This window comes from Pholcus phalangioides, unplaced genomic scaffold (genome assembly GCF_987345545.1).
Source record: "Pholcus phalangioides strain wild (caught in Gottingen) unplaced genomic scaffold, Ppha-v1.0 ptg000015l_1, whole genome shotgun sequence".
Taxonomy (NCBI): domain Eukaryota; kingdom Metazoa; phylum Arthropoda; class Arachnida; order Araneae; family Pholcidae; genus Pholcus; species Pholcus phalangioides.
Genome location: NW_028301608.1, coordinates 3511460 through 3629331, shown reverse-complemented (window position 1 = coordinate 3629331; position 117872 = coordinate 3511460). Strand labels below are relative to the sequence as shown.

Below are 117872 nucleotides of genomic sequence, written 5' to 3'. Positions count from 1 at the left end.
GTCTGTTAAGTCATGTATGAAAAGTGTTAATTGGGTAGATACTGATAACGATGATCGAAATCCATGTTGGTTAGGGAAGAAAAAGTTAATCGAATCGAGGTGGGTACGGATATTCTTGGCAATTATGTGTTCTAAGAGCTTGCAGCAAGAGGAGGTGATAGCAATAGGTCTAACTAAAGTTGAGAGGGTGGGAGAGTGAGCCAGATTTATGGATGGGAATTATCTTATTAATTTTCCAGTCATTGGGTAGGTTAGAAGTATTCAGTGAGACGTTGAATATAATGAGGAGTTAGTTGCAAATTTCATTGGCGCAGAATTTTAGGATATGATTGGGGATCCCATCTGGGCCAGTAGAGTGGGGTTTTTAATGTATAATGTAGTTTTCATTTTCAGAGACTTGAGTCCCCATATGGACGGATGCCTCCAGGTGACATATTCCCCACGTAGGCGACACGCTATACACTCCCTGTCCTTCTAATTAGGAAATGGTGCTTGTATTCAGAAAACCTGCATTGAAGCAGCCGAAACTGAACCCGATTGAAATGCTCTTTGTCAGCTGCAGAAGGTGCGGCCCCCTTTATCATGAAAAAAAAACAACTCAAATACATGGAATAAAAACATTTTCAAATGTTTGGAAGAATTTCGGAAACTGATTTTTTTTCTTTTCCTCTTCCCGTCTTCTTTCTCCCAAAAATTTAGGCCCTGGAGGCCACGGCCGTAGCGGGCCTTCTCGGGGCCCCGGTGCAGAGTTTTTCGTGGGGGGGGCACCTTTGAAATGGTTATACTAAAAAAAGGAGGGGTTCTTCCCCCCCCCTCTTTCTCTTCTCATTTTGCAGAATAAGAAACTGTCAAAGATTTTAAGAAATTTGCAAAATAAGTGTAATTTTTTTTTTGTTGGGGCCACCCATTTGGCTCAGGTTCCTGGAGCATTATCCCGATTGCTGCAGCCTAGTTACGAGCCTAAGACAATTACCATTACTTTTAGTTTTTCATGCCATTTATACATTACCTGTAAAAGTTTGGCTTCAGGGCCCGCCAAAGATCCCAGGCTAGAATCCCTTCTCCAGTATGTGGGAGTCCATGGCCCTTCCCCCCTCCGGTAAACACGCCACTAGATGCCACGGACTGGCTGTAACTAGGTGTGAAGATCATTTTATTGTCGGGGGTGGGGGGAGGAAAGCATCAAAATGGCTCCTCGAGATCGACTGAGATGCCACAAGATATTTAAAATTTCTAAGAGTGCTGCGAACGTAAACAGGGCATGTAAAAACCCCCCTCTTTGCGGTCATCGGCGGGACACAAAGAAATTCGTCCGTAAAAAAGAAGTGACCGTGAGAGGAGGAACCTTATTAAAACCTTGAGAATAATTCTTCATTTTGAAATAAACACAATTTTGAATAACATAAGTAAGAAGTACTACATACTTTTTAGAAATTCTCAATTTAATTTACAATGGAACATAGAAAAAATTACAGTAATTTCCGATAAATAAGTCGCATCCTGAAAAATGGCCGGGGAAAAAAGTTTTTGCGGAAAAATCACCACTTCTTTTTTTTACACGTCACAGCTTCGTATAAAGGCCGAAATACTCTGTACTGACGTGACGTGATTATTCTGAGTCTAGGTGTGGATAACGTATTCATGCGACATTTTTTTTTTGGGGGGGGGGGGGTTGAGCCAGCTCTCCAAAGTTAATAGTGGGGGGGGGGGGTCTCGATCCCATTGGCCTAATACAAGTTTACGCCTATGACAGGTTCCAAGCACTTCCCTGTGCAAAATCGGGATCCTCGCAAAAGATCTCAGTCCAAAAGCCCGGTCCAACGGAGACTGGATCATTTTTGTCGTGGGGGAAAGAATATGTAATTTTTTTACCCTCTCCACTAAAAAAATCGATCGAAACGGTATTTTTCGTCCCCCTCCCCAGAATTAGCAGCCCCCTCAAGATTACCGCCTGCGAAAACTGCCTTCTTTCCTAGTTCCGGCCCTGGCTACCGAAGTGTTGGGGTACTGGAAACAGGGGTGCAACTAGTGGGGTCAAATTTCCAGGGTGCCGGACCGGGGAAGAGGGTCACAAATTTCACCCTTTAACCTCCCTTCAACAATACTTGAAATATTTTTTAAGAAATTTTATAAATTTCTATATAAAATATATATATATGAACGATGCTAACGTAAATAGTTTGGGAATCCCTGATTTGTAAGGAGAAAATTTCATATTCCTAGAATTAGAATGCAATGGTACCCGGCTCAGGGCTTTGAAATTTTCCATTCATTTCTTCTTTTCTTTTTTTTTAGGTTAATTTTATTTTACTATTATTTATTTGATTCCTCATCAAAGGCACCGGAATCTAGGAGCGGAGGTTATTTGAGCCCTCCCAACTCCAATAAGGGGGCTGAGCCCAAGGCCGCAACTAGGGGTGCAGGCGGATCTGGTGCCCCGGGCGCTGTACTAGAGGGGGCGCAAATTTCACTATTTAATCTCTCCTTCAACGTTATGAGGGGGCGCCAAAATGCATGCTTGCCCCGGCTGACCAAGCATCTAGTTGCGACCCTGGCTGAGCCAACACCTACTAGAGAATTTTCAGTGGGTGTTGTGTTCTAGTGCAGTGGTTCTCAACCTTTTTTTGTCCATGGCCCATTTCAACCATTTCTCATTCCTGTGGCCCCCCTTGCGAATATGAATAATTTTCTACTCCCCTTCCTTTCTCCCCCCCCCCGTTTTTCCATTAGAAGATAATTATTAAAAAATTGTCTGAAGTGTAAATATTTTTGAATTTAGTTTGATTAATTTTTAATTTATGAAAATAACGAAAAAGCAAAATAAACATAATAGAATACAGTAAAAATAGAATAAATCCCTTGGGGTCACAAAGTGTCTGTATCATCGTAATGTTACTTTTTGTGAAGTTTATTGTTTTGTGTTTTTCACAGTTTGATTTGTATGTTTTATGAGTTGTGTCAGTCCAATTGAAAAAAAAAAAAAATTTTAATCAATGTATAAACTCTGCGCTTGAAGACGGCACAATGTCATCAAGTTACAGTACTGGATGAAATTTTTATTATTTCCAAATTAGTTTTTTCGTGTAAAAGATTATGGTTTCATTGAGAAATGTCAGTTGTAGCTTCCAAAATATGCGTTCTTATAATGATAAAAATCGCAAAAAGTGGTAGCAAGCAGTTTTGTTAATTTTATTCTCTTCGTGCGGATAAAAGTAGTAATGAGGGAGTAGATACACAAATGAATCATAATTGAAAAGTTCAACCTTTCACGTCATTAACAATAACACATGTATCAAGGATACAGGTTCATGTTGTAGCCCTACTATGAATTTAAAATAATTAACTAAAATACGTGTGAAAATTTTTTAAATATTTGTTTGAACCATTCATTCCAGAGAAATCATATACGCAGTGACAAAACTGTTCGTGTGAACATAATAATGAATCATTATCAGTATTTCAAGCCCATCGGACAATATAAATAATCAGATTTTCAAATAAGAAAATTATCAGTTTGTTGACTTGAATTTTGATACGTGAAAATCTGATATTTCATTGGATGTGTGACAAGCTACCTTCAAGTGGCTTTTTGGTTCATAATGTGACCGCTCTCTCGCAGGCGAACGAAGCAACGTGCTAGTTGGCTTAAACACAGCACAATATTTCACATTACAGTCCGTACTATATTTAATATACAGGGCGCATAGGTAAAGGGGCATATGGCATTTTACTGGCGAACCATTGGTCCTAGAGGCATACTTCCAGTTGGAAAAAGTACCCGAATAATGTGTAGTACTCAGATATTTGATTCATGATGCCAGGGGTACATAGTTATTAAAATAAAAATGTTAACTTTTTGTGCAGACACCCTGTGCCCCAAAACCCAATTGGAAAGTTGTTTCCCGGTCTCCCACAAAAAAATTCGACGTGTTTAAGTTCAAATTTTCACTGAGATATTCGAAGAAAGTTGAAAAAAAAACAGCATTAAATGAGGGGAAACCATTTTACCCGCATTTAATGCTGTTTTTTCCCAAATTTCCTCAATTTTTCGAATTCGCATATCTCGATGAATATAGAAACGTGAAATTATTTTAGTTGGCATCGGGAAAGACAGAGCAACAACTTCTTAATCGGGTTCTTTGGCACACTGGGACGGTATAAAAAGTTGTTTTTTTACTTTATAGCTATACAACCCCTTACAACATGAATGACATATCTGAGTTGGACACGAGATTTGGATACTTTTTCTAGTTGGGTATGTCTCTAAGACTAACGGCCCGCCAGTAAAGTGTCATGCGCCCTGTTACACATGCATCCTCCAAATACACGTAAAAAAAATAGCTTGAGACGAAACACAGGCAACAGTAATTTTAACAAATACCATTATAATGGTAAAAATATCGTTTCAACGAAAACTTTTCTAATCCCTCGGATAGGTTTACATAGGAACAATATAAAAATCTGGAATTCCTTTGTAACGAAATTTCGTTATTACAAAGTGATTTCTCGGGTCTGTTGGAGTTCCGGTCTAATGGGGTTTGACCAAAGCGTATTAATAAAGGGTCTTTAATACGCTTTGGGTTTGACTGTATTTCCCCCCAAAACCATCTGACATTTTTTGCAGTAAAGTAATTGAACTTCGGCAATTTGATCTGAAAACAGTCCTTTTTATAATGATTATGTCCTTTTTACTTTTATAAATTTAGGAAGGAAACAAAAGGAAGAAAGGGTGGGGAGAAAAAGAAAAATGGCCAAGACGGGCTCGGTTGTGCGTAAATGCCTCGAACTTCCACTTGTGCGCAAGGGGATTCATGCCTCACTCTCAGTTTTATGACAAAATTTCACATTTATGAGACGTATGACAACGGGCACGATTAATCTCAATATATAGCTCTTTCAATATTAAAATATTTCATTTATACGAAGCACAATTTCAATTACTTGACATTTTTATTTTGATTCGAACTCCAAATCTTTGGCATTTAGACATTATTTCCAACTATCAAATCCATGTAGTTTTTGCAGATTGTGAAAACGTGTCGCTGAATTGGTTTGGCACGCGTGTTATCAACACTAAAAACTATAAATTTTAGGTTGACAGACACAAAGAGACGCATTGAGTGGGTTATGGACATTTCAAAGTGAAGACTTGCGTGAGAATTTATTGCACTTTTTTTAGAAATCAGCAGATCCAGTGAGTCTCTAATAAACGGGTTTAAATTGCTTTAAATGGGGTGATACGCCTTTAGAATTTTTTTTTTCTAATGTCCACAACATTTTTCTTGCAGGATAGGAAAATTGCATTGGAATTATTTGGGATGTTGCAGGCCAGTAGTAGGGCAGTTAAAAGGAAGCATTACAGTATCGATTAAAAAAACTTTAAACATGTGGTGTTAATCTTGGAGGAAGTCCCAATACAGGGGCGGCTCGAGCTCACATGCCGCCCGGGTGCGAAGCCTCATGTGCCGCCCCTACTGGCGACCCTGCCAGGAGGCTGATAGGGCTTCGGTGAAGGGCACCTGGATATAAACCTGATTTTTTTTCAGAAGAAAATCGCACATCATTGTTTACAGTGCAAAATGTGCGTGACCATACGTCCCGCTTTTGAAGTAGAAAATTTTTTTGTTCTAGAATTATTTTACCATTCTTAATAAATGCCAGATAACTTAATCCTTGAAAGAGATATTGATATCTTGATATCTTATTGAGATATTGATATATATATCCTTAAAGAGATATTTCCTTGATCCCATCAAGATGATATTTAACGGGGTAATTTTTATTAAGAACATTTTTTCAAAGGTGTTTCTGGTATTCCAGGGGCCGGACAAGTGAAAAACCAAAATTTTCCCTGGCCTTCATTTGACTATTGTGGATCAAATTCTAAGTGAGGGTATGGTCTTCTAGGCTGGGATCTCTCTCATAGTCAGATTTCTCACGGCCTCTTCTATAGTTAATTTATAGCCTGAAAAAGCCAAAAAATTATGAGAATTATCCCGGGCTCTTATGGGGGCCATGGGGGAGGGAACCAAAATGCACACATGGTCCTTGTAATAGAGTACAGGGGCGGCGCTTGGCCATGCGACCCATTGCGGCCACATGGGGCACCGCTTAAGAGGATGCTAAATCCGGGGTGAATGGGTAAAAAAAAATTCCATTGGCCAAAAAAAACCAAACTGTCGGCTCTGGAGGGGCGCAAAATCCGAAATGAAGGGCCGAAAAAAATGTTTTGTTAGGAATTGTTTGGATAAATTGTGTGGGTGGGGCATGACCTTCTAAGGGTAGGGCTGACAGGGCTCCAGCCCGGGACAAAATCCTTATAACTTTTTTTTTTTCACTCTATAAATTAACTGTAGAAGGGGCTTCGTGGAAAATCGGGCAAGGGCCCCCACGAAAGATTCCCTGACGCAGGAGGTAGGGGCTATGGAGGGAGTACAGATTTTGTCTCGAGCTGCCCAGATAGCTTACATTCTTGTTTCTGGTATTACGATCAGATGCCTTGCCTATTTTCTCAACGTTTCCGTTGTCGAGGTAGAGTATGACTCAAAAGTGTGATGTCGTGAATTTTTACTGTGTTAAATTTTGTTGTCTTAAGTAAAGTCTACGCTGCCGCCCCTTACAACCTGCTGCCCGGGTGCGCCGCACCACTCGCACAAACTGCCCCTGTCCCAATACATTATCACAGCAATGTAGTTTTAAAAAATTTAATTTCGCGGGTATTTTTCCTCATGTATGATTTGGTCTCTTGGAGTTCGTTATAACTGAATTCGACTTTATTTCTTTTCAGCAGAGGTACAGAGATTGGCACCCGATTTCAAAATTCATAAAAAATACCCCAGAGAAATCATTCGTATTCCCCATCAGACCACTCAGTGCTGGCTGAAGATAACTTTGTTCTAAACTAGATGGCTATCTGTCTGTAATTGCATGAAAACGATGGGGGTTTTTTTTTACAATTTTGCTTTCATTTTTCACCCATCTACTTCTTGGATTACATTTACTACCATCACTCAAAAGAATGTCAAGGAATGATCAATAAATCTTTGTCTGCTTTCTTTGTGGCAACCCTCTTTGAATGGAAAGTCTGAACACACAATTTTCTGTCTTTACAGTTACTCCATTTTGCTTAAACCTCTTCTATAATTCGTGTCAGGGCCTACTATCACCCCCCAAGTCGTAAAACCACCGAGATTCCATGAACCACTTTTTTTATTTCCTTCCTCATGTTAATGTCACTTGGATGGGGAAAAGTTACGAAAAATATATTCTATGCATTTTGTTTGAAATTAAATTTTTTTAGTCAGAGTGACTAAAAAAAATTTAGTGTCACAAATTTCTTCGTGGCCCCCGTATCAGTAGCCATGGCTCCCCTTTTGCAAGATTTTCATCCGTGGGCCCCCCTGGAATATCCTAGAGGCCCCGGTTGAGAACCACTGTTCTAGTGGGTGTTAGCTGAGCCTCTTCCCAATAGTTTTTAGAAAAACAATGCAGTGCGTCTTGTTTCCTGCGTATGTGCTTCAGCCCCGTATATACGGGACGGCCAGCAACTTTCAGCGATCTCTCCCCACCCAATGTTAATTTCTCCATGTCGGCACCTCTGTTGTGAAGGCTCGAAAAATGTTACTGGCCTTCGATCTTGTTAATACGCTTAATCGTTGTTCACTTTACCTCCTCCCACTTTATTTTTTTCCGTTGTCTCATGTCCCCATCTCCAAGGTCACACTCAACAAAAGAAATGCTGTTCCGACAGTACAAGCAAGAGAAAGGATTCCCCCCCCCAAGTTATCTCCAGAGGTACAGCACTCTGGGAGGATGCAATTTAGGATGGATGAATGCTGGGGTGATTGCGAGATAATGCTATTGTCACAACAAGTGCATTGAGATTCTAAAGAAAAATAAAATTTCGAGCAGATGATTTCTACTATTTAGAGAAATTTTTTTCTGAGCCAAGTGTGCGAACATATCCACTCGAATTTTTTTTTTTTTGCGGGGGGGGGGGGGGCTCGGGCCCATGGGCCAGATACAAGTTTACGCCTATGACTACACCTGCTACTAAATAACAGGCTGTTTTCACTGATAGATGAATAAATCTTTCAGGTCTAGATAGTATTTATTTTGATCAAATTTATACAACAAATAGCATTTACCAAATATTTTCTTATTTGGAGAAAAAAATAGAAACCTCGAATCTCGGTTTTTGTTACTTCTGATGAATTTTAAATATAATAATGTGCAAAGAATTCACAAATTAATACCATACAATCAGATTGATTTTAATGTTTATGGATATAATAAATAACGGTTCTCCCAATAGCGTATATCGTCCTGGTGCGCGCCAAGTTTAGGGTAGTGGCTATTAGTGTAGTTGTCTCTGATAAAACTACATTTCGTTTCATCCGTATTTTTTTTAGCATTATTAAAAATTGGGGAATTGCAAAATGAAACAAAATTATAATATAAAAAGGTGCAATGTTCGACGGAAAATTCTTATTTTTTTTCTTCTAAATTGATGAAATTGCCGTCACAAACGATTGCTTTGCGATACATCGTTTGGAATAATTATGGTATAAATATTCGTTCAATCATGGATATAAAGTCACCAAAATGAAGAGTAATGAAAAAAAAAAGTTTGTTTTTCACCTTCATAAAATAAAAATTATTTTTTAACAGCACTGAAAATAAAAAAATCCAAACACTCGCGTAGCATATGGAGCATTTATCGTTCGGAACTTGTTTAGTGCTTTTTCCCTCTGCAATAAACCTTCAAATTCAGTTTCTCAATGTTGAGAGCGTCCCCAACACATTTTTACTCGTATCTCTCTCATTTTCATACTTACAACGATGAAATTTAATTTTTAGGGTAAATGCAATGCGATAAATCAGATCAGATGGAAAAAATAAGGGTTTACATTTCGAAGTTTGAACAATAATAAATATGTAGATGACCCCTCATCAAGACAAATTGCACATATTCGGGTGGAAAATAACAAATAATTTTTGGTGAAAACTGCTTCATTCTACAACTTTTAGAACCCAAGATGACTCCATCGTTCGGTTAAAAGTTGTGGGTACTGTACATATGTACAATCAAGGCCGCTTATAATGAAAACAGATACATGCACTGTGAAATATGTCAGAACAATTTTTTTCTGTCCCAAAGGCAGCAATACCATAAGAATGTTAAAAATATTGTCTACGGTCAAACTTAGGGTTTGCGAACTTAATTTGTTCCTGAAATCTGCTGTTCTTAAACTGAAATAATTTTTCCAATAGGAATCAGTGCAAATTAGTTCTTGGAACCTAGGTTTTTATTGTCAATTTTTACAACACTGCTTTGCACTCAAGTGCATAGCATAAAACTAATTGAAAGCATCATACTGTCATTGAAAACACTTTTCCATTGAGAGAAACAATCACGAACTTACATGGTAACAGGCTTATATACTATGCCAGGGTAGACCCATGTCTAGTCTCCTTAGTATCAAGGCCCTTGAAATTTGTGCTTGCAAAACAATCTGGCATAATTCCTCTAATACCAAATTCATACTCCTGTGATTCACTTGTCATGCTTTATCAATAAGCACTATGAGCTATGTAGGACAATGAATGAACACCAAGACTCTGCTACTGTACTTATTCTGCTGCAGAGATCTTTCAGCCCAGCTTCATAACACTCAGCAAAAAGTGTGTGTACCTAACATCTGAGTGCGTACTCAATGTTGTGTCTGATTTTTCAGTGCTGTCATCTATATCTCACATTGTGAATGAAGAGTAATGATCAAATATTTGTAGTGTTGTAGACAGATGTGATTAATTCGCTAAACTACACATTAATCATTTTTCTTGCAGAGTGAGACTCAAAGATTTAATTTTTAGAAGTAAAAATTTATAACAAAATTTCTGGCTCATTTTTAATTTGGTTAGCAAATAACGTGTGCTTATCATTTACAATGCCTAAAGCAGGCATTTTCTCAAAATTTTCTCACTTTTGCGGCTCCCTTTCCCAATTCATGATTCATCTGCAGCTCCCCAGAATATATAGGTAGTAGGTATTTTACCTAAAAAAACCACTTCAAAGCATAAATACGCACACTAATCAATATTTTTAGCTAACTCCCAATACCCCTAACAAATGTTGGCAACACCCCTAGGAGCCGGGACCTAGACTTTGAAAAGCACTGACCTACAGCAATATCAATATACTGAGTTGAAAACAGAATGAAATTGACTATTTCAAGAAAGAAAAAAAAAACAAACTTTAATCAGCTTCCAGATGAACATTGATAATGATGATGTCGTAACTGAACAAGATTCACTGATTATTAATTTACAAATAATGATTACAAATACGATAAATTAACATCAACTCTCTTCGTGTACAAAAATATTTCTGCATGCAACAACACTGTACAGACAAGCAAATGTACTTTATAATATACACAACAAAAATGGCTTGCTTTAACGATTCTTGGTGCAAATATACAAGGAAAATATAAATTTACACTTCGATATTGCATAGATAAAGTTATGAGGCAAAAAAACAAAAATTTGCACGCATTGTTTTACTCATGTCCAAGAAATTGCTTGAAGGAAAACTACCATTTGTATGTTTTCAGATAAAGTGAACCCCATGAAACGCCACCTATATAAGGTCACAAAAGAACTACCATCAATCTGAGTCGATGGTGATACATATAGGTATAGAGCTAGTTTTCACAAATGATCTTTTGCTCCACAGATTATGGGAAACCATTTTACGACGGGGCCTTAGATGTTTCCCTTCAACACTTGTTTCATCTAATGAATGAGTTTGTTTTTCTACATCATTATGACAGGCTTTCATGTCCTTTTCCACGATTAAAGTTTTACAGTTTTTGGCTTTATGTTCAGATAAAGCAGATTTTTTAGAAGCGACACAGTCCCGGACGTTTTCATCAACCAACATAGCACCAGTTCGCTTTTTGCTGCTACGGCTGGATTTTTTACACATTTTGCTTACAGGAATTTTTTTCCCAAGAACCTTCGAGTATGAAGATGTTGGAACCCCATTGACAGCAGAAATGTCCACTTTCTTTAACTTGACTGTACAGTCACGTGTAACGAAAACCTTTGAACCACACACTATTTTTTGTTCTGAAGGTGTGGCAACATTGAAATGCATTTTTTCTTTGATTTTGCAGACAGGTTCCTTTTCTTCAGCTTTAATATTTACAAATGAAGAAACTTCTGTAGTCTCAAGCATGCCATTTCTCACACTCACCAAATTTCTTTTCCGTTTCCTGGTCAACTTCACCGGATGCTTCCTTGTGATTTCAGGAACATCAATGTTGAGCTCAACATCATTGTCCAAGGGCTCCTTCTTGATGGTTTCAAGCGAATAATTTTCATTTTCATTCACATTAATCAATTGTCCATCCACCCGTTCCGAGTTGATTGGTCGCTTTGTAATGCGGATGCCTTCCTCAATACAAATTTTCTTCTGTGCCCTTTTCTTGTCTGTATCGCACCCTGAAGCCAAATTAACTCCGAGGCTGGAAGCAGTTACTTCTTTGCCTTTATGTTTCTTTTCAAGATCTTTAGCACTGTTGGTTGAAGAAAGTGTTTTCTCTTCTTGCCAACTTGATGATTGTCTATCCCCACAAGTGCTATTTCTTGTCATTCTCTGATTCCTTTTGCTGGGCAGATCAGAAACTGTAAAATCTGTTTTATCAGACCCCTCAACATTCCCACTCACCCGTGATGAACTTTCAAAAGTGTTAATATTTTTTGAGTTACCAGATAAATTTAAAGACCTGTTATTTACATGTTTCCTTGCAGGTGTTTTGGATATTTCTACTGCTTGTTTTCTCTTAACAGAAGATTCACATTTTTCATTTTCAATAGATGACTCTTTATCAGTTGAACTGTTAGTGAGATATTCACGTTCACAATGATCGACCAATTTATTTTCTATTTCATCTAGGGCAGGGCTCTTCTTATTTGACTGAAATACTTTAGTTTCATTAGGCACCTTTGTTGTTTCAAGATTTTTTTCTACATTTGATAAAAATAGCTGTCCATTTATAGTGGATTTGGAAATAAGTTTCTTTTTCTTTTTTTTCTCTCGGCTAAGCCCACTTTTACCCTTCAAATCTTTTGGACCGACAGCATCCTCCTTGGTTACTTGACTGGCGGCATTACCTTTATTCTTGTGTATTTTAGCTTCAGAAAAAGAAGAGGCCTCATCTTCTGACACAGTTTTAGAGGAAGGAACATAATATTGTACCTCATTTTTTTGGTTTAATTTCACTTTTCTGATAACAAGTTTTGTGCAGTTTTCATTTTGTGAATTTTTAGATGGCTTTTCAATCAATGCGTGTGAAAAATCAATGTTTTCTTTTTTAGATATAGACGTTTTTGCATCGCTAACTTCTGTGCCAGTTGATGTATCAGCAGTCACTCTTGAAATACCTGAAGCCTTTTGGCCGGGGTTCACATCAAAATTTTTAACTTTGTCCTTTCCAGCTTTATCAGATGACAGAACATTTTTTGTAGAACAAGTTTTTAAGCTCTTATACATGTCTTCTTTACAAGGTACAATTGTCCTTTTAATACTCGACAAAATTTTTGAAACATTCACCAAATCACTATGATGGAGGTTGGTTTTTCTGCCATTTGCATCCAACAATGAAACGCCAACTGTTTGTTTGGATTCTAATCTCGATAGCACAACAGCAGTATTTTGCGTCTCCATGACTTTTCGATCCAGACAAACTAGTTTTACTTCTTTGCCTTTAATCACTTTTCGTTGAACTATGGGTGAAGATAATGGGGAATGATGTGTATCATTAAGTGAAGTATTAATAGATTCTACAGTAACACCAGTATCATTACTTGTCTGCGAACATTGGCTTTTCATTCCAGAAAGTTTGGGCTTTGTGAATGATTTCTTTTGTTTAGCAATACATTTGCGAGAAAAATTTGATGACTGCTCAGAACTTTGTGCTGGTCTTGATATGCATGACGAAATGTCAATATTTTCTGAATCAATTAGCAAAGTTTTTGGTTCTGCTATGTGAAGCTCTGTTGATTTTTTCCCATCAGCCTGAATTAACGTAGATGCTTTAATGAAACTAGCAGATTTCAAAGGTTTCACATATTTCAAGTTATTGCTTTCAGATAGTCCCGAAGTTGAAACATCATCAACACTTGATAAACATGTGCCAACGGTTTCATTAAACTTCAAATTTGAAGTTTTCATAATGGATCCTCTTGATGTAGGTGAAGTGATTCTGTTGCTGCCATAGAAAGTTGATAGAGATATTGTATCATCATAGCTATGGTTCTTGGGAAAATTAAAAGATTGGGTTGATATGCAACTTGTGGACGAATGAACCATGTTTGAGTTGGTAGTTACTACTGGTAATGGACTTTTAAGCATGGATGAAGACTTTTTACCATAACACTGTGGCAATTTGAAGTTACTAATCACAGATGAAGATCCACTGCTACACGACACTGGTGCAGATGCTAGTGAAATAACCATACCAGATCCACGAGTTCTATCAGGATTAGAAGTTGGTGATAACTTTGGTGTATCTACAACATTAGCATGACATTCTTGAGGCTGAACAGATACCACAGTGGAACTGGTATTAGAAAAAGGTTGATTTCTATTAATATAGTCTTGCTTCACTGCTGTTAAAGATTTTTTATCACACTGTGTCATGCTGTGGGGCGATATCATATTACCATTTTCAAACAACTTATTCCTCACATAATCAGCAGCTGATACCACAGCTACTGATTCATAATCATTCCTGTTGGAGCTAGCAGATGCATTGATGTACTTTGGTTGATCACAAGCAGATGCAACATATGGTAGTGCGGAACTTGTTATGGGCTTTGCATTGGTAGAATTATGATGTGCTGCAATTTCGTTTGACCTATCAGTCACTGTAGCTATCTTATTATTCAATGTCCGATCAATATGGGCACGATTGGATTGGACATTCATTTGGTTGTCACTTGTTGAAGAACCATATGATGGAATTTTTTGATGATTACCAATCTCATAGTTGGAAATAGCATCAGACAGAGTGTTTGAGATATCACACATGTTGTTGGTGAATGCATTCATCTGTGATTTATTGTAAGTATCTGCTAATGAGAAACTGAAGTCACCATATTGTTTGGTGAGAGAGTTTTTCAGTTCCATGCTGCCTGGTGTTGAAGATTTCTCTGCATTTTCAGGATGAGAGCCAAAATTTTCCTGCTTGGATGACATTGATAATGATAAATTATCATTCTGACTAGGCTTGCAAACAGATGATTTGAGATGCACACTTTTACATAATACTGAACATGCATTTGTATTGCCAAATGTTGTCGATTGAAAACCAACATTACTTTGTTGGTGGTTGACACATGATTGTTTTGAAGCAGGTACATTGGTGGCTAGTCTATGACTATTATACTCTGCAAATAAAGGAGAATCAACTGGTTTATGGATAATCACAGCATTCACATTTGACTTCAAAGCTGGACTGAGATCAGGTAAAGATGCTATAATACTTTCATCAATTCCAGAAGTATCTCTATATGGCTGCATTACTTTAGTTTCACCAGCTTCTTTATTACTTGTGATGTTCAAAGCAGGTGAAAATTTAGTCAGAACACATTTAGCACTTGCAGCATCGAGAACAGCATGATCTTTATTAAATGGAGGTTCTGGTTTTACCTGGAGGTCATTTATATGTTCAGTCTTTAAGGCGATGTCTTGGCCAAGCGTTTCTGGATTTGATATTCCATTATTTTCAGGATCATTCAAATATTGCATCACCAAAGTATCTAGGCCTATGAATTCTGGTTGGACAACACCCTGAGCATTAGGTTTAGGCCCATGAGAAGCATTCAATGATGAATTAAACATATGATTATCAGTGTTGAGTAGAGGCTGCAAGTCACCAATAGTGGTTTCGATGGGTGAAAAAAAATCATCATTTTTCATGTTACTGCTTTCAATACCAATTCCCTGACACTCTGATTTAGAAGAATCTGAGGAATGCAATAGGTTTTGTGTTTGTTGTGCAAAAGTGTCTGAAAGGCACAACTCGTTTGGTGTGTTTTTACGTGTGGGGCACATTTGGGAAATAATTGGAATTTGTATAGAACTTCTGGAATGAGCAATTGAAACTGTGGGACAAAGCATGACTTTGTCTTTGGGTGCACATGATGGATTACTCTCAGATAACTGAGTCACAAAAATAGCTTTATAGTTCCCAGTTCCTTTTCCAACTTCTGATAAACCAGTCTGTGCACTTAGTCCTCCTATAGCGTTTGAGGCCTTAGATAAATTTGCAGACTGAGAACTATAGGAAGTTGCATTAAGTGACGATTTCTTCAGTACGGCAGATGTTTTTCGCTTTTTTTCCTCCATCAATTTTGTCTCAAGAGTGATCCTCTCAATAATACTTTGAACTTTTCTGTTACATTCTTCTTCTTCATCTCGTTTCCTCTTTTCATTTTCTTCACAAGAGTTCTTATGGACATTTTTTATGTGTCTTTTTCTGGATGCCTCTGAAGAAAAACTTTTTTGGCACATAGTGCAAGAAAAAGGTTTATCCGGCAAACATTTCACATTCTGAGAGACAATGTTTCCAAGTGAAATATCACTGGAAACAACTGGTTTGAAATCAATATCTGCCACAGTATTTTCAAGTGGTTTTTTATTGGCCTCTGTTTGAAGCATTCTTTTTTCAACAGTTTTTGCGCTTGTAGAGCTTGTAGTGATCTGTGAATGCACTTTTCCAACAAGCGCCTGGTACAGTGTACTGCCACATGTAATTTTTGGCAAAACACTACTTGACTGGGAAGTGCTGTCACTAATCTCTGCATCATTTCGGGAAGTTTGGGATGCAGTTTCAGTAGATGCTGGAATATGTTTTTTACAGCTGATGTATCCACTCACTAGATCTGAATCGCTGAAGTTCACATTATCCACAGATTCTTTCATATTAGAGAAAGGCAATGTTCCCAACTTTTCATCTCCAACATACATATAAGGAGTATCATCATAAATATGTCGTTTTTCTCGAATATTCAAATTAGCTATCTGTGGTGACATAGGTGAGGAAGAAATAGCTGACTGTGGTCTTGCTGTGGGAGAGTCAGGAAATTTAAATGATTGCATTTCAGAATCAGATGATACAGAGCTTGATTCATTGTAACTTGATGGACTAACAGTTTTAACTGTTTTACGTGAGACCTTGAAATCTATAGCATGGACAATTTTCATGTGTTTTCTTAAATAATTATAGGATAAAAGTTTTTTACACACATTACAGACTATTTGATCTCTCCTTCTATCATCTTTATTCTCATTCTTGACAATGCTATTTTTTAAATGTGAAGAAACCAAATTAGAATTCTGTTCATTTCCTGATACATAAGATGATGGACTAAAAGGAGGAGATGAATTATACGATGGTGAAAATGAATCTGCTTCTGAACCATGAGCATGCAAAGTACTTGGGCTACTGAAATTTCTCAGGGGCAATTTGAAATCAACATCCACAATCTGATCATCACTGCTACCACCACCAGAGACAGTTTGCAAGCAGCTTTCATCAACTTCAAAATTGATATTTTGATAAGAGTTAGAAGAAAATTCATTTTTGAGATCTTTCTTCAGGTCCCGTGAGTAACTTTCATTTTTTGTGGGTTCTGTGTAAGAAGACAGCGTGCAGCTGTTGTTCCATCCTTGAGGTTCTGGAGGTACTTTGTTGTCATTAAAATCAAGGCTACTGCACGTCACTGATGCAAAAGGAGGTCTCCCTTGAAGACAATTCTTCTTGCTAGAGTCTTGAAATTGTTCATCATTATGGCCCTTCTTTTCTTGGTTAGGGTTTTGTGAAAAAGGCTCAGGTTCTGTACCGTAGCACTCATTATCAGCAACTAATGATGAATCAGGTCTATCAAAAAAATCTGAAGGCTGAGCTGGAAATCCATTGAAAAAATCACCATCATCCATAAATGGATTGTTCAGGCATTGCATTGCTGAGCCAGCTACTTGCCAAGATGATCTCAGTTCAGTCGACTGAAAATTTTTATCTTTGGGCTCATTGGCATACCTTTGCTCTATAGGTGCAGATGATGGTATAAATAGACGTTCATTATTCGAAACTGAGGTTTCGCATGTACTACTTTTATTCACATTATCAATCTCTGGATCTTGCAAAGGCATGTCTAAAGAACTGTCAAGCATATTGTTACCAGTTTCTGAGTGAAAAACAGAATTTTGACTGGATGATGGATGTTCACTCACTGGACTCATAAAATCAGAGAAATATTTTATTATTTTGTTTTCTAAGGTGTCACTGTGTTTATTGGATTCACTGTCAATGATTCCTTCATAGCTGTTATTGACAACCATATTTTGACTAGGATCTTGATAATCGGTCGAATCATCTTTTTTTGGTTCATTAGGAGAGGAAGCTTCGGTTGCAGCATTTCCATGTGCCTGACTTGTAGCCACTTTGGTGTGTTCTTTATCCTTATCATCCCACTTAAATTTATGTATTTTGAATTCATGCATTTTCAATGTGTATCGAGATGACAACATTTTGCCACAAAATCTACAACTAAACCTCTTTATTTTGGTTAACTTCCCTTTTCCATGACGTATTGTTGCAGCCAATTCCTCTGTTATCTATAGAATAAAAGGAAGAAAAAAAAAAGAAAATGAACAAACACAGCATTAAATATTCAAACATTTTCATACCATAACGTAACACAATGAAAATTTCATGTACTGTGCTACACATTTTTCTATATGTATTAAAAATATTAGTTTCAGAGAGTTGACTTTTTCATTGTCTTATGAAGTGGGTTTTCTTCATTTTTGAAAAGGAAATATGTAGTAAATAATGTATCTACACCTTTCAGTTATAGACGTAACATCACGATATTAAAATTTGTGATGAGTGCTGTTTGACCTAGGAAATGATGTTCCGTTCCTTCTTGCAATCAGGGAGGAAAGTGATAATCACTCTCTTGAATGGATCCAGATCTTGCTGAATTGACCTCCTCTTCAGGTTATTCTGCATCAGAGAAATTTTTACAGTTACTCCGGCATATTCTGTTCAAACGGCTCATGTGTGAATCTTTTCTACAACTTGATATTCAATCAAATCAGGGTGACAGATCACTCAATGATTAATCATGAGGGAAAAAACACCCAGCATGGGTCAATATAAGAAGCAATTTTGATGAGCATGCAAAAGCATCATATTTTTGATATTTCTGGGTATTTTGAATAAAAAACATTATAAGGATTATATCTTAAAACTTTCATGAATTTTTTTTGTATTTTCTTGAATAGAAATACATTTTAAGGGAAAATAAGAAATAAAACAACAGTTGGAAACATTCTTTCGATTAGTGAATGAGTAATTAATTTAATTGTAACAACACACTTTTCAAACATATATAAAATTTGATCACTAAAATAAAATTACCTGTCCAAACAAGGTAATAAATGAGTTGTATCATAATTCAATTTGAGTCATATTTAAATATTTACACATTCTAACATTATTTAAAAAATTATACATATACTAGTCTAATCTGAAATTTTTAAAACTTTTGTAATTTTTTCAACCTTTGAAAGCCTTGCAACGTATCAATGAATTTACAGTTTCCTATCGCCTATCAAGTTCTGAATAAAATCTGTGCTTATCATGCTTTTCTTTATATATTTATTAATAAATTGTTATCATAAACTCTTTGTCTTGATGTGATCACATAAAGCCAAGTGCATTGCAATATATAGGTTACTATATACTGAATTATCCTAACATGTGATATCTCATTGACATCGAAAATTCTTTCTTAAGAGATACAAGTAAATGTTCTCTATCCTCAATTCACTGTTTCAAAACTTTTGTGGCAAACTCCGCCTGTCATGCTTAGTAGGTTTTAAGTTACGGTCACATTTTGCAAAAAATGTGAAATGAAATCTTAGAATGCGAGAGTAGTAGTCACTTTCGCAAAAATGCGTACAGGAGGTACGAAACAAGAAGACATCCAGCCATAAATCATTAACATTGTAGCATTTTGTTAAAGCTTCCCCCCTTTTCACTTTTTTGCTAAAGGAATCTTTTATCTAGCTTAAACCCTGATGCTTAGTACCATTGCATGCTACAGGTTGGTCACTCTTGATTCAGATAGTAATCCAAGTATTCAAAATAAATAAGCACGACAAAAAAAAAAAAATAAACAAATAAATAAAAAAATAAATAAATAAAATAAAAAATAAATAAATAAAAATGATAATAATAATAAATATAGCGTTTAAATCCCAGTAAGAGACATGGTTTCATAAATCTGGGAGCAAACACAGCAATAACTAGACTATTTTTTACCAATTTTAGATTTTTTTTCAAAAGGAAATATTTTGCATGCGATTTGCAATCTTTTGCTGGACATTACCTCTCTCAGGTTTATAGAACCCCTGATTGTGAAAGACAGAAATAACCCTGAGATCTTGTACTGTGCAAAGCAAATACATGTAAAATAGCTTTTTGATACTGATCACATTGTGCATAGATCCATTTGCTCGAAAACATCTACAGCACATATGGCAAAATTATGAAATTTCATGATTTCTGGGAATGATTTTAAGCCTTGTCGGCCATTTCATCATTTCCACAGGCAGAACTTTCAAGAATTAGACTTTCTCTGCTTATACCTGTATATAAATAGATTGTTTTGGTAATTTGTCATCCGGTGGAAGTTTTCTGCGATTCTATCGCATTGTAACAATAAATATTCTTTAGTGAATTGCCTCACAAATAGTAAATTAAGTTTGATATATATGCCAAGAGATGGTGTTCCCTCTTGCCACCTGCATCTGTGCAGTAGCACAAGGCACCAGAGTTGAGAGAGTGTATAATGCATGTACAATAGCCACATGTTTTTCCTAATGTCAATATTCGAAATAAATATTTATATGTCGATTCTCGTACAAAAATGCTTTCATCACTGGGGGAGGGGGGGTGTAATTGATGCAAACAAATAGTCTATTGAAACTTTTCTTCCCATTTGGAACCTAATACAGTTTCAAAATCAGTAATTGACAAAAATTTCAGTAAATTTTTTCAGGTTATTTACTATGTACTGAATTGCCAACATGCTCTGTTGCAGCAGTTTCCAATTAGGTTTGATGTTCTCATCAGTTAGGAAATAAACTCCTGAATTTCAAACAGAAGAGGGAAATGGTAATATCGGTTCAAGGGTGAATGCAATATTGGCCAGTAGAATTGAAGGTGTCTGTCTCAAGTCAAATCTAGAGAAATGACGCATCGCTTTGTCATGCCACATTGTTTCAACAAATACCAATTTTCATTTTTTGTCTACTTCTAGTCCATCAAAGAATGCAAAAAAATCCTGCTACAATAGCAGAAAGATTCATATAGAAACTACAAATGAATCTCATAACTTCTAATGAAAAGCTTCTTCAAAAATGTATTTTTTAATGGTACAAAATGGCTACTGAAAACAGCAAACATCATGTGTTGAAACATCTATTCTTTCAATATTTATGTTCACATAAGGAAACACTACATTAAAAAAATTTTCAAAATCATGTTCATGTACAATCTCTATGGCAATCCTTTTGACTGCTATTATAGTTCTACATAGAACTTTGATTTACCACTTAATTAAAAAAAATGGAACATTTATCTTATAATTCAAAAGCCTAACGACAATGAGAAGTGTCTCAAAATTTCAATGAATTGAAATTAACAGTTTAGATACAATTGCATGTCAAAATAGCTTTGAGGTCAAAATGACTACTTCTGTCATTTTAGTGTTAACTCAATATAAGTGCATGCAACTGAATCAATAAATTTAAGAGCTCAAAAAATATATATTTCTATAAATTCAAACTTTAATAAAAGTTGATCAGATTTATGTAAAAAATATAAAATACACACAATCTCTACAATACATACCTGAAACAAAGGACAGATGGATATATGACCATATGCAATGTTCAAATTTCAACTTACCTTTACAACAGTATACAATAATCATGCTATAGCACAATGTTAGAACTAAAAGAAAAAACTGAATCAAGGAGAAACCAGAAAGGTTGTATTTTTTTAAAATTCAATGAGGTCATGGTCAACCCATCCGCATAATTTTACCAATCTCGACATAATCATATACATAATTAATAAAAATTGTAATTAATTTATTCAAAAAGTTCTCTCAGGATTCAAGAGTTCAGTTTGTAATTTTAAAATACAGTCGATCCAGATTATAACAAATTTTGTGTTACAAATTATTTTTTGCCCCTATGAACCTGTAATATCAAAACAATATTAAAAAGATAGCTTACAATGAATTGTTAGATAGTGAATATTGGATATGCACTAATTCACATAAATAAATAAAAAATAATGATAACACATTCAAATACAGTCAGCCCCACTTAATTGGGTAACATAAATGGATACCCCACTTATATGGATAAAATCATGTTAAAAATATCTACTTAATGTAATAATTTCAGAAACCTTTCTCAGCTTAAATGAATATTGGAATTAACACAACAAATATTAATCACTATGCATAAGTCATCTTGCCTTCGGCGGGATATGGAACCAGGCCCCTTCTTCATACAAGATGGATTTTCTTTCAGAGTTCACCTCAGCTTACTATCCAGAAAATATCTGTTTCTTTAATATATTGGGAAAAGAAAAAGCTGTCTATCTCTACTGTCCCACCTGGGGGCCATTTGCTGAAGTTAAGAGAAGCTAGTAATGCCTCTACTTCAGCACCTCATGCCGAGTTTACCTCAGTATAATATCCAGAAAATATCTGTTTCCTTGATATATTGGCAGAAAAGCAGTCTATTTGGTAAAAGAATTTGAAAAAAACGATAAATTTTTGGAAATGATTGGTTTTATCAAGGAAATCAATTCCTCTATCAGAGAAATAAACACTGGATTTCAATGAAGGTTTATTGAACCATCAAATTTTATTGTTGAATTAAGGAAATTTTTAAATAAATCAAGGGTTTGCTATATTACACCATGTAACACAATTTGTTCCTAGATAGCCAGATTCATTTCCCAATGGCTTACGACAAGAAGTGAAAGAAAATAGAAATTTTAGGCCTTAAACTTTGCCTTTGAGCTAATTTTTATTATCCTGGAAATCAAATATCCAAAAGTTGGATTATGCAAGTTGCCAATTAATCGTCAAAAAACACCCTCAAATTGCCTCCTATTACTGAAACCAAAGTTGAGCCAAAAAAAAAAAAAACTGATTTGCGACCAGACTTCAGATATCTAACTGTATCATCAGTCACAGCCTCTCCTCATTCTGCATTGTGTCATGCGATGCTAAAAAGCTTTCAAATTACTAACATTTTACTTATTTTGCACGACTGATGTCTGAAAGTACTAATGTCATCATTATACACAAAAATTGGTCACATTAAAGAATTTGTTTGTCTTAAATGAGAAATTAGCAGCATTAAAGGCATCTAGAACTTTTTCTCTAAAGTTTCCTCTGGTAAATAGGTTTCCTAGGTAATCTTAAGATCCAAAATCATATTAAGCTTGTGGAAAAAACAAAAATTTTTTACAAAAATGGAATGTCCATCTCTTCCAAGTGGCTTACCACATCCTTCATGCTTTTCTCGACAAATTTAAAGAAAGGATGGGTGCTTACTCGAAATAGAACCTTCACCAAAGAATTCTCAACTTAGAGCATCTACATGAGGGAGAGCACATCAAAAATAACATGGACATTGTTTTTTGAGGATAAAACATAAAAATGAAGTGTATATGGAATAAAGATAGGAAAAATTTCATTCAATTTTTAAAATTTCATTCAATTTTTAAAATTTAAATTGTATTCCCTGTGAAACATCTAGATATATGTGACTTATATTTTCGAAGTTACTTGCAGTTTTTAAAATGATCATCAGTGAGAAATTTTTGTCAGTTTCAATATTCCAGTTATCCAATCAGCAATATTGACCCATTATAACCAATTCCCATATATTGATCCTCTTACCACAAAAGCAAAGTTTGAGGGAAATAATCATTTACATGATTATTTAGGCCAAGCAAACCCAGAAACAACAACCAGGAATGAAGAAAAAGTTTTTTTGTTACATAGTGTAATCAAAGATAATTGACCTTAAATTGAGTCTTTGTATTCAAGAGTGGTGTAAGTTGAAAATGACTTTCGAGATTAGTTCTTTATGGGAAGTTTCTAACTTTGAGTTATTGAATGTAGTATTTTATTTTTTCTCACAGTTAAGTCGGTATTGAATATGTCTAACTATTTGAGCAGGTGATGATAGGGTACACTATCTACCAATAAGTATTTGGACACCTGCGATAGAAAAGAAAAACTAACTTTATTCAAAATCAATAGTTGGTAGAGCCTCCACGAGAGGCAATTACAGCGTGAACCCTCCGGGGCATACTTTCCACAAGTCCTTGTGTGACAGCTAGTGGTATTTTCATCCACTCGGCTTGGAGAAGACATGTCAGTTCCTTCACCGATTTTGGACGGGTAGGGCACCCCTTAATTCGGCGATCCAACTCGTCCCAGAGGTTCTCGATAGGGTTCAGGTCTGAGCTCTGGGCAGGCCAGTCCATTCGATGAACCCCATTGGCACCATACCAAGCCTTGGTTAACCTCGCAGTATGACAGCTGGCATTGTCGTCCTGGAAGTAATAGGGGTCCACCCCATAAAACTGCCACAACGTAGGAAGCACATTGTCATCCAAAATAGTGCAGTAGGCATCGGCGTTGAGCTTACCATGAATGGGGACCAAGGGTCCCAGTCCATACCAGGAGAAACACCCCCAGACCATAATTCCACCTCCGCCGAACTTGACTGTTGGCACAATGCATTCTGGCAGGAGACGTTCTCCAGGCAGACGCCAGACCCTGCCATCTGAACGGTAGAGGGTGAACCTTGATTCGTTGCTCCAAAGAACCCGTTTCCACTGATCTACAGTCCAATTTCGATGTGCTTTGCACCACATTAACCGAGCAACGCGGTTGGACTTTGTGATCAAAGGCTTCTGGGCAGCAGCACGACCATGAAAACCAATCAGATGTGCTTCCTTACGGATGGTATTCATTGAAACAATACTCCAGGATGCCTGTTGAAACTCCTCGCGGATGAGGGCTATCGGTTGGGTGCGGTTCTTCCGAATTTCTCTGGACACCCCCGTCGGTCTCTATCTCCCAGTTTCGTTGGTCTGCCGACTCGGGGCAAATTCCGACAATCACAGCTCACCTTCCACTTCTTAATCACTGGCCACTGTCGATTTTGGGTACTTCAGCTCACTAGATATGTCCCTTAAGAATCGGTCATTTTTTGTGATACCCGATAATTATACCTTTCTCGAAATCAGAGAGCTCTGAACTGCACGGCATCTTGCATGCGACTAATGCCGATGTTGTTTCCTACATGATATATACCGGCGGAGGGCGTGACATATCTCAGGACCGCAGATATCGTCATTTGCATAGGTGTCCAAATACTTATTGGTAGATAGTGTATATGATTGAAGGTTAAGCCATCCATATACAGTGTGTGTCAGGATTGCACAAAAAATGACTTGCACAAATCCTTGCACACAACAGCTGATAGTTATTTACAAACACAATTTCTCAAAATCATCTTTCCCCTCATGCCAGAAATATGAATGTGCAAATTTTCACTTTTGGGGTAAATCAGCTGGTTGGATCCCTTATTTTGCTATCTATATAAGTTTTGCCAGCAACACAAATGTTTAACCCCTATTGAAACACATGTTACAAAAAATTTTAGGAAAATGGCACTCGTAAAGTAACATAGGTAGAGTAAACATTCAAGCGTCATTTTCCACATTTTGGAAAATCGCATTCATGCTTCTAGAATGGGGACGATTCAAATAAAATCATAACTATCACTTTTTTTCTGTTAAGCAACATGCATATGCAAATTATAAAAAGAAAAAAGTTACCTTAGAATTTGAAGATGTTACTTCATTCGAAGTAAAGATTTTTGACTGAGGACTTCCAGAACTTCCATGGATTTGTGCATTTCTTGTAACACAGCTTTCACATGGTTTAACTTCATGAGGTGAGCAACATGTTTTTGTTTCCAACATCGTTTTTGATTCTGAACTGAAAGGAGAATGAGTTTTGACTCTTGAAGTACTCTGGAAATTCTCATATCGAAATTTATTCATGCTTGTATCTTTTACTTCTGGAAGTGGTTTTGGTATGTTGGCCTGAAAAACTGGATGCATTTTCTGAATTTTTTCCTGTACTTCCCGAACTTCAATATTCTTGATTTCAGGAATTGAATCCGATTTCATCAATTGATCTGGTGGATTTGAAGCAAGCATATCAGCAATAGTCTTTTTCTGAATACTGGTACTGTTTGGTAAGGGTGTCACAGATATTGATGGAATATTTAGGAGGGAATCAATGTTTGCTTCAAGCATACTTTGTTTTTGAATAGCATCATTCTTTGATAACTGAGAATGTCCTACTTTGGAGTCCATGGTGTTTCTCTGTTTCTCTGCACAGTTCTTCGACAAAATTGGTTTTAAAGGATTTTTTAGTTCCTCTCTTTCCTTATTAATTATTGAAGAGCTTGAAATACTGTTTGAAATTCTTTCACATGGTGTGATAGGTGTCTCACAGCTTGTAATTTTATTATTCACAGCACTATTATTATCAGTTTGTTGCGGCAAAATTGTTGCACCTGTTCTATCATCACTAGAAAAATATGATTCATCTGGATTTTTTTCAAGTGCCGGTGTCTCAGTCTGTAATCTTTGCAAAGCGATCGGTTTCATCATTCCATTAGCAAAGGCTTTGACTTCATCCACAGCTGGGGAAGATGTGTGCACACCATCAGCACTATTTGGTTGATAGAAAGGTATTTTTCGACACACACTAGTCTTTCCCAAACCATGAGAGAAATCAATTTTTGCATAATCCATTTTCCCGTGGATACTCTTCAAAGTTTTCCAGCTTGCTCGTGGAGGGTTGATGACTTTGACAATCCCATGTTTTGACTGAAGACACTGATTTTTTTTCACAACAACATAACCTGGAATAGTTACAGTGTTTTTAGAAATGTTAGACGAGCCTGTCTGTGCTTGTGTTTGGTTCATCATACTATCATGCGGAGCTGGTAGAACCAGTTTGGCAGACACCATGCTAGCACTGGATAACTCTTTCATTTCTGGCAAAGAGCTCAACTTTATAGTCTGAAAGGGTAACATTTTTGACACCTGGTTGATAGGGAATGAAATGCCACCTTGCCCAGATGTTGCTTTATCATTCCCAAATGAATTTTGTACTTGCTTCGTATGTTGGATAACTGAGTTTCTGTCCAAAGGATTGTTCATGAGGCTATCTATATTTTTCTCAACTGTGGCAGGTACACGAACAGATATGAGAGGGTTTTTAGAGCAATTCACAGGCACTGAAATAATTTTCTTGGTGCTGCCATCAACTGATATAGCACTTGGGAAGTTCTGCAAGGCATTATGGAGAAAGGGATGCTTATGAGCTTCAGAAGCTTCATTTGTTCTAAGGTTATTGCTTATTTCATTCTTAGCAGTTATGATCTTTTCAGTGTGTACGACAGAGATAGGAGAAATACTAGGATTTTCTCCAGGTATACCACAACTGTTCTGTTCTCTGGGAATTTTAGGACTAATTAAATTTTGAGAACATGATGACTTGATTGGATCTATTACCAATTGCCTACGCGCAATAGCATTCTCTGAGATTTTTGATTTTTGTGTCATAATTACATGTTTTCCCATTTTCTGTGATTCCACAAGGGAGCTGGCATGGGAACCAATAACGTGCTGTACACTTCCCAAACCTTCTAGTGCATTCAGAATTCTACTATCTTGAGTATTTTCAGCCTTTCGTAAAGACGTCAAATTCAAGGCGACATCTGGACTTTTTGATCCAACTTCAACAGTTCCAGTAGAGGCAAATGGCTGTTTTTTATCATTTGATACAAGAACACTACTGATAACACTAGAGTTAACAAGCAGTTTAGATGACTCAGTGCCAATAGTTTTAACAATTGTTGAATGAGAGCTGCTGCTATTTTGATTTTCATTTGAAATACCTTTATGATTCAAAATACTAGTCTTCACATCAGAAGGATCAGATCGTTTTTCAAGGAAGGTTTTTGAAGTATTTGTTGCAGCACTCATCAATAGATTTCGTACATTTTTATCATGTTTGTAGTATTCAGCAGAGCCTGTATTCGATTTCTCGTGGTTGTTAGCCAAGGGTTCTTCTTTTCTTAATACAGGTGGCAATTCATCACTGTTCATTGCTTGCTCTATTTTTTTAAACACTTCACTTGAAGAGGAAAGAACATTTTTACCATCTGTCATAACTTCAATGTTGGCTGCAACATGAGCTACAAAGTGAGGATTTACAAAATCTGTACTTGGCCATATAACTTCTTTTTCTTCTAACTTCCTCAGTCTCATATCGAGATCCAGGCAATTGTCCATTGTTGATTTCACGCTAGGAGGAAACCTGTCTAAATGCATCAATTGCTCAGATAATTTTGTTGGTGACGAAGTATTTGAATCAGTTTCATTCATATCAGAGGATTCTGCAATCAAGAGTTCTCGTTTACGCTCTCTCAAATAATCACTCAATTCTGTTATAGAGTGGTCCCAACTAAACTCATTGAACTGGAATACACTGGGACGAACTGACTCCAATACTATAACCATATCTAACACAATAGAATAAGGTATATGCTGAATGCCCTTGGATAAGAGAGGATGAACTGTCTTGGCATACCTTGAACTATTTGAATTAAAAACATTGTTTGCTCCAAAAGTAGATAAGTTTGAAGGATGGTTAGATAAAGTAGATAAATCTTCAGATGAATACCTGCTAGACAAAATGTTGCTTGTTAAGCTTTGCAAAATGCAGAGTCTTTGATCTGTTGGACACAAAGAAAATGCACTGAGAAAACATTCCCGAGCCACTGATTCTTGGTGTTCAACAAAAAGCATGGCATGCTTCGCAAACATGTCCCCCAGATGACGCTCTAAGTCAATTATTTCTATTTTCTTGTTCAAACTTCTTGAAACTTCAAGGTGGTTGATGTCTGTTGTAACTGCTCGCACAAACAGCTCCATATACAAAGATAATAAGTAGGTGCCAAACTGCAATTATAAGCAAATAATTTTACTTCATTTTTTTTCAAAAAAATATCCATAAATAATAAAAGAAAAATCACTAAGAAATCTGTATTTGTTTACAATATTTAACTTCAGTCCAGGTTCATCCCTGTACATTTTATGTGTTAAAATATTTTTTATTTCATTAATATAATAAAGCATAACTTCAATTATTCAACATTTTCATTTTGACTAAAACCTCAAATCTTTGGAAAAAAAACACAATTTCTATCTATTGAATCCACATAAATTTTGTGGACGACATAAATGTATTGCTGAAATAGTCTTTCAAGTATATTTTCATAATGAAAGCCATAAAATTTAGAGTATTATTGGCATATATAAAAACAAACATCCCGCCCACTGATCACTTACTATTTTAGAGCAGACACGAGCAATTTTTTTTGTCTGTAAGGATGCATCATACATGGCTAGCATCAAAAGAACAGATTCCAATTGCTTGAAAGGTGACCATGTTTTTTAAGGATTTCATAACCTTCATTTAAATGGGAAATGGAAAAAGCAGGTTTAAAACAAACCTACTTCAAGGACTTTCACTAAAACCTGTTCATATGGACCAGTACATCAACCACACTTTTCAAATGTCGTCAGAGGTCACATGGGTTGGCCGGCTCAATCCTCCACACAAAGGATCATAAAAAGGAGGTTATACTTCCAAGTATCCCCAAAAAAAAAAAGGGCGATTCTTGCTATATATTTCTTTTCCTACGAGGGAAAAAAGTAGTCAAGCAGGTACTAGAACTCACAATGCTACCGCAATATTGCACATGTAAATGGAGCTATAGTGTTTCCAGGGTTGTCTCAAATGATAACAAAAAACCAGTGAAAGCATTTGAAAGGATACAGGTCTGCTAATAAGAAATGTGTACATATTTCTTTTTAAAAACTGAACTCAAAATAATCAGTTTCGCTAGAGTATAGGAACCAATGTGATAAACAATGTTTCTTTCTCTTTTGAAAAGAATGTTAGAGATTCTGTTATGCTAATTATGGTTTCAAGCAATTTAAAATAATTAAAGGAACAGCTATGGTATAATCCTTTTCTTTTTTGGTGACTTCCTTTCTAGCCGGGATGGTCAGCATTTTTTTTTTTCTCTGTTGGGTATTATTCCTTCAGCTTCTGAGTTGCCACTAGTTACTGTCTGATGATAGCTATTAATAGGCTAGGGTTGCTAATAATAGGCTTTTGTATAAAGTGCCTGGGCCACATTTGAATTGAGTTTGTTGCATTTTAGAGCTTTTTTGTCCATTTATACATTGTATGTGTTTCCCCAGCATGTGTGTGTGTTGCATTGTTTTTCTTGTTGGAATATCTCATTTTCTCAGGTTGTACATTTCGTAGTCCATTTATTAATTTTTGGAATACTAAAGGTTATAGTCTTGCAATCATGTTTTTATAGAACCCAGATACTGTATTTATCCAAACCCAAAAAGCTTTTTATGCCCTGCCATTGTATTATTTAAAAAGGAGTCTAGGATTTTATTTATTCTCCAGAGAATATATATTTGTATATCAGAAGGGAGGGTAATATTATATTTAAAAGAAAGAGTCCTAGTTTTTATTATTTTCAATTAATCTCTATCCGTTATTCAGTCTAAAATCGTACTGTTACGGTGTTTTGTTGTTCATTTTAACAGCCATAGTATTATCCGCTCTTGATTTTTTTCTTCAGCAAGAAGGATGTCCAAAAGCATGACTGTTTCCCTCTTGGTGACTTCTCATCATACTTTCGACATTTTTCTTGCCAACGCATCGCAAAAGGGATTATACTATAGCTGTAAAAAGTTATTTTTCTCTGAAGTGTAATTAAACCCCTTTCTGGATTGTACAGAGGTGAGCTCAGGCATGTGTGATCTATAATTCAACCCTCTCTATAATGTAGCTCAAGCATATAGCAATTTAACAGATGGCAGTACTGTACATTAGCTATGCATATTTTGCTGTCATGTTAAAAAATTTCTGATCATTAAAAAAATTAGCATTTCAAAAACTATCTTTTGACCCTCAAAACAGAATAAATTGAGCCAGGAAAGACAAAAATCATTCAGTTCTAAATCAAAAATGCAATTAACCTTTTACCGGCCAAATTAAGATTTGAATTGATTTTCTGAATTTTTTTGTTATTTAATTTAATGATTCTCTAGAGATATCAGTCATAAAATTCATGAAAAAAAATTTCTTCTATGGTTTCTGGACTTGCTCATGTCCATAGAAACATTACAATCAAAATAAAAAAAAATTATTTTATTCTTCCATAAAAATAGGCAATTTAAAAAAACTAACTTTATGACATAAGCGTTGAAATTAATGAAATTTGTTTCGTAAATTAAGTTTAGAATCTCATGCATTCAGGAAAAAAAGTGCTTCCATGTAAGAAAAATATTTTTCTAATTAATAAAATTGATGTTCTCAATTTCTCAATTGGGAACATTGGTCGCTAAAAGGTTAAGAACATTGAATTTTTGTGATATTTTGTATGTGGATGTGGGGGGGGGGGGAAGATTCATTTTTGAAGAATTTCCAGTCGTACAACTTTTGTATACATAGATATGTTGATGTAGCCTCTTGAACATAGTGAAAATTGGGTGGATATGAACAGTAACATATGTATTGAACACTTTTGCCTCTTGAATCATGGCTGGATTTATGAATCACTAAAAAAATGTTTGTCCAATTTTAATAAATCTCAAAATAATTCTCCAAATTAATTAAATTATCAGTTTAGCTTAAAAAAAGAGAAAAATTCTGCATTTGAATGCACAAGAACTATTGAAAAAATATTAAAATTATATTTTATGAAAGATCGCAAGTCAAGAGCATCTTCAAATTTCAATGGGAAGAACTCGAAACTGTATTGCAAAAAAGAAAGCTCATCCTATAAGTAAGATAAAACATTTTTGATTAAATTAAAATGATGAATTCAATATTTTACCTGATCATACAAAACGTCTATCAAGATATAAAAATGAGCACTAGTCGAAGCAAATCTACCAAGCAGCTTTCTACAACTTTCTGCTACTTCTGATGAACTCAATTTTCTCTCTTTCATAGAAAGGCACCAATATTTAAGCAGCTCCTATGCAATTAAAAAGTAATGTTATATACAGTGAAATGCCTTTGTAGTAATACTCAAGAGACCGGAGAAATGTATTGTTATAAAGGACGTGTGGTTATAGCTAGATTGTATAAGTGCATATAAAGTGCACAATTATTATAGAAATCATTTTCAATATTTTCTTTTTCAAGATTTTCACTGCATAAACACACACACATTATATAGTTACACAACACTAGTTCAATGCTCGAATTAATAAGTATGGCCATATAAGAAATTTCCAGATAGATATACATAGAAAACATTTTTCTGCGATTTAGCCATGCTCACAGTATTAATTTCTCTGAAAATGCAACCCAAACGTAACATTAGTTAGCCCTCTATGAGATTAGACTTGGCTACAACACATCAAGTTATATGATTCTATTCTTTTCTTGAATGGCAAGCCAATCATATCTCAGTTGCTGATAAGCTATTCTTGATGTGCAATTGTTTTACCTAAAAGAATTTATTAAAACTATTTAATGTGATATGATGTAGCCAAGTCTCATCTTGTGTTTGGAGGAATATATGCATGATCTCCTGAGAAAGAATACTTTGTGACTTTTTCATGTTGATAGACAACGTAAGTTACTCATTACTACTTCAAGCAAAATCTGCTTAATCACTTCACTCACCAAAACTAAGGAAGAAATATAATTCAGAATCTTCCGAATTGTCAAATTTTTGTTGTTTTTTTTTTTGCCTTCACAGACCTTTTCCCTGACTTCTGCCAAATATTTTTCATTTTCCCTGGCTTCCCAAGTTACTAGGAATCCCTGACTTCTACCAAATATTTTTCATTTCCCATTTTCCAAGTCACTAGGAAACTTGACTCAACCGTACATGCCGAAATATGTTGTGTATGTATATGTAAGGCCTTAACGCATTTCATGTTATCAGAATTGTTATTGTTTCATGTTCTTGTCAGTGCTGCCATCTGCCTTCCATATTTTGAAGCAAAAACGGTAAAATTGAATTTTCACTTTAGGGCCATTCAAGTATTACGTAAGCAAATTTTTAGCCATTTTTGACCCCCTGTCAGCAAAACGCTGACCCCTCTCCCCCCCCCCTGTCAGCAAAATTTCGTCATCAGCTCTGCCCCTCTGAATCCTAACTCATATTTTCATAAAGGGTGATTGATGACGTAAGCATTATACAAGCCCCGCCCCCCCATCAAAAGTCAGCAAATCGGAAACCCCCTTCCCCTCCATCGATGATGACGTAATATTTGAACGTCTCCTTTATAAAAGTATCATATTAAAGGTCTGCCTACTCATGTGTAGAGACTTTTTCCAATGGAAGACCGACAACTACTAAACCCCACCTCGTCCATATTCCTCTGTCGAACTTCTCACGAATTGGTACATGTTGGAATGTGCGTATCCGTGTTGTGAACCTTAATGAGAAGCTTGTTTCTTTGTGATGCTTGTTATAGTGCTGCCATCTACCACATTTTTAGAACTGTGAATGAAGTGTAATGTTTAAATATTTTACCGTTGTACGCCTGTTGCTCTCTGCAGCGAGACCTTTTAATGGGGAAATCGGCTTGCATTCGCACCTCGAAGTTGGAAACCACAGAAAATCAACTTCAACCTATCACCACTGAGGTGAGGGTGGGGTTTGATTCCGGGACCTCGCGATGCGAGTCTTTCACAATGACCACTCGACCACCACAGCGGCTAGAAGACAGGCTAACATTCGCGCCTCAAAGTTTGAAAATTACAGAAAACCAATTTCAGCCAACCACCACTGTGGCGCGACAGGGTTCGAACCTGGTGAGTTACTCACTAACTAATACTAAACCACACACAGGTCTCATCCATATTCCTCTGTGGAACTTCTAACAAATTGGTACAGAAAGGAATATGCATGTTGTGAACTTAACATGAAGTTTGTTTGTGTGTAATGCTTGTTATAGTGCTGCCATGTGAGCGAGTTCTCACTGCATATCAATTTAAAATCAATGAATAGTAACTAGTAATACAAAGCAAGTATAAGCTAATGCAGGGGTTCTAAAACTTTTCCCACTCACGGCACCTATTTCCCCTATTCAATGCTTATCTGCATGCTCCGCCAGCTAACCAGAGCTGTTAAAGAATATTTTTGAAGAAACTGTTTTTGTTATAGGCACACAGTTTGAGAATCTCCTGAGCTAATGATTATTTTATTAAATTTTTTCAACTGCTTTTCAGTGTAATTTCTGGTTCATTCATTTCACGCATAAAAGTCTCTTCTGAAATCGAAAACTATATTTGAATTTCTGAAATGAATGTAAATTCTATGAATATAAATACTGAAAAAAAATTTAAAAGGAAAAAAAAAACTTACTTTTAAACAACAGCTGGCTTTTGAGTCCACTATCTCTTGTGTTAAAAATATCTGGATGACTACATCAGAGAAATGTTTTTTATCCGGTATTTTTCGCAAGTTCTCGATAATATGCAAGGCCTCATGAGCATTAAGGTCACTGAGCTGCGAATGAAAATCATTAATTTCATACATATTCGTGGAAGGAGATGAAATGTATACTTAAAAAGCACGAATAAGGAATATTCACAATGCTAATCATCAATTTCAATGCTAGCTGATTGCATCAACAGCAAAACATAGTATGATAGCATTTGAAATTAAAAAATAAGTGCCCTTAGTTATTTTATGCATCTAAAAATGTGTGTTTAAGTATAAATTAAATTATTAAAATGAATAATTAAATTATTTTGTGGATATATTTCTTTTCAAATTAAAAAAACAAAAATTAGGAATAATTCATAAGATTTGAGAATTTCTAGTATAACGATAAAGACTTTCATGGGGAAACAAAAAGTATAATGCCCTCATCAGTTATTGGTCCAAGTACTAACATAATCTACACCAGGGCTATACCTCGGAGTAGGTACTAGTAGTGCCTGCAATACGTAAGCTAAGGGCAATACTGATAACTTCTCGTGGAGAGTATTTTTTAAAATTGAACACAAGAAAGTGGTTGATGTTTTTGACCACCGCAGAACAATGTTCGCAAACCTGAGTAGCTCACAGATGAGGATTTCTAATTAGTAGAGCCCGGACGTTCAGGCAGAATTGGTGAATTTCAGAGGACATAGTTTATAAAACATGAATTACACTTAACAAAAGAATTACACTTTTTAAAATTTTCTAACTCTCAGTATCAATTATCATCAGAAAGCACTTCCCACTTCCAGCCGCATTTAAACATGAATAAGTGATCTGAGAAATAAGGAACTTGGTGTTGCCATGCATTAACTTTGCTTTGACCGGATGGTATTAGACGTGAATGATTGTGTTTCAGATGAATGCTGCCATCTTAGAAATTTGTTTCTCCACTTTGCATTATATATCTCGCTCAGGCATTGGCCTGCATTGTATATGTGTAACTGACTGATGGCTGTCCCAAGAGGTCATCATTTGACATCATGGCTCAAATATGAGTAGACAGGGCTTTGGGATCAAATGTTGTTTTTTACATCATAAATGCACTGAAAACAACCATGGCTTTATTTCATATACATATTTGGTATCTGATAAAATTGATCAGATTCGCTCCCTGGGCATGACCCCAGATGCGGCCACACTAGATCCTACGCTTGAAGTAGTCCCACGTGTATGGTACTGTAAAAAAAAGTTAATTTTTTTTTGTTTTCTGCATTTTACAGCATTTTCTGTAAAAAAAACTTAAATTTTTTTTACAGAAATAGAAGGCAGCCATACTTCAATTATAGAAATGATAATGATTATTCCAAATAATACGACAAATAAATAAGAATTATTTGCAACTCGAAGATGCCTCAAAGATAATTTTCTCTAAAGACTCCACATTTGCGTGGACTGTGTGGACCACATTGCATTTCCTCGCAGTCCAGTGGTTAGGGAGCTAGCTTCTGACTGTGCAGGTCTGGGTTCGAATCCCGGGTCAGGCATGGATGTCTACTAACACTAACAAATTCCCTGGACAGATCGTAACGATCTCTTGGGAATACGTGCTGATCACGTTATTTATTAATGGTGGCCCTCAAATTTACCTAATTCTGAGGGCCCACTAGCATTTTATTTTAGGATTGAAATCAATTTAACTTGGATAATAATGTAGTTATTGTAAACTTCAATTAAAACAGACGGATTAAGAGCAACCAATTTTTGGTTTTGAATTCTTAATACCTTAGTTTCTAGTTATTTTTTCATCCTTCCATAAATTATGAATGAATATTTTTAGTGCCTATTTCAGGTATTTTTAGTAGGGATGGGACAAACTGTGATTTGGCCGAATATCAATTTCCTTAAAATTCATCACAATTATGAATAAAACTGATGTTTTTAATTAAAATAAAATTATTGATAATTTTAAATGAGTGAATTTTAATCATGCAATTTATTTAAATAAATATAAAAAAATGGCAGTTGAAAGACTTTCATTGTCATCATACTGACAATAAAATTTAACAACCATATATTGTATTTTACTATTACTTATGGAATCAATTTTGCAACACTTTTCACCAATTACACATCCAATTAAGAGAATGTCAACCATTATTCACTCTCAACTAGTAAGGCATCATAAAATTTACTACTTATCTTCATATTTTTTCCCTTTAGATGCTCTTTGTCCCTTTCAGTAACTCAATACATATCTTGATGCATATGCATAGTGCATTTATGATGTAAGAAACATGGGATCCCAGAGCCCTGTCTACTCATATTTGAGCCATGACATCAAATGATGACCTCTTGGGACAGCCATCAGTCCGTTACACATATAGAATGCAGGCCAATGCCTGGACGAGATGTATAATGCAAAGTGGAGAAACAAATTTCTAAGATGGGCAGCATTCATCTGAACCACAATCATTCACGTCTAATACCATCCGATCAAAGCAAAGTTAATGCATGGCAACACCAAGGCTTGAGGTATGTAGGTACGACTGTACTGTTGACAAATTTAAAATTTTAATTCATAAATGCAAATAAAGTGCAAAATGTCAACAATTTAATCATAAAATTTCATTCTATATAAAATTACCTCCTTAGCGAGTTCAGGTAGCGTTTTCTTCCTTTGCAACAAGAACAGAAACCACTGAATTGAGGCATATTCACTTCTGTTGTCTCGAGTCCCAAATATAACGTGCTTAGCCATCTGATTGGAATGCTGTACATGATCATGTTTCCTACATGCTCCACCATAGAATCTAATCATATACTTGACCATGCACATCGCTTGGCATACACAACCAGCAGTCACCAAAAAATGGATACGGCACAATACAATATCTTCAGGCTCGTTTCGCAGATATGCTTGAACTGAAAAAATTATTACATTTAATATGAAACAATTCCAAATGTTTTGAATGTAATTCTGCATTTGTTTTATAAAAATACCTAGCAATGGTTTCATAAATGTAGTTAATGAAAAGTAAAATATGCAGAGTCTAACTCGCACAAGTTTAAGTTTATGAATAATTGAAGGCACAATTTCTCTCACAAGAATTTCTCTACCATTTCAACCCTCCCCCAGAAAGGGAATTGCTAAATTTTTGAATGTTATTTCCAATTGAAAGATGCTTGCAGCTCTGGTCAGCTATCAATTTGACCATTGAATAAAATTAAAATCAATAATATCAAGAACAAGATCTGAAGTTTTTTAAACAACTTCGAAAATAACAAAAAACACAACTTTGAACATATTTCATCAAATAAGAACAAAATTTGAATTTTGATCACTAATTTCACGAGAAAGGCCTATATACAGGATGACACAGATTGTTCACACCGTAATTATCTCTGCAATCTGACTTTAGAAAAGTATTTGCAGTTAAAATTTTTTTAATGATGTGTGATAACTTGAAATGTCTAAATTCAAAGAAATCGTAATACATTAACCCTTTATTTAGAAATATTGTTCTTGAAATTGGGCATTTGCCTGTTGTTGCGTTGTATTTGTAGTAAAAAGCAATACTAGTTCCTTATATTTTTAAGTAAAGGCATTCTATATTTTTACCTCGTTACGGCATTGATGCTTCTAAGAAACTTTTAAACATTTGATTTTCACTCGTGAGAGTTGTTCATAAAGTTTCCATGATTACTAGCAGAATGGCTTAAAGATACACATGTCTCCTATTTCTTGACAAGCTAAGCAAGAACAATTTTTTACTCTTGCATTTTGTGGAGAAATACCATGTGTGGAAAAGATATTGCTCTGAATTCTTAAACAATGATAGAAAATTAAGTTGGCAAGCAATAAATGACATTTTTGTATAATTTTAATCAATGTAAATCATATACATACAGCATGTTGCTTAAAATGCAACACTAAATATTTTTTTTAATATTGACATTATTATTATTTTTGTAATAATAAAATGAGATATCCTGAATGTCATTTTAAGAAGACACCAATGAATAAGGCAAATACACAAAAATAAAAATCCTAATGCATTTTGACACTAATGGGTGTCATCTTCAGAGGAAAAATATCTAACCACTAGTCACGCTGACAGAGTTTCCCCCTTGGATTGAATACCAAATCTTCACACTTAACGCTAGGTTGCTCAGCGGAAAAAGTGTCTGTTCACTTCAAACGTTGTGGCGAGAACAACCCAAGTGCGAAACTCGGTCAGTGTGACTAGTGGTTGAATGTTTTTCCTCTGAAGACAACACCCATTGGTGTCAAAATTCATTAGGATTTTGGATTTTCATGTATTTGCCTTATTCATTGGTGTCTGCTTAATATTCTTGGGCAAAGTTGATCGACTCTTCCTTATCTCATTCTCTTAATATAACCCCTCAAAATTTCTCCCTCTTGTGGATATTTCTATGCTTGTCAATTAAAGGGTTAAAAAAATTACTTTTTTTATGTATACCCTGTGTGCTAAAACTTCCTTTTTAGTGAAATATGAATCCTGCTTTGAAAAAAGCCTTTACAAAAAACTCCATACATTTAAATTTAATATCTAGATATCTAAGATGAAAATTACCCATTTTGGTGACTTATAGCTGTGTTGGCAGGTTTGAATTAGTTCAAAAATATTAATTTTTAGAAAATACATGCAAATAGAATTAAATCAAATTGTTGGTTTTTATTTCATTCAGATTATTACATCGTGTATTTTCTTAAATAAAAATGTTTTTTATCCTCACTGTATCAGACACGTCTCATCACTATTGGACACAGTTGTATAAGTACAGTAGACTCTCAATAGTCCGGTGTTTTTAGGCAGGTTTTCTTAGAGCGCAGAAGAGAAACACATGTCACTGCATGTCCTTGTGCAGTTCATATTATTTAAATGGTTTTTTCAACTAACTTGAAAAAGCCCAGTCAAGCAGTCATCCAGTATACACCAATCTGATATGTGCCGTATTTGCAAGAGTCTACTGTAATTATTCAACCTTTTGAGGACCAAGTGAAATAATATAAAAACATCTGTCGAAAATCTCTTTCGCAGATGGAAGAAAATGCAGGAAACGGTAGTTCCAATTTCAGACCACTGGGTCACACAAGAAATGCAAATGGTTTCATTGTGAAAAATTCACTGGAAAGACTATAATTAAAATTATAAGTGTGAAGCTTAATTTTTTCTACTTTCAATATCACAATTATATTTTTATTTTTTTTCAACTTTTTAATTTACATTTTTGCAATTCATAAACCAGACACTCAATTATACGCAATAAATGCTGAAAACTTGAAAATCAAAGATTCCACACCTCCATTTAAACATATATAGAGTTTTTTGTAAATGCTTTTTCAAAGTAGGATTCATATTTCACTAATCAAAAGTGTGAGATATGAGGGAGAGAAGCCTCCCCTGACCTTGGAGAGGAAAGAGAGAGAGAGAGAGATGGTCGTGGGAGGAACTGAAGCCCCATGCACTTGCGGGGAAAGAGAAAAAAAGGACGGTTGGTGTCGGAATCTGCCAGATGGCAGACGTGGACAAAAGAGAGAAAGAGACCACTGGAAGTGGTGAATGAAAAGGAAAAGCGATGTTTTAATGAAATGACTATAAAGTTTGATGGTAGTTTTTTGTGTACAAACATTGTGACGGAATTAATAAAATCCCGGAAAAGAAAAAGCACATTGCTCTTGTGTGGTAATTGAACAATTTTCTTGAAGAAAGGGTTTCGCAGATGAACAACAGTGAAACATAAGAAGTTTCAGCACATAGAGTCTACACAAAGTTATTTTGTGTATTATAGTACCACATGTCATCTGAAAATAATTGTAACTTGAGGTATCTTTCTCAAGTTGCAAGTTGCAGAGATATCCATTATGTGGAATTTAAGGGTTGTTTAGGCTTGTTAAATTGTTTAAGGCTTTAATTGTTAGCAGAGCTCAAAAAATTAAAAAAATAAAATAAATTAGGTGCCAGTGAATGGCAATTGAAATAATGTTTACAATGTTTCTCGATTTTTCTGTGACTTAATGCTCCCTTCCAATATCAAAAGAACACTGTCAAAAAAGCAGAAGTTTTCGCACAATTCTTAAACTCCAATTTAGCAACTGCATCAAAAAAAATCCTTAGGTGCTAATACAGATTTTTAAGTCGCCATGGCAACCTGGCACCTGGGATTTGTCAATCCTTTCTGTATAGTATTTTTTGTAATATGACCTGAATGTTCAACTAAAATGAATATTTTTTTAATGTTTTTTAACAGATGAGAGTTTTTAGTGATATGGGAATGGTGATCTCTGTCTCATTCACCTTGGATTATCGAGATTCTACAATACATATAAATGCAATGAGGAAGTTTAAAATCAGATTAAACCATGGTTATAATATAATACAAGTGTCAACATAAAGAATTGATATTCTTTGAGCTATCTTGAAGACACCTGGACATCAACTATAAAAACATGGACAAGTAGTAGTAGTTGGGACTAGCTTAATTCAACTCTTCAGTGACAAACGTTAAGGTGGGTCACAAAGCATCTGTGAGATTCCACATGTTTTCTTTTGAATCTATCAAAAATTCTTGCCTTTATAAACCATTTAATTGTCTAAATTTAGTCTAAAAGCTTCCTGATTATGAATTGCATTGTTTATTTGAGTTTGATCGGAATATATCGCAATATATTATTTAGGTGAACCTAAATTGGCAGACATATAAATGGTTAACATTAATAATGACATTTGAATAAAAATGAACTACAATTACCATCACTATCATCAAGGCTGACGACACCGTCAAATAACTGATGCCATTCTAGAAAAGGATTGTTCCACGGATTTGTAGAAAGTTGCTTTATGTCTGTGCATTTCCTCACACAATTTTTCACCCAATCACTTATCAAACTACCACAGAACTGTATGCTATCCAATAACTCTTGCTTCAATCTCACAGAAAGCTCCTTGTTTTCCCAATGACATGACAGAATGAACAAAGAAGATTTTCTACAGAAAATGAAATATACAAACAATCATTATTTGCATTACAAATACTTAAAATATGTTCAACCATTACTTGCTTTAAAATATCCGAAAATTAGGTTGAGACAACTTAGTGGCATAATTATGTAAATAGCAAATTTTGTTTCTTTCTCCAAATAATTTTTCAAAGAGGAATATCATTATTTTCATTAAAGTGGTTTGCAATAAACTTGAGGTTTGGTTCTGGCAGAAATTTCACGTTTATTTGATTCGCTAGATTTTTCTATTAAAAGCTACAATTGTGTAAGGGTAATCAAATGAAAACAGAAAAGGAACCACAGAATGAAATCACATTTCAAACGTTATCTCCAAAGCTACATAAGCACTAGTCCCACTGTTTCTACAAGCACACTGTTTGTAGAAGTCATTTGGCTGAGATCGGAGCTAGTTTTGAACCATGGGCGGAGATACGGAGGGCATTGCCCCCCCCCCCCAGCATCAAAAGTGGAGTCGAATGATCTAATGTACATATGCATATATGAACTGACATCATCATCATGTCCCCCCCCCCCAATAATGACTGTGCCCCCCCCCCCAGACTTCCAAGTCTATCTCCGCCTATGTTTTGAACATTGTTATTTTGCAGTCAGAGTAAAAACGGTGACCCTTCAATAACTTTCCAGTAGAGCAAAAATGTGAATGTCACATATGGCAATAGATCCGGGGTATACAGTGGGTGTTCCAACACTGTCCAGCAAAACTTCACTGCGGTCTGTGTAAGAGCAGCCATGTGTGGCCATGTGTTGTCATGCAGCGATCAAGACCAAACAGCCTGACTTGTTGCCTTTTGGAATGGTTTTTCTTGCATGACAATGCTTGGCCACATACGCCTGGAAAAATGTGATTGGGTAGCTTTGGAGATAACATTTGAAATAAACTAAGTCATTTTGTGTTATGGCTTTTGTTCAGTTTTCATTTGATTTATTCCTATAGGTTACGAATATAAACTTTTACAAAATTCAACTTATTCTGAATGGTAAAAAATAAAATTAGCAACAAAAAAAATCAGCAACAATTAAATAACACAACAGCTCCTTCATGCAATTTCATTTTCATCTATACTACAAACCAACATATACATGAAAAAGACAAAAACTGACATTCTACAAACAACATATTTAAACACGAAAGGTTAACTTAACACAAACTTCAAATTATCCTAAACATTAAAAAACGTTGAATAAAATAAGTAGTTTCACGTTGAATTGCACAGAAAACTCAAGGAAAACATAAAATTCAAACAACCTAAAAATTTGAATTTTGCTATATATGGGCTATGTTGGGATGTAAAAAAAAAAAAAAAATGCAAATAAAGAGGCCTATATAACACAACAAGTGTCTGGCATGGTTGTTAGATCGGTTACTGCTGCTACAATGGCAGGTTATCGAGATTTAAGTGAGTTTGAACGTGGTGTTATAGTCGGCGCACGAGAGATGGGACATAGCATCTCAGAGGTAGCGATGAAATTTGGATTTTTCACAAGTGTAACCGTGAATATCAGGGATCCGGTAAAAAATTAAATTACAACATTGCTGTGGCCGGAAAAAGATCATGCAAGAACGGGACCAACGACGACTAACGAGAATCATTAAACGTGACAGACGTGCAACCCTTCCGCAAATTGCTGCAGATTTCAATGCTGGGCCATCAACAAGTGTCAGCATGCGAACCATTCAACGAAACATCATCGATATGGGCTTTCGGAGCCGAAGGCCCACTCGTGTACCCTTGATGACTGCACGACACAAAGCTTTACGCCTCGCCTGGGCCCGACAACACAGACATTGGACAGTCGAGGACTGGAAACATGTTGCCTGGTCTGACGAGTCTCGGTTCCAATTGCTTCGAGCTGATGGACGTGTACGGGTATGGAGACAACCTCATGAATCCATGGACCCTACATGTCAACAGGGGACTGTTCAAGCTGGTGGAGGCTCTGTGATGGTATGGGGTGTTTGCAGTTGGCGTGATATGGGACCCCTGATACGTCTAGATATGACTCTGGCAAGTGACAGGTACGTAAGCATCCTGTCTGATCACCTGCACCCATTCATGTCTATTGTGCATTCCGACGGACTTGGACAATTTCAGCAGGACAATGCGACATTCCCACACGTCCAGAATTGCTACAAAGTGGCTCCAGGAACACTCTTCTGACTTTAGACACTTCCGCTGGCCACCAAAATCCCCAGACATGAACATTATTGAACATATCTGCGATGCCTTGCAACGTGCTGTTCAGAAGAGATCTCCACCCCCTCTTACTCCTACGGATTTATGGACAGCCCTGCAGGATTCATGGTGTCAATTACCTCCAGAACTACTTCAGACATTGGTCGAGTCCATGCCACGGCGTATTGCGGCACTTGTGCGTGCTCGCGGGGCCGTACACGAGATATTAGGCAGGGTAACCAGTTTTTTTTTGCTCTTCAGTGTATAAAAAAAATTTTTATATTCAAAAATATGATTTTTTTAACAATTAAAATCAGATTATCTTGATTTAAATCAATTTTTTAATTTAAACTAACTTAATATTTGTTATAATTAAAACAAATCTTGCTAATCTTTAAGAATGTGTATTTTTTCACCTAATCTCTCAAATTTAATTCAGCATTCATTAATGAATAAACAAAATAAACAAATGCATAGCAACAATAAACTGCAAGAAAAAAATATGAACACCAAAAATTTGTGTTCATGTAATATGAAAGGTCGTTGAGCCAGAATTAGCTTCATGGATTAACATTTTTCTTGCAGAGTGCTTTTATTCATGTGTGTAGGCTCCCTTCCCTAAAGTAATTGCATGGTGGTGACTCAATATGACATACGTGGCAGGTTTCTCGATTCACTCAATATACAAGCAAAGGATCATTTAGCATCACAACTAAATGAAAAACATTCTATTGACAAGATCGTTTCTTATGCAATTAATGGACGCATTTATTATGATGTGTTTCCGGCTTACATAATGTTGCTTAATAATTTACACATTTTTATTCTTTCATAGGTTTGGTAATAAAATGAGAAAACTTCAACTCCCCACCTTTCCTATAAAAATTTTCATGCACAAAAACTAGAAATAGAACAGCTACCTTTCTGCACTGTATCTAAGAATTTTAGATTCAAGTCTGTTTTTACTACATCTTCTATATTTCTTTTAATCAAGAACTTCAACAAGAATAACATATTTACCATACTAGGTTACTTACACTTCAATAACACTAAAGTTAATAGGCTTAATACAAAGGAAAAATGAAATTTGAATTTATTGATTTAAATCAATGATTAAAACAACCGAGTGATTTGAATCAAGCTGATTCGAATTGGCGCACCCTGAACACAGTAATTAGATTTGTTTCATCACATGGCAATAAATGAGTGTCTATATATATCTATACCTCAACAATGTGTAAAATGTCTTCTCCAAAAATTTGGTGTCACAAGAATCTTTCTTTAAACAATCCCATAGATGAACAAGTTTTCCTAATCTTGTTTCCCCTTCATATGCACTAGGATGGTCATTGAGGCATGACAATTCCTGCAAATTAGAAAAAATATGTATACATAAGATAAAAATGTCGTCTAACAAAAAAAAATAGCCATGTAAATTGAAAAAATATACATTCAGATGGGAGGGGGAACATCAGCATTATCTCACGTTCTTAAAGAGAAACGTTTCCCAGAGGAGATGGGTACATTGCCATTGGAAAGTTTATTAAGACCTCTATCATCAGTTTTCAAAACACATTACTGATATGAGTCGGGGTAATCACAGTACACATAATTTCTGGTGAATAAGCCCTTCGGATGGGAAGCAACACCAAGGAGAAAAAGTTTAAGAGGAAAAAAAAGTCTCATATAAACACTCCAGCATTTTACATGCCCATCAGCCTCAGATAAGTCAAACACTATTTTCATCTAACCCTCTAAGTGATTTTTAAAATTTTTTTGATCCGCATTACAATTGTTACATTTGAAATTGCAAAACCTTCACAAATTGCCACAAATTTAAGAAATTTTTTTTATCCGATTGGGAGCTGATAACTGCTCTTCATCCTCAACAAGAATCACCCATTGCTTTTATTTCCCCTCCCTATGATACGAAAACACTTACCATGACGTGTGGCTTTCTAGGAATAGACACTTTTATTTTTGGAAAAAAAACTTTTTGTATTATTTATACTAAGCGTACATTTTTCTCTCTATTCTCACTTCTCCTCTTATCTACCCTTCAACAAGAGCTGACTCTGCCCACTGGCAGTTGATTGATTGGAGGGGGGATGGAAAACACATGCTTTAAGGTAAAAACAACTTCAATATGCGATATTTCAGAGTCGCTAAAATAAAACAGATTGAGTTTGATGAGATATCTTGGGATTGCTACTGAAAAAGTTAAGAATTGAGAGACATACCCACCCATATTGAAATAAAATGTTCACACCATCTTCTCGTGCAAGAGTTCGCTAGTTCTAAAATTTATATACCCTAAAAGCAGAATATGCCGAAATCTATGACATACGTTGCAGAACAAAATCAGTGCTAATGCTAATAAACCATACATGCACCTCATCCACATTCCTCTGCGAAATTTCCAACAAATTGGTACATGTTGGAAAGTGCATCCGTATTGTGAACCTAACGTAAACTTTGCTTCTGTGCAATGCTTGTTGTGTAGTGCTGGAACCTGCCATCAGTTTTTCAAACTATGAGTAAGTGTAATGATTGAAGATTTCATTGGCCTGTTGCTTTTTTGTGGTAAGACTTTTTTAACTGGGAGATCGGCTCATATTCGCCCCTCGAAGTTGGGAACTGCAGAAAGCCAATTTCAGCTGAACAATCTGGAAGAACTTTAAGGAAAGTGTAGAAAAACCTATTGTGGGAATTTTCACCTCAGAACATTTTTAGTCAGCCCAGAGCTGACAAGCTTCTTCATTGCAGAACAATGCAAAACATTTTGATCTGGGGATCTGTTCATCCTTGCAAATGTGTATCCTACTTTAAAGGGGAAAAAGCAAAAATTGAAAATAATTTCATGCCATAAAAATCCAAGCCCTAGTCACAAATAATATTGTTCGGGATAATGTGTCTTGCAAGCACTCAAGATGGCAAAGTATGAAGCAATTTCATGGACAACACAAATTTATTTCACAGAACAGCTATGTACACATATTCACAAGCAGTGGGTTTGACGAAACATGGCCTACAAATAAGATCCAATCTCTTAAATAAAATTCATCAAATTGCTCATAGTTCTGTGAATGTGGTGCCACTACATAGGTACATGAGAACTTTTAGAATAATCAGTTTGAAGATTCTTGTGTGATCTTTACACTTCTATTGGCATGGCCTAGCTAGACTTGCTATGTTTGTCACCAATTTTGTGAGATTTACAGTGATGCATAAATGGTTAATTACAGGTGAAAAATTACAATACATGGTAAATATCGACTATTTACATAATTTTTGCAACAATATAAATACTTTGCTTCACTGGCATCCGCTAGGGAAATAGGGTCTTTAGATATGTTTTAGGGCCACACATTCACTCAGAACACACATTCCAACATGTGCCAACTCGTTAGAAATTCCCGAAGGCAAATGATGGTTTCTAAAGTATTTTTGTATTTTACCCACCTGTTTGAGCACAGCTTCAGGTGTTAGATCTTGTCCGAGTAAGTTGAGCCAATGAGAAGAGCACCCATATTCTATTAAATTTTGGTCAATCTCATTAAGCAAAAGTTGCCTGGCTTTCTCCATTACTTTCACATTTATCAGTTACAACTGCCTTTACTTCACAAGAATATTCATCGTGGGCTAAACGTATCGAATTATTTGCTTGTGGTAATCTGCATTTTTCATAATAGCACCACACTCAGCAGTTTCAAGAAAATAGGATTTACCTTCAGAATGTATACATGTAGCTATGACTGGATCGTTATGAATATTGCTCCATCCATCTTCAATTAAAGTTACAGCTTTTCCACTGAGATTGTCTTTTATAGTTTTCTCAACCTCTCTTGTAACTTCATCAATCAATGACTGAGCCAAAGCTTTTCTACATGGGGTATTATAACCAGGTCGCAAAGCAGAAACTAGATCTTTGAAACTTGAATGTTCAACAACACTGAATGGGATATTATTGGCATAAAAAAACTTTGCCACTAATAAATCAATTTTTTTAGTTGTAGCAGAATTTGATTTCACAATGAAGTCATCAATTTATTGCTTCTTTTTTTTAGTGAAAATTTCAGGTTCTGTTGATTCGAACAAAATAATAGGCTGTGAAGCACTGGACTCTGTAGATGTTGATGTCGTTGCTTTTTGTACATCAGGTATTTGTTCAACATCATTGCCCCTTCCAATACACTGAGCTATATGGTTCTTCATCCTGTCCACACGATTACATCGCATAACTCCACAATTAATGCATTTTGCATATATCTTTCCATTTTTCTCTACCTTATCAAAATTTTGCCAGGCTATATGCTGTGGCCTTCCACCACGATTCATTATATTTTAAACTAATAATAGACTAAATATTTATGATTTCTTAGAAATTGGTTTCACCAAACATAAAAAAATATCAAATGAAATTTCTGAAATTGGTTTCCATATTAATCCTCACTACTTTACAATTCAAACAATAAATAGCAAAGTTGGACTTTTCTCTAGTACACTGGTCTTTGTCCTCTAAGGGCAGCTGGTGTCTTTATTGGATTATAAGACCATCTGCCCCTAGCATGATAATGCAGTCACTACTGTTGCTGCTTCTTGGTGAAGGAAAAAGAAAAACAAAACCCTGTGAGATAATATACCACTACATTTAGATCTGTGATGCAATCCCCATTCATGAATTTTATAAAAATAGAACACCAGAATGCATAGCCCAAGGTTAGAAAATGTGGTAAGAATTAGCAATTTTGATATTGTAATATAACTTAAGTAACTAAGATACTTTATATAAAAAATATGTATATTCAGGCTACTTTTATAAGGTCTTTTTGAAGGGAAAAAAACACTTATCATTTAAAAATATAATACCAAATGTAACCCAAGAATAGAAACTGCGGTAACAATGAAAAATTTTCACTAATAATGAACTAATTAATTTTTCCGGGGAAAAATTATTTTAGGATAATTTAGTACTTTGATTGCTGGATATATTCTAATGCTATGTACAATAAGAATATTGTTTTAAATATCTGGGATTGTCTAGATAATATAATAACAGAAATCAACATTATATATAGCAAGCATGAAAGAACTTTTTAAACATGTATCTGTTGTAAAAAAAAAAAAGTAGAGCAGATGTTGATATGCACATATACAGTGCTGGCCACCGTAAATGCAACACCTTGAAGGAAGCATGCAAATAATATGAAATTTACAACATGCATTAGCGGAGGTGAGATATGCAAATGATTAGAATTTCAGCGCAGACACACATCACGCACGCCTGTGGCGCCACTTCAAAGCGCTATTTAAGGCTTGGAGATTTCGACGATTTGAAGTACGGCAATTGTGTTTTTCTTGTGGTTTTTTCAAAAAAAACAATCAATCATGCCTCGTAGAAAACAGCGATCATCTTTTGATCAAGTATCCGAGTTCGACAGAGGAAGTATACCGGCCTACCGAGATTGTGGATTATATTTCAGGGAAATTGGTAGTCGTGTTGGACGAAACCAAACAACTGTAATGCGGATATGTGATCGTTGGATGCAGGAGGGTACGACGGACCGACGTGTTCGATTGCATCCACCTCAGTGCACCACTTCACGTGATGACAGGTGTATTGTGCGTATGGCAGTGACGGATCGCTCAGCCACATCACGAACCATAGCACAGCACATTCAGTCTGTACTGCATCATCCAGTGTCTGCGCGTACCATTCGACGGCGTTTACAGCAGAGTGGTCTGTCCGCAAGACGTCCATTGCTTCGTCTACCCTTGACGCAGAACCACAGACGTCTCCACCGCCAATGGTGCGATGAAAGAAGGATGTGGACGGCACAATGGAATGAAATTGTCTTTACTGACGAGTCACGCTTCTGTCTGCAACACCACGATGGTCGGATTCGAGTCTGGAGACACTGTGGAGAGAGGATGCTGAACAGCTGCGTTATGCACCGCCACAATGGTCCTGCACCGGGTATTATGGTATGGGGCGGTATTGGATATCTCGCACTCCTCTAGTACGCATTGCCGGTACTTTAAAAAGCCAGCGCTACATCTCTGAGATGTTGGAGCCAGTTGTCCTTCCTTACCTTCAGGGCTTGCCCACAGCCATATTTCAACAGGATAATGTGCGACCACACGTGGCACGCATTGTCCAAAGGTTCTTCGTCAATCGTCAGATTGAATTGCTTCCCTGGCCAGCTAGCTCTCCGGATCTTTCACCGATAGAAAACATGTGGTCCATGGTTGCTCAACGATTGACCCAGATTACATCCCCAGCTGCCACACCAAACCAACTTTGGCAAATCGTGGAAGCTGCTTGGTCTGCTGTACCCCAAGAACACATCCAAAGTCTCTTTGAATCAATGCCAAGGCGTGTGGCAGCGGTGATCTCCAACAATGGCGGCTACTCTGGCTACTGATTTTCGCAGGAACCACACTTCACAGAAGTCTATAAATTTAATCATTTGATGCTTGGTCAACATGTTATCTACAAAATAAATATTGTTGCGATATCTCTTGTCTTTCTTGGTGTTGCAATTTGGGTGGCCAGCAGTGTATATACGGGGTGATTATAAAAAAACTATCCCGACATATGGGCCCCTAACTATCATACCATTCACAGAAACTGAATGAAATTTTGGCATAAGGTATTTTGAGGTATGCGCTCAAGAATGATATGGAAAACAACAGTGTCACTCTAACAGTTACGGTTGCAGTGAGAAAATTTCGAAAATATCAAATGGCAACACCAAGTTTTTTGTATTGGAATGTGATCTCCATTGTGAAAAACCCTAAATAGCGTTGGAATGGCACCTGTAGCACGAAAATCCCCGGAGCTAGGCAAGGAAAAAGTAAAAAGGACTTTGCAGTGCACCAGAGCATTAATGTTTGTTTCATTCGTCACACCGTTTCTTCGGCTGAGATCCCAGCCTGATTAGTCCTCCACAAGGTCATGTGGAAAATTTGTGAAACACAATAAAATGCTTTATTTTATGCTGCTTCTCTGTCCTTATTGGTTGTCCTCACTTTTAGCCTATCTACTGCCGGTGATTTTCATGCTACAGTTGCCGTTCGAACGCTATTTAGGGGTTTTCACAATGGAGATCACATTCCAATACAAGATATTTCACAAGTATATATACATGTATATAATTGTCCAAAATAATTATGAAGGGGGAGGGGGGAAAGATTATTTTAAAATCACACATTATGTATTGCAGCATAGTCACTTTAAGCATTACATGCAATCAATGTGCGTATTTTCAATGGGAATTTACATGTTGAAAAGCAGTATTTGAGGTTTTTGACAATTTTTGACAAAGGTTTTTTTGACGTGACAGTTTAAACCGTCAAAAACTGACATGCGTCAAAAACCTGCCAACCCTGGTTTAAATTAAATAGAAAACTAATTAAATTTAATTTAAACCTCTAAAACCTTTTAACTAAGGAAAATTTACTTAAATCATAGTTTCCATTCTGTTGCATTACTTGAATTTTTGAAAGACGTAACAGTGGACAAATTAACCTAAATAATTTTTTTCATTATAAATTTAAATGATTGATGAAATTTTTTTTTATTTTTTGAAGCATATCTCTATATGTACTATCACTTGATGTTGATACAGATGAAAAAAAATCTTAATTATTTATGATAATCATGTAAAAGATTGGACATCCGACAGAAAAATCAGGTACTAAACACACAACGTGAATATTAGGTAAATCATTTTGCAAAGGTCAAATCCAAACTTGTTAAGAATTAAAAGTAAACCTTTCAATGAGCTCAAAAGTGTTATGAGATTTAATCTGGTATAAAAATACAGGGTGTTTCAAAAAGAAAAAATAATCAGATTTAAAAAAAAATCGTAACTCTTCAACTTTTGATCCCTTTTGATCGAATAATGTAAAGGTAGAATGAGGGAAATCTTGAGTTACATGCAGTTGCTGACAGGCAGGGTTAGACAGTTTCTTCCAAAGTGGGAATAAACCAGCCGGTTTTTCAGAAACTATACTTTTCCTTCAATAATTTATCATATAAGTTAGACTTTATGCTTTAGATATAGCAAAAATGTCCATGTTTTATATAACATTAATTAAATTTAATTTCACTAATTTAATTATGTATACAAATTAATAACTGCATCAGCCTTTTGAAGAGTTGGACAGTTTCTTCTTGCTTGGAAAAAACTGTCGACCCCGCTTCTTCCAAAAACAAAAGAAACCAGTCTTCCTTTCGTATTCATCATTTGCACTACAACATAAGATATGACAAATACATTTCAACACCTCTAATGAATTTGAATTAGGCAAATTATATCGGTCTTTTGAACAAGATCACATATTTAGCTGAAGCTTTCCATCAGATCTAGAGAAATTTAATTCATCGGATTTCAATCTAATTGACAAAATTATTTTTAATAAAACATTCACTGATCTCTTCCGTACTATTGGAAAATGAAAATTTTTATCTTATTTTAAAGATCATTAGAACATTACAGATAATTACAAAATATCAAAAACATATAAAAATTCTCATTTTCTTCACTGCAGTGCAACATTGAAAAACATAAGTGTTTTTAGCAGTTGTATGCTGTCATCAATTTCTCAGCTCAGAATGAATAAATGCAAAAAAGAGGAGGAAATTCTTTTGAGTTATGAAGAACTTGAAAGGGTGCTTAAAAGCATTTTTATATATCTACAAAATTAACCAGGTATGTCGCTGCCAAGATTAAAAAGCTCTTTCCGAGTTGGAAAAAGCCAGGGTGTTGGTAAAAAAACCGTTTTTTTAAAAACGGTTTAAACCGGGTTTATTTGTTTTAAATAGTATTAACATTAAAAACAATAAAATTTCTGAAAAATCATTCAAACTTCTAATAATTAATTATATAAAATGTTTATTAATATAATTAACACTATTCCCATATTTAATTAATAAATATTTCTTATACTTTAACAAAAACCAACTTTTGCAATTTACTTTAATTATTTTTTGCTTAACTCAATGGTTTACTTCGTGTTTGAAAATTCTTTTAATGTTATTATTAATCATATAATATAAAGATGTTTTCTCCGGTTATTTTCAGTATGCTTAATTAGGAAGCTATTTTGCAAAAACTATAATAAAAATTAGGTGAATATAATGTATTTAATGAAGCATAAATAATGCAAATTAATTAACAATGATTTACGATATACAGGATGATTATAACTAAGGTTCTGATTTCAAAACACTGTAAAAAAAAAGAATGATTGTCAGAATGACTTGAAAATTGACATGAATATATTCCTGAAGAAATATAATTTTATTAAGTAAAGGGGGGGGGGAAGACTAAAATGTAAAATTAATGACATCATCCAACACATGGGAAATTTGCTTGCAGAATGCAAACAATAGCCAGTGATGGAAAAATGATAACTTAATTATAGCATTACACGATTTCATAATTCATGAAACATCACAAAAATAGAGTGAAGCAATTGAACAAATAACTACAACTTACTCAAGAAATGTTAAATATGTTGTCACCGTGTTCTGGCTATGAGATGAAATAACAAAAATTCTTGTTTACAACAGATCAGAGTATGCCATGGTCATGATGTGGATGCACTTGCAATTCACCTTTATTAAACCAAATGCCCCCCCCCCGTGTTAATATTCCTGAGGAACTTCTAACATATAGGGGATGTGCTAAAGCTTGCAATTCACCAAAGTTTGCAATCCGACCACTGTTCATAATATTTTGAGGTACCCCCCACAGCCAGAAGTTGCAAGGGTTAAGGTCAAATGAACTGATGACCGGCCAGGTGTCGTGCAATCCTGTTATTGTTAAAATGGGTCTTCAGCAGCTGCTTTGCTGGTATTGCAATGTGCATCTTGATAGAAGTTTTTCTATCCACACACTGATGCTGTGGAAGTGCCAAAATGATGTGGCTGCACAAAATAGATTATACTGCTGGCCAAGTACAGCATCATCTACTTGCACATTTTGCACTACTAGCACTTTTTTTCTTTCGACAAAGAAAATTCCATTGTTTCAGGAGTATTCATGCAAATTTCCAAGTCATTCTGACCAGTACTTATTGTATAGTTTTTGAATCAAAACTTTATAATCACCCTGTATATAGCTGATTATTTTTCATAAATCTGTTGCTACCACTATACAGTAGAACCCTTATTAACTGGGCCTAACAGTGAAAGAATAAAAAAAACTATTGAATATTAAGACAGAGATATACAGTAGGAGATGTGCTACTTCTTATGGGAAAGAAAATGAAAATGTCTGTGAGGTAATGTAACTACTAGTGCACTAGTCTTAGTCCTTTAGGGACAGCTGGTGTTTTTATTGGATTATGGGACCACCTGCCCCTAGCATGATGGTGTCACTACTGTTGCTGCTTCTTTGTGAAGGGAAAAGGAAACCCTGCGAGATAATACACCACTAAATTTAGATGTATGATACAATCCTTATTCATGAATTTGGTAAAGATAGAGCATTAGAATGTAACCAAAGGTTAGAAAATGTGGTAAGAATGAAAAATTTTGACTTCTGTATATAACTTTAAATAACTAAGATACTTCATATGAAAAAAATATATATATTCAGGTTACTTTTACGAGACTTTTTGAAAAAACTTACACCATCTTACGACATTTAAAGATATACCCCAAAAATATAAAATATGATAAAAATGAAAAATTTTGGCTAATAATGAAACAATATATTTTTCAAGGAAAAAATGATATTTAGGCTACTTTTATTTGACTTTTTAAAAAAACCGAACTAGTTTTTTTTTTAAAAACCACTTGGTTATAACCATGGTTTAAACCAAACAACCCTGGAAAAAACCATGGGAAAAAAAGCAGGAAGAAATAGATTTCTTCCATATTTAGTGGAATGGAATATTGAATATACCTATATAAGTAGAAATGGAAGAAACTCATTTCTAAAAAATTACTTCCTTTCATAATCATAAGCTTAATTTACTGCTGTCACAGGAGGATTTTATCAACAGTAATATTAATATAGTATCAATTTTTAAAGGTTTTATTCCTTGTATGTTTGAATAAAAAATTTACTTTTATAGACAAGAAACATAACCACTTTAAAATTGTTCACTTTCATCAGTTCAGTGTGACATGGTGTAACAAAACCTTTTTTATTATGACAGCCATTAGGCTGTTCAAAGTTGTGGGTGAATTCAAAACACATATATATATATATATTCTTTATAAACATGCTGAATTTGCAGAAAAGCTTAGAAGCATTTCAACACAATCACAGTTTTTTGAGAATTTCAGATATTTACCACATTACTTTTTTATTATATCTTTCTTACCATAATACTATATTAAAATTTGAATGGTATGACTGAAGTTAAAAAAAAAATCACAAGTTATTATACTTTGCCACAGTTCCTCTTTAGAATTCAATCTTTCATCCTAATATTCAGTATTGATAAGACATGAGAACAAATGATAGGGAAGAATAGTCTCTTCATATCTTAATATTGTGTCTTACAAATAAGGCATCAAGTCAGCAATTTGTAAAAAGCCCCATTCATTCGCGATAATAACTGGCACTATTTACACAATCTTTCTGTAGCTGATATATTGAGTGCAATTTCAAATTATGTCAAGTATGCTTCTATCCTCCTTATGGAGACTAACAATGATGAAGAAACATAACAATTAAAGATGTTTCTAAGCATCTCAATTGTCTGTTATATCTGATGTCTCTCAGCAGTTTTGATCTTATTGCATAGGGAGAATGCCTGTCTATATACACAAATCCTATGATAATTCCTAAAATACATTTTTGTTAAGCGTGACACATTACTCCTTATAGTTATATATTGCCAAGTAATTAGCTAAATGTGCTGAAACTAATTATTTTCTATAAACATGTATTAATTATACTTTAAATTTTGTCTGAGGCTTTCATGGCCGGCGTTAAATGACTTGCAAACGGTTTCCGGGTTATTAGGCCATGGTCTAGGAGATTTTCTTCCTGACGTTTCGCCCACAGATGTGGGCGAAACGTCATTAACGAATTAACCTCATCATCTGAGGTTAATTCGACGTAAGTCTCCGCGGCAAGCGAGAAAGGCTTCGTACATCTACTGTCATCGACTTGATCGGCCGCAGAAGAACCGCATTGGTTGGCTTGTGTGGATGTGTTGTGCGCCGATTGGCTGCAAGTGGTGTCTGGCGACGATTGGCTGTCGAGGTCATTTTCTCTCTGGCATTCATCGCCCGAGATGTGCCCCCGATGAATGCCAGAGAGAAAATGACCTCGACAGCCAATCGTCGCCAGACACCACTTGCAGCCAATCGGCGCACAACACATCCACACAAGCCAACCAATGCGGTTCTTCTGCGGCCGATCAAGTCTCAGAAATGCATATAGAGAACAAGTCGATGACAGTAGATGTACGAAGCCTTTCTCGCTTGCCGCGGAGACTTACGTCGAATTAACCTCAGATGATGCCTGCCACAGATGTGGGCGAAACGTCAGGAAGAAAATCTCCTAGACCATGGCCTAATAACCCGGAAACCGTTTGCAAGTCATATACTTTAAATTGTATAATATTTTTTATACTCAGATTAACATTTTGAGCAGTAACTGAAATAATTTGTTTTAATATGTGTGCTTTATTGAAAAATTAAATATTGTACATCTTGGTGAGATATTTATAATTAAATGTTAAAAAAATATTGTTTTTAAAAAGTATTTGATATTATTTCACAACCAATGAGGTGAAATAACAACCATTAATTATGTGTACTTCAACTAAACGGTAGGGTCAGGTGGGATAAAATGGTCATACTGAACATAAAATGGCACAACTTAAGAATTTCACTTGACATCGCTACCAAATTTCTGTTTTAACTTTCACTTGCTAATAGTTTTTCATCTAAAATTTTATGCCAAGCAATATTTTAGTGGCAATAAACAGTGCCGCTGTGGTGGTCGAGTGGTTATAGTGACGGACTCGCGATGCGAGAATCTGGGTTCTTACCCCACAGTGGTGGTCGGCTGAAGTTGGTTTTCTGTGGTTCCCAACTTCAAGCCGCGAATGCGAGCCGATCTCCCTGTTAAAAAGTCTCGCCACAGAGAGCAACAGGCCTACAACGTTACAAATATTCAATCATTACACTTCGCTCACAATTTGAAGTATAGATGGCAGCACTGAAATATACACCACACTAGCTACACACTCAGACTGTTAGGTGTACACACTCACTTTGTTCCAGACTCTGCCACGAAGCTGGGCTGGAAGAGATCTCGGCAACGGGATAAGTCTGGTGGCAGAGACCCTGGCGTTCATTCATTCATTCACGGCAATGAACAGTTTCTTGTTGTTCAAGCTCAGATTCAATTTTTTGAGTGCCTGAATAACTACTCTCTACCATTTTAGTTGCTAAAACTTTTTATAGATTGGCTGTACAGGACACTCCAGAAGTATCTCAAGAACACTATTTCATTCACTGGTAAGTTGTAATCATTATATTTCATATTTTATAGTAATTTAAACAATGTGGGGTAAAGTGGTCATAGCATTAGGCTTAACTAACACTTAGTTGCTAGGAGCTATTTTGCCCAACATATAATTGAACTTGTAAGATTTTTTTTAACTTAATATAGTTCAATTTTTTTCTTTTCCAGAACAAACGTGCGCTTCGAAAGTAGGTGTTTGAACCTATATGTGAAAAGAATATACAACAGTACTCTGACATTCTTCCATTAATATTGCTAGCTGTTGGAAAGAGCATTAGAGTATCATGAGAGATGCAAGAGCATGAGTTAAAGATTCCATATCCTTTAAGTAAGATGGATCATTAACAAGTCAAGATAAAAGGATTCTAGAAGAAAATCATGGTTACCATGCAAAGAAGACTAGTATTGAAGGCTTGAAATCTCTTGCTCAATGTGAACACCCCACCACCCCTTTTGTAGATGTTAAACTATCACAATCCACGACCAAGGAAAGTAAAGATACAGAATCAACTTCATGAGTGGCTGACTTGAACTTAGAAAGTAAAGTAGTGTCAAAATTAGCTAATATTAGTGTTGTGTCTCATAAGAGACTTGAAACAAGCCGTATACTGACTACCTTGCCCTTGTTAATCTCAGCTGTAAACGAAAGGGTAATACAGAACTTAAGGGAAAAATGAAAACATGTTCAGGATGGAATAGGAGAAACCTTAATTAAGGAAATAACTTTAACAGTTGAACTTTGACTGCCACAAAATAAATATGCAAAAATTACGTTAAACGCCCATAGCCAAAGAAAAATTTCTTGAAGATCTGAGGGAAATCTATAACTATTCAAACTTTATGAAAGATATCAGAAGTAAAGATGTAAAATTATAGAGAATAATCTTTTGGAGAATATTCTCTGGTAGGACTACTATTATAAATAACTTGAGAATGTTCTTATAAATTCTTGATGAGAATATTCTTCTGTTATTCATAATATAGTTACATATAATGTAACTACTCATCTCTTCTCCAGAGAATATTCTCTGGAAGGCTACTTTCATAAATAATTAAAAAACATTCTTATGGAAAATAATAAGAATTATTCTGAAGTTATTAATAATAAGTGCTTCCAAAGAATATTCTCCTCGATGAGAATATTCTTCTCATTTCGGTATCAATATCAACATTCTCCTCGATGAGAATATTCTTCAGTTACCGAAAAATCTTTCCAGAGAGTATTATCAAGAATATATGTAATAACATGTATTATAATAAATAATCTTGATAAATAACTTGAGAATAATTATTATTTTCGATAAGAATATATATTCTCTAGTAATTTATAATAGTAGTCCTTTGAGAGAATATTCTCAAAAATATTCCCTGTCCCCATCTCTCTTCCCGTCAAGAAAATAGGAACATTGAAGTTTATAGACCACAATATTAAAGTTTGAAAGCAAGAAAATTAAATCAACATGGGGGCTGAATTGCACAACTTTTAAAGAAATGTGAGTAAAACAGAATTTAAGTGTATGTGCATTGAAGAAAACAACAGTTCTGTATCTTAGAATGAAAGTGATTGTATAATAGCTTCCTGTATCAATCAACTTTGGTCCAATTTCTTTTGTTGTGAACTTATTTCTGAAAATTTATCTAATTTTAAAATAATTTTTAAAGGTTTTAATCTAAAGGTTTCTAAAATCTTTATAACCACACTTTTAAAACCTCTCGTCATGACCTGGAGAATATTCTCGAACTAAAAGTTGCCATTAGGGGTGTTTATACCAAAAATTGTTTTGTTGTAAATGTTTCAGGCAATGAAAACTGATGTATATTTCACAATATAAACAAAATTAGTAAAAAAATTTAAATTATTTAAAAGAAAAATGAATATTCTCAATTATTCTCCAATTTTTACATTGAGGAGAATATTCTCACCTCACATCTCTAGACAGAAGGCTGTGTGTGTGGAGTGCTGGTTTATTATGAAGAGAACAAAAACCAATAATGCAAATTATCAGACAAGTGATTAATAAGGATTTATTATCTGTTGAATATCTTGAAAAGGCCTGTAAATAATGAATTTTTATACCTTTCCAGAAAATAAAAACATAGATTTCATGAAATAAGGGATCAGTTGTATTTGAAGATCCTAAGGAAGCCAAGATTTAACCATAGAGTACATTAAAAGTTATAAATTTAAAAGTAGAAAATGATTGTTTGATAAATGTGTTAAATAAAATTTCAATGCCCACTGATTATTTTCTTAAAATTTCATTATTATTTGGTATGGCCATTTTACCCCATGCATTACTCACTTATCGGTCATAAAAGTGAGGTCTAAAAAATTGCTGAAACTGTTACACTCAAAAAAATTTTTTGAAAAATGTGCTAATATACTCTCTACGAATGTAATGTAAAATATCAGCCAAAAGATATGACCATATCACTTTTTCAAAAATAGGTTACCTCTTCAAAGATGAAAACACCTCTTTTTATGACCATTTTACCCCATATGACTCAAATTAATGTAAATTTTTTTGTTTCTTCCAATTTCTTTCATTTTTTCCAGCTTCTTCCACTGTCCTGGAAGAAACCCAATCCTGCCGACCGGTAGAGCTAATGACCTTCCTTCGGCAGCCACTTCAGTGTTCATCAAGGTTGGCTTTCCCCACAGTTAGAAACCAATTCGGATGACTTCATTTTCCAGCAGGATGGGACACCACCACTGGAGCTGGGACTTTTGAGAATTTTTGAACAATCATATTCCTAAACGATGGATTGGGACCTGACGAGAGATCCAATTAAGCATCACTGGCCTACAAGATTGCCGGACTGCACAGTGTGCGATTTCTTCTCGTGGGAGTTAATAAAATACTACATTTATGTGCTTCCCATTCCAGCCACATTAGCCAAACTGAAGATATGCATAACAGCAGCAGAGTGGATGCAAACATGCTCACAAAAGTCTGACAAATTTGACTACAGTATAGACGTATGCTGTGAATCCTATGGACATATTGAGCACCTTCAATTTGGTTTGTAAAAAAAAAACTTTGATTAGCCATGCCATATAAAATTAATCTTGAGTGTCTATGTTCAATATTTTTCATAATATACGCATTTCAAATCGGGTGATTCTTTTTGGAACACCATGTATATTTCCCAAATGACCGAAACAGAGCGGACATTTTAAAATGGGAAGAATTTCGTGACACAAACAAAAAAAACCCTTTTTCATAAAAAAAAATTATTTTCAAAATTTTATTGTCAGTTTTATTCATCTATGGTGCATAGGCCTATATGTGATCCCAAGTCTTTTGAAAAAAAAATCCAGATCTGCACCCAAATCTCTTTGTTTAACACTTTTTTTCAAGCTGGGACAATGATTTTTAAAAAAAATTAGATACCATCTGAAACAAATTAAGAAATGCCATACAAAGATAATTGAATGAAGTACTAGAAAAAATTAAAATTAGTACCACCAGAGTGCGCTGAAATTTTGTAAAAAAATTAAAAAGTCTCGGAGAGAAACGGTTTATACACTTTCTTTGGAATGACCCATATACACATTTTTACCATGTAGCCTATAATTAGCCTCAATGTATTGATAATTAACACGCAGAGAAAGTTTTCTATTAACTGATGATTAATAGTTATTTAAATAATAATTATCATAAAAAATTCGAATAAACTTGAGCCTTAATTAAAAAAGAAAAATAAGAATTGTCGAAACAGAACTGTTGTAACACGACTAATGTTTGTGTCTTCATCAGCAGCACTCTTTGAATTAAGTTGATGTCAAAATCTTTTTTTTTTTTTTGCCTCCTTTTATCTACATATAATATACTAGCTATAATACCCGGCGTTGCCCGGGTTTTCTTCAATGGGGCTGTTAGAAACACGTGATATCTCCCTCTTTCTTTGAGGGACATGCAAACCGTGTCTAAAGTTAACCAATATGGCGACTTCCTGCGCGACTCATGATATAACCAAATCTAGATTTAAAGAAACGTGGAAATGAAGAGTTCCCCCCCTTTTTTGATGGACGCTAGGTATTTCGATTCCCTCCCCCTGAACTTCAAGTTATCCATCTGCCTGTTTCAGCTTCCAAAAATGCTTAATTAAAGCTGTAGAATTTTTTCGATGTACTTTATGGGTCCATAATTAATTTTAAAACATCCTAAACCATATGAATTTATGCAGTTGAATATCAAAAGACAATACAGAGACATTAATTTTCATGCTTGAGAAGATGTAAATAAAAAGTTGAAATCAATGTTATTGCATGAATGTCCAACTCAAAGTAGGACCGGCTAATTACTTCGTATTTAATCTCCTGGGCTTCGTATATCTATCTCTAAGCGACCTCAATATTTCAAAAATCGAGATTTCAATACAATTTTTAAAATTATTGATGTGACAGAAAACCCCACTAAATTTCCGCATTTATACAGTAGAATCGGCAATTATAACACTGATTTCTAGGAGGATCACCCTTTTCCTGACCCTCAAAGCGATGCTGGTGATGATTATGACGTCTATTCCAAAAGCTTCATTACTGAGAGTATTGAAAATGTGGCAAACCATTATAAAGGCATAAACTATTATACATAACTGGCAGCATTAAAGAAGTGACAAACCATTGTAAAGGCATATGCATGTCTGAAACGCATTGCTAGGGAACCACGGTAGCCTATCCAAAGTAAACGTTCGGAAAGAGATTGTTGAGGTCCAAAAACCATTGTTGCCCGACAGTTTTTTGCCCATTTGGGGCACTTGCCCTGCTCTGGTGAAATTTTAAAGTAGCCTATCATTCAAGTCGGGTTCCATTTGGTATATATGCAAAATTTGGCGACGATCGATCTAAAATTGTAGATTTGTATAGAGAATATACAGACACACAGAAAATCAATTTTATATATATAGATAAATTCTAATAATTTATATTTTATACAATTTATGTACATACTAATGAAAAGCCAATATGATACTGTAGAGCCTCAATATATATTCTTATATGTATTATTATTATTACTTTACTTTGTACATTGGCTCTCTCTTAACAAGCACGCTCTGGTCACGTGAAAGAATCTCAGTACATTCTGTACTGAAACACGAGATGATCACGTGACCGGATGCCCTTTCAGACCCTACGAAGGGCCACGTGTGTGAGAACATCAGTTCAGCTCTCACACGAGATGCACCAACGTCGTCTTTTTCTCTCTCTTAATATATGTACCATGTAAATAATATTTTCTATATAATAGCATCATAATTAAAGATAATGTACCTACAACTATGTCTCATTCATACAGAGTCAGATGCAATTGCACTACCATCACCACTTAGCATTAGATTCAGCAATACTCAAAGGGACCAGAGAAGCATATTGTTATAAATGAAGTATATTAACACTATGAATTAAGATCTGAGTAATATCAGTATTGGGGAAATTAACATTTGTATACTACTTTTAGTAAAGAGCAGGGCTGGGGACAAATCACAAGCAAATCTAGGCACCAGGAAAAAACTTTAAGTGCCAAAAATATTTTACGAGAGAAAAGCAACCTTCTTTTGATTTTTTCAGAACATTAACCTGTTGGCAGATATGTTATAAATTCCAAACATTCTATGCTGCTATCAGCCTACAATTTATCAACTATACAAAGAGAATTTTAGCCACTAATACCAATTTTTCAGTCGTCATGGTGACCCGGTGGAGCCTGGGATCATACCCCTCCCTGGTATAAATATAGAGAGGCTATTGCCTACTATTTCTAAACTGAAAAACTATTGTCGGTTAATACAAGTGTTGCTTCATTTTTTTTACAAACCAATTTCAATTATGATAAATGATGTCATCAATATTCCAGTTTCTTTCCTACTTTTTAATGCCACTAAGAGCTCATAAGATTACTTTTTAAATGACTATCAGAGGCTTTATTTATGAAAGAAGGGGTGCTTTAGCGGTCTTCAGTACAGGGTAATAAAAAAAGTAATTTGTGGTCAAAAACATCAATTTGAAACAGATGGGAGGCAAAATTTGAATATCTGTCAGGCAGAAAAACCATAAATCTGCCCTCCTCTACTATTCCTAAACATATACTTTAACTAGAATTTATAGCATGTGTACTTTTCTCTTTTAATTCATCAGCATATGATGACAATACGAGACTATCTTTACAGCAGGGCTTGACGATGAATCAAAAAAATATATTTATGCACTAGCCAAATAGCTTAAAAGATAAACATAATTCTTTGCTCAAGAGAAATAGTATTAAATACTTTCTTTTTTTTACTTTTTTTTTTGCTAAAAGATACTATTATGAAATCAGAAAATGTTGTGACATCCATAGGCTTCAATTGAACAATTACATAAAGAAAAGTTTGGGTGCCAATACCTATTTTCTAGTCTCCATGGCACCTAGGGTCAAGCCCTGCTTTATAACAATAAGATCAAATGAGCATATTATAAATTAATATGTATGTTCTAGTAAGAATAATAATTTTAGTGTTCTGTATTCACACAACATCACATCAAAATTATGAACTTTTTTGGGAAAGATGGGGAAAAAAAAATCACTTTTTACAATTATTAAAAAAACATACACACACAATTCTCTGACGACAGTAAAAACCATCAAAGGTGAATACTGTGCCAACCCTGGAAAATGCCTAAATAACAAGTGTGTAGAAGTTATTTGCATGGCCCCATTATAGGATACATAAGTGAAGATTTTTTTTGTAAATGAATATACATTAATAGGAAAATATGCACTTTAAAAACATATCTGATTTGCTATTTTGTAGTGATTTTTTAATGCATATTTTCTTATTTTTGTGCATATTTTTGAATTTTGAACTTTTTCAGGATTTCTTAGTGCATATTTTGACATTTTTAAGTGCATATTTCCTTATTTTTAGAGCTTATTTCACCACTTTTTTTAATGCACATAATCTGGGTAGTAGTTTTATTTACATCTAATTTTTCATTAATAATATCATGAATAAATAATTGGCAAAAAATTGCATTACATTTTCTTTCATTTTGTTGCTTGCAAATATCTGGATGAACAAAATTACACTGAGAGTTCATTAGTATGTTGTATTTTCATTCCAGCAATGAGACACGTTCACAAAATTTCCAAAAACCTGATTCTTTACATATTTGATGCAGCGATGGAAGGTGAAAATATTATCGGAGAACGAGAATATTTATTTTTCTTAATATTTAAATGATTAAAATTTTTTTACTAATTTTATTAATATTATGAAATATAATTCAGAGTTTTCATTGCCGGAAACATTAAAAACAAAACAATTTGACATAATCACCTCATAATGGCAACTTTTAGTTTGGAACAGAGTTGGCAAGGTTTTGAACAGTGGGGTAAAAACCACGGTAAATAGTGTGGTTTTTACCATACTGTTAAAACCATTCTGTCCTAAACTGTCCAAAACTACCTATTTATAACTATAAGTGAAAAACTTTACAATTTGATGAAGTAACTTCTATAATGAAATAATAAACTTTATACTATATAAATTATATTATTAATCACACTAAATATAATGAAATTTTGAAATTCGCCACAGTATATTTAAAGAGTTATATGACTGATATCAGGTTATCAAACTATGGGATTGCACTTGGTCTTGAGGTTAAATATTTGATTTATTGAAACAAGATACACAAAAATGGGATAAAAATTCAACATTAAAATTAGAAAAATGCAATAGATATGACTACAGAATGAAATTAAACTTATGATCAAACACTAATAGCCTAATCAAGCTCAGCTGCACCTCTTAACATTCGATAACACATTACTAATTTAGCTGCCCTATCTGAGCCAAGATGATTTCAAAGATTACAAAATTTGAAAATATTCTTTCAACTGATGCATAACTTACGGGGCATGAAAATAAAAAAAAACACGTTAAACAGTCCTTTGATAAGCCTTCTTCTTCCAGTGCTTTTTCTGACTGCTGTCCATCCTGTGATGGGATTGTATACATAGCTTGAATTTATTCAGTGAAATATTGGCTTCTATCCTCATAAGAGCAACAATTCAAATTCAACAAAAATTTTGGGTCTTTTATGATCATGCCGCTGTGGTGGTCGAGTGGTTATAGTGCCGGACTCGTGATGCGAGGATCCGGGTTCGAACCCCACAGTGGTGGTCGGCTGAAGTTGGTTTTCTGTGGTTCCCAACTTCAAGGCGCAAATGCGGGCCGATCTCCCCGTTAAAAAGTCTCGCCACAGAGAGCAACAGTCCTACAACGATAAATCATTCAACCATAACACTTCACTCATAGTTTGTAAAACTGGGGGCAGATGACAGCACTACACATAACAAGCATTACACCGAAAACAAACTTTACGTCAGGTTGCACTACACGTACACGCACATTCCCGCATTTACCGATTCGTTGGGGGGTTCCGCGGGGGGGGGGGTGCATGTGTGGTGTAGCAGTAGTAGGTAGGGGCTCGGGGATCCATGATGTTGTTAAGTCAGCCACCTCGTTGGGCAATTTGCCTGTTGTGGCGTTGTATTTGTATTTGTATTTATAGGCATAATCTGTGTTAGTGAAATTGTGTTCTGTTAGTCATGTGTAGGTGCTACATAGTAACCTCATTTTGTTCAGATATTTTTTTTTGTTATTTCAGTATTTTTAAACTCAAAATTGCGAATGTAAAATAGAAAGTTCACTTAAAAATTGAAAAAAGTTTGAAAAGTCAAAATAGAACAATTTTAATTAAATAAATAATATACCATTAATATTTATTTACATCATTATAATATTATCTAATAGAAAATAATATTTATGTTGAGTTTCACAATAATGCAATGATTGTGAATGTGACTGCATTCCGTCAATATAACATTTTCTAAAGAGAAATGTTCTGCCAGATTCAGCAGGGTTTTGGACCATCACTGTCGTACAATACCTGCTTCACAATCATATGTGAAAAATAAGATGTGAAGTAAAAATAACATTTTTATAAGAAACTAGAAAATTTAAAACAAATTCTATTTAAACAGTTATATGAGTAATATTAATTTACTATCAGATTTATAGCTTAAAACAATCAGTTTGTTGAAACAATTAACTTAAAAAAAAAAAAAGACACCTTTTGAAAGATTTTTGATTTTGTTAGTTTTATATTCTAGTATTTTCTTTTAATATAGCGGTTCCCAACCGGAAGTACGTGAGAGGCCGTTAGGGGGTACGTGAAAAGAAATGGTAATGACGGCCATCCATCTAAAAAAAGAACAAAATAATTAAAAAACATTAAAAATAATTTTTAAAAGTACGTAGAGGTTCTTACTAATATTGTCAGTTGTAATATATTGCCCCCCCCCTACAAAAAAATCTTCTATAATAGAGGGGTTGTGTCCACTGTTAGAGTCTGCCTTCCCCCTCTCACCCCCAACCTATGATCGGGATTCGTGAACTCCTTCCTCTCGGCTCACTTTACTTCTGTGTTTTAGATTTGATTGTTGACACATGCGGGGTTGTGAATAAAAGCAAAGAATTAATTCATGTTGTGTTTAACTTTTGTTGTGGGCGTTTGTATTGAAGCGTGTGCGTTTTATTCCCACAATTTTCTCTGCATCCACTTTTCTACCTATCACCTACTACTCACACGACTTGCGCTATGGATCAGTGGCTAAAAACTAGATCTGTGCGGAAGAGGACTGAAACACCAAAATGAAATACTGTGCACCTGTAAACGTGAAAACATATTTTGAATCTTCCAAAAGTGATTCGACCAAAGCTACAGAGACCTCCCACTACATTAGCTATCGTATTGCGAGACAAGAAAAAAAATCACGCTATTGGTGAAAATATGCTGTCCGATGCATGTTTGAAGAGGGAAGTGCTCTCTTATAATGAGTTCAATATCTCTGTCAAATAATGCAATGTCTCGAAGAATACAAGACATGTCAGACGATGTTGACAGCACAATCATAAGTCATGTTAAAGGTTGTGAATTTTTCTCTATCCAAGTCGACAAAAGTACAGATGTTTTGTGCAATATTCTGCGCTACTTGTAATTGCTAAGTACTTGAAAGAGAACTCGAAGCAAAGCTTTTTTATTTATCACCCATTGAAGGGGTCATACGACTGTCAAAAACTTATTTGAAGCAATTGTGTGATCATTATTTCGTTGAAAAAGAATTCAATGGTCAAAATGCATTGGGCTCACAAGAGATGGAGGAAAGTCCACGGAAGGTTGCTACTCAAGCGATCACGCATGCGTGGCAGAAGTCGCTCCCACAATGAAATGGACTAACTGCTATATTCGCAAACAGATCCTTGCATCGAAACCATAGCCTCCAAATTTGTGAAACGTTCTTGATGAAGCGATCAAGGTTTTCAACTTTGTCAAGGTGAATCCTATCAACTACAAGTTGTTTGAATTGTTGTGGGCAGTGCTGTTTTAACACAATAATTACAAAAATTAGATCCGGTTGGAATCTTCTAGAATGTACTCGGTAGGGTCTCAGAAAAAGCACTTGGCCCAGGGGCCCATGATGTTCTTAAGACGGCCCTGGTTATGGGAAAACAGACATCCTTCACAACGCTTTGCTTTTGTACACCAAAGTTAAGTGGCTGTCCCGGGGTTAAGTCCTGATGTTGCTGGTTGAACTTTGGAACGAGGTAACTCTTTTTTAAGGCAGCGTTTAAAACACTTCATGATTTCTTGTCAAAAGTCAAGCTAAATTTAACAGTCGGCCACTTGGAATTATTAAAATCCTCGTTTGAAAAATATTTTTTAGAGCCAGAAATGGGTGATCGGTCGATATCTAATCCTTTCAAAGAAAACTATTTTCAACCGACTTGATTGTCGATTCCAGAAAAAGATAAATCGCTGAAGCTCTCATCAGATACCCCTCTGAACATCCTCTTCAATGACGGAATGGTGAACCTAGTCAGTTTTTGCGCTTGCCGCGGAGACGAATACATTGAACTTCCTAGAAAAGCCATAATATTTTTGTTGCCGTTTGTTAGCACTGAGCTTGTTGAATAGGCGTTTTCTTCGTATACTTACATAAAAAATAAATATAGAAGCAAATTAAACGCAGCTCCAGATTTGAGTTTGTATTTATCTCTTTTGAGCCTAATTTTTAAAAAACTTTGTGATTCAATACAGTCCCAACCATCATACCGTATATACTCGTGTATAAGCCGACTCGTATATAAGCCGACCCCCACACTTCAGGACCACCAAAACAGCAATAAATTGAAAACCTGTGTATAAGCCGACCCCAAAAAATCCGTGCATTTTAGAGAAAAAAATTACTATATTTTCTTGTAAAAAATGAATAGCTCGCGGAAATTTACAATAGAAAATGATTCAAACTTTTTAGTCCGTTTGTTTCAAGTCACCAAGCTCATGATAATCCATCAGATCATCATAGGGGGGTGCGGCATCTTCGTTTTTATCTTCATCTGGGCTGTCTCATTGCCATTGTCACTTTCAAAGAGGATATCATCTTCAGTTCCGTCCATCGCATTGCTGATGCAACACTTTTTGAAGGATCGGATGATAATTTCGGAGGAAACAGAATCCCATGCCTCATGTACCCATTCGCATACTAGGCCAATGTCAGGTTTCTTGAAGTCACCACTTTTTGTAGTTTATTATCGGAACTCATCCATTCGATATACAAATTCCTCAAATAGTCTTTGAGAGGCTTGTTGATGCTCACATCTAAAGGCTGTACAATCAACGTTAGACACCACCAGCCACAATGATGTTTTCGATTTCTTTGCCTCGGCTTTGACATTATCCGTTCTGTGGGGTTTGAACATATCTCATACCAATAATGCCGGTTTCTCGAACACTGCTACAAAAATTACTACTGATTGCGGGGGTCGATATTTTCTCATCAAAAACTGACCCGAGTATAAGCCGACCCCCCAACTTGGGGAGCAAATTTTTCCACAAAAAAACTCGGCTTATACACGAGTATATACGGTATTAATTTTTTCCCCAAACTTTGTGTTAATTTGTTTGCTTACTTCAAAAATAAAAAAGCTAAATAAAAAAAATATATACCATTTAATTTAATTCAACATGTACCTTTTTTTTAATTTTTCTGAAAACTGTAATGGGTGAAACAGATTGGGGAAAATCTGAGGATTCGGAGTTGGGGGTACGCAAGAAGGAACCGAGCCAGCTGGGGGTACGCGGACTGAAAAAGGTTGTGAACCACTGTTTTAATATGTTAGTATCATGAAAAAAAAAAAACTATAGGTTCCCACATAACATTTTGAAGCTTGCAGGTTTCGGACAGTTTATCCCATGTGTCCTGCCCAAAACCCCAACCCTGGTTTCAGAATATTCTCAGAATTCCTGAGAATATTCTCGATCATAGTGAGAGATTTGTTACGAAAAGTTTTTTTTATCAGGATTTTGAAAAAGAGAACCTTTAGATTTTTAAAAATAAGTTCGAAGCTAAAAATTAAACTAAAGTTGATTGACAAAAAGGAAGCTATTCTTATATAATCACGTTCCTTCTAAGAAGATACAGAACCGTTGTTTTCTTTAATGCGCGCTATACTTAAATTCTTTATCACTCATATTTGTTTGCAAGTTGCGCAATTCAACCACGCTAGTTTCATTTTCTTGCTTTTAAAGTTCAATAGTATAGGCTATAAACTTTGATTTCCCCGTCTTCTTGATGGGGAGAGAGAATATTCCCTACAAGGACTACTAGTATAAACACTACTAAAGAATATTTTTATCAAAAAAAAAATGAATTATTCTTAAATTATTTATCATAGTCCTTCCAGAGAATATTCTTGATTATTAATCTCAATGTGTGTGTGCGTGTGAGAATATTCTCAAGTAAATTATAGATAGTATATATTCTAATATTATACAGTAGACTCACTAATCTGGCACATATCAGACCTGGATGTGCCAGATTACTGAAATCGCTGGATTACTGGAAGTCAATTGAAAAAACCCATTTAAATACTATAAACTTCTATACACAGACATAGTGACAAGTTTTCCTCTTCTATATATAGGCACGAAGAAGACTAGACTAAAAAACACTGGATTACTTGATGGGCCAGATTATAGAGATTCTACTGTATGTTATCATAAATACTCTTGAGAATATTTTCTGAAAGGACTATCATAAATAACTAAAGAATATTCTCCTCAAAAATAATAAGAATATTCTCAAGAATTTTACATCTCTAATTTGATGTGTTCTTTTAACCATATTTCCAATGATTTTTTTGTCTGTCCGTGCAAACATTTAACATGTGGAATAAAATAAATGTTCCCATTGTTTGTCCATGGGATTGAGGTCTTTCGTGGGTCTCAATGAGAAATTCTTGCTAGGTATGAAAGGAACGTTAAACCCAAAATGAAATAGCAAAGATTTAGACAAATGAAATTAGATAGACAAAAATTCTTTGTCGCGCAGACTGATTGGGTCCCTTTCATCTTGGACCTTTTCATTTAATTTTATTCTTTGAGAACAAAATAGCGTTTCAAAATAATTGCTTATCTCAGCATTTGGTTTTTAATTTATCGAGAAATATGTTGATATTTCACTTGATTTTATTCCTCTTGTGGCAAAGTACATGCTGTGTTTTTACATATCAATCCTGACCTATAAAACACATATTACAGACTTATTTATTGTAACATCTCATCTTAAGCAACAGGATATACAATTTCAAAAATACTGTATACACTCATGTGTAAGCTTTTTTTCCCCCTTCAAAATTTTGTTCCAAAATCATTGATTTGGTGGGGGGAGGGGAGGTTGACTTATATACGGATCAGATTTCATTCCCATCATGGCCAGAGACAGATATATGCCTTTGCTGCCTGTGACATAACAAATTTTTTATTTAACCACAATCCTCCCATTTTAATCAGCTAAGATTCTATAAACGAGGTTGCCTCCAAATTCACAAATTTAGATTGCGCCAAGCTTCTGTCCCCTAGGAGAATAAAACTTTGCTCACATCAAACATCTTCAGAATTGTGGAAATTGGAAAATGGCAGCCAAAATAATTTTCACAACATTCAAATACCCTTAAAATACAAAAGTAGTAATGCCAAAAATCAATCAATGCCAATCAAATTCCTTGTGTCAATGTCAATCAGCGTTTAATACCATTTTAGAAACATGTTTCAGGCAAGAAACCATACTTCTTTCCACTGGTACGAGACCGGCTTCTGTTGAAAAGTGAAGCATTTTCTCATCAGATTAGAAATTATTCGACTTTGAAAAATAAAAATAAAAAACGAACAAGCCAAAGATACATATTTGAGTAAAAAGCACCGCAATGAAAAATTTTGAGAGTCAAAGCAGCGCCACTATCTGTGATGTAAAAAAAACCAGCCAATTCGGCTGCAACCTCACCCATGACCTAGCCTTCCAACCTGATGTTCTTTACAGCCTAGTACCCAAATTGTCGCCCTAGGAACCACTTGCCAGTCATCCAAATTTGCTGCCCTGGACTACCACACTTAGCCCTTACGTAAATATATGTCTGGCCATGTCTAACCTCTGTATGAGGCCACAGTTAGAGCTATAATTGGTCAAGTGAAATGTGGTATAAGACCCCTCTCTAAAATTAAAGTAATAACTCATTCATTTCCAAGTTCAAATTTTTAAACTTTCCCTACAAAATGAATAACAAGAGTCCACAGGAGGGGGAGAAGGCGGGCTGCCACCTCCTAGTGTTGATCCCCCCCCCCCTAATATACCTAACACAAACACGTTTTTAGGGGAAAAAATAGTTTCAAAATTTATAATTACCTAGCTATGTGTACAATTCAACACATATTTTCAATTGAATTTATGCATATAAACCATAACAAAACATTCAACTATTATAAGAAACCTAGAATGATAGTATACACAATTATAATGCATGTTGAAATATGAATCGAATTTTCACACACACGCACATCAATGCGATAATTATAATTTCACGATTATCCCGGGAATTATCATGTATTCGATCGGTTCCAAATTAACCGAAACGAAATAAAATAATCAGCCTATTTTAAAATGTTTATTATGCTACAGAGGTGGGTGGAGGGAATGTGGAGTGGGGGGGGGGTTATCCCATGTCGCCATACTTCCCAGGTAGTAGCAACACACACACTGGAATTATTTTTTGATTGTATGCGTGGGATACAATCAATGAACGACGATTACAAGGTACAATAAATTATTGGATGACAATTCATTTACCTTCAGGATGTTCAGATGATTAATCTCGGCGATGGACTTCTCCATACTTGATTTCGTGCATCCAAAAAACAAATTCGCCATCATAATCTCTTCTGCACACACACACACACACTTCTTTTCTTTACTTCACTTTTCGTTGCCAATACGAGATCAACAAAATCTGAGCAACCGACACTCCTCCGCGTTCACAACATTCTTGACACGGAAGTTTCGAAACGCATATGACGATACCATATTTCATCTTGAAACGGGGAATCTAAAAATGAACAGAATACAGGACGTAGTCCACTTGAGATTGCCGCTTGCGGGCTAGACAGAAGGGCGGGCTTGGCCGCCCGCCCTTCTTCGTTTCTTGTCTACTTTTAATGACCACTCATTCCTCGAATTTTCCGCCCAAGACTCGCGCGCGCGGTTAGTCCTCTCCTGTGCCTCTAATTAAGTCACAGGTGGAACTCACGTTAGCACACTTTCTCACCCACTCCCTGTCTGACCTAGCTCATCACTCGCGTTAGGTCACTCCTTTAACTATTCACATGTTTTCACACGCTGTAGGTCACTCTTTTGGTTATTCACATGTTTTCACACGCTGTAGGTCACTCTTTTGGTTATTCACATTGTCACGCACTTTCTAGGTCACTCATTCCTGACCCCTGGTTCCTCACTCCTTAGTTCACTTCTTTAGATATTCATGTTTGCTCACATACTCACAAACGCTGTAGGTCACTCGCATGCTAGGTCCCTCAATCTCTGACCTGGTTCCTCACTCTCTAGGTCACTCCTTTAGATATTCACATGCTTACACACGCTGTAGGTCACTCTTTTGATCACTCGCACGCTTGCACAAGCTGTAGGTCGCTCGCATTCTTACCCACGGCCGGCTCAAATCAATTCGACTGTGTTGAGTAAGCCGTGGCTTACTTTCTAGGTTAGTGGTTCAAAACCTTCGGAAGCCCGCGGCCCTGTTGATTTCATTTTCGTGATTGGGAATCCCGGTCATACATGCGATTAATGAGGATTAATCGATTAATTACCGGACCGTTGCTCGGTGGTTGAGACACTATTCTAGGTTATTCACTGACCTGGTCCCTCACTCAAGGGTTGCAACTGGGGGGGGGGGAAAGAGCCAACTTCACCCTTTAACTGCTCCTTCCACATCGCACGGGGGCGCCAAAATGAATGCTTGTCCCCACTGACGAAGTATCTAGTTGCAGCCCTGCCTCACTCTCTAGCAGTGCTGTCTTAACGCATGGGCCAACCCGGACAAGGCCCGGGGAGGGGAGAGGGGGGGGGCCCTCTCACAAAAATGAGAACCGGTTCAAATTTTCGGCGCATGATACTCTTAAGATGGCCTTACTCTCTAGGTCACTCACTGACCTCGTTCCTCACTCTCTAAGTCACTCCTTTAGTCATTGACTTATTTTTACACGCTGTAGGTTAGGGGTCTTCAACCCGTGGTCCGCCATCGATTGACGCAATATCATTCAAAAAAAGTGTAAAACGAAGATTTGGACAAAAAAAAAAGTCACCCAGCTTCATATAGACTTATAACAAGGACAGGCTGATCAGTTTACAGTATTTAGCTTCTTAATAAGGCCTTTAACAAAAAAGAAACCACACCATACACATCACCATAAATAACTTCGAGTACATCCCATTCTCCATGAGTTGAAGAAAGCAGAAATGAACGGAATTTCCATGGTATCCTCTCGAACATTTTGGAAATTATTATCAAAAGGCAGTTTGTGAAGTGGATAGACGAGAATAATGTATTGTCGGATAATCAGCATGGGTTCAGGAAGGGGAAGTCATGTGTAACTAACCTCCTTGGGCTTCTATGATCCCATGACTAAGGCTTTGGGCAAGAGCAAAAATGTAGATGTTGTTTACCTTGATTTCCAGAAGGCATTCGATCGGGTCCAACATGGTAAACTCTTGAAGTGTTTATACGAGATTGGAATTGGGGGCAACTTTCTGAATTGGATAGAATCGTTGTTAAGAGATAGGTCGCAACGAGTTATGGTGAACGGGGAATTCTCTGGTTGGACAGGCGTCACAAGTGGAGTTCCTCAAGGAAGTGTCCTTGGCCCCCATACTTTTTTCACTTTTTATCGATAAACTCGATCAGGGTATCGATGGGATAACTAGCAAATTCACAGATGACATGAATGGAGGCTAATCGGGGGCTGAGCTAATGGGGGTAATCGGGAATCAAAGCGATAGGGAGTTGCTCCAGACCAATTTAAACAGGATTGCAGCATGGGCAAATGAATGGAGCCTGACGTTTAGCGTTGATAAGTGCATGATAGCTCATTTTGGTTCGAGCAATCCACGGTTCTCTTACGAGTTGAATAGTGTCACTATCCCGGATGCAACTAGGGTCACCGATTTGGGAATTCTCATTGACGTCCGGCTTAGGTTTTCTGAACATTGTTCAGCGGTGGTCAAAAAAGCAAATAGAATGCTTGGTCTCATTTTCAAGGTGGTCTTTTTCGAGACTTAGTTCGTCCTGGACTGGAGTATGCTGTGAGGTTTTGGAGACCATACCTACAGAGGCACATAGACTTGGTTGAAGGGGTGCAGAGAAGAGCTACACGTGTCCTTATTGGAACACGGGGCTTGAGTTTTGAAGAGAGACTTCACTTTTTGAATATGTTTACATTGGATGAACGCAGATGTCGAAGAGATATGATCGAAGTGGTCAAAATTTTCAATGCGATGGATAGAATGGACTATGAACTTTTAGTACACCGCCAATCGACTACTTTTACAAGGGGACATCAGTATCGATTGGTAAGGGACAATGCAAGGTCATGGTGTCGCAGGGAATTTTTCTCTAATAGGGTTGTCAATAAATGGAATAGCTTACCCCCGGAGGTAGTAAATTGTAACACAATTGACAAGTTTAAAAAGAAATGCGATAAACATGTTGGGGTAAATCGAGAAGCTATTCATACTTAGAATAAGACAACCATAAGTATTCTTTATGGGCATTGTATAATATTTTATCATGTGTATATATTGTTTATAATGTTTCTAATTACATTTTTAATTGGGTTGCTTTATTTTTGAAATATATGACATCCATATTTGTTTGGCATCTTTTTCTCAGCCACCTCGCTGGGCATTTTGCCTGTTGTGGTGTTGTATTTGTATTTGGTATCGTAGTTCTCGGATACATGGTTGGGAAAGGAGCAGATGAAGGTGTGCATCTTGATTAGTTGGAAGAAGGATTTGTACAATATTGGTACAGTTAGTTTACTTCTTTTTTTTTTGTCTTTGAAGCCAAAACAAGCCAAACTGATCTGAAGCCTTTTATTCTTTAAATGAGTGCACGATGGCAAACCGTGACAGCAAAAAAAAGGAAAGTTGAGGAAAAAGTGAGATTTTTTCCAAGAAAAGTTGGTCATCCCTTTATTATTTCGTCGAACACAAGGCTAAAGCAGTTTGTCTCATTTGCAATGAGAGCGTAGCCATGATGAAAGAATACATTATTAAGAGACATTACGATACAAAGCAGAGTGCGAAGTATTCTGGATTGGAGGCACATTTTATTGAAGCGAAAAAGTCAATGAACTGAAATCGAAGCTGAACTGCCAACAGTCATTATTCTTCGGAAGAAATGAACAGGCTAAAAATTGTGTTCGTGTTAATTATATAAAATAATAGCAGAAAAAATTTCGAAACGTGGGAAGCCGTTCGTTGATGGAGAATTCGTTAAAGAATGCGTTCAGTCTGCAGTTGATGTGCTTTGCCCATCACAGTCTCAAGCTGTTTCGAACATTAGTTTGTTTGGCGTGACAGTAGCAAGACGCGTGGAGGATCTGTCAGCAGATGTATTCAAGAATTTTTGTTTTACTCGGTATCTATGAATGAATCGACGGATGCAACAGATACCGCACTACCAGTCATTTTCATTCGTGGTATTGACAAAAACTTCAAAATTGTTGAGGAGTTAGCTAGTGCCATTGCACTTACGGATACTGAACGAAGTTTGACTTATATTCAACCTGACCTGACCTGAATTGAAATTTGCTCGCCGGCTCCATGGCACTAATTCTTAAGAAAATTAACTTATATTTAAAACTTATATTCAAGTTTGGCAGAAACATTGGCCAAATGTGAGTTGGACTTAGCCAACATATCTGCCATAACTACAGATGATGCTCCCTCTATGACCAATCAGAAGACAGGGATAATGTTACGATCTGTAGGCGATAGATGGCGCGATTTGTTCGATGGCTCTCAGAAATATCGAAATCGGCTGATGCCGGTTTTGGTTTATCGGAAAGAGATGCTATTGGTGAGAACATTCTAGAAAGTCCCACCCCTCCAGACATTGGTTCAACCCCTCCGCACGGTGGCGCTGCTGACTAGGAAACTGTAAAATAGAATTTTGTGGAATGTTCTTTTTCTCGAAGTTTCTCCGGGGTTATAAATACCGTGGCGCTCACAAGATGGCAGGCTAGATAGGCTCAGAAGAGGCTGGACAGGCACGAGGAGATTCAGTCAGTCGTGTTTAAGTTTTGCGAGAAAATTAGCTCTCTGATTAGCTTGTAAATACGTGTTAATTGCTGTTCTGTAGATATATCTGTGCTTGTCCGTCGAACCGCTTCTTGTTTTGCAATCTCGAAGTCTTGTGGAAAATTATCCGCAACAATAATCACATTGATAAAGCCAGATGCCGAAAAATTCGGAAATACGAAGATGATGGATTTCCACTGAATGAAGAGGAATACATAAAATCAAAAACTAGAATGCGTCTGACTGATCGGCATTACGAGGATACTTTACGAATAGCAACAACACAAATTTTACCTAACATTGAAGCTTTAGTCAAGCAAAAACAATGTCAAGTTTCGCATTAATTTAGAAATTACATCCACTCGCATTCGTAATGTAAGTAACTATGGACTTTTTTTGATTCGGTACGTAATTGATGCAACATTATACATGGATAAACAAAAATCATCCATTTTCGTTCTGTTTCATACAATATAAAAAATACCTAAAATAATTGGTCTTACCCCAATTCAGTTTAATTTTTTTAAACAAAAATGCTGGAAATGTAGTACGCGTCGCATTTTAATTTGTCGTGTCTGAGCGTACGTAGGATCAACCTTCGGCGGGGGGGTGGGACACACTGAGATTGATTGGAGGCTCAAGAAATCTCTGAGAAGAATTTAGATTTACCAACTTTCAAGCGCATTTTCAAGTAACAGAAATGTATTAATATAGCAAATAGTTTTTTTTGACACTATAATTTAAAATGTTTTTTTAAAATCATTCAAAATTAATATTTGTTAAAATTAATTGAATTGAATGTTGAAATATTTTAAAATATTTTGAAACATATTTAGTTTGTGATCGTCTTTGGGGGTGTCCCCCCCCCCCTACGCCGCTAATGAGTGGCTCGCGGAAAGCGACAAATGTTTTATGTGGCTCTCGAGCGTAAAACGTTGATGACCCCCCCCCCTACTGTAGGTCACTCACATGCTTGCACACACTGGAGGTCATTTACATGCTTGTACACGGTATGGGTCATTTACATGCTTGTACACTCTTGGTTCCAGCCGGAATCCCTTGGGACAATTCTTAAACATTTTTCTTTCACACTATCAGGACCCATGAATAATCTGGACTGGGGCACGCCGGGAATCCCAGCCCAAGAGGTGCTGTAGAATGGGGAGCTTTGTGGTCTATGCTAGGGTTCTCAAACTCTGCACAGCCAACCTTTGTCAAAGGCACCGTAGACGTCAGCCCTGATAAAGGTTTTTCGAGGAGATTCTTTGTTAAACTGCTCTAGGGAGCCACGGATAAGCGTTGATTTGGGAAAGGGGCGCCGTGGGTTTGAAAGTGTGAAAACCCCTGGTGTAGGCAGTGCTACCTTAAGGCACGGCCCGGGGGGGGGGGGGAAGAGGCTTCAAGTGATGATGAAATTTGCCGCTATGATTTTCAAGTGAAAGCATAGAAATTTATAAGCAGGTACTTTCGGCTACTTAGGGATGGGGGGTCCAAAATATCACTTTGTACGGGGGGCAATGGTGCAGTTACGACGCCCCCGGATCTAGGTCATTCTTTTGATCACTCACTGACCTAGTTTCTCGTTCCTAGGGCAGAAGTGGATTTATGCAGCACCTCTTAGAGATAGAAGGCCTCCGCACGCTGCTCGTGACGTAAGCAAGTAGTCCATTTTCCCTCAGAATATTTCCTGCCGTGCTAGTATGATTGTTGTGTGGAAAAGAAATGATCGTGCTCAGAATTGGCGATTTCTATGCCCCACATTCAATCACCATGCGGTATTTGTGGGGCCAACCAGGAAGATTTTACGCCAAAATAAGAAGAAACGAAATAGCATTATGTGGTTTAAAATGTGGCAAACTTGCTAGGTAGTCTTAACGACGTTACAGATGAACTTGGCAACCCGGGGGCCCATCTATAGGAGGTGTTGATTTGTGGCTTTACAAATTTTGCTGCCCTTCTCCCATTATGTCTAATTTTGACCCACTCATTCCCCAAATTTGTCATCCTGGGCTATTTCCGCCTCTGTCCCTAATCTACTCTTCTAGTCACTCATCTGCCCTGACCTGTTCTTTCTCTTCCCACAGAATTTCGATATCTGTGTGAAATGGCAAAATAAAAAGCTATCCAATAGAGGGAGTTTTTCGTTGCTCAGCAAAGAACTCTGTACACGGAGGCATTCTCAGACTCTAAACGTCCATAATTTGTAAACTTTACTCATCATGAAAAAATGGTGCCTTTCTGTTACTTTTGTCCATAACGAATAAAAAATAAGATTTTATCAGTAAAAATAAGGCCTTCTAGAAAATATTGAAAATGACTAGACAGTACAGAATTATATTATACGTACAAACATGGCCCCCCACAAGGCGGGGGGGCCTGACAGGGTCCGGGACAATTCTCATCATTTTTTGCTTTTTCACGCTATAAATTAACTGCAGATGGGGCCCGTGAAAAGTCTAACCGGGGGCCCCGCTCCCGGATGTGGGGCCATGCGTACAAAACATCATTGAACTGGAACTACTGCTGTCACCTATCAAATCTATATATGTAAAATTGATTTTCTGTCTGTCTGTGTATGTATGTTCTCTATACAAATCTACAATTTTACATCGATCGTCGCTAAATTTTGCATATATACCAAATGGGGCACGACTTGAACGATAGGCTACTTTAAAATTTCGTCAGAGCAGGGCAAATGCCCCCAAATGGGCAAAAAATTGTCGGGCAACAATGGTTTTTTGGCATCAGCAATCACTTTCCGAACGTTTACTTTGGCTACCGTGGTTCCCTAGAAATGCGTTTCAGACGTGTATATGCCTTTACAATGGTTTGTCACTTCTCTAATCCTGTTAGTATTATGTATATGCATAATAGTTTATGCCTCTATAATGGTTTGCCACATTTTTAATACTCCCAGTAATGAGGCTTTTTGAATAGACGTCAGAATCATCATCAGCATCACTTTGAGGGTCAGGAAAAGGGTGATCCTCATAGATATCAGTGTTGAAATTGTCGATTTTACTCTAGAAATGCGGAAATTTGGTGGGGTTTTCTGTCACATCAATAATTTTAAAAATTGTATAGAATTCTCAATTTTTGAAATATTGAGGTCGCTTAGAGATAGATATACGAAGCCCAGGAGACTAAATACGAAGTAATTAGCCGGGCCTACTTTTGAGTTGGATATTCATGCAATAACATTGATTTTAACTTTTTATTTATATCTTATCAAACATGAAAATTAATGTCTCCGTATTGTCTTTTGATATTCAACTGTATAAATTCATGTGGGTTAGGATATTTTAAAATTAATTATGGGCCCGCGGAAAAAGTACATCGAAAAAATTCCACAGCTTTAATTAAGGCAGAAATAGATAACTTGAAGTTCGGGGGGGGGGGGATCGAAATACTTAGCTCCCCTTAAAAAAGGAAAAACAATATTCATTTCTACTTTTCTTTAAATCTAGATTTGTTTCTTTCATGAGTCGCGCAAAAAGGTGCCATATTGGTTAACTTAAACATGGTTTGCATGTCCCTCAAAGCAAGAGGGATATATCACGTCATCTCCAAAAAGTCTCATTAAAGAAAACCCGGGTTGCGCCGGGTATTATAGCTAATAAAAAATAAAATTGTTTCGATTCTTCGATTGAAGTTGATTACTGATTATTGATTAATGTGCCGCATAGAAAAGCTAATGCAGTATGATATTGATAAATATATTATAAGCAATAATATCAGTTGAATTATTAAGTTTGCTTCACAATTTTAGCAGTTGTTTGCGTGCAGTAAGTAAACGTTAGTAAAACGCGCAGAGAGAACGCAGCCCACCTTGATGTTTTGAAATTGTAATCACAAAGAATTTGAACCAGGATCAGTTCGATTCTAATCTATATCCCTTTCGATCACAATTCCAAAAAGCCATGGGCTGCGTTCTTCGTGTTTTACTAACATTAACTTACTGCACACAAACAACTGTTAAAAGAAGAATCTTGACAGATGAATCTTGACTAATATTGACTTATTTTTAAGATCTTTTAGCGCTCTAAGAGGTGAGCGGTTTTTCTTGCTAACCATCTAAGAAGAAATGGGTTTTTTGTTATTATGTTAAACATATGAAGATGAATTTTTTATCCCATATAAATTCCACTTATTAGAGGACTGGATGTGATGTCGACGGTGATCTGTAATTAGGCTCGACTTGTTGGCATGTGGACTTGCGTTTAGAACAAGCTTATTGGATATCGGACTTGCTAAAGTCTAAAGGACTTGTCTCCTCATATATGGTTGCGGCGGCTTTACGGGCAACTGATAATTGCGACATCTGAATATTCTCTTTTTATTTTGACAAATATTTTCCTGGATTTGACTTTTTTTCTCGAATTTGACTGATTTTTCCTTCTATCCTTTCTTCTTCTACACACACTGTTCTAAACACAACAAATCTCTACTTCACAGCCGTTTCATGGCACTCCCTAAGTGTGGCAGCTGGGATTTAATAAAAGGGACCAACTCAGGAACCACCGAATCAACACTTTAATCAGTTCAGTTCAATCGGGAGGGCAATCGCATCTCGCCATCCTCCTCCGAGATCCATCCCGGAACTGAAAACTGCGTTGCTGCAGGAGTGGGACCGATTGCCGCAGGGACTCAACTGCCTCGTGTCCAGTATAACGTCACGCCGTGCGACCTGTCTGACAGTGAGAGGGGACCATACCACGACCACCTAAATTACACATTATCTATGTATCCAAACCCCCCCCCCTCTTGTCATCAAATCGGAAACCCCCCCCCCCATCGATGATGACGTAATACTTGAACAGCCCCTAATTAAACTCTGCTTTCACTAATGTCTGCCTCAGCTTCATTGCATTTGAAAATACCTTTCACCACTCTATTTGCAACTGAAGATATCTTCCAGCTCCAGAAGAGATGGGGGCTCATGGAATCAGCCCCTGAAGTGTTATAGTTCGAGTGTTGTTACCCTGATAACAGCACAAATTCAAATATCTTGAATGCACTGCATTTGGCGATAAATGAAGGGGGGAATGGACACTGCATTTCAACCCTCCCCACACCAGAGTTTAAGCTAGATAAAAAATTCCTTTGTCAAAATAGCAAAATTGTGGGGGGGGGGACTTTTATAAAATGCTAATGATTGATGGTTGGATGTGTGTCTACTTGTTCTGTACCTCCTGTACACATTTTTACGAAAGTAGCTGTTATTTCTTTCACATTCTAAGATTTACTTTTGCGAAAAATTCGACAGTAGCTTAAACCCTGCCCCACACCCTGGGAGTTGCGGCCCTGGTGGTACGGGAACCACAGCTCACGTGTTTGAGAAGCTATTGAAGTTAACTTGACTATAAAATTATGAGAGATAATAAATGAACCCGAGCGCTCTGTCCATCTGTGTTATCTAGGTGGTCGTGACCATACCCCATATTAGACTCATTTTCGGTTCTATCTCGCAACGTGGATCTTGGACATTCCTGCAATGATGAACTTTACTGACAATCATGCGAGCGTACTATGACGTTTGCATGGTACATCTCTTTCTCTGTTATAACTATGTATTCGTACCAAATTTCATTAAAATCTGTCCACTAGTTTCTTAGAAATTCGACATAATGTGGTAATTCTTTTAATTTTGCACATGAGTGTATGTAACTTCGCTTATGTATTACGATTTGAGGCAAAGTGGAAAACATCTGGATATACAAAGGGCACCGCAAAAACTCAAAAAAAGTTCGGGAATTAAAGCGATTTTTGTGACATGGAAAGATAACATCTGAAAAATAGAGAAATGCGAGATTTTCCAGGAACAGATTGGGTGGTTTTTTTCGTTGCCATCAAAAGGAAATGTAGAACAGTTGGAAGTTATGATTAGCTGAGCTTTGCATGACCATAGATCGAACTTCCTTTTCAGAACAGTTCGCTCTGTACAAGTGGAGAGAAGTCGACAAAAGTTTTCTTCCCTTCAATAGTGTATATACGTATTGCGTGAGGCTGTTAACACTTCGAGGGGATATTTTGGTGACAGCCCTGCTTGGAGTGGTCGGTCAGCCAATGAAGGAAGGTTGTAATCACAAATTAATGTCGAGATTGCTCGACAAGATATGCCAACAGACTTTCAAGGGCCAAAATCCTCAATATAAAATGTAGGTTACGGTAGATGTGTTGGTCATTCAAGTATTACGTCAGCATCGATGGAAGGGGTGTTCCGATTTGCTGCCTTTTTATGACAGGGGGGGGGGGAGGTTTGAATGATGCTTACGTCATCAACTACCCTTTATGAAGATATGAAATATTCTTAATGGCACCTCATTCTGTGCACCAAAAACGAAAAAAAACCAAAATTTTGATAGTTATTGGGCACCTGAACTAACATTCTCCCTATTGATAAGTCCCCTACAGAGCCACTTTAGCGATCTTTAAATGTTTCACGGATCCTTCAAGTGCTCAGGAAATGTGTCCGAGCTGCTTAAGTGCTCTGGAACTGTACCACGCATCACTCAAGTGATCCGTAATTATGTCACGGATCACTTAAGTAATCTAGGAATGTTCCGTGGGTAACTTGAGTGATGTAGAACCACCCTGTGGACCGCTTAGGCCGGTATTCACCGACATGGTTTGAACTATAGTCACAATTTTTGGATGGGTGATCGACACGGATTGGTTAAATTCAGGTTTTTAACCGATCCGTGTCGATCACCCATCCAAAAATTGTGACTATAGTTTAAACCATGTCGGTGAATACCGCCCTAAGCGGTCCACAGGGTGGTTCTACATCACTCAAAGGATCTCTAAATGTGCCACGGATCGTTTAAGTGTTCTGGAACTGTGTCGCGGGTTACTTAAGTGATCTTTGAGGCCTACTTCAGTGATCTGAAAATGCGCCACGTCCCACTTAAATGCTCTGGAATTGTGCCACGTGTCATTTAAGCGATTTGTAAAAATGTGCCACTTAGTTCATTTTTACAAAATTAGGTTTGAGGGGGCAAGCCACATCAGATAACCTTCAGGGCCACATTTCGTCCCAGGGTCAAGGGTTTACCATATAAGGCTTAATAATTTTTTTTTAATATTTTTGGCATTAAAAATTTTTTTATTCTGGGGTTGGGGGAAGGCGCACAAGCACCCTATGCCCCCCCCCTCTCCCGTGTACGTTTCTGATCCCACCAATATGCGTTAAGAAGTAGGGAGCAGTGCTGAAGGGGGGGGGGGTCAGAGTTTTGCTGACAAGGGGGTCAAAAATGGCTAAAAATTTGACGACGTTAATACCTCAACGGCCCCTTGCATCGGTAAAGCATATCTGTAATACATAATCACCAATCATCTCGATAAGTAAGAGCCTTAGTTTTTATCAAGCAAGAGAAGAAAGGAGACATTCTAGGAGCATTTTAAAATAATTATTCTCTCTCTCATATGCTTTTGATATTCTGCTCTTTTCATCCGCAGTTTTTTCATTTATTTGTATAATTGCACTTTTGATACTGTTAACAAATTTTTTTAACTGGTAACGTGCATTTTTTAATAAGTGAGTCACTTATTGAAAAATAACTTTTATTAAAATACATTTTAATTTTTAACTAAATTCAATTTTTAATTAGTTTTAATTTAAAATTGAATAACCCTTTAAATTAAAAAAAAATATTTTTATATTTTAAACATGTTTGGCGTCTGCAGACACTAGGTTGGTCCTCAAAGATCGAAACCTTTTCTGTAAAAAATCACTCTCCAACACATCACCCCTGGATCCGCCCCTGCTATCTTAGAGGTTCCGTTGCATTCACCAATAGTATGATACGCTGTGAATTTACTGCATCATTTATTCTCGGTCTTTACTTCTACGAGGAGTTAACGTTCTACGGGTCCAGTGACATGTTCGATCACCGGGAAGCGATATGCATTGCGGTTACAGAACGAAATTGTTCCAACTCTGCAAGCACGTCACTGCCTTGAAGACACAATCTTTATGCAAGACGGAGCTCCTCCACACATTGCAGTGTGTGCCAAGAAAATGTTCTTAAAACACATTTTACAGAAGAACGTGTCATCAGCCGGCACTTCCCTAATCTATGGCTCCCCCGGTCTTAATCCATTGCGATTTTTGGCTTTGGGGCATTTAAAACGTCTGGTAAGACGTGAAAATCCAAGAACTTTATCTGACCTTAAAGACAGCATTTCCCGCCACATGCTGAACATTTTCCCGCATACACTCCAGGCAGTTGTGGAACATGGCATCTTGCGATTTCATATGGTATCTGAAAATGATGGCCATCATGTGGAACATGTTTTGTTGCAGTAACAATTATAAAGTGTTTAACAATTGTTAAAATTGTAAAAATTTGCCTAAATGTGTCATTTCTTAATAAAACGTCCTCTGGGGCAACATGTGCAACTATTTTCCCCCCCGGAAATGCAAATTCCCATCACTTCATGAAGTCCTCCACAAAATTTCACAATTTTCTGATGACTAGTTTCGCCTGTAGGCTACTTTAAAACTTAATTATGGACGCCCTGTACATTAAATGCAGGGATTTCGTTTTCGGGGTATAGTTTTTAAAAAATAGATTTGACTATACAAGGAATCAACAAAAATATTGAAAATATAATATAAATCATAGAAACAAATATGAATTTTAACAGCATGTGACTGAAAATCAAGGATGGACCAATCCCAGGCACTGCGTTGCCACTGGGACGAAAAAAAAAAGTGACTGAAATTTTCTGTGTGATGACTACAGATGACAGATTATATACATTGATGGAAAGTGATGAGAGAGGGAGAGAAATGTATAAGCTTTAAAAATATACAAATATGCACTTGAGAATGCCAAAATATGCATAAAAATTCCAAAACACATACCAAAAATAAAAAAAATATGCATTTAAAAAATCATGCGAAAAAGATGTGTTTTTGAAATGCATATTTTCTATTTCTTGGTGCATTATTCATTTACAAAAAAAATCCCTGCATATATATGCGAAGTACTTCTACTTATTTTTTATTTAGGTATTTTCAATTTTTAGCTCATTGTAGCTGCTAAAATACCAGTAACAAAAGAATTTCTACACTATTTCTAAAAAAGAACTTGAACACTTGACTTCTCTCTAGAAATAGCATTACAATAAAACTGTTGATGTTTGAAAATATCCACCACTGGAAAACAAAACCGATGTTATGAAAATATTATAAGCAATATTTAAAAAATTACAAAAAGTGAGCTTGAATAAACCATTAAAAATTCACTTATTCTGAAAATTCTTTGATTTTACACATTTATATGTGTCAATGCTAAAAAAAGTCAAAATATGCGTACTCATACAAGGTGATTGGAGCCCAGTCAGCCTTACCCTTATGAGGGCCTGGTCTTTGCACCAAGAAAAAAAATCTTCAATGTGCATATGCACCCTCAAATGGTAGACAGCATATAATGCAGCAAATCCTCCAGAAACATATATTTGTTTTTGATTAAAAGATGTACACTCTCAAACTATTGTGATTCGATTGCACATTCTATGATCAAAAATGTTTGTTTAGGTATTTTATATCACCTCTTGAAGTTTGTCCCATGAATTTAGAACACTCAGTACATGTATTTGATCCGGGCTCTAGTGATGACAAAATTGGAGTACAATGCATAGGTTTTCGGAATTTGTGCAACCATTTCCACCAACATGGGAAAAGATCAAGTTCTAGAAAAGCCTAAAAAAAATTATTTTGGGCATCCTTCTAGGAGAAAATGTTTGGTTCCTAGAAAGTTTAGCTGACACCGAATTTATTTTTTGATTTGTCAAGCCCTGCTGAAAAGAATATTACCCAAATATGTACAACAACGAAAAAAACAAAACAAAAACAATATTCACGACAAGAAAAACAAAGAACTTTAATTACGTTCTATATAAAATAATATGGTATTTCCAAGAGAACTGGGAAATAATTTTAACTAAAATAATTGTTGAAGCATAACCTTTTCTTCTTTTTTTTTTTAACATCAACAGTATTGCGAGATAACGAAATAAAATGACTAGTTCCTTTATATCGACGCCATTCAAGCAAGAGTCACTGAGTCCAGTTTTTAGATTTTGCGAATTTAAACTTTTGACAAAACTTTTTGTGAATTAAACTTTGTACAATTTGAAACTTTCTCTTTTCACCCTCATCCTATATGTTCTCTTGCATATAGAAAGATATTTGTGGGGGGAGAAGGAGAATCAGCAGTATAGAAAAAAGGAAGAGGAAAAACTATGTTTCATAGGGTTGTAATGAAACTTTACAATGGTGAGGAAAGGGGAAAGAAAACAAAAACCTGGATTAAATTTGTTCCACAGGCGTATGGACTAAATATTTCGTTCATGATCATAAAGAGATTAATTGGAATTCCTAATCGACTGAAGTAGTGCATGCAAAAGGTTTACGATGGACAATGACTTTTGCTTGAATATGGACGATAAGAGTATATGAAGAGTTTTACCTCAGTCCCTGAGAACAAAATAATTATAATGCATATACTTGACGCAGTAACAAACAAAATTATAACAATAACACAGTAAATCTTTTGCAATCTACCAAAAACTTGACCCCATTCATATGCATTGTACATCTGTTGTTAAATGACATATTACACCTAGTTTCAAAAAATAAACTCTACATATTTCTTGAAATTAAAAATTAATTCATAGTGCTTCTCACACAAACGATACATAATAATTGGTCCCTTCAAGATTAATTTGAAATTGAAATGTGCTACATTTCCAACAGAAATAACATAACAAAACATAAGTTTTCTAATTCTCCGAAATGTCACTGATAAATTGACTAGACTAGTCTTTCCTCTTTTGAGATAGATTACGATCCTTAATACACATAAGTATTTCATCATCCGAATTCTCCGAACACAGCTGTACAGATGAAAATTCATCTGAATTAAAATGCTCATCTGCTGAAACACCATAGATGTTTTTCAAATGATCGATTGAGAAATTTGGATCAAGCTTCAATTCTTTTGCATTCGCACCATCGGCACTAAGCTTGACGCTCACTTTGATGTTATGATGCCACGCTTCTAGGACATGAGCCAAAATATTGAGTCTCCTCGATGCAACTTCACTCGAACACTGAGAAAGCGAAAGGAGCATCTGACCAGCTACTTCGAAATAGCTTTTGAAGTTTTTTTCGTCTATAGACTCACCCAGACATCTTAAGTATCTATCAGAGAAACTTTCATGCAGCAAAAGAAAAGTTGACTGGTAGAATTTTGCGGTCCAACGCACAGCACATAAGTTCTCCCAGAAGAGCGGAAGTGAAAGTAATTTTCTTATCGCGAAAACATGAGAGCAAGGAAGGGACAGGAATGTGCTGAAATCACAACTACACGACGATGTTGTTACGCATATCGGATTAGCAGCGCTTCCAATTTTGTATTTCCCAGCAGATACTTTCCTAATATTCTTAACGGTAGTAGATGCATTTAGTTGCTGAGTAACCAATTTACCCCCGTAACTTGTCAGAAACCTGCTGTATTTATGGTGAGGTACTTTTACGTTTCGAGTGACTTTTGCCGTCTGGAAAATGCTGCCCAAGTCTCTGTAGTGCTCTATTCTGATTAATAGGAGAGTTATGAAAAACGTTTTGAGAACTTTCTCGAGTTTGGTTTGAGTGATAAGAGAACCTTTCATCCTCCTTTGAATGTGATACAAGAACTTAGTCATCGGGTCTGAAAATATTTTCGAACTCAGTTTGAGAGCCAGGGCCCACATGTCTCGTTTCCTGTGCCATTTTTCCTGAAAATAGGAAATCAAAGCGGGAGAGAAATTATCAAATTCCTTGAGTAGTTGATAGTATTCATCTTGAGTAGAGGCTGCAAATATATTCTCGAATGCTTTGATAGCATTCAATTTTTCGGTTTTGTTGATATCCAGTTTATTCAGATCATTTTTGAACTTTTGCATGGAATTGCAATACGCGAAAAAGACCAAAGCATTGGGAAATGACCTCTTGAATACATCGGTATTCTGCATTTCATTATCGACTGAAACGATTTTGATTCTGGGCCAGCAGCAATTGTCTTTTTTGAAAATTTCACACATCCAGGTGATACAATGTTTATCTGCCATTTTGAGTAGGAAGCCAGAAACAATTTCGCAATGACCGTTAGCATCTTCACAAATCCAAAGGTACAATGATAATTCAAGATCGACGATTTCACACATCATGCCCACGTAAAGATACTCTGGGTAAGTGTTGAAAAACTCTTCCATCTGTTTGTCTTGGAAAAAGATGCAAATATTTCCACCACAGATATTCACCTCGATTTTAGAATTAAATTGCTTTTTGATCGACTTCAGTACTGCATTTACATCGGAAACCAGACACTCAGCTTTGGTGCCCTGAGATGGCTCCGTCGAGGCACCACCACCATCATCTCTGCTTGGCATGTAAGTATAGAGCTTGGCATCCTCCGAGAGAAATATGCGCAAGTTTTCAGGGAAGTTCTTTCGAAGAGCCCTAAAAACAGAAAATTTTGTAACGAAATGTAAAATCTATAAAAGCACACTAAAATGAATACTTTCTCATGAAAATCAATATTTTACGAATAGTCTTTTGGCAACAAATTTGAATAATATGCAGTTGAGGTACCAGCAATATATCTAAAAAAATAGTGTATTTGAGGAAATATAAAAGGAAAATAAGTGGAAGAGACTTTCCATTCTCCTCTCCCCCCAACCTTTTCTTTACATGTATAATACAGTGAAACCTGTACAGAATAGAATGTCGACAGACTGAAATTATATTAAATTAAAAAAAAAATTGTTTTCTAACAGCACAAATCAAAGAACTAATCACATTGAATAGACAATATTTTGATTTCGTTTAAGACAGGTTTCGTCTCATGCAGTGTATGTCTTCTAGACAGGTGTTTCACTATACTACATATATTTTCTGCCATCTTTGAACTGATGAACTTTTGCCAACATTGGTTTGAAGCTTGTCAGTAGGGGGTGAATGCTGAGCTTTGTCATGGTGGAGGGGGTCCTAGGACATCATTTATCATAGTAAAATAAAATGAAATCACTAAAGACCTTAATTTTTTTTCCATTTTTAATTGAAAGTTCATTAAATACAGCTACAGCATTTAGTTTAGCAGGTCGACGTATGCCCCATCTTTACCCTTTCTAGTAGTATATCCAATGGCTAAAGGGAAGAGGACCTTCTTCAGAGACATCACTAGCTTTGCATGCAGACCTTCTGCTATGGATGGTATTGGCTGAACCACTCAAAAACCTGTTTTTAGCCCAAAGTTCAGGGGGGCGGGGGGAAAGGGGGAGGGGTTGGCAAAAAACAGTTTTTTTTACACGTTTGGACATAGAGTAGAGCGGCAGGTTTAGACACAGCTTTACAGATTGTGTAACATTACCATTAGGCTCCCTCCAGAAATAGTAAATCTAGTCATTTTATTATATTTATTTTATTGTTTTATATCTAGTGATCGATCTGCGGGATTGTGTGCTGCCAATCTCCGCCGATTGGCCATCATGTTATGTTTACATTCTAAATGTTGCCAGATTTCATGCCATTGTGCACTCATATTTTCTAGTATGCAAATTAGTCATATTTCAGTGCCGCTGGGATGGTGCATCATCAGATGAGTTTCCTTCAAATACCAGAGCATGCTGAAGATTGCACTTCAGAACCACTTCACACGGATCTAACATATTTGTATCATCTTAACAAGGCGCTTCGCCCAAAGAGGAGTGAACTGGATAGCACCTCTTCCATCACCATGTATCGTTGATTTCAGTGGCAATGTATTAGCAAAACTTGAGTTGTTCAACCTCTTCGTCTGGCTGCAGCCTCATTGCCTGTCTGGAACTGGGTCATGAGTCCTTCTGTACTATGATGAGAGCTTGCCAATGATAACAGAATCCTGCAGACGTTGTGCCTGTGAATCTTCATATTGGATGCGTGCTGGTCAAGCATCGCCGGGAGATGCTCAACCTGGACATTTGTGACTGGAAGTTGTGGTTCTTGTGATGTAGGAACTCTACACGGTGATTCAACAGCCTGTACCGGGTAAGAGCGTAAGAGCCATCCATTTTATTGAACTTTTTGCTAAAAAAAACTAATGTAAAATTAATACTATGATAACCGAAATAAAGAAAATTTGTTGTATAAAGAAAGTCTTAACTTGAATAACTGAATAAATGATTGTAAAAGGAAGTTGTTGTCTTTGATTGTTGTAATCCACTTAATGATTGCGAAAACATTAAAAGTAAATTGTGGTATACAGATGATCAGTACAATTTCCTTCCGCGCAGAGACAAAACAGACTGGTTACAAGTTCGTCTTCTCTCCAACTTTTTCACAGGCATATATGAATTCAGCATTACGGCCCCGAAGCAGAATGTTTAGCACCGTTCAGCGACGAGCCCTCAGCTGATTGGAAATGTTCTGCTTTAAAAATCCCCATACATGTAATAGTGCTTTTTTACACATTTTTTCTTAAAATTCTTCCAAATTGTTCTGCGGTAGCACTAATTGTTCTGTGACATGCGCAGCAGATTTTGGCACATTCTGCTTTGGGACATTACGGTAAAGATTGATGAGATCTAAAAAATAAAAATAAGTCAAGAACCGCAAGAAAATCGAAGACATTATTTTAAAACTGATTACCATCATATTGAGAGTATCTGCATAGCTCCGTAGTTCATTGCACCCGTCTGTAGAAACTACAGATAATCCATAGCAGTTGGCAACGCTATATAGTGTAAAATACAGTAATCTGAATCTCAGTGAGTGATTCTTCCCACTCCTTGTCAGGTGGAGCAAAAACGATGCCTGTTCAAGCATCAAGCTTCGAACTGGTACAAAAATTTACCTTTTCCCCTCGTACAGCACAGATAAACCGTGTCATGGTGGATTATCCTTTGAAAGTATCAGGAGATGGTAGACCCCCCGCCTCGATTCCTTATTTGTTTGACGATAATTTTTTAATCTTAATTTCTTATTTTGTCCAAGAATGTTTTTTTATCGGCGTTTCTTTCAGTTTAACAGCCATAGTATTGTCCCCTTTTGGCAATGTGTTGCAAACCTTTTTCTTTGGCAAGAAAGGCATCAAAAACTAACTCATGCCCCCTCTGCCCCATCATGGAGCAGGACCATCAAGGACCAGACTTTTGATGGGGGGGGGGGGAGAAGGGAGAAAGCATGATGCCAATTATATACACATACATTATATATACATACACCAGCTCAGTCATCGACACTGAGGGGTCATTTGTGTGCACTCCCATATAAAAACCCCTCTCTCATGTAGGCTATATAAGTGGTTCTCAACCAGAGACAATATGGCCTCCTTGCCGAGGGAGTCAAAGGTGAAAATTAGTTCAAAACGGAGCCACAACAAACGGTGCATACACAAGGAGATTAACACTTTCAAGTGAAATATAATGTGCGATACAATGTAATTCAGTGTATGCAAGCTGTTACTCCCACCTAAGAATGGGGCTAATACACTTTCAGCTCCATCACTTTGCCCGAGGCACCATGGTGATGAGACAACCATGAATGAAACCTTCAACAAGAAGGGAGCTTACTGAACTCTTCCTCAGGGTAGATACAAACCCAGGGCAATTTGTTGGGAGCATTGATCGCAGGTTCATTGGATTGTCCCATTAATTTACAGACCAATTTTTAGATTTAATTTGGCTATAGGTAGGGATGATCGCCGACCTCCTGGATCCATGCTTGGCCTGGGGTTCCAAAGATCGATCTTAGGGTGACATGGAGTTCAGATACCCTTCAGAAAGTCGCCAAATGTAACACCTTAAAAACGTTTATTTTCTCTGTGCTTACCTGCTCCAACTGGATTATACCATTGTCTTTGTTTGTTAGGACTTATATAGTAGTAATTGGGGGGGGGGGGCCATTATAAAAAAATTATATTCTTTGAGTTAATCATAGTTCAGGTGTATCAAGTTGACAATGGCTCGCAAAGCTGGGTCCTGCTATCATTTATTGATCCACAAATATTCTAATACATTTGTATTCCAGTAGGCTGGAGAAACTGCGAGATACCCAGGCTCTGTCGCAAGAAGCAACGGTAGGCTGCTGCACTTCTTCATATTTGTGGGTCATGACAACGAAAAAGCAAAATCGCATCTATCATTATAGCTGTAGCAATTTTACATTTCCTCGTGTATTATATTTACATGCAAGTATGCTAGAGATTGAAACGGTTCCTGCATTATTGCACTTTGTCATTTCGCTTTCGTAATGCAGTAGTTACTGCATATTCTGATCACAGTTGCATTTCAGCACTAATTTACCCCCCCCCCCCCCTCATCTGTGTTGAACAGCTTCTGTTGAGCCGAGACCTAGCAACTACAAACCCAGTGAAATTTAATTTTCCAATAAATTTTCAATTTGCTGTGTCAAATCCATTTTCATGCGACTTTTTAAATTCGGTAGTACCAGTGTACTGTCCGTTTAATTCTGGTTTGTCAAGTGGATTAATAATTAATACATGTGTATTGGCCCTAAGGATTCTGATTTATAATGTGGATTATTACCTTCCTTCCTCAATGGAGGAAGAAAGATGAAAAAAGAAAAACAGACGATCGGTACAAAAAAAACCTTTATTTCCCTACGTTATGAGTCCCGTTGCACTAGAATTGCAATCCAAGGTCTTGGCGCCAATAAAAAGAAGGGGCCGTTCAAGTATTACGTAAGCAAATTTTTAGCCATTTCTGACCCCCCCCTTCTCAGCAAAACGCTGACTCCCTCCCCCCTCCTTGTCAACAAAATTTTGTCATCAGCTCTGCCCCTCTGAATCCAACTCATATTTTCATAAAGGGTGGTTGATGACGTAAGCATTATCCAAACCCCCCCTCTTGTCATCAAATCGGAAACCCCCCTCTCCCCCCACCATCGATGACGTAATACTTGAACAGCCCCTAATTAAACTCTGCTTTCACTAATGTCTGCCTCAGCTTCATTCGCATTTGAAAATACCTTTCACCACTCTATTTGCAACTGAAGATATCTTCCAGCTCCAGAAGAGATGGGGGCTCATGGAATCAGCCCCTGAAGTGTTATAGTTCGAGTGTTGTTACCCTGATAACAGCACAAATTCAAATATCTTGAATGCACTGCATTTGGCAATAAATGAAGGGGGATTCGACACTGCATTTCAACCCTCCCCACACCAGAGTTTAAGCTAGATAAAAAATTCCTTTGTCAAAATAGCAAAATTGGGGGGGGGGACTTTTATAAAATGCTAATGATCGATGGTTGGATGTGTGTCTACTCGTTCTGTACCTCCTGTACACATTTTTACGAAAGTAGCTGCTATTTCTTTGACATTTTAAGATTTACTTTTGCGAAAAGTTCGACAGTAGCTTAAACCCTGCCCCACACCCTGGGAGTTGCGGCCCTGGTGGTACGGGAACCACAGCTCACGTGTTTGAGAAGCTATTGAAGTTAACTTGACTATAAAATTATGAGAGATAATAAATGAACCTGAGCGCTCTGGTCATCTGTTCTTTGTGGTGAGAATCGTAGCAGTCGGGACAGCAAATGACGTTGCACGTGGCGCAGCTATAGTTGGTGCGGACTCTCTCTTGCCTGGTCAGGTTGGCGACGCACAAGTCGCAATAGGACTCCTCATTTGACGGATCCAGTTCAATGAGTTGACACGAGTCCAACTCTATCAGCGGCTGAGAAAAACTGAAATTGCACCTGCCGCTGATTGGCAAAACATCTCGCCGCATCATTGGATTGTTTGGGCGCTTTACGCTTTTCTTCATACTCTTGCTCTCCTTGTTATTAATTGAAACAGCCGCCCCACCTCTAGGCATCTTGCTTTTCTTGACTTGACTCTATTTGTCATAGTTGCCAGATTCTTTAGAAATTTCCTGCAAAATAATCCTTAAAAAGTAACCCAAAATATTTCAACTTGATATGGTCAGTTTTGTACTAATGCCATATGAAATCCATTTGGTCAAATGCTGCTATCTATCCAGATTGTGCTGCTATCTATTGCGTAAAAATCAATCGAAAAACCACCAAATATTATTATTCTTCAACTACAGATGGCAGCATAGTTTAGACATAGGTTTTTTTCCATTACTAATCATAGCCGTCCAGAATTTTTACGTCAACAACAATGGCAGCTCGCTTGTTGAATTTTTGCAGCAAATTTAAATTTAAACAGAAAAACCATTTTTGGGAAGACGGCATAGGCGAAAACCGGGTCTCCGTGAAAATGAAATTTGGTACGATGATTTTAACAAGTATATGGATTTGGTAGATAAGCATCTTCAGCCTATTTACGGCCGTATTCACCACTCACGGTCCTGAAACGCGGATCAGTTGAAACCCGTTTCAGTTTTAGAACGAATTTGGCATTCACCAGTGAGTCTCGAGTGCGTATCAAGTGAAACTCGGTTCAGTTGGCGTATATTAGCTTGGCGAGAGTAGATCCAACGCTGATTGGATGAAGGGTTTTTGATCTTCTAATGAAGTAGAAAACTCAACGGTTGGATTCTTGTGTTTACGTTTTTCAACAATTTTTTTTTTCCATAAGCAAAATATGGTTTTATCATCCCCTTTTTAATGGAAATGCCATTTCATTCCAGCTACTGTTTTCTTTCCTACTTCCGCTATATCTATAATGATGGTTTTTCATTTCACTACGGAATTGCTAATATTCTCAGATTAGATAAATTATATATCGCACGTACAATCAGCTTATGCGCTTTTCATTGCTTTGAAGGGAAAAAAAATGTATCAGCACATACAAATTTTATTAATCGTGAATGAAATGAAGGAAAAAAGGACCGTCGCAATTGTGTAAAATTTATATTTTAAAAAATACTAATAAATTTGGAAATTTTTCAAAAAATAATTTTCATCTGACTATTTTTTAAATTATGATTGTTTTGTACCCGAAATCAAATTTTTAGATACACATATTAAAATGAAAAAGTACAAAATTCAGTGAATTTGATTTCCAAAATATTTTTTATGCTAATAGTAATTAGCACTAGTGCTAATAGTAATTCTTGCGATGCACATTGAATATTAAATTACTGAACATTAATAGCTATATTTCCTATTAGCCAAATAAGTTAATATCTGAGACTGATTTTTTGTAATTTGTTGAAACTTGTATGATAGTTGCATGCAATCCTTCCTACACACAAGATGTGCCCCCTCTCAATGTATAAAATGCTAAACCCAACAGTTTTCTTTTCAACAAAAAACTGTTCCAACATGTGTACTAGTTTTTTTGATTAGCTTACGTAAAAAGTTAGATTCAGTTCAAAACAGTTCATTATATTATTAAATATAAGTTGAAAGGACGTCCTTGAAGCTGAAAGATTCTTAAAAATAAAAAATCTGTAAACAAAGTTTCAAATCTGACAGTCAATACAAGCATTAGTGTATGGACAATTTTTTTTTTTTATGTGTGTAAAATGCATTGCCTTTGAATCATGTTTAACTAAAGGGTAAACTAATAGCCAAGACTAAAAATTAAAAAAAACTTGACATATATTGATAGATTCAACGTCATTATTCATCAACAAAATCATTTTCCATCCCTCTTTTTACTAGCAGGATTGGTAGTTAAATCTGGATTTTTTTAAAATATATACTGTATTTACATGATAATCACAATCTAGTAATTCGTTACTTTCAAAATTTGCACTGTAACTTGAACATAATTAAGGCACAAATTCAAAATTCAAACTACGTAAAAAAAAGCTAACATTTTCCTCACTTAAGAAATAACGACAAATCAATTATCAAAAATAATTTATTCATATTTATATGGAAGTATTTGAGATTGCTAAAAAAAATAATGGTACGTATAACACACACACAAACATTGTAAATAAATATTGAGATTTTCTTCCATGATTGAGTCAGCTCGTCTTCAGTGGCCACATTTTATCATAGATGTGTTTTTACCCTACTTTTGCTCCCAAATACTTGTTTCATCTGAAAAATTAAAAACATAGTTTTCATGAAAAGAAATTTCCCTAAAGAATGAAGCAAATCATACTCATGTGTTGTGATTTCAAATACAGTGAAATCATACTGCATAATACGAATAAAGCACATGTAATCAGCAATCACGTGGTACTAGTTATGTAATGATAGATTACTTAAATATTATAAATTTCATTCAATCATTGCCCAATGCTGGCATGAACTGCAAATAAATAAGGTTCCAAAAAGTAATTTCATGAATTTTTGAATTGGTGTTTTGAGCGCGAAAGGTATGATCACACACTAAAATCTCAATAAAATGATATTCCGCAAAAATGATATTCCGAAAAAATATCATTGTAGAGGGATTGCTGTTGTATTAAGATTAGAGATGTAAAATTCTTGAGAATATTGTAACGAAGGACTCTGGAAGGACTACTATTGTAAATAACTTGAGAATATTCTTATTATTCTTAACAAGAATATTCTCCAGTTATTTATAATATAATTGTTCCCCTACCCGGGCACGGCCCGGGGGCCTCGAGAGAAGAGGGGGCCTCACAAAAATGAGATTTGGTTGAAATTTTCTGTAATTTACCTGGTAGGTCCTCAGAAAAGCCACTTGGCCCGGGGGCCCATGGTGTTCTTAAGACGGCCCTGCCCGCTACGACGCTGTTTCAGGTACCATAAAGACGAATTTGTCATTAATATCAATACATGAGTATATTACTCATATTATTAAATAATCATTATTTGATAATGATCATTTTGTTAGCGAATGAAGTTCAGATTTGAAGGAAATCACAGAAAAGTATCATTACTCACCTTCTTTCGGCACTTATTGATGGCTTCAAGTAGTAGTTGGAAGCTTTCATTGATCGGGGATAATTACTTAACATATATTTAATACCTAAACGCGGTCACTCATCACCTTATAATTAATAAATTATTCTAAATTCCCTATTTCATTCCGGGTCATCGTAAAAACAATTCAGCGCGACCGCCATTACTATGTCGATGTTTGTGTTTGCAGCGACGATAATGTTCACTGCGCATGCGCTGAAACTCGATTCACCCTGCTGGATCGCCGATATCGGAGGTTCAGTTTCAGGCTCGAAAAGCTGGTCCGTGGATCTCGATTCAGGGGTGGTGAATACCAATTTTGAGGTGAAACGCGGTTTAGAACCTGGATCGCGTTCTGAACCTGGACGGTGAATACGGCCGTATGTCGATGTTTGTGTTTGCAGCGACGATAATGTTCACTGCGCATGCGCTGAAACTCGATTCACCCTGCTGGATCGCCGATATCGGAGATTCAGTTTCAGGCTCGAAAAGCTGGTCCGTGGATCTCGATTCAGGGGTGGTGAATACCAATTTTGAGGTGAAACGCGGTTTAGAACCTGGATCGCGTTCTGAACCTGGACGGTGAATACGGCCGTTAGGGTCCCGGTTTTGGAGAAAGCGCCTCAATCCTTGTCCGACTCTGTTCTAGTGTCGAATTTGATTGGACGTGCGTGATCATAGACGTAAAATCAGGATTTTCTTCCTTGTAACCTTTTGCATGTGGCTTTGGCGCTATTTTTTTTTCAAGCAACTGTGACGTCATAGAAACGTCACAGTAGACCGCGAGGCTACCGTAACTTTTGATCCATTTGGCGCCACCATATTTCCTAGCGACATTTAATAATGGATATTCTAAATTTAACCTCAGTTCGGCAACCAGGATTGATGCAGTGGGAAGTTCACGGGCCGCTTAAAACGAAGGTTATGAGTTCGAGTCCCTTCGTAAAAATCCAATTTTTTTTTTTTTCTAGCATCTTCGTTTGAAAAGTTTAATTTCTTATCACATTTAATTTTTTTCTTTTAACCGTTGCACGGGATAAACATGATTTATTATATTATAATTCACCACAAATTGTCATATGCACGGGAATGGGGGGGGGGGTCTCCCAAACAGCGAACTTGGCGATACAGGGGAATGGGGGGCCACCCCCGTATAATAAGTTATCGTTTATTGAATCACTAAAAAATGTTTTGTTTTTTTTCTGATTTAATCAAAATGTGGTTCAGTTGCATCAAGTTGACAATAGTAACGGCTCGCGAAGCGAGCGCCCAGCGAAGCTGGGCCCTGCTATCATTTATTGATTCATAATGCTGATAGATTCATTAGAAAACCAAACATAGAAATTGTGTTTCGGCAAGCCACTGTATTTATTGCATGTCAATATGATTATTATTATATAATATATATCATTATTATTATGATCGTTATAGTATTATAGTTAAATTATATCATTATTATTATGATCGTTATAGTATTATAGTTAAATTATATCATTATTATTATGATCGTTATAGTATTATAGTTAAATTATATCATTGTAATTTATTATCGTGTGAGCAAACAAGACGTAATGACAAAATAAAAGCGAAATCGTTAATAGACGCTGGTGTTTTGCGATAAGTTGCCAAACGTAACAGCAGGAGGTACACTTTACACATACGGTGATGTTTCTATAACGTCACAATAGCCTTATTCTGATCGGCTGATAATGTCAAAAATATAAATAAAATCGTCATAACTACGAAGAACAGCCAAAACTAGAGAGGAAATCCTTAATCAGACGTCATTGATCACGTGATACTAACTATCCAATTAAATCCGACACTAGAAAAGAGCCGGACAAGTGTGGAGGTGCTTGTGTTTTGGAGAGGGGCATCCTACTAAAGTTCTAAAAGCAGTCAAACGTTTTCTCTTCTTTTTTTTATTTGCCTCGAATGTTTTACAACTGTTTCTTTTCATGGCACCTGCAGCAGGGTCCCTAGACTGGGATCTTTGGTGGACCCTTGCTGGATTTTCCCTATTGCCCCTTAATAGCGAATTTATAGTGTAGAAGAAAAGATAAATTGTCCCGGGCCCACTCTTGAGGGAAATGGCACGATTTCTTTCAAAGGGTCTCCTTAACAGGAAGAAAACACCACGTGAGATAGGGGCTGGAGTGAATGAGAAGAAAAATTCCCCTTTTCTCTCAAAAAAAAAACACTCAACACCCAGAAAAATTTCTTTCCCTCATCAACGCTGTTGGCGAAAAAAAACAGTCCGAAAAACCACACCCACAGAAGTTAAAAATTCCCCCGCCAAATATTCTTCAAACCAGCCCAATTTGGCGCCAATCTAGCAATTTTCTGTTCTCTGCTCCTGCTTCTAAAATAAATCGTTCTAGAAAAAATTTCTTTTTCTAGGGAAAACGAAACAGAAAAATATCTTTTGCTTTCGACCGAATAATGACCACTAATATGACTTGAAGTTGAGGGACAATTTAATAAATCATTTAAAAATTTAAGACCCTGCACCTGCAAATCTTGGTCAAGGCCGTCTTATTATCTTCATTCAAACGTGTGGTTTTTGTTGCGTTGTGTAAATGTAATATATGTATAATCGTTACCCTTTTGAGTATTATTACAATTTTTTTTGCTTTGTCTTCGGTCAAATATCCATTGCAAGGAATTCAGTTACTTTATAAAAAAAATGGAAAAATATTGATAATCTTATAACGTAATATTTGTTTAAAAAATAATTGTACGTGTTGACTAATTTAAAAGTCATAAAAATTCCAGCTACAATGTCAGTAGAACCGCAGCAAGATGAAATGTGTCCCAGTGATTCAGATAGACATTTCTCTGAAAATTCTATGGACATTGATAGCGACGAGCTCAAAAGTGCTTTCAAACTCACTGATTTTGACTTTTGTAAGCTCGTCTCTATCTCTGACAAATCAAAGATTCAGTGTTACTTGTGCAAAAAAGAGAAACACAAAAAGATGAAGACGTCGTTTTTGTGCGGTATTTGTGACATACCTTGTTGTCTAAAGTGTTATGATCGCCACCGCAGAGAAAAACTTTGTCTCGAAATTAGGTAGGCTTTTTTCTTTTAATCTTTGCTAGTGATTCTAAAAATGATAAAGAAATGATTCTTTAAAAATCGTCTAGGTCACTCTTTTTTTGCTTCATGATCTGGTTCATTGCTCTTTAAGTCACTTTTTTAATAACTTTCATGCTTGTACACTCCTCTGGGCCACTCCCATGCTTGCACTCTTTTCATCACATGCTTATACAGTGGAACTTCAGTTAATGAGCAATTCGCATAATAAGAAAAAATTTGATTCGATCAACGAGCAACGATTCGCATTACAAGCAAAAATTTTGAACCTTGTCTATTTATTGTCATGTTTTCACAGCTGAGCTGATGGTTTTTCGCTTTTGTCCACACACGTACTGTGGAATTGCAGATGATATTCTCCCCTTCAGTCTCCAGTCAGTGTGCCTTACTTGAAAAATCAACACCCGGCGTGACTGCTTTACGATACCAAACTAGATGTCGCATTGTAACCATGTATATGAGCGCTTGAAGTTTTTTTTTTATAAATTATGCTTGGCTAGAAGATGACTAGACAAACTGATGGACCTCCACTGCCTGCAACAGCCAGCAAGATCTTATGGAGGGTATCTTTTCTGAGGAAGAGAGAAGTGCCTCACTTCAAATAATGTTAGAGAGATGTGTAAAATGCAGGAATCTGTGCAAAGGTCTGTAGAAAAAAAACCTGTGAAATAAAGCTGTAGCAGTGTGCGAGAAATGAATCTGTCCAAGAAAAATTGCAAATTCTACATTTTTGAGAAATTCTAAAAAAAGAGGCAAAAACAAGTTTCAAGTGTCATTAGAGACTTTTAAAGTTGGACAAAAAGAATAAGCTTATTATTGTTGTATTATTGAATGAAGCCATTTTTATCAATCACTTTTTTTGTGAATGAATAATTGCAGAACGAATCATGTGAATTTCCGTTATTTCCTATGGGGAAGTTTGATTCGGATAACGAGCACATTTGCAGAACAAATTGAGCTCGTTAACCAAAGTTCCACTGTACATTCTTTTGGTTACTGACCTGATCCCCCTGTCTATATGTCGCTCTTTTCATCATTTACATGCTTGCACACTGTCTAGGTCACTCTACTTATCCCACACAGGGTCACTCATTTAGTTGCTCACTTACATGTTTCCTTATTTTCCAAGTCACTCCCATGCTTGCACACTCTCAAGATAACTTATTTTGTCACTCACTAATCTGATTCCTTGCTCTCTAGGTCACTCCTATATTCATATGCTCTCTAGGTCACTCCTATATTCATATGCTCTCTAGGTCACTCCTATATTCATATGCTCTCTAGGTCACTCCTATATTCATATGCTCTCTAGGTCACTCCTATATTCATATGCTCTCTAGGTCACTCCTATATTCATATGCTCTCTAGATCATCCTTTTTGTCACTCCATGCTTCCACACTGTTACTGTCACTCAAGTGCTTAGACACTCTTTTGGTTGCTCACAGACTTAGTTCCTTGATCTCTCGGCAGAAGCAGATTTATGGTTTTGTCACCCTTCTCCTACTTGACAACTTCTTTAACCACTCATTCCATAAATTTGCTGCCCCCTCCAAAATTATGATCCGCAAGCTCTTATAATCCACTTAGTCCACTTGTAAATATGCCTCTGTATACGGTACATGATTCAATAAAATCAATTTTTAGACTAAAAAGAAAGTTTGTTTTTTTGTGAGAAAATTTACGCAGTTCTGTTATAACTGAACAAAAATAGGTAAAATATGGCTATTTTGATAAAGGTGAATGAAATATACTATTTTAATAAATATACTATAAATATACTATTTATAATAAAATTTTTTATTTTTGTAGAGATGTAATACAGAAGAACGCAACTATACAAATTCAAGTTTCTAAATGTGGAGAATTTTTGGAAATGAATGAGGAAGCTTCTAATGACGATGAGCAGACTGTTAGCCAAGGCGAAAAACAAAGTATGTATATCAAACCTCCATTACTAAAAAAAGAGGAAGTGCCAAGTTGCAGCGGAAATTCTGGAATCTTTTCAGATTTGAAAGAACAAAGTTTTCGTATGATCAAACCCGCTATTTCATCATTAAAGGAGGATTATAAATCTATTCCAGAAGTCTTTTTCGATAGTCAGGGAAACTTCAAATGCATATATTTTCAGGACAGTCACATGAAAGACTTTTTTAATTTTTATTCTTACAGAGTCTGCATTGATTTCTCGTTCACACTTATCGACTTGAACTTGATCGTTGTGTTTTTCCTTGCAGAAGATTCAAATGGTCAGAGTGAGATCATTTCTGTCGGGTTGGTGAGAAGTGTGTCATGTATCGAAAGCGTTACTTGGCTGCTTTCAGTTTTCAAGAAACACAACCCAAGTTGGAGAAATATAAAAATGCTTGTAATGGACCCTTCATTTGAGAACAGGGAGGTTGTTAGGAATTATTTTCCTGAGGCGAATATGATGATGTGTTTTTATCAAGCATCTCGCACATTTCGGAAATATATTTATAATAGTTGCGAACTTACTAATGTGTCATATGACCAGAAAAAAAATGCATCTGAAATTTTCGAAAACATGGCCATGGCCAATACAGAGATGGAGTACAGCTTACTGTATCAGCAACTACAGTTATTGGATAATGGCATTATAGATTATTTTGATAGAGTTTGGGGACCCACTAGAAACGAATGGAGAATTAAAATTGAATATCACGAAAGCATTCTTCGTTCATTAAATGGATTTCTTGTTTTCATTGCGAGCAAGTTTGAACCGGTATTGTGTACCTCTTCAGACATGAACAGTTTCATTCACAAATTTTTCTTCATAATGAGGCTTTTGCGAATGGAGAAGAAACATAGAATAACGACTATTGAACAATCTGCCAATTTGTCAATGTATTCTAAGTTCACCCCACAGTATCACATATCGAAAATTCTCACTCCATACGCTGCAGAATTTGTGAATCATCAACTTGACACGTCTGCAGAAATCAGCATCAACCCACCGATAATGCTAGACAGCTATGTTTTCTGTCATTTTGGAACCAGTGTTGTTGCAAGTTCTTCCAACTGCTCATGTAAATTTTACACTTTGACTTTCCTTCCTTGTTGCCATATATTTGCTGTGAGACGAATCTTGGGAGTACCCGTGTTTGATGACATCCTTTGCGATATCCGATGGACAGAAAGGTATTATATAAGTGCCCACACTTCGCTATGCAATGATTATGAAGATGAATCAAATAAATATTTCAATAAAGACTCTTTTAATGCTGGATCGGAAATAATCAATAAAATGTTGCAATTAATCTCCAAGTGCAATTCTACTTTTAGTGAAAAAACAGAATTGCTGAACAGAATATATCTCTCTTGGCAAAAAAACGAAGATGTGTGCTTGCGATTCGAAGGTAAGGCAGATTCTGAAAATATCCATAGCCTAAGTTATTTGAAACCAGAGCAATTTCGAGGGGATGAAGAAGTGTCCATTAAAGAAGAATCTGATGATAGCATGTCATCTCCATCAGATGCAGAAGATTATTCCATGGTGCCTGCTGCAGTGGCTACAGCTGGTGAGTAATTTAGTATAAAGCAGTATGTTTTATACTAAATACTACATTCATACTGTACTATATTTGCTATGAGCATCTTTTTTTCAGCCACCTTGGACATTTCGCCTGTTGTGGCCTTGTATTTGTATTTTACATACATGTTACACTAACCACATAGCTTGCAAGTCTCCTGAACTTCTGTTACATCTCCCAGACTCCTGAAAAATTCTTGTATTTCCCGGGAGAAAAATTACTCCCAAAATATTCAATCCAAAAAAGCTGTTACTTTCGTTTTTAATCCCAGAAATAATGTCATAAGCGTAAGGTTAATTTTCGCTATTGCATCTTATCACAAAAAAATATTTAATTTTCGGACAAAAGACAAAATTTGCCAAACAGCCAGCGTCAATTCGCCCTTTAGACATCTAAAATTGACAAGATGACTTGTATTCGCTTTGACCCTATGTTATATTGAGTCTGTATGTCCCATTTCTGGAACGATGACAATTTTTTTGCTGACGTGATTTGATTTTTGGCAGTAGTAATCGTAGGTAATTTAACTTACTGGTTTGTATTAATTGACGATGGCTTACACCAGTGGTTCTCAACCTGGGGCCATACGGCCCCCTTGCGGTCCTGGGATATTGTAGGGGGACCACGGGAGAAAATCAGAAGACAGGTGATCCACGACAGGTGGTGAAGGGAGTTATAGAGAGCTGTGATGAGAAAATGTTTAAAAGTGAAACATGGTTGAAAAATATTACTACTTTCAGAATTCATCAGATCCGTCCATAGAACCAGGGGTATCTGAACCCTTGGGTCTATGTGGGCATGACCAGGGTCTTCATGTCTATAATAGGAGGGGACTGCACTATATGGTACTATGGGGGGATTTGGTACTATGATTTTCATATGTAAGCTGTTATTTCCAGCTAAGTATGGAGGGCCGCCAGAGTAACATTTGATGCGCTGGGAGGGTCGATTTATCGTGCAGGTTCGTTAGATCGTCCCGTATTTTACACAGACCATTTTTTACCATATAATTTGACTCCTGGGAGGAATTATAATCCACCATTTTTGAATCCGTGGCTAGCCAGGATTCCAGAGATTGATCTGATTTATTAAAATTCCATTCATAAGAAAAAAATAGAAAGCATCTCACTCTTGAATGAGGGTAGAGTGGGCCCTGGATAGGACATGGGGGCCACGAGAAAAAATTGTGATCCATAGGGAGCCATGAGCTGAAAAAGGTTAAGAAACACTGGCTTACACTATGTCAAAGTTTTGCAAGGAAAAATCCCTGCATTATTTTTTAAAAATCCCTTTAATATTTTTGTACAAAATTTTAGTTCCAGGAATGATGTCATAAGCCTGACGTAAATTGTCGCCATTTCGTCAAATCACAAAAAATTTCATTTTTGAAAGAGGGGAAGACAAAATTTGCACAATGGCCAGTGTCAGTTCACCTTTTTGACATTTAAAATTGGCAAGGGAACTTGTATCTGCTTTGACCGTATGTCTCATTAAGTTCTGTGTGTCCATTTTGTTTTGCCCCCCCCCATGGCCCCCACATTCTGTAGCGGGGCCCCTAGGCTGGGATCTTTTGCGGGTCCCTCTGTCAGATTTTCAACGGGCCCCTTCTGTAGTTAATTTATAGCATGAAAAAGCAAAAAAATGATGATAGTCGTCCCGGCCTCAAGGACTAGAGTCCTGTCAGCCCCCCCCTGACTTATAATCAAACCTTCTTTCTAGTTACCTAATGCCAGGAGGAAGAAATTCTTACATGTTTTGCAACACTGATCAGAAGCTAAACATGTTGAATTCATGTGCTTTTTTAGGAGTAATAGAAATCTCTAAACTGAAACATATGAGGCAAGTTGAAAATAATTTCAAATTATATATTTTTCACAAAAAAAACTAACCAGGAGAAAGACGTGTGTGTAATAAAGACACTCACAGTTTTTTTTCTGAATAAATCTAATTTGTGAAGTAATTTACAATTCTAATTGATTTAAAAGGAAGTTCAAGTGATGGTTACATTCTTTTCAACACAAAATTTGACAGGTGGCAAATGGTGCTGTATGACTTGAACCAATGTTTTCTAAACGTCACAAATGAGAGAAAAAAAAGCTGGGAAAATTTTTCATTTGGCTATAAATTATTAATAAAAAATTAATTAAAATTGCAGAAGAAAAAAGAAAAATATATATTTTGTATTTTAAGATAGAAAGTTATCATTATAGAATTTGAAAAATGGGCTGGAGACAGCGAGGAGAAAGACATTCCCTTACGAAATGAAAATTTGTTCAAGCAAATTAAAAAAATATATTGATGAGAAAATTATAAATAGAGTGGAGAGTTGTCAGAAACAGGAAAATGAAGAAAAACAAAAATATTCTGTACCGTATATATTAAATGCAAATTGCTGAGGATACAATTTAGGCTGATTCCGTGAGGATCACCCATGTGCTTAATTTGGCAATCTGTGTAGTTTGAATTATTGAGATTTAGATAATTACTGTACTTTGATTACAAATATAAATTTCTCATTTTCTCAAAATTACTCTAACTTTAGTGCCAGTAGTGAACGATGCCCATAGAAGCAAAGATCCAAAGCCAGAATTTTTAACATTCGAATGGGAGTTTGGTAAAGAAATCTTTTCTGGAGATTTCATCAACTTCATCTATGTAACTTGCGTCGTATGCAACACAAAAGAGTCATGCATCAAGTGGCTTCAACACATGGGATATCTTTATGCATCGATGGTATGTTCAGCATGTGGGCATCAGATGCAACAAGAAAGTGCTACTCGTCTTACTGATGGATCATTTTGGGTGTGTAGGAACGATAAGGTAATGGAAATCTTATTTCTTGGATGTTGGATAGCAATTAAATACAGTAGAACCTTGATAACTCAACATCCCAAGAGTGTAGAAAAACATCTCAACTTAAGCTGATGTCAAGTTAGCAAGGTTTCTTTTGATCTCACCCTCAATGTTTTAATACCATTTATGCATGCATGTTGATAGTTGAGCAATTCTATTCCATCATTTATAAATTAAAAAGTGAAATTATTTGCAATTTTTTCTATGAAAAGTTCCAAATGTCTTGAATTAGGGTGATAAAATCACAGTGAGTCAAAATATCTGTTATTTGTGAATGAGCGAGGCAATCATCAAAAATTAGGAAAATTTTTCTATTCTCACCAAAAATATAGCTCTCTCAACCACCTCTCAGATCAAATATTTTAGGTACTATTCACATCTATTGTGACTCTGTAGTGCACAGAAAGAGTTTTTAGGTTCCAAATAGTGGCAAGCGACTCTATCCCAAGGTGTGAGGGAAAATCTTTGTCAAACATTGAAATTTTTCAATGAAACGAAGAACGTACAAGGCAGATTATGCCGAAATCCGTGAGGTATGTCTCAGAACAATCAATGCTACTGCAGAACAATCTGAAAGAATTTTAAGAAAGTGTGGAAAATACTATTGTGGGAATTTTTACAACAAAACATATTTAAACAGCTGAGGGCTCATTGCAGAACAATGTAAAGCATGAAGAACTGAAATACACAAGAGGAATGCCGTGAAAACCGATAGCAAATATATGGCAATTTCAAAAAATTAGTTGCGATACATTTTACTAATGTGCTAATCATGAGAGTAATAAATGTCAAGTTAGGGTACTCAGACTTATCGAGATGCTACTGTATTATAAGACCTTAAGTGATATAAACTCCAAAAGTTACTATAAAGTGAAGTCAACAACTCCATTTGCTTCACTAGTTATATTAGTTGTTGTTTTCTTATTTAAACAAGGGCACAAGGAAAAGTTGCGGAAAAAGATGTTCAGTTAGAAGAGGAACTTGGTTGGAACGAACTAATATGTCTCTCGAGCAAATTTTGACATTTGCATACATGTGGATACACAAATATCACCAGCAGCAGATAATTTCAGAATTAGGAATAGCTTATGCTACGTATACTGTGTGGGAAAAGTATTTCAGGCGAATATGCATCAGCACTGTTAAAGAAAGAATCCGTGAAGATGATAACCTTGATGAGAGTTCTAATAATTCTGAGGTGAGTTTTGAAAGCATATTTAAATATTTAAGTTTGAATCATAATCCTTCCTTTCATTTAAAATATTTAGACTTTTCAGAACGATTTTATTTACCCTCCAAGTTCAATGAAGTATTCCCTCTCATAATACAGCTTTGCATTTTTTTCAAAAGACACAAATCAGAAGAGAGTACAAATGAAATAAAAATGACCATGTTTGCACTGAAAATGCTGGAGAACTTTTATTTCTCTAATTTTCTCCATTGGTTGTATTATATGGTATTCCACATGTCATACTTTACTGTTACACTATTAAGCTGGGTATTATCAATATTTTCCAAGCTATAGTCTTGTCATTACAAAATAATTGTCGTACCTGCAGTTAACCCCTTGCCTGATGGGTTTTTAATTTTTTTCTGTACAAACATCAGGTTTTTTTCTATTTTTTCAGTCTATTCATATATGTCTATGACTAGGAATAACACACAATTACAGAAAATGATACTTGATTTTTTAATTTATAAACCTCAAAATTTTGATTCATTTATTTCATTTTTTTTTTTTAATTAAAATTTTTTTTTGCACATGGAATACAAATAATCTAGTTTGTAGATGGATACGTAATGTAGTTTGGTTACATAATCTATTTAATACTAATGAAAAAATAGGAATATAGTTACAAAAGTTTCCACCTACTGCCACTAGTGTGCAGTATGCTATAGACACCTACTGAGTAAAAAAAAAACTTCAATCTTAAAAAGAAAGAAAAAAGGAAAACAGAAACATAAAAATTATGATGCCCATGCTATGTTCAAGCAAGTCGATTTCGGGAAGGAGATGCCTGTGTTGTCCCGGCCATGTCAGGCAAGTGGTTAAAATTGTTATTGCTGAACATGGTACAGAAACAAAAACTTGTCAAAACAAAGATCATGTCAATCTCTGCTATTTGTATAAGGGCTTAGACAATTGACTGATGCAACAATGAATTTTGAAAGAAAATCTGACCAAGTCTGCAGAATCAAACTAATGTCCCATCTCAATCTGGCTAGTGCACTAGACTAGACCACTACACTACAAAAGCAACAAACATGTCTCTTTCCTTTGAGCATATGTATGCTGAACAAGACCATATAATGGATAGTCAGACCTAATTCAGCTAATAGCTCATATCAGGGTATAAAAGAAATTGTGATTTATATATATATAATTAAATCAGACGTTTTTTTTAAATTAAAATTCTGATTGCTTACTAAGCAAATTTAATCTTTTTAACCCTTAAGAATGCATATTTTTTTTTATCTGGTTTCTTAAATTCAATTTAGAATTAATGTGTAAGTTTTCTTTAAACAAACTAACAGACAAGAAATACAAATACTAAAAATCTGTGTTTATGTAACATGAAAGTTAGTTGAGCCTGAATCAGCTTCAACGATAAACTATTTTCTTGTAATAAAAAGTGTTGTTACTTACCAGGACTACCCTGTTTGGTAAAGTAAATTATTGCATATTTTTTTTGTAGGGTACCTTGATTCACTTGTACAGCTGAGAAGGTTCACATCGAGTATGAAATGATTGAGAAAATCATCATATTGACTTTTTATATATGTAATCAGCTGATGCATTTATGACTTGCATGATGCTGCTCAATAATTTACACATTTTTATTCTTTATTTATTTACATTACATTTATTTGTGAATGGCAGGTTGGCACTTACAACAAAGAGGGGGGAAAAAGAGAAAAACAAACAGACTAATGAATAAAAGAAATAAAATTAAATAAGCAAGAGCAAGTGAAATCATAAAAAAAATTCAAAAATTTAAAGAGATGTATATATTCTTTCACTCATTTAATGATTTTTGATTTTAAAAAAACGAGAAACTCTAAACTTTTTGCTTTTTTTTTACCAACAGAGTCTAACTGTATTTATATTGGTACAACATCTATTAATGTTTTCAATTAGCCTCTACAACATAGAATTCAAGACTTCATACAAAAAATAATTTCCCCACTTTTTTCATTAGGGGAAAGCAAGTGCCAATTGAAACCCTGTTTGTGCCGATCAAAAATACATGGTGTTACTTCTAAGTCAAACTCCTTATATTTTTCTGCAATTTTTTCTATACACAAGCAAATCTAGAAATAGATCAGCTATTCCTCTGCTCTGTCTCTAGGGATGAGGTTCAAATCTATATTTATTTTAATCAAGAACTTTATGACATTAACACATTTTAAATAATCCTGCCATACTAGGTTATTTTTTACTTTAATATAGCTGAAGTTTTCAAAAAAAGGAAAAATAAAATTTAAATTTCGCAACTTATCAATGATTTAAAAAAATATATCAAGTGACTCAAATTGGCATACCTTGGCTTATATATAATGCAGACCTCGCAGCGCTATTTTTCCTACTTTTCCTATTTTTTAGAAATGTCCTCCTATTTTCGTCGCAGTTGTCCTATTTTATTCCAGTTCTTTCCTACTATTCCTATTTTATCCCTTCCTCCTTTTGTTTACGGCTGATGTCTCACTAAGAAAATTCCGAGAAACCGCAAAATGTCACTGCTTTCGGTCCCTCTTTCACGTGTTTTATTCACATCACAACTCGCTACTGAAAAAAAGAGGGGAATTTTTTTTTTCAGTTCCATTGGAGCAGGGGACGACGACAAGTGTATCTTTTTGCCCCCGCACCGCACCATATAGTCAAAGTGCTAAAAACTGAAGTCCAGTGGGGAAAGAGAATCTAGATGTTGTGAAGATATTTATTATCTCAAATAATAAATATCTTCACAACATCTAGTCTTCTGTATATCTTGTATTAACAAGTGAAGAGCGACATTCATGTCATATAAAGAGAATCTGTTTGGGAGATCGGTTGTCATAAATAAGAAGGTAAAAAAAAGGGGGGGGGTAGGGACAGGCTCTATCCACACACAAGAGGTTCCATGAGAGACTATAGGTTTCTCTCTCGGTATCTCGTAATGTAATGAGCGTTCAAAGCCGGGTTTTCCTAGTAGGCGTTTCGCGCCACGCGAACCGAACTGGATCATTTCGCTTCAGCAAAAATGTGTTACATAATCACCGTGGCGCATCAGATCAGGGCGGCTATATTGTAGTATATGGCCCTGGGGTCAGCTACTCTATTGGCTGCATGCTCCGGTTTGAAGGGAAGGGAAAGAGAACACAACAAAAATGAAAAGATCGGTGAAACGCGCGGCACACGGTGCATTCAACTCCTTCAGAAGCAATCCGCCAGTCAGGCCCGACGTAAAGCGTTGTCGTGAGCCGTATTGCGCTCTGTAGGAAAACAGCAGTGCCTTCTTTATTTGTGAGGAGACGCTGTGTTGCGCTGGTGATTCACGTTGCGCACGCATGGAAAACCTGCTCATAGGAACAGGTTTCTACAGTGGGCGCATTGGGAAAACTCTGATTGGTCAAAAAAAATCTGAATTTCAAGTTTTTAACCAATCAGCGTTTTCACGCTGCACACGGCGCAAAAGTTCTATTCCTAGGAAAACCCGGCTTTACGGGGAAGAGCCCGAGCAACATCTGGTTTTACGGGGTTTTTTTTAACCTTCAGAAAAATATCTTTCGGGTTTCTTTATTTTCGGGGTCATTAAATTATTACGTCAGCATCGATATGGGGGGGAGGTTGAATGATGCTTACATCATCCACCTCCTTTTATAAAAATATGAAATATTCTTAATGGCATCTTACTCTGTGTGCCAAAAACGAGTAAAAGTTTTCGCTAGTTTGTGGGCACCTGAACTTCTCCCTACTGAGTCCCCTACAGAGCCACTTTAGTGATCTCTAAATACTTAGCGGATCCAAGTGCTTTGGACCTGTGCCGCGCGTTATACAAGTGATCCGTGATTATGCCGCGGATCACTTTAGTAAATCTGGGAATGGGCCGCGGATAATTTCAGTGACGTAAAACCGCGCTGGTGGCCGTGCCAGTGCTCTAAAACTGTGCCACAAATCACTCAAGGGATCTCTAAATGTGCCACGGTTCTCTTAAATAGTCTGAAATTGTGTCACGGGTCACTTAAGCAATCTGTGAATGTGCCACTTGGTTCATTTTTACAAAATTAGGTTTGAGAGGGACAGGCCACATTTGAGCCAGCACAGGCCAAGTGTTTACCGCGGGTCAAGGATTACCTATGGGCTTAGAGGTAGGGTCGCAATGAATTTCTTAAAAATAAATTTTGAGTTCTTAGCTTTCAAATAATATTGAAATTAACAGAAAATCATTATAATAAGATATTTTCTTTCGAAATTTTTATTAAAAAAATATATTTTTGATCGTCTGGTGGGGGGGGGGGACCACGAGCCCCCAACCAAGATCTCCCATCCCACGTATGTCTCTGATCCCACCACTATGCGTTAGGAGGTAATTTTGCTGATAGGGGGAGGGTCAGATTTTTGCTGACTTTTCCTAACAAGGGGGGTCAAAAATCGCTGAAACTTTGCTGCCGTAATACTTGAACGCCCCCTTATTTTAAGCATGTGCTCAACCCACTTCCTAAATGTGGCGTGCCTCAAGTGGCCTCGGTACACTTACGGATAAATTATGTGGCTCGCAGCATATTCTTACATCATTTAAATGATGCGCGGCATTTTTCCAGATCACTCATGAAACGGGCTTCCGGCGCATTCTTACTTCAATTAAGTGGCCCGAGGCAAATTTCCAGATCACTTAAGTGGCCCGCTGCACATTTCCAGGTGACTTGAGTGACTTGACTTCTAGATCACTTAATTAAGTGGCCCGCGACACGTTTTAAAATCAATGAAGTGGCTCCACACTCTTGAAAAGGTTGAGTTAAATTGTAATATGCCGCTAGTCATTCAGGTGATCTGAAAGTGTGCCCGGGCCGTTTGAGTCATCTGGAAATGTGCCGCGGCCACTTGAATAAAATAATGTAAAATAATCACTAAAATCACACAATAATAATAATAATCAATCTAATAATCACTAATCACCACTGAAATAATCTATAAAAAATGCATCAAGCCACTTAAAGTGTTAATGTATTGCAGACCATTAGGTGATCTATGTGCTGCGAGCCACTCAAGTAATCTCAAAGCGTGCCGCTGAAATGATATGTAAATGTGCCTCCAGCCGCTTAAGTGAACTGGGGGTTTGTCGCGGGTCGCTTAAGTGATTTGGAAATGTGCTTGGTGTCACTTAAATGATCTGGAAATGTGCGTGGGGTGACTTAGGTGATCTGGTCATTTGATCATTATTGTCGCATCACTGTCATTTTCTTCACATGAGGGCTAATTAGACCCAGACCTACAATTTATTGCTGATTCCGAACGGCAGGCTTGTTTTTTATACTCGTCGATAGGTTGGTGCGCTAACCCCTTGATGGGGGACTCCCTGCTGTAGCAATTTTTTCTGTGGTCATGTCACCATTTATGTTGTACCCCTGTGTCAGGAAAGTTTTCTGACAAGGACGAACCGGGTATCGAACTCGCGACACCTCTAAACATCCTTTGGTACTTTAGGCGAGTACCTTATTGACCTGGGCTACCGCGCCCTAGGTGGTCTGGAAATGTGCTTGGGGTCACTTAAAAAGGTGATCTGGATATATGCTTTGGCAGCATAAATGATCCGGAAATGTGCTGCTTGCCACTGAAGTAATCTGGAAATGAGTCCTACTTAAATGATTTGATGATCGCTCTTGAGCCACTTGTGTGGTTTTGTTATTCGTCCTGGGCCACATAAGATAACTCTGAGGGCCATTGGTTAGCATGTGTGTTTTAAGGCATAACTAGGTTCGTGTGTATGCTATTGACGACGTTGTCTTGAAAGAAAAACATTCATGAACATAATACGCAGGCCATTCTAATCGTTGTATCCTTTGGGTGTAATGTAACGCCAGGAAGTGTTGCATCAAAGATGTTCAACATTTAGTAGAGAGTGGGCCATTTCATTGATTTTGAAATGTGCTGCGGGTCAGTTAAGCTGACCTGTAAATATGTCTGGGTCAATTGAGTGCTCAGGAACTGTGCCGCGGTGATCTGTAAATTTTCCGCGGATCACCTAAATGATCTGGGAATGTGCAGCAGTATACTAAGAATGTGGAACTGTGATGCAGGTTACTTGAGTGATCTTTTAAAAGTTTCATGGGTCAATTGAATGCTCTGAAACTGTGTCGCGGGTCACTTGAATGAAGTGTAAACGTGCCGCGGGTAGTTGAGGGGTCTGTTACTCTGCCGTGAGTCACTTAAGTGATCTAGGAATGTGCCACAGTCATTTAAGTGCAGTAGAACAGCAGCTGGGCTAACTTGGATAATCTGGAACTGTGCCACGGTGATCTGTGAATGTGCTGCAGGGTTTCTTGAACGATCTGGAAGTGTCGCTTGGTTCATTTTTACAAAATATGATTTGAAGTTGTGAGCCCCAACAGATCATTCCGGGGCCACATTCGGCCCTTGGACAATGGGTTAAGCATGCATGGGTTACATTTCTATGGCACCTAGACAGGTTTTTTTCTTTCTTCGAAAAGCACAGGGAAAAATGGATCACGATCAATAGTTGGACTTTTCAAGTAACAGTAGAAATTTGATTAATTTCTTTTTAGTTTTGCGTATTTACATTGTTTTCGATACCACATTCTATGAAAATGAAAGATTTTTAAATTCGTTAGAGAACTTGAGTTTCTTAAAATAATCTATAGATAACACTATAATTAAAGTGTGAATATAAGGTGTGAATCTTGATGGCACAACATTTTTATATGCTATGATAATTTGGCAATTCCATTTTTTTCCTATTTTTTCTCAATGGAGTTTCTATTTTTCCTACTTTTTTTTTCAAATTTTCACTTCTAGGCCTGATAATGATATATGTCAAGAGATGGCAATATATATGAAGATGATTTCGCTCTCTGCTATTCATCATACAAGAGTTTAGATAACCAGATATTGTTAAGACAAATTTTGGCTCAAGATGAATTGCAAACGGAATGGTGGTTTGATTCCCTGCAGAGGAAGTTGGATTTTATTTCCAAAATGCATCTTCTCAATATCCAGTTGTGTAAATACTTGTAAGAAGAAAACTTGTTTGTCTAAATCAGCAGTTTTGAATATTTTCGCTTATCAGATAAATATCATTGGCTGATGACATTTTTATTTTTCTCCAAAATACTTCTTTAAATGTGGCTGCACACTGGTTGAAAACTAATTTAATTTGTTTTTTTATTAATATTCAACAAAGCACATATTATGTAAAATATTAATTACAAATTCCCTCGTTGAACTCTAGGAAAGAGATTATGACAGTGAATGGTTAACACAGTGGTATGAACTGAGATCCGGAGAAGATCCCTTTACCACATTTCTTGCAGATGCAAAGTCATTTCATGAGAACAGCTTAACAGAAAATAGGTTCACCACAGCAGAAAATGGTTCATCAGAAAACAAGTAAAACTTATTCGCCCTCATTAAAAAAAATTTTGTTATGCAAATGAAAATTTTTTGTTGTTCATTTCATTTGATCTTTTAGTTTTTGAAAGAAATCAATTCTGGGATTATTATTTTATCAACAGAGTGAAGTTGAAGATTCCACAATATTTTATACAGAAATTAAAATCTTAGAGTATAAGATATGTAGTATAGCAAAAAAAATATAATTTATCTATTGTGTATATTTTAATTTTCATATACTAACCACAAGAGATTTATAATTTATATTCGTTAAACACGACTATGATCTCAAAGTTAGATGGAAATTGTATCCATTTACGTCATGTAATAAATGCATAAAAAAATTTATAAGATTATTATTTCATTTTTTTAAAAATAATGACATGGATTTATCTAAAAAATACTGAATTGGTAAGGGTGAATGCATCAAAAGAAGTTAAATTTCCATTGTTGTTAAGTTGTTATATTTTAGATTGCTTTGATATTATGCCTGCTTAATGACCAATAAGATTAATCATTTCAAATATAAACAGCAGGAAGTTATTAAGAGAAAAAACGTTAAAAGAGTTAAAATATAAATCATACTTTTTGATCATTATATAAGTATTGTTACGATTTTTTCAAAACTTTTATTTTTCTGCAATAAAGATTGTTTTTTCTTCCATTGGAATAATAAAAATACAGTAGAACCACATTATAGCAGCCTAATACGGGCTAAAGGTTATCCATTTTAATGAAAGTCTGGTTTATAATGAAAATTATATGCAAATCTGGTTTGTTATACACATGTAGATATAAAAAATGTTATTATACAGAGTGCTTAGGAAAGTCTCTTTATCATGGAATGACTTGCAAACTGTTGATGTTAAAAGCATACTTCCAATTCAAAAACATATCCAAATACTAACTGAAATGGCGACCCAGTCCATATTCTGAAGAATTTTTAACTGATATGTAACTGCCATGTATCCAAATACTGTGTAGACCTCGAATACTTCATTCATATTGCAAGGGGTTGTTTGTATAGCTATTAAAATAAAATTTTATTTTATTTTGCCACCCCTGTCTTAAAAAACCCAGTTGGAGAAGATAGTTGTCCCGTCTTTGCTCAGCCAAAAAAAGTGCATGTTTTAAATGCAATATCTGCTGAGATATTTGATTTGATAAATCATTCGAAATGAGGGAAAGAACAGCATACAAAGCATAGAATGAGCTGTTTGTTAGTTTACGCCATTCTTTCCTTTATTTCCAACGATTTTAGAATTCAAGTATCTCAGCAAATATTGCACTTAAAAGCGTGGAATGTTTTTTTTTTTGTTGGGCTCAGGAGACACAGTAGCAACTTTCTAATTGAGTTTTTAAGGACAGGGTGACCAAATAAAAAATTAATTTTTTTTTTCAATAATTATACAACTCCTTGCAATATGAATGACGTATCTGAGGTCTACACAATATTTGGATACTTTCCCAATCAGAAGTATGCTTTAGGATCAATGGTTCACAAGTTATTCCAGAATAAAGGGACTTTCCTATGCACCTTGTATATTAAATAAAAAAACCTTCACACCATAGGTAGGATTAGAAAGATGTGTGTACGCATACACAATGCAAATCTTAATTTTTTTCTGGCTGGCAAGCCATATGAGTCATACAGCGCATCCATGTTTACACTAAACAGCACAATGGTCTGTGTTTAATCGCTTGCTTGGAAAATTTAAAACTCATCAGATAAAAATAAACGCCTTTCATTATTATTGCAATTTTTTAACTGTCTATTATAATGAGGTTCTACACAGTACCTTAAGGAAATTATCTTCATTTGTTAAAAACAATGTGTTGAAAATTAAATTATTTGTGTATTTTGCTTGTTATTTTTCTGTTTATGGCTTCTTGGGAATTAAAATTGCCAAAAATGTATTTTTGATCTCACATTTTATATAAATATTTATATTTATTATTATTTTTTTTGTAGAGAAACAAGTTTGAATTTGTAAATGTTAGCAGTAGTTTTTTTTTTTAGTTAAATTCCTTTATATGTTATTATAAGTTATTTCCTTTACATGAACTACAATGCATATGCTATATAGTCTAGCGATCCATATCACAGATATGTGCTGCAATAGAAGCAAATAAAGTTTTCTCAATATAATTCATAGGCTTAATGTCTTGTTTTCATTAGTAAGTAAAAAAAGCATTGTTGGAGATTTATTCAGAAATTAAATGCGATTTGATTGAATGCTCTAATTTTTTTTTTCTAGCACAAATTATACTTACATGATCATACAAATTGAGTTATTTGCAACTGAAATGTTCAATAGAGGTACAACAGTGTCTTGATAATCTGAGTTGAACAAAACAAGCCACCTCATACTACTAAAAACTCAGATTATCAAAAATACAAGGTAAATATGAAAGATGTTAATTTGACTTAAAATTAAGAATTTTAATAAGTTTTTGATTGATTGTTTATTGTTTTAATTTTTTACATAAATACAAGACGAAACAAAAAAATCAGCCAAGGGGTCTAGGGACCCATACTGGATGATACATTGCAAATTTATAATGAATAATAAGGAACACAGTTACTTATTAGTAAACAACATCAACAAACTAAAACGGAAAAACACAATATTAGAAAAACACATACACACGCACACACAAAATGGGGAGGGGGTTTCAAAA

The 117872-nt window shown here is 36.0% G+C and overlaps 3 protein-coding genes and 1 long non-coding RNA gene across 5 annotated transcripts; 1 reads left to right on the top strand and 3 right to left on the bottom strand.

The window, feature by feature from the left end:
• Window positions 1–10241: 10241 nt before the first annotated feature.
• Window positions 10242–71828, bottom strand: LOC149075267 (uncharacterized). Its single transcript, XM_089242587.1, has 8 exons — window positions 71721–71828; window positions 44206–44345; window positions 40535–40770; window positions 36405–36682; window positions 33698–33841; window positions 31205–31348; window positions 25029–28235; window positions 10242–17689 (listed from the first exon to the last, which is right to left on the bottom strand). Exons 1-8 carry the CDS (start codon window positions 71802–71804, stop codon window positions 10670–10672), a joined length of 11253 nt encoding a protein of 3750 aa, XP_089098713.1. The 5' UTR covers window positions 71805–71828; the 3' UTR covers window positions 10242–10669.
• Window positions 71829–86106: 14278 nt separating this feature from the next.
• Window positions 86107–94120, bottom strand: LOC149075266 (uncharacterized). The gene is made up of 2 exons (XM_089242586.1): window positions 93766–94120; window positions 86107–88752 (listed from the first exon to the last, which is right to left on the bottom strand). Exons 1-2 carry the CDS (start codon window positions 94101–94103, stop codon window positions 87069–87071), a joined length of 2022 nt encoding a protein of 673 aa, XP_089098712.1. The 5' UTR covers window positions 94104–94120; the 3' UTR covers window positions 86107–87068.
• Window positions 94121–96050: 1930 nt separating this feature from the next.
• On the bottom strand, window positions 96051–97810 carry LOC149075265 (uncharacterized). The gene is made up of 2 exons (XR_016194185.1): window positions 97066–97810; window positions 96051–96249 (listed from the first exon to the last, which is right to left on the bottom strand). It is a non-coding gene; the product is annotated as an uncharacterized LOC149075265 (long non-coding RNA).
• Window positions 97811–99638: 1828 nt separating this feature from the next.
• LOC149075264 (uncharacterized) lies at window positions 99639–117565 on the top strand. Of its 2 annotated transcripts, XM_089242585.1 has the most exons (7): window positions 99639–100156; window positions 101991–103337; window positions 103482–103717; window positions 106272–106549; window positions 107517–107780; window positions 115030–115187; window positions 117449–117565. In XM_089242585.1, exons 1-7 carry the CDS (start codon window positions 99864–99866, stop codon window positions 117525–117527), a joined length of 2655 nt encoding a protein of 884 aa, XP_089098711.1. In that variant the 5' UTR covers window positions 99639–99863; the 3' UTR covers window positions 117528–117565. The 2 variants fall into 2 exon arrangements, with proteins under 2 accessions (XP_089098711.1, XP_089098710.1); XM_089242584.1 differs by having other exon boundaries at window positions 101991–103717.
• Window positions 117566–117872: the final 307 nt, after the last annotated feature.

What these genes read in the sequence shown, in the direction of transcription:
- LOC149075267 (XM_089242587.1), bottom strand. Translation starts at nt 71,804, where the DNA reads ATGATGGCGAATTTGTTTTTTGGATGCACGAAATCAAGTATGGAGAAG. An exon ending in TACCTGAACTCGCTAAGGAG is followed by an intron (nt 33,842 to 36,404) that starts GTAATTTTATAT and finishes TTTCATTCGCAG; the next exon opens with CTCAGTGACCTTAATGCTCA. An exon ending in TAGACGTTTTGTATGATCAG is followed by an intron (nt 28,236 to 31,204) that starts GTAAAATATTGA and finishes TTATAATTGCAG; the next exon opens with TTTGGCACCTACTTATTATC.
- LOC149075266 (XM_089242586.1), bottom strand. Translation starts at nt 94,103, where the DNA reads ATGCCTAGAGGTGGGGCGGCTGTTTCAATTAATAACAAGGAGAGCAAG. An exon ending in CAGATGACCAGAGCGCTCAG is followed by an intron (nt 88,753 to 93,765) that starts GTTCATTTATTA and finishes TTCTGTTTTTAG; the next exon opens with GGCTCTTCGAAAGAACTTCC.
- LOC149075264 (XM_089242584.1), top strand. Translation starts at nt 99,864, where the DNA reads ATGTCAGTAGAACCGCAGCAAGATGAAATGTGTCCCAGTGATTCAGAT. An exon ending in GGGTGTGTAGGAACGATAAG is followed by an intron (nt 106,550 to 107,516) that starts GTAATGGAAATC and finishes TATTTAAACAAG; the next exon opens with GGCACAAGGAAAAGTTGCGG. An exon ending in AGAGTTCTAATAATTCTGAG is followed by an intron (nt 107,781 to 115,029) that starts GTGAGTTTTGAA and finishes GTTGAACTCTAG; the next exon opens with GAAAGAGATTATGACAGTGA.